Source organism: Urocitellus parryii, chromosome 15 (genome assembly GCF_045843805.1).
Source record: "Urocitellus parryii isolate mUroPar1 chromosome 15, mUroPar1.hap1, whole genome shotgun sequence".
NCBI classification, from domain to species: domain Eukaryota; kingdom Metazoa; phylum Chordata; class Mammalia; order Rodentia; family Sciuridae; genus Urocitellus; species Urocitellus parryii.
In genome coordinates this window covers 41,468,776-41,610,339 of record NC_135545.1, presented here as the reverse complement: position 1 = coordinate 41,610,339, position 141,564 = coordinate 41,468,776, and the positions used below count along the sequence as shown (strand labels likewise).

The 141,564-nt window shown below is 46.7% G+C and overlaps 4 protein-coding genes and 3 pseudogenes across 10 annotated transcripts in view; 1 reads left to right on the top strand and 6 right to left on the bottom strand.

Moving 5' to 3' along the window:
• Positions 1 to 3,448: 3,448 nt before the first annotated feature.
• Positions 3,449 to 12,222, bottom strand: LOC144250520 (cocaine esterase-like). 2 transcript variants are annotated; one of them, XM_077793387.1, is made up of 12 exons: positions 12,121 to 12,222; positions 9,526 to 9,730; positions 8,473 to 8,614; positions 7,621 to 7,754; positions 7,282 to 7,540; positions 6,755 to 6,853; positions 6,335 to 6,475; positions 6,146 to 6,226; positions 5,766 to 5,913; positions 5,246 to 5,383; positions 4,691 to 4,763; positions 3,449 to 4,251 (listed from the first exon to the last, which is right to left on the bottom strand). In XM_077793387.1, exons 1-12 carry the CDS (start codon positions 12,194 to 12,196, stop codon positions 4,065 to 4,067), a joined length of 1,683 nt encoding a protein of 560 aa, XP_077649513.1. In that variant the 5' UTR covers positions 12,197 to 12,222; the 3' UTR covers positions 3,449 to 4,064. The 2 variants fall into 2 exon arrangements, with proteins under 2 accessions (XP_077649513.1, XP_077649514.1); XM_077793388.1 differs by lacking the exon at positions 6,755 to 6,853.
• Positions 12,223 to 30,662: 18,440 nt separating this feature from the next.
• LOC144250364 (cocaine esterase-like) lies at positions 30,663 to 39,722 on the bottom strand. 3 transcript variants are annotated; one of them, XM_077793075.1, is made up of 12 exons: positions 39,647 to 39,722; positions 36,189 to 36,393; positions 35,142 to 35,283; positions 34,193 to 34,326; positions 33,853 to 34,111; positions 33,324 to 33,422; positions 32,902 to 33,042; positions 32,712 to 32,792; positions 32,334 to 32,481; positions 31,811 to 31,951; positions 31,257 to 31,329; positions 30,663 to 30,849 (listed from the first exon to the last, which is right to left on the bottom strand). In XM_077793075.1, the coding sequence occupies exons 1-12, from the start codon at positions 39,720 to 39,722 to the stop codon at positions 30,663 to 30,665; spliced, it is 1,686 nt and encodes a 561-aa protein (XP_077649201.1). The 3 variants fall into 3 exon arrangements, with proteins under 3 accessions (XP_077649201.1, XP_077649202.1, XP_077649203.1); XM_077793076.1 differs by having other exon boundaries at positions 31,862 to 31,951; XM_077793077.1 differs by lacking the exon at positions 33,324 to 33,422.
• A 4,378-nt stretch (positions 39,723 to 44,100) lies between these two features.
• LOC113185484 (cocaine esterase-like) lies at positions 44,101 to 52,978 on the bottom strand (annotated as a pseudogene).
• Positions 52,979 to 78,796: 25,818 nt separating this feature from the next.
• Positions 78,797 to 87,626, bottom strand: LOC144250356 (cocaine esterase-like; annotated as a pseudogene). Its single transcript, XR_013342459.1, has 12 exons — positions 87,551 to 87,626; positions 84,941 to 85,145; positions 83,886 to 84,027; positions 83,035 to 83,168; positions 82,695 to 82,953; positions 82,178 to 82,276; positions 81,757 to 81,897; positions 81,567 to 81,647; positions 81,204 to 81,350; positions 80,683 to 80,820; positions 80,130 to 80,202; positions 78,797 to 79,691 (listed from the first exon to the last, which is right to left on the bottom strand). The product of XR_013342459.1 is annotated as a cocaine esterase-like (transcript).
• A 10,281-nt stretch (positions 87,627 to 97,907) lies between these two features.
• LOC144250523 (protein kish-B pseudogene) lies at positions 97,908 to 98,177 on the top strand (annotated as a pseudogene).
• An 8,549-nt stretch (positions 98,178 to 106,726) lies between these two features.
• LOC144250351 (cocaine esterase-like) lies at positions 106,727 to 115,510 on the bottom strand. Its single transcript, XM_077793017.1, has 12 exons — positions 115,435 to 115,510; positions 112,839 to 113,043; positions 111,785 to 111,926; positions 110,933 to 111,066; positions 110,593 to 110,851; positions 110,066 to 110,164; positions 109,646 to 109,786; positions 109,456 to 109,536; positions 109,078 to 109,225; positions 108,558 to 108,695; positions 108,003 to 108,075; positions 106,727 to 107,563 (listed from the first exon to the last, which is right to left on the bottom strand). The coding sequence occupies exons 1-12, from the start codon at positions 115,508 to 115,510 to the stop codon at positions 107,377 to 107,379; spliced, it is 1,683 nt and encodes a 560-aa protein (XP_077649143.1). The 3' UTR covers positions 106,727 to 107,376.
• Positions 115,511 to 133,941: 18,431 nt separating this feature from the next.
• LOC144250366 (cocaine esterase-like) overlaps positions 133,942 to 141,564 on the bottom strand; it is a 9,097-nt gene continuing 1,474 nt past the window's right edge. The window contains exons 2-12 of one of the 3 annotated variants that reach the window (XM_077793081.1): positions 139,469 to 139,673; positions 138,422 to 138,563; positions 137,474 to 137,607; positions 137,134 to 137,392; positions 136,605 to 136,703; positions 136,183 to 136,323; positions 135,993 to 136,073; positions 135,613 to 135,760; positions 135,090 to 135,230; positions 134,536 to 134,608; positions 133,942 to 134,128 (exon numbers count right to left, since the gene is read on the bottom strand). In XM_077793081.1, coding sequence (XP_077649207.1) covers positions 133,942 to 134,128; positions 134,536 to 134,608; positions 135,090 to 135,230; positions 135,613 to 135,760; positions 135,993 to 136,073; positions 136,183 to 136,323; positions 136,605 to 136,703; positions 137,134 to 137,392; positions 137,474 to 137,607; positions 138,422 to 138,563; positions 139,469 to 139,673 — 1,610 coding nt within the window. The remainder of the gene's footprint in view (positions 134,129 to 134,535; positions 134,609 to 135,089; positions 135,231 to 135,612; positions 135,761 to 135,992; positions 136,074 to 136,182; positions 136,324 to 136,604; positions 136,704 to 137,133; positions 137,393 to 137,473; positions 137,608 to 138,421; positions 138,564 to 139,468; positions 139,674 to 141,564) is intronic. The other 2 variants (XM_077793079.1, XM_077793080.1) reach the window with 2 other exon arrangements.

The window sequence follows — 141,564 nt, the reverse complement described above, 5'->3', positions numbered from 1 at the left end:
AGGTTGAGATATTCTAGCTCCTCCTGGTTCATAGTCATGTTATAAGCTCCTTAATGTCAACTGAAAAACACAGTGCTCCTTCCTAACCTGGAAGTTGCTGTCTACCTCTTGGTGAAGGTCCCCAAGCTAATAGTAAAACCCTGGAATGAAGAAGAGTCTTCAGAAAATTAGGGTATGTGGGGGGTGGGGTGGGGTGTAAAAGTGACATATATGTAATGATCTAGAGAAAGCCTGAGAGAACAGAAGAGGAGAGAGAGAGCGTGAGAGTGAAAGAGAGAGAGAGAGAGAGAGAAGAAGATTGAAGCAGAAGCTAAAAATTCAGGAAAATATCTGCAATGACAAATCCCTGCTACCGTCCTTTCCATCTCATCAGGTTTAAGACCCCCTAAAAGCATGTTTTGGTGAGAATATGGAGCATCTGTCACCCTCGTATTGTTTAATGAGATAAAAATAATATAGTCATTTTGGGAGTTAACTAGACATTGTCCTTAAAAGTTCAGCCCAGAGCTGGGAGCACTGGCACATGCCTATAGTCTCAGGAACTTAGGGGGCAGACACACTAGGATTCTGAGTTAAAGGTGAGCTTTAGAAACTAAGCAAGATCCTCAGTATCTTAGGGACACCCAGTCTCAAATTAAAAGATAAATAAATACAAAATGGATTGGAGCTGTAGTCAATAGTGAAGCAACCCTGGGTTAAATTCCCAGTACCCTGTCCACCAAAAAAAAAAAAAAGAAAGAAAGAAAGAAAAAACAAGTTTCACTCAATCTCAGTGATTTGACACAGTTTTTTTTTTTTTTTTTTTTTTTTTTTTTTTTTTTTTTTAGTTTTCTGCGGACACAACATCTTTTGTTTGTTTGTGGTGCTGAGGATCGAATCCGGGCCACACGCATGCCAGGCAAGTGCACTGCCGCTTGAGCCACATCCCCAGCCCAACACAGAGCATTCTTATCTCAGAGTTTCACCAGAAAAAAAAAAAAAAGAAGAAGAAGAAGAAGAGCACATGTCCACTAAGTGATTTCTGAAAATATACACCACAAGTTTTATGTAAAATAGCCTAAGCCAGGCATGATGCTACCCTTATTGCAATTCAGGTACTCAGGAGGTCAAAGGAGGAGGATTGGAAGTTGGAGGCCAGCCTGGACAAGTTAGTGAGACCCAACTCAACTAAAATAAACAGGGATGGATATGTAGATCAGTTTTATAATGCCCATGGGTTAAGTCTCCACGAATAAGGAAAAAAATAATAATAAGTGGGAGGAGGACAAATGAAGTCATTCAGGTGTGCATCAACTGGGAACGGCTTAAAGTGTGGCAGAAGTATTCATGCAAGGCCACTCCTGAAAAAGAGAAGAAATTGCAAGTTCAAAGCCAGCCTCAGCAATTTAACGAGGCACGAAGCAACTCAGTGAGATCTGTCTCTAGTAAAATAGAAAAGAGGGCTAGGGGTGGGACTCACTGGTCAAGAACACCTGAGTTCAATCCCCAGTACCCCCCGCCACCCCAAAAAAAGCTCTTAAAAAGCTACTGAAGGGGCTGGAGTTGTGGCTCTCTTATAGAACACTCACCTAGCACGGGTGAGGCACTAGGTTCAGTCCTCAGCGCCACAGAAAGATAAATAAACAAAGGTATTGTGTCCATCTACAACTAAAAAATATTTTTAAAAGAAAAGAAAAACAAACAGCTACTGAAACTATTGAAAGTCTGAAAAATACTCTGAGGACCCACTCTGGGAAGCATCCTGTGCATGCTCAGAACTGAAAACCATACAGGGGCATGTTTGCAGCAGGAGCACAAGGAATGTTTTCAGCACAGAGTGGAAGGATTATGCACCAGTCCCTGTACACTAAAAGGAACTAAAATGTCTTTTCACCTCTGCAGAGATCCAGTCACCCAGGCTTACTGCTGTCCTCGTCTGCCCCCTAGTGTCCAGGATGGGCAACACTGCAATCTACATCTTTAGCCCTAAAGGCCTTGGTGCCCTGTGGTGGGGCTTAAATGCACTGGGTGAAAAAATTAATAAATAAATAAATAAATAAGTGAGTAAGTAAGTAAGTAAATAAATAAATAAATAAATAAATAAATAAATAAATAAATAAATAAATAAATAAAAGTACTCTTTGAAAGAGGAGAGTTTCTCTGCTGGGAAAAGTGGTCCCTCATGGGGGCAAGTTGGTGAGACGGAGGGTAAAGGGGGAGTCCCAGGGTCCCTGGAGTAAGGGACACAGCCTTTCCATGACAGAGAGAAAATGCTTTGGAGGAACAAAAGGGCATGTTGAGCTTCATTTGGCACTTTTGATTACTGAGATAAAAGATGAGAGGGTTTCTAGTGGAGGGTCCAGAAAAGTTTAGGGACATCAATGAGGTGAGAGGGAAAGTCAACCACATGCATGCCATAGTGAGCAGGAGGCTGCAGAGGGAATTCTGAAAGATTGTACAAGGAGAGATCCTCAGGGAGCCAGGGACAAGAATCCCTTCTGCTATGTGTCTGGACCTCCTGGCATGTCAAGGCCTCTTCCAGGATACACCCCACAGAGAAACATCTTCACAGCTGTGTTGTGATTGTGTCAGTGTGGGGCTCACAGTGTCTGCAGAGCCACAGAGAATGAGAGGCAACTTCAGGAGACAGGACCCTGAGGACCCCACCTGGCTCTCCAGGATGCACCCAGCTGGCCGAGGCTCCAAAAGCCAATGGAAAAGGCCAGTCCTGCTTCTCATAAGGATGGGGCCAGTCACCTCCTTCGGACAGAAATAGATGAGTATATCCATAGAGTTAAATGTTAATGATGAATGACATTTAATCTCCAGGTGGACTCAGGGATATGGAACTCTGGTTTTGTTTCTAGCCTGGGTGTTTTAGATGTGGGAACTCTAAGTGTTTGGCCTGAAAGTTTTTGTGCTGCAAATTATACATTGAAAGCCAGTCTCCATGGGCTGGGGATAGAGCTCAGGTAGTAGAGTGCTTGGCTAGCCCACACTAAGCTCTAGTGCATTAAGTTCTAATGCACTAAGCTCAATCTCCAACAACGACAACACACACACACACACACACACACACACACACACACACAATGCATAACTAATAAAATCAGTCTACTTCTAGGGCTTTGATTGAAAAAGAAAGAAAGAAAGCCAGTCTGAAATGATGAATCATTGGGAGGGGACAGGGTTTAGGAACTGTCAAATAGTCCCAAGAGAACTTGTTCACCCCTTCTGCCAAGTAAGGACAGAGTGGGAAGGTGCCATCTAGAAACCAAAGCAAGACCTCCCCAGACAACAAATTGGCTAACATCTTTATCCTGGACTTGTTATGTCCAACACAGAAGACAACACATTTGCATTGTTTATGAGATACCCAGTTTATTGTGTTTATTTGTTGATATTTTGTTCTTAGCACTGTGATCAAAACCAGGACCTTGTGCATGCTTGGCAAGTACTTTACCACTGAGCTACTCTCCCAGGACTTGTTGTTTTACTTTGAGTTCGTGTCTCCCCAAGTGGCCAGCCTGTGCTACATATGTAATTCTTTTCCCTCAGCCTCCTGAGTGGCTTTGGTTATGGGCATGTGCCACTGTGCCAAGCTAGGTTATTATTGGAGTTGTTGTTGTTGTTGCTGTTGCTGTTGTTGTTGTTACAGGAGCCTGATGGAGTAAAACCCTGGGGTTTGTGGTGTCCAGGTTTTCTACAGAGGTCCCACTGGTATGAGAAACATGTGGTAAGTGCTGAGAGGTGGGCAAGAGGTTCAGAAAAGTACCAGCACCACTTCCTAAAACTTCACTGTGAGCATGGGAGGGTGTGGCTACTGGGAGGAGGGAATAGATGGGGTTGTAGGGAAGGAGAGGGGTGGAAGGGAGGGAGGGACTCAGGCACAGTGGGATGAGGAGGAAGGTGGGCTTACATTGGGAATTAATGAGTGTGTCTAACAGGAGAGGAACCACGGTCGAGTGGATGGACGAATAGCTATGTGAATGAGTGGGTCAACCCTGGTTCGTGGATGGGCATGTGTGGGCACCACAGGAAGATCCTATCACATCTAGCACACCCCTCCCTTGATGACAAGGAAACTAGAATTCTGTGTGCTTGTCCTCAGCTCCCATTATCTCCTTGATCTTCTGAGGCAGGGTCTTGGTCCAGAACTGCAGCCTGTGTGCCTTCTTGGCCTGGCCCACAGCAGGCTGGATGTCCAGCTGCAGGTACTGCTGGTCATGGTCAAACAGTGGCCAGTGGGGTAGGCCCTCTCCGTTGGGATTCCTGTGCACATGCCATCCCAGCAAGGCAGGGTGAGAGTCAGTCTGAGCTCTGTTGAACTCAGACCTGACCTTAAACCCCAATTATGGACAGGGTAGCCAGCCACGCACACAGAGGTGTTGAGAATGGGGAGAGGTGTCCTAATGTAGGAAAGTAATGACCTCTCAGTTGTGTCATTCCACACAGGGCACAGCAACCTGGCCTGTGTTGCCCTTTCCTGTGAGAGGCTGGCTCCCATGGTAGCCCAACACTATGGCTCACCCTCTGGACCACTGTGAGAAGAGACCATTGACCTGTACCCAAAAAGCACCCTCTTTTAGTGTGGGTCTTCCCGTTGGGTAGAGGGCTAAGATGTGATGGAGGAAGACACACAATAGCTAATGGGGTCACTTCAGACAAGGGGAGCAGTGGAGGGCCCGTGCCCCCAGGCAGATTTTCTCACCCATTTCGAGCAAAGTTGCCCCAGTACTTCATCATCCTCCTTTTCAGCAGCTCCTCCTCCTCAGTGAGCTCAACTGTGGGAGGAAGAAGCAAGGGTCCAGGTCCTGGCCAACTCCCCATCCAGCTGTCCACTCCTGTGCCACACTCACCACCCCAGCCCCAGGCTTGTGTCCCTTTCCTATCACAGAGTCCTGGGGCCAGGCCCTCTGCTTGCCCAACCTGCCTTTACTACTCCAAGCCTTTAACTGAATCAACACTGGGCTCCTCTTTGGCATAGAAATTTCCTTATTTGGACACTGTGAAGTCATTTAAGAAATGACTTGGCTTTTACCCAACCCCCTCTTCTCCTATGCTAGATACCATGTTTGATGTGAGAACAGGTAGAAAGAAGCATAGATTGGAGTGGGAAAGGTCTAATCCTGGAATGACCTGTTGAGTTGTAAGATGGTAGACACTGGATCCCATGCTCTCCCTTACCCCAGTTCCTCATTGTACCATGAGAGTGACTGCCACCCTGTACCCATGAGAATGCTCCTGTGGAACAAGGAGAACTCACCACTGATGCCACTGATGTAGGATCCAAAAACAAAGATGCACTCATCACTATGGTCAGCCTTCACGTGTGGAGGCCTCAGGTTTGTAAGGAAGCTGGGTGGATGCTGGAACTCATAGAAATAGACAGGAGCATGGGAACCTGGAGGGTGGACAGGATGTGTCACTCTTGGTGACAAGATTCCTAGGTCCAAAGCTGGCTTGAATCTTCACAGGGGCTTGGAAGCCCAGAATGGATCAGAGGCAGTTAGAAGGATTTTGTTAAGTCATGTCTTGGACTTCCTGGCTGTATGGTGACAGGCAAGTCCTTGAATGCCACTATCTTATTTCCCTCCTCTGTAAAATGTGTATGATGTCTATGTCTCACTCTAGCCATAAGGATTTACTGAGATGAGGGCGTTCAGGTACCTGGGAACAGGGTCTAGATAAAGACATGTGTCAGGACCTGACACCAGACCTCACCTGGGACCCACAGCTCTGAGCTGTCTCCTAGGAAGCCAGGATTCAGGTTCAGACACACTCACTCTGATAATGTGCTACTTGGAGTGCAGGCATCACAAACATGAAGTCCGCCATCATCTCCTGTAACTGGAGTCGGAGGGTGTGGGGGTCCTCGTTGTCTCCCATGTACTCCTCCATCAATAGGTCAGCACATTCGGCAGGTAACATCATCTAGTCCAGGGGATCAGGGAGAGTCATGTTAGACAATCTCTGGGGCAGGGAGGCAGGAACTTGAGGGTAGGGATTGGTGTTTGGGATGTGTCAGGGAATAGGGTAATGGTGTCAAGCTGTGCAGTGGCCCCACTCACAAATTTACATAGATCAACATTTGTTCCTGTGGATTCCTGAAAAGGAAGAGTGTCTGGCTGCACTCTTGCCTGGACCAGGACCCCAGGAGTCTCACCCTCTGTGTCGATATTCTCTGCAGAACAGCTCGCATGGTTTCTCTGTCTATGTCGTTCTGCATTTCAGGGGGGCCCAAGTACTGTGTGGTGGAAAGATAGTATAGAGTCGGGGTGAGATGACCAGGAGGTATGAAGTCCAAACCCACTCCCACCTGACACTATCAAGGGGGTTTGAAGAGGAGACTCACCATGGGAAGGAACCACCCATACTCATCATTGGTGACACCAATGATGCTGGGAACCGGTTGAAAATCAGCAGAGGCCAGAAGCTCCTGGGGGTGCCTGGGTAGGAAGGCCCCATCCACCACAGCAGAAATGATCTTGAAGGGCTAAGGGGGCATTCAAAGTCCATGATTATGGGAAGCAAAGTCTCTTTTCTAACGACACCTGAGATACTTCCAATGTATCCTACTCATCCCATGATTCTCACACCAACATTCAGAGATTCTACACCTGGTTTAGCATATTTTTATCTCAATTCTCATCCAGAACTATGAGGATACAAGAAGACCAAGCCTTGGAAATGACATCATTGTTCCACAGTAGAAATCACTGTACTTTCCTTACACCATGACCCCTGTCTCCTCACTGACGTCCATTCAGCCCACCTTGGTAATAGCCAGCATTTCCTGTTCACTCTTGCCCCGCAGGCAGGTCACCAGGGCCGCTGACTCTACTTGCCCACAGGCAGACAGGTTGGCCACCATCTGTAAAGGCACCAAAAAGAGGCTGAATCATCCGACAGACAGGGAGGGGGTTGCTGCCTAAGGTCTCAGCTGTGTGCAGGTTACCCATAAATCTCAAAGGGAGCCATGTGTGTATTGCAGCAAGTATGAAATCCTTCCACCTTCCCTGAAGCTCAGGTGTCAGCCAGAGGAGCCATCACACCTGCTTACATGGGTCTTCTGAGGAGGAGGCTCCCAGGTGTACCTTTGCAGACCCTAGATCAAAATCAACCACTTGAGGCAGAGATGTGTGGATTCTGACCTTTGAGATCCTCAGGAACCCTGGGATGGTGGCCAGTTCTGGAGACACCTGCATAGTCTTTGTTTTCATGGAATAGATACTGTGGCAGAGGTTCTGAAGTTGAAGGGTGAGGCAGCAGATTTGGCGTTGAGTAGTAAAGGATACTCACTCTGGAGACATCTTTAGATGAGCTGGTGATGAGGTCAGGCAGCAGGGCCACCCCACTCTGCATGATGGCACCATGGAAGAGACCTTGGGACATTGGTGACACCACAAGCGAGGACACACTAGTGCCACCTGCAGACACGCCAAAAATGGTGACCTGATCAGGGTTGCCTCCAAAGTGGGCAATATTCTGCTGGACCCAGTGTAGGGCGGCCACTTGGTCCAGGTAGCCCCAGTTGCCAGTGGCATGCTGGTCTCCAGTGCTGAGAAATGGAAAGGATGATGATCAATGGATGGTCCTCTGTCTACTCAGCCCTCATTGACCATCCCTGTCCAGGCTCACCTGAAGAAGCCTAGAACTCCCAGGCGGTACTGAGTAGTGACCACCAGTACATTTTCAGTGGCTGCCAGAATAGAACCATCATACATGGAAGCTGAGCCCATCACCAAGCCACCACCATGGATCCAGACCATCACCTGGGAAATCAGGAGATATACCATGTGGTAGGCACCGTGCCCAATCCCATCATGGCTGATCCCCTAGTCTGAACACCACTTTGGCTGTGTAGCTACCCACACAGAACTCTAGTAGGACTTCATGACCTATGGCACTCATCACAGAATAATTTCAATTTGGAAGTTCAGGCCTCCAATACTTTGGGGTCGTATCACCAATTAGAACCCGGATCTATTTCTCTCAGAACTACTCTGAAAGGAAAAGAAAAGTGATGATTCTGTTATTACCCCACTTGAACATTAATTTAAAGTGTCATCTAATCTCTGGCTCCCAAATTAATCGATGGTCATGGAATGTAGTGACTGCAAAATTGCAGATTTGATCACCTGAATGAATCTCCTGCATACAAGCTGGTGAGTTGATCAGTGGGTCAGAACATTTGGCCTCTGAGAGCATCCAGGCTCTTTGACTCCATGCCTAGGTCAGCTTCCTGCCTGCATAAGAGGCCTTCTTGGAGCTGATAGTGAGAAACTTTTCATGGTAGTTCACACCACAGTGGTGGCCAGCTGAACTTGTGACTTCCAGTGTCATTGGTATTGTTATGTAGTACTTGGGGTCAATCCCAGGCCTTCATAGCATTGTGCTAGGTCTCTACCTTGAACCATGTCCCAAGCCTGCTTCTAATGTTCTCCCCAAAATGTTCTCTCACCCTTCAACTGACCATGACTTAACACTCACAGGCAGGTTAGAGCCCTCATGGGCATGTGCAGGTGTGTAGATGCTGAGGTACAGGCAGTCCTCTGACATGGGGACGGAAGGCAAGTTTATACTCCCTAGGTTCAGAGCCTCTAGATTCAATGCATCTGCATTTTGCAGACACCTGGTGACAATGGAATACAGTTATTTCAGGGGCTGAGCAGTGGTCAATCCAGACCTTAGGTCCTGACTGGATCCCAGACAACCTCACTCCCTGCCTTCACTGGTGCCTTGCCTCACATGATCCTTCTTTCAAGTCATTCTCCACTGAGTTCCAGGCCACAGGCTCAGGGAAGCAGGGATGATCCCAGACCCCCAGGGAAACACAGGCTGCATGTGTTGACATTCACTTCTTATCCCTGTCCCCATTCAGGCCTGGAACAGCATAGGTATCCCCACACAGGTGGTGCCTGAGTGGATGGAGGTTAGTTCTCACAGAAGGGTAATGGGGCATCCCACAGCCCAACACGAGACTCTCAGAAAACCTCACCCCTCCACTAAGTCTTGAGCTGTAAGCCCATGCCCCTTTCCCTTGGCCCTGTGGGTGGGGTCCCCAAGGAGTCACCACTGTTACCCTCCTCAGGGATCTGCAGCATGGACTGCTGGAGTCAAGGTCGTTTATAGGTTCAGAGAGCCAAGCCGACCCTCTCCCAGACACATCTCCCCTGGTGGGAGAGAGCCCCTGGTGTAAGCCAAATCCAGGGACATGTGTTTCTGCCCTTGTGTTCAACACCTGGAGCTAATGCCTGTTGGGTTCCAAGCTCTGAGGCAGGGGCCTGGCAGGTTTACTCCTGCATTAGAAAAATGAATGTGGGAATTGCCCCAATGCAGAGGGATATATTTCTATACATTTGTTCATTTAGGGCGGGGTTTCAAAGCTGGTACATTAGGTTGCTAAAAACACATTAGCACTGGTCTACAGCCTCAGGCCTTGTAGTACAGTGTAGATAATGAAGCCACAGTAGCCTGGCCCAGGACTCGGAGTACCCACCCCAACCCCAGCCCTGAGGTTTCCCAGACCCCAGGAGAACTTACATGGCTGGGTGGGAGGTCCCATCCCTCACACCACTCCAAGGTTCAGGGGGCTCAGGGGCTGCAAAGCGCAGTGGTCCTACAGGTGGCTTGGCAAAGGGAATACCCAGGAAGGTGTGGACCCGCACATCGGTTTCCTTCACATGGACAAGGCTGCCCCGCACCTGCCCGGTGTGGGTGGTTCGAATAGGGCTGACTGAGTCCTGGCCTGTGGGCAGACAGATGCACTTCAGGCTCAGGTCTGCCCACTCAGCTGCTGGCCTGCAGCACCTTGGCCTGGTTGGCCCTCCTCAGCTCAGCCTCGTGGAAGGAGCCTGATCTGTCAACATTCACTTCAGAATATTTCTGCCCATCCGTAATTCCTATCCCCACCACAACTATCACTCGAAAAGGTCACAGCCTATCTCTCCAGGCTCACCAGGCCCCTGTGACTTGCCACCATCCTTTAGCCCTAGCAACTTCAAGAAGAATGTCTTTTGGGCTGATGGGGCAAGAATGTCCATTGCACTAGCTGTGCCAGGTCATGTCACCCACTGGGAGGACTGTGGGAATGGAACTAAAGATTTCTATCCTTAAGGATCTCATACTTGATGGGACAAGAAATGACATAAAGAAGCATCATTCATGTAAGGAGATACGAACGGTGAGCTATGAGTTCAGGCCATAAAACTCTTGTCCCTCCTGGGGTTGGTCATCAGGGCAAGGAGGCAATGGAAAGTCAAGCTAGATATATCTCGCTTGTCCAAGCCATGATATTTGTTAAAAGTTGATGGTGGGCATATGGGGTTTATCTCCTCTCTGTGTCCCAGAATAGGTCCGCATTTGGGTGCTGTGCAGCCCTCAGGATGCCCCAGTCCTCTCTGTGCTTCAGGGTGCAGAGAGTTAGGCAGTCAGGTCCACAGTCTCCTGTTATTGTTGACATCGCCACAGCTCCCACATCACTGAAGCCTTCCCTCCCCCAGGCTCCAGTTCTCACTCTAGAGCTTGGCAGATCTGAGCTGGTTTCCATAAGAAAACGTTAAGAATTCCAAATCTCCTCCTCTCTCCCATGAGATGCCCCAGGATCTGATGTTTGATGCTACTCGGTACAGGTCAGGCCAGGGCAGCATCCACTCACAGGACCAGAGAAGGAAATTGGCCAGCATCCCTCCAAGTCCAAAGACACACTCCTGTCCCTACCAACATGCTGTCTCCACTCAATGCCTTGCCAGAGGGATCTTGGTCCATGTAACTCATGTGGCCGCTGCCACTAATGCCTGATATTAGTTACTACAAAGGACAAAGCCTGTGAAATACTTCTGCTCACACTCTGCTGACATTATATAGCTGCTTCCTTGAGGACAAGCCCTGCATGAAACAGCAGGAGGAATCTACTCATGTATATATGGAGTGGTATGAAGTGTCCTCATGTCCAGATGTGGAAAAGGTCACAACAGAAATGATGGGTTTGTGACCATTTAGTTGACAGACAAAGATGAGTAGTGTGTAAGACCTGGACCCTATTCAAGACCTAGATGGGCCTGTGGAAGAGCCAGGACTTGGTGGACAGAAGACTGTGGGGCTCAATTCTATACCCTCTCATTACTCAGTTTTTTTTTTAATTTTTCTATGTGAGGTAAAGAAAAAAAAGACTGTTGAAAATAGAATCTTTCAGTGAAACTAGAAAAATCTTCCTCTTGAGAAAGTTCTGGTTCTCTGTAAGATGACAGGTAAGAGAGGAAGCCTGTCAGCGATGATCCAAGGGGGACAGGTGAGCATGGATTCCTCTGTGCAGATTAGATTAGGAAAGTTGGGTCTATGTCCAATGCCCACACTAGGAGCCTTTGCGGTGGGAGGGATCCAGAGCTGCCTACACTCCCTGGGCATGGTACTCTCCTGCCAACACCTTCTGATAAGGGCCTAGAGATTTCTAGCAGGTACAGAGCACATCGCCTTTGTCCTAGAACAATCCAAGCCATGCCAGTTCAGGTTCACCAGTGAAAGGAACCCAGCAGTCATTCAGATCAGTGTTGAGAAGTGGTACCACAGCTACTGTAACCCCTAGGGCCAGTAACCTTCCTGTGGACCCTGCGGAAAGTGCCAGCACTTCTCTGTCCAAGGGGTCAAAACACTCAGAGCCAAATGTAACCAGACAGCTCTTCTTATTGCTGTTGTTATTATCCAAGGGTGAGTAGTAGCTACAGCCACAGCCACACACAGGAGGGAAAGGTCCCTGTCCCTGTTCCTTTGCCAGAAGGCTTCTGACTTGCCCATTCCCTGGATTCCATTCCCACAGTCTTCTGCCCACCTAGTCCTGGCTCCTCCACTGGCCCATCTAGGTCTTAAATAGGGTCCAGGTCTTACACACAACTCATCTTTGTCTCTCACCTAAATGGTCACAAACCCATCAGAATCCCCTCACACTAGCTCACTCCTCCATGGGGGTGTCCCCATGCAGCTCTGACCCTCTCTGGCTCACCCTCCAGCCCCTCATCCCCTTCATCTGTCTCCTCGACCAACTCCCCCGCCCTGGTGCCTTCCCTCCAGGCTCAGGCTCTGTCTCTGTGCACTTTGGCAGATCCAACCTGGTCTCTACCACCCTCCCCATGGCAGCCTCACCCTGGCCCTGGATGAGGAGCATCAGGAGCCCATAGGCCACGATGATGAGCCAGGCAGGAAGTTGATGCAGGCACATGGTCGGCTCCCAGGGCTGCTTCTGTATTCCTGTGCTTCACCTGGAAATGCAGAGCAGCATTCTGCCAGGTGGAATTTGAACCTGACACTGAGAAGGCTGGGAAATGGGTGGTGCCCTGCAAGGTGTGTGCTGCAGGAGAGTCACTCTGAACTCTCAGAGGTCATGGAGGCAGTGTGCAGCGGGCAGGGCCGTAACCCTCTTCGTCCCTTGGCCACTTTCCAACACTCTGCAGACCCTCTGAGATCCAGGACCCTCTCCTCACAACCTGGAGTCACTAATTCTCTGTCCTTGCTGTCACAGGCCCATGAGGGTGTAGGGGAGGAGAGGAGGGAGCAGAGAGCTGGATGTAACTGGAGGAACCTGAGGGGCTTCTCTGAGGGGGCAGAATGAAGATTTCCAGAGATGGACAAATACAGGTGACCTAGCTGGAGTGTGGGGAACTGCTTACACAGTGGCAGGGAGGTGTGACTGTGACCTTCAAAGCTGACTGGGTGCCCTTCAATTGTCCCTAACCTTCTATACACCATCATCTGAGAACATCTGAGGGCCTCTTCCTTCTTATTCTGGCCCTAATTTGAAGGCATTTCTGTAGATACCCCATCAACACATGACCAAGGTCCCTTCTACAGTCACTTATCCACTGGAAAGATATGAAATGAGTACCTGCCCGTCCAGGGAACTCCCAGGGATTAGGTGTCTCTGAGAGATTCTGAATCATCCTGAGCCCTGCAGGGGTGAATGGAAGCCAGTGTGGGTGAGGAGGACCTGCTCAACCTGACTTCCCTAATGAAGGGGTGTGGGGCTCAACTTCAGGCAGCCTAGAGGTTTCCCTGAAAACCATCCTTTGCTTGATTCTCCCCACCCCCCATAGGCTCTTACAGCTCAGTGTTGTGTCCTTCTCAGCCACTTTGGGGAGCAATCAGTTTTATCCAGATGTCAGGAGAAAGCATGCTGAGAGCACTGCTTCTCCTTGACCTCCACCCAATCAGTATGGTTGCTGTGGATTCAGTTCTTCTGCAGTATCTTCTGCTCCCAGCCATCTCCCAGCCCCTGCCTGGCCAGATGCTTACTCTGCCCAGAGTCTCCTGATCTAATTCATAGCTGGGCTTGGTCCTCCTCCCAGTTAAGTCCTAGTATAAGCACTTTTGTGTCGACTGGACAACATAGTGCTTCCTCCTAATCTGGAGTCTGCTAGGGTGAAGGCCCACATGTGCTCTGCCATTTATGGCACCATCTTACAGAGGCCTTGGCTTTGACAAAGACCAAGATAATAGAAATAATGAGAAATGAAGAAGAGTCTCAGCAGCATATCTGTGTATGTGTTTGTATATATTATATCTTATACATATATAGAGATGAGAGAGAGAGACAAAGAGAGAAAAAGAGAGAGAGAGACTGAGAGAGAGAGAGAGAGAATGGAAGATGGAAACAGAGTCTAAAAGTCAAAACAAACATCTGCAATGAGATCCCCCAAGAGGTCCTTTAAATACAATTTGATCTAAGACCATCAGACCAAGTGTTGAAGAGGATATGGAGCAAATGATACCCTCAGTTGCTTAGAGATGCAAAGTGACAGAGTCCTTTTGGAGAAGAGTTTGTTATTTCCCTTAAAAGTTCCACACACACTTACTATATGACTCAGCAATTGTCCTCTCAGGTCTCTCCTCAACAGAAATGACACCATGGGTCTATATAAATAATTTCTGACAATATCCCTAAGAGCTTCATTAGAATTAGTCAAAAAATGGAAGTCACTCAGATGTATATCAACTGGTCAATGAATACATATTGTTGTGTGCCTACAAGAAATGCCACTTCCCAGGAAAAGGAATCTGAGATCTGCCTGGATTTCAAAAATAGGATGTGAAGTGACAGAGTCATTCCTAAAAGTGTCCATTTGCATCATATTTGGGGCAAGGACAACTAGAGGAACCCAAGCAATTAGGTGACTGCCTTAGAGCAGGATTCAGGGCAAGGAAGGACTACAAAGGGGCATGAGGAAGTTTAGGAAGTGAAAGAAACTGGTAAAACTTGTGGTGGTGGTGTTTGCCTATCTTACATATTACCTCAGAGTGAGTAAATTGTATACCCAAGAGATTAATTTAATTGTATATAAGTTATTCCACACTGGGCTGTGAATGAATGTAGCTCAGTGGTATAGTGCTTGCCTAGCAGGCCAAGGTGGTAGGTGTGGTCCCTATCACTGAACACACTCACACACACACACACACACACACATATCACACTAAAGCATTTAAAAAGCTATTAAAAATCTAGAAAATATCATGGAAACCCCTTTGTATAATAAAGTGTGCTTTTGAAGAACTAAAACATGGAGGCATGTTCACAGAAAATGAGTAAATGCTATAAGGATGCACCCATCAGTCTTCACCAAAAGGAAAGTCTTTCCTGTGTTGGATTCCTCCAGGCTTAATGTTAACCTTGTCTGTGCCCTGGTGGCCCAGATGACAAAACGGAATTTTCATTTTTGCATGAAATTCATGAAGGTCTTGGTTTGGGCTTCAATGAAGTGAATGGAAACAAGAGGGTCATCTCCTTTGGGAAAATTGGTGCCACTGGAGGGCATGTCAGTCAAAGGTTGGGGAGTGGGGCACACCCAAGGTCTTTGGGATGAGAAATCCAGCTTCTGAATGTCTGAGAGAAAAAGATTTGAGGGAACCCAGAGGCACATTGAGCATTATTTGCTACCTTTGTACAATGAGAAAAGATGAGAGGGTTTTTAAAGGAAGGGCCAGAGAAGTTTAGGGAGAGCAATGAGGGGAGAAGGAAAATCAATGATGTGGATGCCATAGTGAGTGGGGGATGGTCAGGAGGCTGCAGGGGGAATTCTGCAAGGCAGAAGGACACCTTACTGGAGGGAGAGGTTCTCAGGGAACCAGGGACAAGAATCTCTTCTCTGGACCTCCTGAGCCTCCAAGGCCTCTTCCAGGACACACCACACAGGGAAGCATCTTCTTGCTATATGACTCAGTGTTATAGTCATGTCAGTGTGGGGCTCATAGTGTCTGCAGATTTACAGGGAATAAGAGCCAACTTCAGGCGACAGGACCCTGAGGATGCCCCTTGGCTCTCCTGGACATACTCAGCTGGCCCAGGCTTTAGAATCAATGGAAAAAACCCAGTCCTGCTTCCCACAAGGGTGGGAATGGAAATAGATGGGAAAGTGGTTGTTTTAAATAGGAGACATTTTCCAGTAGTTTGCAAATTTGGTTTCTGAATCTTGGGTTGTAGGACCCTTGTGCTAGGGTCTCAAAACTTGTGTCCACCCAATTCACACATTGAAACCTAATCTCCAATACGATGGTTTTAGAAGTTAGGTTCATAGCTGGGCGTGGTGGGCCATGATTGAAATCCCAGTGGCTCTGGAGGCTCAGACAGGAGGATGGGGAATACAAAGCCAGCAATGTTGAGGTGCTAAGCAACTCAGTGAGACTCTGTCTCGAAATAAAAATAAATAAAGAAAATACAAAATAGGATTGGGGGTGTGGCTCAGTGGTTGAGTGCCCCCAAGTTCAATCCCAGGTACCAAAAGAAAAAGCATTAGGATGAATAGGAAAACACTGGTTATTGTGATGAGTTCTTCTTCCTCCAATGTCTAAGTCTGAACACTAGAGAAGGGCCAAGGCAAGCTATAAAGGAGGTTTTATTCAAAAAGTAGTAATACAGACTTCTCCTGGGAGAAAGAAGGGGGCCATAGCTGGTGGTATCCTGATATCCCAAGATGGAGAGCATCCTGCACCTTTTAGACATTTTAGACTTTCTCTGTTTTCCTGCTCTCTTCCCCCTTATCTCTTGCTTCCTGACGAGGCCCAGGAGATGCTGTGGAATGGCCAAAAGGGGAGAAACAGGTGGGCTGCAAGGGACAAGGTGGAGTGTTGGGGCACGAAGGAAGCTGCAGCCCAGGGGACCTTAATTAGCAGCTCCCTGTCTGTTCAGGGGGTGCTTCATGAACCCCCTTCTAGGAGGGGCAGTATAGGCAGGAATCCTGGTAATCAAAATGCTCAGGAGGCATTTCCATTCCAGTCTCCCAGGAGTGATCTCCAACTTTCTGGACTCCAACTGGCCTCCATTTTCTTCATTGACTCTATTACCTATCTACATTGACTGTCTGTCTTTAATTCTGGCTTCAACATGGTCATGGGAGGCATTATTTGTCTCTTATACCATGTAATGACTCAGTGAGAAGGTGCCATCCATAAGTGAAAAAGCCAAAAGCAAGCTCTCCACAGACTCCCAACCTGGTAGCATCTTACTTTCTTTGTCTTTCTTTCTTTTTTCAGGACTGAGGTTTGAACCCAGGAGAACTTTACTACTGAATTACATCTCTAGTTCTATTCATTCTTAATTTTGAGCCAGTATTAGCATGAGATCAATATTGGCATCATCTCCGCCATTTTAGGTTGGGAACCATTTTATTCAGGGCTTCCCGGGCTTTGATTTGAATGTGCCTGTTAAAAGGTTCACCCCACCCCAGTCCATGATGCAACCCCTAAGCATGCTTGTTGCTGCTCTCCCAGGAAGGACAGCCTTGTCAGTTCACTCCATGCTACTGACAACAAATCTCTTGCGTGGGATTCTGCTGTGTGGTGTGGTCCTTGGACTTTGCGTGAACCTCATGAGTGTCCTTTCAGTGGTGCCATGACTTGGATTGGCTCTCCCATGGATCTTCCTCTCCCTTTGGGACCTGAGCTGCTTTGGGATCCTATCCTGGGTCCTAGGACACCCTCACCACACACATTCCATTTCACTGAACGCTGGATTTCTCATCCACCGCCAGCTGATTCGGGTAAGTTCCCCTGCCTTTAGTCAATTCAAAGGAACTGCGGGTCCCGAGAAGTGACCATGGAACACCCGGTGCTCCTAGGCTTCCCTTTGGTCTGGGACACCCCCAACTATGGCTTCCAGAGCTGTGGTTGGTCCCTACCATCAACTGGGTCCATAGGCTCAGAAGGTCTCACCCCTAGCAAAAGATCTCTCTCTGGGTCTTGGTTACTCTTTGGGCTCAAAGCCCTGGTGCCAGGCACTGAGAACCCCTAAGGGCCTTAGCCCCAGCTGCCACCCTGAGGTCAGCTCTTCCTCATTCAATATGCTCCTCCCTAGGAACTCTCTCTCTCCCTCTTGCCATGGGTGCAGCCGCCTCTGCCATGCCCTGGACACCCTTGGGTTGCCTTTTAGCAAATTCAGACTCCCTCCACCTTACCCCTGACTTAAAGGAACAGAAACTAATTTGTCTCTGGAACCAAATTTGGCCCCTCTGTACCTTAGACAATGATTCCAAATGGTCACTTAACAGCACTCTAGAGCCCAACATTTTTGATGAAACTTTTTAAATTTGGGGAGCGCTCTGGGAAATGCAAAGATATCCCCCATGCTCAGGCCTATCTTTCCTTCTTTCCAAACTGTCCCTCTGCTCTTCCTGTTCTCTGGCCCAGGTTCTGCTGGCTCTTAAACTCTCTCTTCTCGCCCTCAGGACCCTGCTTAAACCCAGACTTTGACCCTAATGACAAACCCCTCCCTACCATTCTGCTCTGACCCCTCTGGGACCTCCCTCACCTACTTTGTGTCCACCTGCTACTCCTTCTTGCTCTCTCCCCTCTACCCAGCCTGCACCTTTGCTTCCCTTTGTGAAGTAGCAGGGTCAGAGGGAGTTGTCCAGGTACATGTCCCTTTGTCCCTTAGTGACCTCTCCACAATGGAAAGGAGGCTAGGGTCTTTCACCTCCAGTCCCACAGGGTACAGTAAAGAATTCCAATACCTAACCCAATCAGAGGATCTAACTTTCCATGATCCTATCCAACTGTCTCCTACCACTGAAAACAAGGTTACTGAAAATTTAAATTATCCCAACAGGTATAATTCTATATACTTGAATATTGTATTTTCATGAAATGGTAAACAAATGAGATTCTCTATTCAAATAGGTCCAAAAGTTTTAACTGTGTTTCAATTAGAGTACTTTAAATAACAAAGAATTTATTTTCATTAAAATGGAATAATTTGTCTAAATTCAGAAATTTACAAGGATTATTTTAAAAAGTAAATATAAAAGGATTTGTTTAAAGATGGGAAAGAGAAATTAGAAGGCTTTAGTTATGGAACCATATTTAATAGAAGGAAAAGAAAATGTTTCTGGATAAGAAAGTCTTTCTGTGATGAAGTAAATAAGAGGGTTTAACTCAGTGATAAAGAGATCTGTATAAGTTGCATATATATATATATATATATATATATATATATATATATATATATATATATGAAAGAATCAGTCAAAGCTATTGAAGGTTTTTTCCTAAGGTCAAATATTAATATACTGATATAAACCAAAGTTTAATCTACATGTTAAAATGACAAGGATTTTTTTAAAACATTAATTTACCCATAACATTGTGTTTATAAGTTTTACTTTTTAGAACAAATAACTTGAAGGAATTTAGGTAAATACAACTGTTGAACAACAACTGTTACAAAGTCTAAGTTTTCATTAAAAGCTAAATTTGATTAACATAAAAACATCGATATAATTATGGTGATATTCCTCTTCTTTGTATATGAAATATGTTCTTATCTTCCAGGTAAACAAATCTTTAAGGTAGAAGGTTTAAAAGAACATTATGTCAAGCTGGTGTTCTACAAACTAAAGTTGTATGGTAATTTTAGATTCATAAGAATAACAAATTTCATTGGGGACTTATTTATATCATTTAATGTTCTACAACTGGAGCTGTTATCAGTAAGATACATAAAGCTTTATGTTACTTTTTACACTGGGATACAATTTAAATGTATTTTTGAGTTAATGAAAGCCTAATCTATTTAAAGGTTAATATTGTGAAACTCAAAAGCATTTTGCTACTTTTCCCCAAAAATGTTAAAAACTCTCAGCCTTTCTTTAATTTGTGTTTTATTTGTAATAACATATTGTGCTAGCTAACATTCATATGAACTTTTAAAAAAGACAATATATGTAAGCTTTGTCAAACGGTATTTAAGAAAGAGGCAAAAATCAGCTTCAGAGCTAGAACACTTCACCCAAGATTTATGAGGAGCCCCACCTTACCTGAGATAAGGCTCTGCCTCCCTCCTTACAGTGTATCAGAATAACTCCAAAGTAGGCCAAACTTGGTTAACTTTATTTTGTATTTTCCTTATAAACTGTATAAATGTTGTCTGTTAATGTTTTGCAGAGGTGTTACTTCAAGAACACACAACTGGAATAATTTAAGATAATAAATCATCACCTATAGGACAGATAGGATAATACTAAACCTAGTTTATTAAAATGGGTAAGTGACTGTAAGGTTATAGACATTAAAGTTAAAAACCAGTACTCTTAATTTAAGACTGGTGAGACTGACTTGCTGGATGATTAAGATCAAAACTTAAAAATTAATGTTAAATTAACAGGGCCAAGGAAACCAATATTGGCTCTTGCCCTCTGAGTCGATCTGAATTTAGGATCAGGGAACTTCTCCAAAGAGCTTTGCAACTCTGGCCACACAACCTCGTGATCAGGAGATTAATGAGACCACAGGAGAATGAAAAGCCAATCAGTGCACTCTCTATGAAGAGGAGGGTCATTGGAGAAGGGAGAATGTCCCTGAGGTTTCCAAGGCAAGCCACATGGTCAGCAAGGCCTGGACCCATCTTACTGCAAAGAACACTAGCAGAGCTGAGACCTGCTCTCAAGTTCCCCTACGAGTGACCCCTGTGGGAACTCAGCTGACTCTTTACAATAGATAGAAACAAAGTCAGTTTTGACCAGCTTGACCTTAAACACCCAGCAAAAACAGTTGAACCAAAACAGAGCCATTCCTGGGCATTAAAAAGAAAGGAAATAATAGTTAAATGTAAGTTAAGATACACACTTGTGATAACCCCCAAGAATATATAAGACTGGAGGCTACAAAAGAGAGATTCTTAGGCAAGAATGCCTGATAAAGATCAAGAGAAACTGCTAAAGCCAGGAGTTTTTAGTTAGTTTAAAAACCTACAGATATTGTGAACCTAAACATGTAGGCTTGATGGTTGCTATATGATTATCCAGCCCTAAGTAACAAATATAGATATTTTACAAAATCAGATGACATTAAATAGCTTAACTACATCTCGAGAGGATGGACAACTGTGACATTAATAGCTAAATATTGTGTTTATATTCCTGATAATTCTGGCTCTGTTGAAGATTTATATTCTCGAATAAAGTCCTTGTCCTCTCCACCCCTGTTATGGAGACAAGTTCTCAGCTCTCAGACCTCCTGGGAAGAGATTATTGGCTTCTCTCATTTAATAGCAGGTCTTCTAGGCCTAAACAGCTCCTTGGTAAGTCTGTGCTCATATGAGGCCTTGGACAAATGGGCTATTCAATTTGTTTCTCTACAAGCCAATCTAGGGTTATGGCAGGCCTAGCCACAGGAAGGGCAGGAATAACCACATCCATTTCCCACTTTCATCAGCTCTCCAATCAGCTGATAGGGGATATCCAACAGGTAGCCGAGTCTATAGTAACTCTCCAAAATCAACTGGACTCCTTAGTCTCTGTGGTCCTACAAAACTGCTGTAGACTGGGACCTCTTAACAGCAGAGAAACGAGGCCTCTGCCTACACCTACAGGAGGAGTGCTGTTTTATGTCCACCAGTCAGGGATAGGAAGAACAAGAGAAAAACAACTACAAGAGCAGCTAGAAAAGAGGAAAGAGCAAGCAGGCCAACAGTGCCCTTGGGTATGCTTGCCTTTGTCAAGTATCATTGTAAATCTCACTGAAAATAACCAAAAATAACCACACAACTCCTTCTACATTTTGCTTAAAAGTTTGTTCCCTTTGGGATTCCTGTGCACATGCCCTTCCAGCTGAATCCTGAATTCACGCTGAATCCTGCTAAGCTCAGACTTAACCTTACCCTTAACTTTACCTACCCCATTAGGGCAGGCCAGGTGGCCAGGTGGCCAGGTGGCCAGGTGAGCAGGGGCATTGAGAATGGATAAAATTTCCTGATATAGGAAAGCAATGTGTGACTCTACTTTGTGTAGAACCAAAGATATGAAATATTGTGCTCTATACGTGTCATATGAATTGTAATGCATTCTGCTGCCATATGTAACAAATTAGGAAAATAAATAAATAACTAAACTTTTAAATAAAATAAAAATAAAAAGGAGTGGGGATATGGCTCAGTGGTTCAGTGCCCTGGGGTTAAATCCCCTGTACAACAACTACAAAAAAAGTTGAAGAATAAAAAAGAAAGGAAAGTGTTGTACTACTGTAAATAGAGAATTGTCAGTAATCCTGGTGAGAGTTCAGACGACAAAGAGACTAGGAAGGAGCTAGAACCTCCTAGGGATTGGTTAAGTGTTCATCTTCAGAATGCTGATAGCAATGTGCTTAGTAAAGGCCATCCTAAGGAGGCCTCAGAAGGAAGTGGGAGCCATCTGTGGAAATTAGAAGAAAGGCTGCCTTTGATCACTGCAAACACTTGGCTACACTGTATTCATGCCTCAAGATGCCATGGAAGGTCAAATATAAGATCGAAGACCTAGAGGATTCAGGGAACAACATTTCTAAGCAAAAATAGAAGGAGTTGTGTGGCTATCTTTGGTCATTTTCAGTGAGATTTACAATGATACTTGACAAAGGCAAGCACACCCTAAAACACTGGGAATGTCACAGTCTGCCCACCTAAAGAGTAAAATGAGAGATTGGGTAAGAATATAGGGGATGGGAAAGAGATTACTATGGGTGGGAAGGAGCCAGGCTCTCTGCTTCAAAACCATGGGAGAGAAGGCCTAAGGCCTACACATAATCTTCCAGGTGCCCTTGCATCAAGAGCCCCCGAAGACCATGGAAGGAGCCCTAGCATTGTCCCAGGATTCTGCTCCTTGTGTTCTAGCAAAATGCTCTGGGTCTGTCCAACCATGGTTCAAGAAAGCCTAGGCATGACTCCTGATGCTGCTCCAAAGGTAGCAAGCAACAGACCTTGGTGGCCCACTTGGTGCTATTTTGCAGGTGCAGAGAATTCAAGGGCTCTGCTGTCACAACAGCTTCCCCTGGGGTTTCAAAGGAAATTTCTGGAGGCCCTGCTGTTGGAGTTCAGTCACTGCAAAATTCTTCTGCTGTTGGAGTGGAGTCACTCAAAGATTCTTCACCAGAATGCCTAGTGAGGCCATGAGAGTGGGACCACTGCTCTTGAGACCCCAGAAATGTAGAGCCACCGGCAGTGTGCAAAGCCAGCCTAGGAAAGCCACAGCCATGGCATGCAGGCCAGGAGAGTAGCCATGTGGGCTGCAAGCAGCATCAACCCAGGGGAGGGGCTGCCCAAGGCCCTGGGGACCAGTACCCTGCCCTGTGTCTAGGAGGCTGAGCTTGGAGTTTGGGGATCTAGTGTCTTCTTTGGTTGTTTTCAGACTTGCTGGGGGTCTGGGAGCCCTTTCTACTTGCTATTCCTCTTTTTTGCCACAGAACTGTCTGCCCTGGGCCTGTTTCAAGGCTGTATCCTGAAACCATGTAACTTGTTGGAAGTCATTTGCCTTGAGTTTCTGATGGGACTTGGGACTTTGCACTTTGGAGTCATGCTGGCAAGACTTCAGCCTTTGAGGACTATGGGCATGGAATGACCGCATTTTGCATTGAAAGAAGTACGTGAACCTGAAGCAGCAGGGGCAGAATGGTATGTTTGGACGTGGTTTGCCCCTCAAAGATCCCTATCATGGATGACTGGTCCTCAGATTGGTGGTACTTTTCAGAAGTAGGACCTAGTGATAAGCTCAGGACTGCCCTGTGAAGGGATTAATGCTAGTCTTTCAGAGTGGATTGGCTTTCACTGGGGTGGATTAATTCCTTTGAGGTGAGTATGAGTTTTTCTAAAGGAGCAAGTCTGGGGCTGGGGTTATGGCTCAGTGGTAGAGTGCTTGCCCAGCATGTGTGAGGCACTGGGTTCAATTCTCAGCACCACATATAAACAAACGAATAAATAAAAGTCCATCAATATCCAATAAAAACATTGTTTAAAAAAAGCAACTCTACCACTTCTCTATTGCTTCCTCTTTCACCTTGTGATCTCTCTTCCACTAAGTCATACAATGTCATGCAATTGCCATGTTATGACATAGCTGAACATTGTTAACCAAGACCAAACCAGAGAGGGTCACCTCGGCAGAGGTAAATAAATTTATTTTCTTTATAAATCACCCAGTGTCAGGTCAGTTCTATTGTTTTACCACCCCAAATCGAACTAAGATATGTTCCAAGTCAAAAGGCACATGCACATGTCTGTAATCCCAGCGACTCAGGAGGCTGAGGCCAGCCTCAGCAAATTAGCAAAGTCTTAAACAAGTTAGTGAGATGCTGTATCAAAATACATTGAAAAGGGCTGGGCACATGGCTCAGTGGTAAAGCAACCTGGGGTTTCACTCAGTACCAAAAAGGGGCATGGGTGGTACGCACCTCTTCCCAGTAACAGGCTGCCTACACAGAATTCCTTACTGGGGGAAATTTCTTTTCATGTAATGTACACAGACAGCATCCCAGATGCCTCAGGTATGTGTTGTGACAGCCATGGACAAAGTCTGCTAAAATGTCTCTGATCAGAGACTTGTTAAGTCAACAGCACATCATCCTTTCCACTCGATGGTGGAGGAAGCTGCACCATGTAAGAGTGTGAGGTGACTCCTGTGTTAGGAAGCGGAAAGCATGGTGCCCCAGAGGGTGAGTTGTGGTCATGCAGATGGAAACCAGGCATGAGAAAATCTCTCTCTCTCTCTCTCTCTCTCTCTCTCTCTCTCTCTCTCTCTCTCTCTCCCTCTCTCACACACACACACACACACAGACACACACACACACATACACACAATGTCCTGGGCATTGTGTGTAAGACCCTGAGGCCTTGATGGTTCCTGTGAAGGAGTCAGGACTGGTGGGGACAGAAGAGGGTGGAATCCAAATCTGTGCACTCCTGTGACTTGTTAATGATTATTTTTGATGGGTGAAGCCAAGACAATATTTATAATGGCAGCCAACAGTGAGATTGGGCAGCTCTCCTTGTCTAGAAAGTCCTAGTGACTTTTGAGAGGAGCCTGGTCAACAGCAGGGAGGTGGGAAAGACCCTCTGTGGGTGTGCCATGGGGAGAGGTGAGTGTGGACTCCTCCTGGGCAGAGTGGGTAGGATTAGCAAGAGATAAGGGGGCCCACAGTAGAAGCCCATAAGGGAGAGGATCAAGGGCCAAGGACAGCCTAGGCATCCTGCCAACCTTGCCTAACTTCTGATGAGGGCCTGGATGCTTCCACTGGACTCAGAGCCCCATCACCTTTGCCCTAATGGCCAAACCATATCCTTTTTTAGTTCAGGTGCATAAAGTGACAGGAGCCCAGTGACATCCCACATCCCCTTTAGAACACAGTGCCTGGGCCTTCTGTATTCCCCCAAAAGACAAGTAACCTTGCCTGGAGCCCCTTTGAGAGGGCCAGGTCACCCCTCTGGCCAAAGACATGACCTAGAGCCAAATGGCAGCAGGAAGGGGTTCCTAAGTGGCTGTTTTTCCCATTGGCAGCTGGAGCTCCAGCACAGCCAGCACTCAGTGTCCTGAATGCCCGTCCAGAGACAGGGAAGTGGGCCCTGCTCTTCTGGGTTCCTCAGTCTCCCCTCATACCCTGCCTTCTCCTTGGTGGTGGTGACATCAGGCTGACTGACCCTGTCTGCACTTCAGAGGAGTCACCCTGGGCATTAGGTGGACCCCTGGTGGCTTCACATTCCCCTCTGTCCTCTATGATTTCCACCATCCTCCCCCTCCCTGTCACCTATCCTCCTGCAGCCTCAGTCTCTTCCTCTGCACCATTTGGCTGATGGGCCTCTAGACTTTGCCCCCCCAAACCCAAACTGAAGCCTCAACCTGGCTTTGGAGGAGGAGCAGAGGACCCCACAGGCCATGATGCCCAGCTACCCATGAAGTCTGTGCAGCCACATGGTCAGCTCCCAGGGCTGTTTCTGTGCTGCTGTGGTTGCTGTGCTTCAGAGGTCAGCACAGAGAAGGACCTGGGCTCAGGTGGATTTTGCAGGGAGGAGGCAGAGCAAAGAGTGGTGTGCTACAAGCTGGGCACTGTGGGAGAGCCACTCTGAACCCGCACAGGTTACAGAGAGGTGGGTACTGAGCAGGACAGGACTCCCTGACTCTTAGCTGCTTTGAGATCCCAGGAACCCATTCCTTACCCCTGGAGTCACTAGTTTACTGTCCTAGCAGCCACTGGCTCTTTTATTCTACTTGTTTTGCTACTGTGACCAAAAGACCTGACAAGAACAACATAGAAATGGAGAAGTTCATTTGGGGCTCATGGTTTCAGAGGGCTCAGTCCAAAGACAGCGGGTCCATTCCTCAGGTCTCGAGGAGACGCTGAATATCATGGTGGAAGGGTGTAGTGGAGGAGAGCTGCTCAAGACATCATACCAGGAGGCAGAAAGAGAGCGAGCTCCACTCAACAAAGACAAAATACATACCCCAGAATCGCCCCAGTGACGCACCTCCTCCAGCTCCACCCTCCAGGGCTACAGTTACCATTAGTGAACCCTCATCAGGGGATTAATCAATGATTGGTTAAGGCTCTCATAACCCGATCATGTCACCTCTGAACTTTCTGGTATTGTCTCACACATGAGCTTTGGGGGACACCTCCTCTCTAAACCATAACACTGGCCCATGAGGGTGCTGGGGTGGAGAGGAGGGAGCAGTGGGCTGTAATTGGAGGAGCCAGGAGGGCTTCTCTGAGGGGACACAAAATGAAGATCCCCACAGGTGAGAAATGATGACCTTGGGGGATGAGGGGACTGTCTGAGCAAACTGGGCAGTGTGACTGTGCCCGTGGTACTGGGAAGTCCTTCTTCCTCTCAGCATTCATACTTTCCTGAGTTCCCTCCAAGGTCCTTGTTGTCCTGGTCTGAGGGTCTGTGTAAACCTGTCCCTATTCGGTCCTGCTTGCTCTGTTGAAATACACTGGTGACTGCAACTGTGACACTTCTTAAGAACCCACCCCCTTGGGCTGGGGATGTAGCTCAGTGGGTAGGGTGCTTGCCTTGCATGCACAAGACCCTGGGTTCAATCCTCAGCACCACCAAAAAGAAAAGCAAGCAAGCAAGCAAGCAAGCAAGAAAGAACCCACCCCCCTCCACTTGCTCTGTCCCTACCCTGTGGCTTCCCCTGAGGACAGCTCCCTCTGAGGTTGAGTTTACTGTTATTTATGCACCTGACAAACCTTTGGAGGACTTTCTGTTTCTAGCACTCTGGACCTGGAAGGGCTCTCTTGGGCATCTGGTGCTGCTGGGGAGACAGACCCATAACCAGGAGATGTCAAATCTTCTAGAATCCTGCAAGGACATAGGGAATACAGCAGGAGACAGGAGTGCCTGCTCTGCCTGTCTTCCTGGAGGAAGGGGTGTGGGCTCCACCTCAGATGACCTTCAGTACCTTCTCCTAACAGGCCTTGGCTTCTTCATCTAGCCTGGGTTCATTCCTACACGTCAGGATAGCAAGTGTCCTTTATTGATGTCTTTCTAGGAGTGACAATATTCTCAGGTGGCTGTGTCCGTGACTTGTACCTAAAGAGCAAGGTCTTTTTTTAATTGAAAGTTTTCCATCCAAAGCACTGTGGTCCAAGCCACTGTCCCAGCTCCTGTCCAGGCAGATACTCTCTCTTTCTGTATTCTCTTGACCAAATTTATGCCTGGGGCTGTGGAAGTTGAGATATTCCAGCTCCTCCCGGTTCATAGTCATGTTATAAGCTCCTTAATGTCAACTGAAAAACACAGTGCTCCTTCCTAACCTGGAAGTTGCTGTCTACCTCTTGGTGAAGGTCCCCAAACTAACAGTAAAACTGTGGAATGAAGAAGAGTCTTCAGAGCATTAGGGCATGTGGGGGTGGGGTGGGGTGGAAAACTGACATATATGTAATGATCTAGAGAAAGTCTGAGAGAAGAGGAGAGAGAGAGAGAGAGCGAGAGAGCGAGAGAGAGAGAGAGAGAGAGAGAGAGAGACAGAGAGACAGAGAGAGACAGAGAAGAAGATTGAAGCAGAAGCTAAAACTCCAGAAAAATATCTGCAGTGACAAATCCCTGCTACCGTCCTTTCCATCTCATCAGGTTTAAGACCCCCTAAAAGCAAGTTTTGGCGAGAATATGGAGCATCTGTCACCCTCATATTGTTTAATGGGATATAAAATAATATAGTCATTTTGGGAGATACCTCGGCATTGTCCTTAAAAGTTCAGCCCAGAACTGGGAGCAGTGGAACATGACTATAATCTCAGCAACTTGGGGGGCAGACACAGGAGGATTCTGAGTTAAAGGTGAGCTTTAGAAACTTAGCAAGTCCCTCAGTATTTTAGGGACACCCAGTCTCAAATTAAAAGATAAATAAATACAAAATGGATTGGAGCTGTTGTCAGTAGTGAAGCTCCCCTGGGTTAAATTCCCAGTACCCTGTCCACCAAAAAAAAAAAAAAAAAAAACCCAAAAGGAACAACAAGTTTCACTCAGTCTCAGTGACTTGACACAGAGGATTCTTATCACAGGGCTTTACCAAAAAAAATAATAAAATAAAAATAACACATGTCTACAAAGTGATTTCTGAAAATACACACCTCAACTTTTATGTAAAATAGCCTAAGCCAGGCATGATGGTACCCTTATTGCAATTCAGGTACTCAGGAGGTCAAAGGAGGAGTTGGAGGCCAGCCTGAGCAAGTTAGTGAGACCCAACTCAACTAAAATAAACAGGGATGGATATGTAGATCAGTTTTAGAATGCCCATGGGTTAAGTCTCCACGAATAAGGAAAAAAATAATAAGTGGGAGGAGGACAAATGAAGTCACTCAGGTGTGCAGAAACTGGGAACGGCTTAAAGTGTGGCAGATGTGTACATCCAAGGCCACTCCTGAAAAAGAGAAGAAATTGCAAGTTCAAAGCCAGCCTCAGCATTTTAACGAGGCACTAAGCAACTCAGTAAGTTCTGTCTCTAGTAAAATAGAAAAGAGAGCTAGGGGTGTAGCTCAGTGGTCAAGTACCCCTGAGTGCAGTCCCTAGTACCCCCTGCCACCCCAAAAAAACTCTTAAGAATAGCTACTGAATGGGCTGGGGTTGTGGCTTTAGAGCACTCACCTAGCACAGGTGAAGCACTGGGTTCAATCCTCAGCACCACAAAAAGATAAATAAATAAAGGTATTGTGTCCATCTACAACTAAAAGATATTTTAAAAAGAAAAGAAAAGAAACAGCTACTGAAACTACTGAAAGTCTGAAAAATACTCTGAGGACCCACTCTGGGAAGCATCCTGTGCATGCTCAGAACTGAAAACCATACAGGGGCATGTTTGCAGCAGGAACACAAGGAATGTTTTCAGCACAGAGATGAAGGATTATGCACCAGTCCCTGTACACTAAAAGGAACTCAAAGGTCTTTTCACCTCTGCAGAGATCCAGTCACCCAGGCTTACTGCTGTCCTCGTCTGCCCCCTGGTGTCCAGGATGGGAAACACGGCAATCTTCATCTTGAGCCCTAAAGGCCTTGGTGCCCTGTGGTGGGGCTTAAATGCACTGGGTGAAAGAGGGGAGTTTTTCTGTGGTGCCTCATGGAGGCAAGTTGGTGAGAGGGAGGTTATAGGGGGAGTCCCAGAGTTCATGGAGTGAGGGACACAGCCTTTCCATGACAGAGAGAAAATGCTTTGGAGGAACAAAAGGGCATATTGAGCTTTATTTGGCACTTTTGATTACTGAGATAAAAGATGAGAGGGTTTCTAGTGGAGGGTCCAGAAAAGTTTAGGGGCATCAATGAGGTGAAAGGGAAAGTCAGTCATGTGCATGCCATAGTGAGCAGGAGGCTGCAGAGGGAATTCTGAAAGATTGTACATGGAGAGATCCTCAGGGAGCCAGGGACAAGAATCTCTTCTGCTATGTGTCTGGGCCTCCTGGCATGTCAAGGCCTCTTCCAGGACACACCCCAGAGAGAAACACTTTCACAGCTATGTGGTGATTGTGTCAGTGTGGGGCTCACAGTGTCTGCAGAGCCACAGAGAATGAGAGGCAACTTCAGGAGACAGGACCCTGAGGATCCCACCTGGCTCTCCAGGATGCACCCAGCTGGCCCAGGCTCCAGAAGCCAATGGAAAAGCCCAGTCCTGCTTCTCATAAGGATGGGACCTGTCACCTCCTTGGGACATAAATAGATGAGTGTGCATGTAGATTGAAATGTTAATGATGGATGGCATTTAATCTCCAGGTGGCTCAGGGATATGGAACTTTGGTTTTGTTTGTAGCCTGGGTGGGTTAGATGTGGGAACTCTAAGTGTTTGGCCTGAAAGTTTTTGTGCTGCAAATTATACATTGAAAGCCAGTCTCCATGGGCTGGGGATAGAGCTCAGGTGGTAGAGTGCTTGCCTAGCCCTCACTAAGCTCTACTGCATTAAGTTCTAATACACTAAGCTCAATCCCCAACAACGACAACACACACACAATGCATAACTAATAAAATCAGTCTACTTCTTGGGCTTTGATTGAAAAAGAAAGAAAAAAAACCAGTCTGAAATGATGAATCATTGGGAGGGGACAGGGTTTAGGAACTGTCAAATAGTCCCAAGAGAACTTGTTCACCCCTTCTGCCTAGTGAGGACATGGTGGGAAGGTGCCATATAGAAACCAAAGCAAGACCTCCCCAGACAACAAATAGGCTAACACTTTGATTCTGGACTTGACACGTCCAACAGAGAAGACAACACATTTGCATTGTTTATGAGCTACCCAGTTTATTGTGTTTATTTGTTGATATTTTGTTGTTAGCACTGTGATCAAACCCAGGACCTTGTGCATGCTTGGCAAATACTTTACCACTGAGCTACTCTCCCAGGACTTGTTGTTTTACTTTGAGTTCTTGTCTCCCCAAGTGGCCAGCCTGTGCTACATATGTAATTCTTTTCCCTCAGCCTCCTGAGTGGCTTTGGTTATAGGCATGTGCCACCATGCCGAGCTAGGTTATTATTGGAGTTGTTGTTGTTGTTACAGGAGCCTGATGGAGTTAAACACTGGGGCTTATGGTGTCCAGGTTTTCTACAGAGGTCCCACTGGTATGAGAACATGGGGTAAGTGCTGAGAGATGGGCAAGAGGTTCAGAAAAGTACCAGCACCACTTTCTAAAACTTCTCTGTCAGCATGGGAGGGTGTGGCTACTGGGAGGAAGGGATAGATGGGGTTGTAGGGAAGGAGAGGGGTGGAAGGACTCAGGCACAGTGGGGTGAGGAGGAAGGTGGGCTTGCACTGGGAATTATGAGTGTGTCTAACAGGAGAGGACCCACGGTCGAGTGGATGGACGAATAGCTATGTGAATGAGTGGGTCAACCCTGGTTCTTCGGTGGGCATGTGTGGGCACCACAGGAAGACCCCATCACACATAGCACACCCCTCTCTTCCTGACAAGGAAGCTAGAGTTCTGTGTGCTTGTTCTCAGCCTCCTTTAGCTCCTGGATCTTCTGAGGCAGGGTCTTGGTCCAGAACTGCAGCCTGTGTGCCTTCAGGGCCTGGCCCACAGCAGGCTGGATGTCCAGCTGCAGGTACTGCTGGTCCTGGTCGAACAGTGGCCAGTGCGGTAGGCCCTCTCCATTGGGGTTCCTGTGCACATGCCCTCCCAGCAAGGCAGGGCGAGGGTCAGTCTGAGCTCTGTTGAACTCAGACCTGACCTTAAACCCCAATTATGGACAGGGTAGCCAGCCACGCACACAGAGGTGTTGAGAATGGGGAGAGGTGACCTGATGTAGGAAAGTAATGACCTCTCACTAGTGTCACTAGCCTGGCCTGTGTTGCCCTTTCTGTGAGAGGCTGGCTCCCACGGTAGTCCAACACTATGGACCACTGTAAGAAGAGACCAGTGACCTGTAACCAAATAGCACCCTCTTTTAGTGTGGGTCTTCCCGTTGGGTAGGGGGCTAGGATGTGATGGAGGACACACAATTGCTAATGGGGTCACTTCAGACAAGGGGAGCAGTGGAGGACCCGTGCCCCCTGGCAGGTTTTCTCACCCATTTCGAGCAAAGTTGGCCCAGTACTTCATCATCCTCCTTTTTAGCAGCTCCTCCTCCTCAGTGAGCTCAACTGTGGGAGGAGGAAGGCAAGGGTCCAGGTCCTGGCCAACCCCATCCAGCTGTCCACTCCTGTGCCACACTCACCACCCCAGCCCCAGGCTTGTGTCCCTTCCCTATCACAACAGTCCCAGGGCCAGGCCCTCTGCTTGCCCAACCTGCCTTTAATACACCCAGTTTTTAACTGGATCAACACTGGGCTCCTCCTTGGCATAAAAATTTCCTTCTTTTGGACACTGTGAAGTCATTTAAGAAATGATTCGGTTTTACCCAACCCTCTCTTCTCCTATACTAGAAACCAAGTTTGGGTGGGAACAGGTAGAAATGAGCATAGATTGGACTGGGAAAGATCTAACCCTGGAATGACCCATTGAGTTGTAAGATGGTAGACACTGGATCCCATGTTCTCTCTTACCCCAGTTCCTCATTGTACCATGAAAGTGATTGCCACCCTGTACCCATGAGAATGCTCCTTTGGAACAAGGAGAACTCACCTCTGATGCCATTGATGTAGGATCCAAAGACGAAGACGAACTCATCATCACCATGGTCAGCCTTCACATGTGGAGGCCTCAGGTGCTTAATGAAGCTGGGCGGATGCTGGAACTCATAGAAGTAGACAGGAGCATGGGAACCTGGAGGGTGGACAGGATGTGTCACTCTTGGTGACAAGATTGCTGGGTCCAAGCTGGCTTGAATCTTCACAGTGGCTTGGAAGCCCAGAATGGATCAGAGGCAGTTGCAAGGCTCTTTGTTAAGACATGTCTAGGACTTCCTGGCTGCATGGTCAAGGGCAAGTCCTTGAGTGCCACTACCTTAGTTCCCTCCTCTGTAACACATGTGTGAGGTCTATGTCTTACTCTAGCCATAAGGATTTACTGAGATGAGGGCGTTCAGGTACCTGAGAACAGGGTCTAGATAAAGACATGTGTCAGGACCTGACACCAGACCTCACCTGGGACCCACACCTCTGAGCTGTCTCCTAGGAAGCTACGATTCAGGTTCAGACACACTCACTCTGATACTGTGCTACTTGGAGTGCAGGCATCACAAACATGAAGTCCGCCATCATCTCCTGGAACTGGAGTCGGAGGGTGTGGGGGTCCTCGTTGTCTCCCATGTACTCCTCCATCAATAGGTCAGCACATTCGGCAGGCAATTTCATCTAGTCCAGGGGATCAGGGAGAGTCAGGTTAGGCAATCTCTGGGGCAGGGAGGCAGGAACTTGAGGGTGGGAATTGATGTTTGGGATGTCAAGGAAGAGGGCAATGGTGTCAAGCTGTGCAGTGGCCCCACTCACAAATTTACATAGATCAATTTTTGTTCCTGTGGATTCCTGAAAAGGAAGAGTGTCTGGCTGCACTCTTGCCTGCATCAGGGCCCCAGGAGTCTCACCCTCTGTGTTGATATTCTCTGCAGAACAGCTTGCGCGGTCTCTCTGTCTATGTCTTTCTGGATTTCAGGGGGGCCCAAGAGCTGTGTGGTGAAAAGATAGTCTAGAGTTGGGGGTGAGATGACCAGGAGGTACGAAGTCCAAACCCACTCCCACCTGACACTATCAAGGGGGTTTGAAGAGGAGACTCACCATGGGAATGATCCAGCCATACTCATCATTGGTGACACCAATGATGCTCGGAACACGTTGAAAATCAGCAGAGGCCAGAAGCTCCCGGGGGTGCCTGGGTAGGAAGGCCCCATCCACCACAGCAGGAATGATCTTGAAAGGCTAAGGGTGCATTCAAAGTCCATGATTATGGGAAACAAAGTCTCTTTTCTAACGACACCTGAGTTACCTCCAACGCATCCTACTGATCCCGTGATTCTCAGACCAACATTCAGAGATTCTACAACTGGTTAAGCATATTTTTATCTCAATTCCCATCCAGAAAGCTATGAGGATACAAGAAGACCAAGCCTTGAAAATGACATCATAGTTCTACAGTATAAAGCACTGTATTTTCCTTATACCATGACCTCTGTATCCTCACTAACATCCATTCAGCCTACCTTGGTAATAGCCAGCATTTCCTGTTCACTCTTGCCCCGCAGGCAGCTCACCAGGGCCTCTGACTCTACTTGCCCACAGGCAGACAGGTTGGCCACCAACTGTAAAGGCACCAAAAAGAGGCTGAATCATCCGACAGACAGGGAGGGGGTTGCTGCCTAAGGTCTCAGCTGTGTGCAGGTTACCCATAATTCTCAAAGGGAGCCATGTGTGTATTCCAGCAAGTATGAAATCCTTCCACCTTCCCTGAAGCTCAGGTGTCAGCCAGAGGAGCCATCACACCTGCTTTACATGGGTCTTCTGAGGAGGAGGCCCCCAAAGTGTACCTTTGCAGACCCTAGAGCAAAATCAACCACTTGAGGCAGAGGTGTGTGCATTTTGAACTTTGAGCTCCTCAGGAACCCTGGGGTGGTGGCCAGTCCTGAAGACACCTGCATGGTCTTTATTCCCATGGAGCAGACAGAGTGGCAGAGGCTCTGAAGTTGAATGGTGAGTCTGCAGATTTGGCCTTGGGCAGTAAAGGATACTCACTGTGGAGACAACTTTAGATGAGCTGGTGATGAGCTCAGGCAGCAGGGCCACACCGTTCTCCATGATGGCACCATGGAAGAGTCCTTGGGACACTGGAGACACCACATGTGAGGACACACTACTGCCACCTGCAGACCCGCCAATAAGGGTGACCCGATCAGGGTTGCCTCCAAAGTGAGCGATATTCTGCTGGACCCAGCGTAGGGCGGCCATTTGGTCCAGGTAGCCCCAGTTGCCAGTTGCATGCTGGTCTCCAGTGCTGAGAAATGGAAAGGATGATGATCAATGGTTAGTCCTCTGTCTACTCAGCCCTCATTGACCATCCCTGTCCCAGGCTCACCTGAAGAAGCCCAGAACTCCTAGGCGGTACTGGATACTGACCACCAGTACATTTTCAATGGCTGCCAGAATAGAACCATCACACATGGAAGCTGAGCCCATCACCAAGCCACCACCATGGATCCAGACCATCACCTGGGAAATCAGGAGATATAACCTGTGGTAGCGACCATGCTCAATCCCGTCCTGGCTGAATCTCTTATCTGAAAAGTACCTTGGCTTGTGTAGCTACCCACACAGAACTCTAGTAGGACTTCATGACCTCGGGCTGGGGATATAGCTCAGTTGGTAGAGCACAAGGCCCTGGGTTCAATCCCCAGTACCAACAAAAAAAAAAAAAAAGGACTTCATGCCCTAGGGCACTGGTGAAAGAATAACTTCAATCTGGAAGATCAGGCCTCCCATATTTTGGGGTCTAATCACGAATTATCACCTGGATCTATTTCTCTCAGAACTACTCTGAAAGGAAAAGAAAATTGATGATTCTGTTATTACCCCACTTGAACATTAATTTAAAGTGTCATCTAATCTCTGGCCCCCAAAAAATAGATGTTCATGGAATGTAGTGATTGCAAAATTGCAGATTTGGGCACCTGAATGGGATCTCCTGGGTACAAGCTGGTGAGTTGATCAGTGGGTCAGAACATTTGGCCTCTGACAGCATCCAGGGCTCTTTGACTCCATGCCTAGATCAGATTCCTGCCTGCATAAGAGGCCTTCTTGGACTTAATAGTGAGAAACTTTTCATGGTAGTTCACTCCACAGTGGTGGCCAGCTGAACCTGTGTCTTCCAGTGTCATCGGTATTCTTATGTAATACTTGGGGTCAATCCCAGGCCTTCACAGCATTGTGCTAGCTCTCTACCTTGAACCATGTCCCAAGCCTGTTTCTAAATATCTTCTAAAAGAAATGCTCTCCCACCCTTCCACTGACCATGACTTGACACTCACAGGCAGGTTAGAGCCCTCACGGGCATGTGCAGGCGCGTAGATGCTGAGGTACAGGCAGTCCTCTGACATGGGGACGGGAGGCAAGTTTTTCCTCCCTAGGTTCAGAACCTCTATGTTCATTGCATCTGTATTTTGCAGACACCTGGTGACAATGGAATACAGTTACTCCAGGGGCTGAGCAGTGGTCAATTCAGACCTCAGGTCCTAACTATATCCCTCACTCCCTGCTTTAACTGATGGATTGCCTCACATGATCCTTCTTTCAAGTCATTCCCTATTGAGTTCCAGGCCACAGGCTCAGGGGAAGCAGGGATTTTCCCAGACCCCCAGGGAAACACAGGCTGCATGTGTTGACATTCACTTCTTAACCCTGTCCCCATTCAGGCCTGGAATAGCATAGGTGTCCCCACACAGGTGGTGCCTGAGTGGATGGAGGTTAGTTCTCACAGAAGGGTAATGGGGCATCCCACAGCCCAACTCGAGACTCTCAGAAAACCTCACCCCTCCACTGAATCTCCAGCTGTAAGCACATGCCCCTTTCCCTTGGCCCTGTGGGTGGGGTCCTCAAGGAGCCACCACTGTTGCCCTCCTCAGGGATCTGCACCATCGACTGCTGGAGTCAAGGTCTTTTATAGGTTCAGAGAGCCAAGCCGACCCTCTCCCAGACTCGTCTCCCCTGGTAGGAGAGAACCCCTGGAGTAAGTCAAATCCAGGGACATGTGTTTCTGCCCTTGTGTTCACCACCTGGAGCTAATGCCTGTTGGGTTCCATACCCTGAGGCAGGGGCCTGGCAAAGTTACTCCTGCATTGGAAAAATGAGTGTGGGAATTGCCCCTATGCAGAGGGATATATTTTTATATATTTGTTTATTTAGGGCCTGGGATTCAAAGCCGGTGTATTAGGTTGCTAAAAATACATTACCACTGGTCTTCAGCCCCAGGCCTTGCAGTACAGTGTAGATAATGAAGCCACAGTAGCCTGGCCTAGGACTCGGAATACCCACCCTCACCCCAGTCCTGAGGTTCCCCAGACCCCAGGAGAGCTTACATGGCCGGGTGGGAGGTCCCATCTCTCACACCACTCCAAGGTTCAGGGGGCTCAGGGGCTGCAAAGCGCAGTGGTCCTAGAGGTGGCTTGGCAAAGGGAATTCCCAGGAAGGTGTGGACCCCCACATTGGTTTCCTTCACATGGACAAGGCTGCCCCGCACCTGCCCGGTGTGGGTGATCTGGATGGGGCTCACTGAGTCCTGGCCTGTGGGCAGAGAGATGCACTTCAGGCTCAGGTCTGCCCACTCAGCTGCTGACCTGCAGCACTGTGGCCTGGTTGGCCCTCCTCAGCTCAGCCTTGTGGAGGGAGCCTGATCTGTCAACATTCACTTCTGAATATTTCTGCCCATCCCTGTCCCTGTCCCCACCAGTATCACTCGACCGGGTCACAGCCTATCCCTCCAGGCTCACCAGGCTCTTGTGACTTGCCACGATCCTTTAGCCCTAGCAACTAACAACAGAATGTCTTTTGGGCTGATGGGTCAAGAGTGTCCATTGCACAAACTGTGCCAGGTCATGTCACCCACTGGGAGGACTGTGGGAATGGAACTAAAGATTTCTATCCTTAAGGAACTCATACTTGATGGGACAAGAAATGACATAAAGAAGCATCATTCATGTAAGGATATATGAACGGTGGGAGGAGAGCTATGAGTTCAGGCCATAAAACTCTTGTCCCTCCTGGGGTTGGGGATCTGGGCAAGGAGGCAATGGAAAGTCAAGCTAGATATATCTCGCTTGTCCAAGTCATAATATTTGTTAAAAGTTAATGGTGGGCATATTGTGTTTAACTCTTCTCTCTTCCCAAAATAGGTCCACACTTGGGTGCTGTGCAGCCCTCAGAATGCCCCAGTCCTCTCTCTGTGCTTCAGGGTGCAGAGAGTTAGGCAGTCAGGTCCACAGTCCTCCTGCTATTGTCCTCATCTCCACAGCTCCCACATCACTGGAGCCTTCCCTCCCCCAGGCTCCAGTTCTCACTCTAGAGTTTGGCAAATGTGAGCTGGTTCCATAAGAAAACTTTAAGAACTCCAAATCTCCTCCTTTCTGCCACGAGATGCGCTAGGATCTGATGTTTGATGCTACTCGGTACAGGTCAGGCCAGGGCAGCATCCACTCACAGGACCAGAGAAGGAAATTGGCCAGCATCCCTTCAAGTCCAAAGACACACTCTTAAATGAATTACAGTAGATGGGGCAGAGAGAGAAGATGTGAGGGAAGGGGAGGGGGATAGTCGGGGATAGGAAAGGTAGCAGAATACAACAATTACTAATAGGGCATTATGTAAAATTGTGGATGTGTAACCGACGTGATTCTGCAATCTGCATTTGGGGTAAAATTGGGAGTTCATAACCCACTTCAATCTAATGTATGAAATATATGTCGAGAGCTTTGTAATGTTGTGAACAACCAATAAAAAAAAAGAAAAAAAAAAGACACACTCTTGTCCCTACCAACATGCTGTCTCCACACAATGCCTTGCCAGATGGGATCTCGGTCCATGTAACTCATGTGACCACTGGCCCCTAATGCCTGATATTAGTTACTACAAAGGACAAAGCCTGCAAAATATTCCTGCTTGGAGTCTGGTGACATTATGTAGCTGCTTCCTTAAGGATAAGCCCTGCATGAAACAGCAGCAGGAATCTCACCCATGTATATATATACCGGTGTGAAGTTTCCTCGTTTGTCCAGATGTGGAAAAGCTCACATCAGAAAGGATGGGTTTGTGACCATTTAGGTGAGTTACAAAGATGAGTAGTGTGTAAGTCCTGGACTCTATTCAAGACCTAGATGGGCCTGTGGAGGAGCCAGGACTTGGTGGGCAGAAGACTGTGGGACTCAATTCTATACCCTTTCATGACTCAGTTTTTTGGTTTGTTTTTTTTTTAAATTTTTGGATGTGAGTTAAAGAAAAAAGACTGTTGAAAATAGAATCTTTCAGTGGAGCTAGAAAAAATCTTCCTCTTGAGAAAGCTGTGGTTCTCTAAGACACCACATAAGGGAGGAAGCCTGTCAATGGTGATCCAAGGGGGACAGGTGAGCATGGATTTCTCTGTGCAGATTAGATTGGGAAAGTTTGGGCTATGTCCAACACCAACACTGGGAGCCATTGGGGTGGGAGGGATCCAGAGCTGCTGACACTCCGTGGGCATGGTACTCTGCTGCCAACTGTTGCAGTAATTCACTTGCAGGTCAGCATGGGAAAAGAAAGAAGAAGAAGAAGCAGAGCAAGCAGCAGCAGCAGAAAAAAAAAGTCCTTTATTGTGTACAAGCAATCTTTTTATAGTATTGTGAACAAAGAAGGCAGCCTTCCAACATCAATAAATCAGGTCTTTCAGCTGATTAAACATAGCATACAGAAGTTTTACTTTCTAATCAGAAGTGACCCGCTTCTCATGGCTAATCTACTCTTGACTTAGAGTATGCTGAGCTTTGCTCTTTGTTTAGAACAGATAAAAAATTTTTCTTAGCACCCTCCTAGCACACTTGGCAGAACATCCCGTTTGCAGGCAAGTCCACCAAGGACAGCAGACACCTCGTTTTCAAGCATGTCTGCTGTTACCTATCTAAACCTTGAAGAAGCCTCTCCTTTGAGAGTACGCCCTCCCAAGGACAGCAGACACCTCATTTTCAAGCATGTCCGCTGTTACAGATCTATACCTTGATAGAATATCCCATTTGCAGGCAGACTCCATCAAGAACAGTAATAGTAACACAGTTACCTCTAATTTTATACACCAACACTTTCTGATAAGGGCCTAGAGACTTCTACCAGGTACAGAGCACATTGCTTTTGTCCTAGAACAATCCAAGCCATGCCAGTTCAGGTTCACCAGTGAAGAGAATTCACCAGTCATTCAGATCAGCTTTGAGAAGTGGTTCCGGGGCTTCTGTAACCCCCAGGGCCACTAATCTTGCCTGAGACCACTATGGAAGATGCCAGGACTTCTCTGTCCAAGGGATCAAAACACTCAGAGCCAAATGTAACCAGCAAGCTCTTCTTATTGCTGTTGTTATTATCCAAGGGTGAGTAGTAGTTATAGCCACAGCCACACACAGAAGGGAAAGGACCCTGTACCTGTTCCTTTGCCAGGAGGCTTCCGACTTGCCCATTCCCTGAATTCCATTCCCACAGTCTTCTGCCCACCCAGTCCTGGCTCCTCCACAGGCCCATCTAGGTCTTAAATAGGGTCCAGGTCTTACACACTACTCATCTTTGTCTCTCACCTAAATGGTCACAAACCCATCAGAATCCCCTCACACTAGCTCAATCCTCCATGGGGGTGTCCTCAGGCAGCTCTGACCTTCTATAGCTCACTCTCCTGCCCCTGATCCCCTTCATGTCTCCTCTACCAACTCCCACGCTCTGGTGCCTCCCCTCCAGGTTCAGCATCTGTCTCTGTGCACTTTGGCAGATCCAACCCAGGTCTCTACCACCCTCCCCATGGCAGCCTCACCCTGGCCCTGGATGAGGAGCATCAGGAGCCCATAGGCCACGAGGATGAGCCAGGCAGGAAGTCGATGCAGGGACATGGTCGGCTCCCAGGGCTGCTTCTGTATTCCTGTGCTTCACCTGGAAATGCAGAGCAGCATTCTGCCAGGGGGAATTTGAACCTGACAGTGAGGAGGTGGGGAAATGGGAGGTGCCCTGCAAGGTGTGTGCTCCAGGAGTCACTCTGAACTCTCAGAGGTCATGGAGCCACTGGGCAGCAGGCAGGGCCCTACCCCTATTCTTCCCTTGGGCACCTCCCAAGGTGCCACACAGTCTCTGCAGCCTTCTGAGATCCCAGGACCCCTCTCCTCACACCTGGAGTCACTAATTCTCTGTCCTTGAGTCACAGGCCCATGAGGGTGTTGGGGAAGAGAGGAGGGAGCAGAGAGCTGGATGTAACTGGAAGAACCTGGAGGGCTTCACTAGGGGGAGCAGAATGAAGATTTCCAGAGATGGACAAATACAGGTGACCTAGCTGGAGTGTGGGGAACTGCTTACACAGTGGCAGGGAGGTGTGACTGTGACCTTCAAAGCTGACTGGGTGCCCTTCAATTGTCCCATATCTTCTATTCACCATCATCTGAGAACCTCTGAGGGCCTCTCCCTTCTTATTCTGGCCCTAATTTGAAGGCATTTCTGTAGATACCCCATCAACACATGACCAAGGTCCCTTCTACAGTCACTTATCCACTGGAAAGATGTGAAATGAACGCCTGCCCGTCCAGGGAACTCCCAGGGATTAGGTGCCTCTGGGAGATTCTGAATCATCCTGAGCCCTGCAGGGGTGAATGGAAGCCAGTGTGGGTGAGGAGGACCTGCTCAACCTGACTTCCCTGATGAAGGGATGTGGGGCTCAACTGTGTGGGGCTCAACTTCAGGCAGCCTAGAGGTTCCCCTGCAAAGCGTCTTTGGCTAGATTCTCCCCACCCCCCTTAGGCTCTTACAGCTCAGTGTTGTGTCCTTCTCAGCCACTTTGGGGAGCAATCAGCCTTACCCAGATGTCAGGAGACAGCATGCTGAGAGCACTGCTTCTCTGGACCTCCACCCAATCAGCAAGGCTGCTGTGGATTCAGATCCTCTGCAGTATTCTCTGCTCTAAGCCATCGCCCCAGGCCCTGCCTGGCAGATGCTTACTCTGCCCTGAGTCTCCTGTTCTAATTCATATCTGGGCTTGGTCCTCCTCCCAGTTAAGTCCTATTTTAAGCACCTTCATGTCGACTGGACAACATAGTGCTTCTTCCTAATCAGGAGTCTGCTAGGGTGAAGGTCCCCAGGTACTGTGCCATTTATGGCACCATCTTACAGAAGCCTTGGCTTTGAGAATGACCAAGATAGTAGTAAGAATTTGAAATGATGAAGAGTTTCAGGAGTGTATCTGTGTATATGTTTGTATATATTATACCTTATACATATATAGAGATGAGAGAGAGAGAGCGGAGGTGGAGAGAGAGAAATAGAGAGAGGGGGGAGAGAGAGAGACAGAGAGAGAGAGAGAGAGAGAGAGAGAGAGAGAGAGAGAGAGAGAGAGAGAGAGAGAGAGAGAGAGGAGGGAGAGAGAGAGAGAGAATGGAAGACAAGGTTAACATTAAGCCTGCAGGGACCCATCAGACCAAATGTTGAAGAGGTTATAGAACAACTGGTACCTTCATAAATGGCTGGTAGGGATACAAAGTGACAGAGTACTTTTGGAGAAGAGTTTGGTATTTCCCTTAAAGGTTCCACACACACTTGCCATGTGACTCAGCAATTCTCCTCTCAGGTCTTTCCTCAACAGAAATGACAGCATGAGTCCTTATAAATAATTTCTGACAATGTTCCTAAGAGCTTCATTAGAATTGGTCAAAAAATGGAAGTCACTCAGATGTATATCAACTGGTCAGAGATAAAGTGTGGTGTGTGCCTACAAGGAATGCCACTCTCCAGGAAAAGGAACCTGAGACCTGCTGCATCTCAAAAATAGGATGTGAAGTGACAGAGCCATTTCTAAAAGTGTCCATGTGCATCATATTTGGGGCAAGGCAATTAGAGGAACCCAAGCAATTAGGTGAGTGCCTTAGAGCAGGATTCAGGGCAAGGAAGGACTACAAAGAGGCATGAGGAAGTTTAGAAAGTGAAAGAAACTGGTAAAACTTGTGGTGGTGGTGTTTGCCTATCTTACATATTACCTCAGAGTGAGTAAATTGTAGAACCAAGAGATGAATTTAATTGCATATAAGTTATTCCACACTGGGCTGTGAATGGATGTAGCTCCGTAATATATTGCTTGCCTAGCAGGCCAAGGAGGTAGATATGGTCCCTAGCACTGTGCACAGTCACAGACACACACACACACACACACACACACACAGATACACATACATACACACACACACACACACACGCACACAATGGCCACACTAAAGCAATTTAAAAAGCTATTAAAAATCTACAAAATATAATGGAGCCCCTTTAGATAATACAGTGTGCTTCTGCAGAACTGAAACAGAGGCGTGCTTGCGGGAACTCAGTAAATGCTATAAGGATGCACCCATAAGACTTCACCAAAAGGAAAATCTTTCCTGTGCTGGGTCCCCTCAGGCTTAATGTTAACTTTGTCTGTCCCCGGGTGGCCCAAATGGCAAAATGGAATTATCATCTTTTGCATGAAATTCATGAAGGTGTTGGTTTGGGTTTAAATATAGTCAATGGAAACAAGAGGGTCATCTCCCCTGGAAAAATTGGTGCCCAGGAGGGCATGTCAGTCAGAGGTTGGGAAGTGGGGGGCTCCCAAGGTCTTTGGGATGAGAAATCCAACCTCTTAATGTCTGAGTGAAAAAGATTTGAGAGAACCCAGAGACACATTGAGCATTATTTGCTACCTGTGTTCAATGAGAAAAGATGAGAGGGTTTTTATAGGAGGAGTCAGAAGAGTTTAGAGACAGCAATGAGGGGAGAAGGAAAATCAATGATGTGGATGCCATAGTGAGTGGGGGATGGTCAGGAGGCTGCAGGGGGAATTCTGCAAGGCAGAAGGACACCTTACTGGATGGAGAGGTTCTCAGGGAACCAGGGATAAGAACCTCTTCTGCTTCATGTCTGGACCTCCTGAGCCTTCAAGGCCTCTTCCAGGACACACCACACAGAGAAATATTTTCTCAGATGTGAGATGTGTTGTGATCATGTCAGTGTGGGGCTCACAGTGTCTGCAGATCCACAGAGAATAAGAGCCAACTTAGGAGACAGGACTTCAGCTGTCCCAGACTCCAGGACCAATGGAAAAGCCCAGTCCTGCTTCTCACAAGTATGGGCCAGTCACCTCTCTGGGATAGAAAGAGATGCGTGGGCAGGTGTTCAAAATAGGCAGAGACATTTTCCAGTAGTTTGCAACCTTAGTTGCTGAAATCTGGAGGCTGTAGGTGCTGGGGTCTAAGAACTGTGTCCCCCCAGTTCACACATTGAAACCTAATCTTCAATATGATGGTATTAAGATTTGGGGTCCTTAGCAGATTTTAATCACACCACAGGCATTATTTGTCCCTTATACCATGTAGTGACACAGCATTAAGGTGCCATCCATGAGCCAAAAAGCAAGTTCTAATAAACTCCAAATCTGTAGGCATCTTTCTTTCTTTTTTTATTTTGATTTTTATTTTCAGTATTGAAACCAGGAGAACTTTACTAATGAGCTACATCCCAAGTCCTGTTCATTTTTAATTTTGAGGCAGGGTTTCACTAAGTTGCTCAGGCTGGCTTCATAGTTGTAATAATCCTTCCTCAGTCTCCTGAGTTGCTGAGATTACAGGTGTGTGTCACCATACCAGGCTGGCATCTTGACCTTGGACATAACCTTGCAAACTCTGAATAATTTTCTGTTGTTCATAAGCTAACCACTTTGTGATGGTATTTTTTTTTACAGCAGTCTGAATGTACTCTGATACTACGGCTTTAGGTAATCATGATTTCTTGTCTGGTCTGTCTAGTGGTCAATGACAGATATGAGAATACATGGGATTGGCTGAGAACTAGATGTGGGATTTTAACACTCAGGTGTGGGGACATTCTTCAAAGCATAGCCCTCCTTTGTGGAGTGTCTAGATTCTTGCAGGAGACAGAAAGTCCTGGGAAGGTAGGTGGAGGAAGGGAGGAATATACTAAAGACCTAGTGGGTGTGGAGGAAGTTGAGCATCCACTGGGCTTACCCAATCACAGCTTCCTGGGGGGGATTTACTGAGTGTGTCTAAAAAGAGAGGACCCACAGCAGACTGGGCAATGAACATCATGAGGTGAATTCTTCACCAGTGTTGGCTGAATGGATGAATGAAGAGTGGATGAATGGCTCTGTGAGTGAGAGGCCAACCCTGGCTCCTGGGTGGGCAAGAGTGGGCACCACACGCAGAGCCTACCTGCACATAGCCCTTCCCTCCCTCCATGAACAGGGAGCTAGAGCTCTGTGTGCTTCACTTGTGTGCCTTGCTCCTGGATCTTCTGAGGCAGGGTCTTGGTCCAGAACTGCAGCCTGTGTGCCTTCAGGGCCTGGCCCACAGCAGGCTGGATGTCCAGCTGCAGGTACTGCTGGTCCTGGTCAAACAGTGGCCAGTGGGGCAGGCCCTCTCCGTTGGGGTTCCTGTGCACATGCCCTCCCAGGAGGGTGGGGCAAGGGTCACTCTGAATCCTGCTAAACTCAGACCTGACCCTTCCTACCCACCCCATTTGGGACAGGCCAGGTTGCCAGGCTGGCAAGTGTATTGAGATTGGGTCAAGTTTTCCTGACGTTGGAAAGCAATGACCTCTCACTAGTCTTGTTCCACACAGGGCAGGGCAATCTGGTCTGTTTTGCTCTTTCCTGTGAGAGGCTGGCTCTCATGGTAGCCCACCACCATAGCTTACCCTCCCAGCCACCATGTGTGGAGACCAGTGAGTGACCAACACCCACAAAGCACCCTCTTTCAGCGGGTCTTCAGGTTGGAGAGGGGGCTAGGATATGATTAAGGACACACATGCGCTATTGAGTCATCTCAGACAAGGGGAGTAGTGGAGGGCCCATGCCCCCAGGCTGAGTGTGCAGGTGTCCTCACCCATTTCGAGCAAAATTGGCCCAGTACTTCATCATCCTCCTGCTCAGCAGCTCCTCCTCCTCAGTGAACTCAACTGTGGAAGGAGGAAGACAAGGGTCCAGGTCTGGCCAACTCTATCCAGCTGTCCACTAAAATGCCACACTCACTACCCCAGCTGTAACCTATCCTTGGGCCCCAGATTTGTGTCCCTTCCCTACCCCAACAGTCCTGGGGCCAGGCCCTCTGCTTGCCCAACCTGCCATTATTCATCCCAGTCTCTAGCTGAATCCACCTTTGCCTCATCCCTGGCCCAGTAATTCCCTTTTAATTTTGGACACTGGGGTGTCATTTTAGAAATGATTATGACTTAAGTCCCTTTTCTCCTATGCTAGACACCATGATTGGGGTAGAAATAGATGGAGGATGAAAGACAGGGATGGGAAAGGCTGAGATTCGAATCATAGAGCAGGTTTTTGAGCTATAATATGGTGGATTCCTGATTCCATCCTCTCTGAGCCACAGTTTCCTCTAGTTTACCATGAAGTCCCCAGGGCTCCAGCCAGGGCCCTATCTCAGCTCCTGGAGAATTAAGAAGACTCACCTTCACTGCCCTTGAAGGATCCAAAGACAAAGATGTTCTCGTCACCATGGTCAGCCTTCACGTGGAGTGGTCTGATGTCATTGAAGATGTTGGGCCGATGCTGGAACTCATAGAAGTAGACTGGGGCATGGGAACCTGGGGGCATGGACAGGCCATGATATGATGGCCCCTCACCTTGAGCTCTTCTCCTTTACCCATCTTACCAAGATGTCTAGGTCCAAAGTTGACTGCAATCTGAACAGTGGAAAGGGGAGCCCCAAGCTGGGCAGGGGCGGTTGAAAACTCTCTTGGTGAAATCATAACCCTGGACTTCCTTGCTGTGTTCTCATGGGCATATCACTAAATGCCATTAAATCAGTGTCCTCATTTGTCAAATGAAGGTGATGTCTATCTCTTACACTAACCATGAAGATTTTCTGTATGGGAGCTACCAAGTATATTGCCTCCAGAGTCTGATAAAGACATCTGTGGGGACCAGGACACCAGAGACCTCACCTGGGACTCACACTTGTGAGCTGCATCCAGAATTCAGTGAAGATATACTCACACTGATAATGTGCTACTTGGAGTGCAGGATTCACAAACAGGATGTCTGCCATCACCTCCTGGAGCTGGAGTCTGAGGGTTTGTGGGTCCTCATTATCCCCCATATACTCCTCCATTAACAGGTCACCAAATTCAGCAGGCAACATCTAGCACAGGAGAACATTGAGAGTCCTGTTAAGCAGGCTCTGGCCTCTGGGTTGGGGGATGAACAGGAATGGATGAAAAGACTAAGTTTTAGGGTGGGTGACCACATACATTACCATTTTAGGTCAATCTTTTTTGCTAGGGGTTGTTGCATGAGCAGGATATCTGATGTGCCCTCAATTTTTTTTTTTTTTGGCAGTACTGGGGATTGAACCCAGGGACACTCTATCACTGAGCTATATCCCCAGACCTTTATAATTTTGAGACAGGGCCTTGCTAACTTGCAGCAGATATCCTTGATCTTGTGATCCTCCTGCCTCAGCCTGCTGAGTCACTAGGATTACAGATATGCATCACTGATCTGGTGTCCTCTTGAATTTTTGCAGGACCCAGGAAACTCACCAAATGCGTTGACATTCTCTGAAGAATAGCCTGTGCAGTCCTTCTGTCCATTTCCTTCTGGGTGTCAGCAATGTTTAAGCCCTGGTTGGCAGAAAGTCTTGATTTAGGGATGGATGAACTTGGAGCTACAGGTCTATACAATCTCCCAGGGTTTCCCAGACACCGGGGGTATGGGAATGGACCTCACTGTGGAAAGAAGCCAACCAAACTCATCATTGTTGACACCAATGATGCTGGGGACAGGTTGAAAATCAGCCAAAGCCAGCAGTTCCTCAGGATGCCTGGGCAGGAAGGTCCCGTCTACCACACCAGAGATGGTCTTGAAAGCCTGAGGGGACACTCAATGACAGGAAGCAGGTCAGGGAATAGAAAATGTGTGATGTCCTCGGAGTGCTTTCCACTTTGTACTGACTCTCCCCAAATGCCCACCCTAAAAGGCACTGGTTCCTCGTGACCTGTTCCACCAATTCAAACACAGACAATGGCATGGTGCCCCAGTCTGGCTGGGCACAATTCAGGAGACACTTGTCAAAAGAAATGAACTTTATTTTTAGAACACACACACCAAATCACACAGCTCCTCAGGAAAAACCCTCAGAGCCCAACTGCCACCACTGGCTTCCCACAAGCCTCTCAACCTCCCTGACTCCTCCTGCTCTTGAGGCTGATTGGCTGGGTCCCGTGGGCAGAGCCAAAAAAAGTCCCCCAATGAGCAGCTCCATGGTCTGAAAGGGTGGGGAAACAGCCCAATGAGCATCACCGCAGAGGAGCCAATCAGTTGGCAGCTAGAAGTTTGCTGGGGCTGCTGTGAGCCAATCATCAGCTGGCAGCTGGAAGTTTGCTGGGGCCCCTTTCCACTGTGACTCTCAACAGCATGGAAATGAGTTAACTGTCCCACAAGATGAAGGGCACTCAGACCTTCTGCCCCTCTTACTCTCCATGCCCTTCCCCCATACCCATGACCATTCAGCCTACCTTGGTAACAGCCAGCATTTCCTGTTCACTCTTGCCCCGCAGGCAGCTCACCAGGGCCTCTGTCCCTACTTGCCCACAGGCAGACAGGTTGGCCACCATCTACAAAGAGACCAGGTAGGGGCTGGATCATCCCTCCAGACTGGGAGGAAAGTGTTGCCTAAGATCCCAGCTGGGTGCAGGTGACCCTAATTTTTCTCAAGGGTGCCTTGTGTGGATTGTCACAGGTGTCAGCCAGAGGAGCCATTACACCTGCTTAGATGGTCCTTCTTAGGATGAGACCCCCAGGGTGCAGCTCTGCAGAACATAGAGCAAAATCAACCACTGTCAGGTAGAGCCATGCGGATTCTGACCCTAAAACCCCTGAGAAATCTTTGGATAAACATTAATTCTGAAGACACTTCAACTGTTTTTGTTGTCCCCACTGAACAGAGTAGAAGTGGCTTGACAGTGAGGGGTGAGACAGTGCGTCTTGGCTTTTGTGGTTGAGGGCACTCACCATGGAAACCACCTCAGATGAGCTGTCAATAATATTGGGTAAGAAAGCCACCCCACTCTCCATGATGGCACCATGGAAGAGTCCTTGGGACATTGGAGACACCACATGGGAGGACACACTACTGCCACCTGCAGACCCGCCAATAAGGGTGACCAGATCAGGGTTGCCTCCAAAGTGGGCAATATTCTGCTGGACCCAGGGTAGGGCGGCCACTTGGTCCAGGAAGCCCCAGTTGCCAGTGGCATGCTGGTCTCCAGTGCTGAGAAATGAAAAGCATGATGATCAATGGATCGTCCTCTTGAAAGAACCTAGCCCAGTAACCCTGGCCCAATTACACAACCATCAGGGCATGTGGCAAACCCATGCAAGCACCGGAGATGTTTATCTGATAATCAGTTAAGGGTAGCCAGTTGTGGAAGAACAGGATGGTTGGGAAAGAACAGAAAACCAGGTCCCAGGGCCTGCCTGAACAAAGAGGAACTGAGAAGGAGGAACAGAAAAAGCAGAGTGCAAATATGTGACTATTATGTGGTTTTTTTATATGCTGGGTTCAAAATAACCAATAAGAAACCTGTTACTTCCCGCGCGCGCGAAACCTGTCCTAAACCCTATAAAAATCTCTGTATCCCCAAGCCCGGTGTGCCAGTTCACCAAAGCTCTGGCTGAGGTTCTGCTGGGCACCCGCAGGCACCTGTGTCTCAATAAACCACCTCTTGCTTTTGCAGCCAGTGTTTCGTGTGATTCTCCTTGGACAGGGAAATTGAGGGTCTTTCACTCTGTCTACTCAGCCCCATTGACCATCCCTGTCCCAGGCTCACCTGAAGAAGCCCAGAACTCCCAGGCGGTACTAGATAGTGACTACCAGTACATTTTCAATGGCTGACAGAATAGAACCATCATACATGGAAGCTGAGCCCACCACCAAGGCACCACCATGGATCCAGACCATCACCTGGGAAATCAAGACAGATGCCATGTATCTCTCACCCAACCCAAACCCCTCCTGGACTGCTCTCTAGACTTGGATAGTACATGGACAGAATCCCAGCAGGTGACATGGTATTTCTCATGAGCAAGGAACTCAGTTTCAAAACCACTTATGCTATTTTATTTATTTATTTTTTATTTTTGGTACTGGGGATTGAACTCAGTATTGAATTCGACCACTGAGCCACATCCCCAGCCCCTTTTTATATTTTTTGTCTATTAGAGTCAGGGTCTTATTGGGTTGCTTAGCACCTCACATTTGCTGAATCTGGCTTTGAACTCATGATCCTCCTGCTTAAGCCTCCCAAACTGCTGCTGGGATTATAGGCATACACCACTGCACCTGGCCCATTATGCTTTTGAATCTGCCCATGTATCAGATTCTGGCTCTATTATTCCCAGAAGCCCTTTGAGATGAAAATAAAAGGGGTGTCTCCCTGAACATCCCACATAAACATTAACCAGTTTTATTAACTCAACATTTTTATAGCTCAACAGGTAATCAATGTTTGGAAATGCAGATGAGCTCAAAATGCAGTCCTTGAGAACCTGATTGTCTCTCCCAGGCATGAATTGGTTGTCGGTGTCCTGGAACCACCCTAGGGCCACAGCCTAAAACCTCTGGGGACAAGCAGGTCTCTGTAATCCCGTGCCCAGGGTTCAGTTACCCATCCTGAGTAAGAAGACTTTTTGAACCTGTTAGTAAGAGTCTTCTTATCAGGGTCCACACTGCAGTGGGGCTCAGACTATTCTCATATTTAAAAAAAAATCTTCTTGCAGAACAGCTGTTTTCCCACCTAGCAGCTGACCAAGGTTTGACACTCACAGGCAGGTTAGAGCCCTCATGGGCATGGGCAGGTGAGTAGATGCTGAGGTACAGGCAGTCCTCTGACATGGGGATTGGAGGGAGGGTCAGATTCAAGAGGTTCGTAACCAGTGTGTTCTAGCCACATCCTGCAGACACCTGGTGAGAATAGCAGTTATTCCAGGAGCTGTGCCGTGGGCAAAACAAGACTGAGGATCCAGAGTGAGTCTGGGTGCTCTCAGTCACCCTCAGTCCCCACTCCCCCTCAACCCTGCTCACACTTGATCCTTCTCCAGAGACTCTTCCCACCAAGTTCCAGGCCACAGGCTCTGGGGAAGCTGGGATGGAGCCCAGACCTCCAGGAGGTCTCAAGGTTGTTGAGCAATTGCGTCTCTCTCCCCCTGAGGCTGGGCAATTATGACTCTAGGGGTCTGTCTGGGAAATATTGGCTGCATGTGTTGGCCAAATAATCCCTATCATAGGTGTCCCCACACAGGTGGTGCATGAATGGGTAGAGGTTAGTTTCCCATAGAACATACTAGGACAACTCACAGTCCAATTGGAGACTTTGAGGGAACCACATCCCTCCCACAGGGTCATCGGCTATAAGCACATGCACCTGTTTCTTGGACACTGTCTCCTGAACCTGTGGGCTCGGATAGTGACTATAGCAGGTGGGAGTCACCAAGGAGCCACCACTGCTTCCATCCTCAGCAATCTACAGAATGTACTGGTGGGTCTTTTATACTTTCTTAGAACTAACATGAACCTCTCCCAGACACACGTCAGTCCCCTGGTTGCAGAGAACATCTGGCATAACATGAGCTGGGACAAACATGTCTCTGCAACTAATGCTCTCTGGGTGCCAAGGCCTGAGACGGGAGCCTGGGGAAGTCAGCAACTGGTACTCCCTGATCCTCTCTCTTTGGAAACACGCATGTGAGAATCTTCTCAATGCAGAGGGAAGTTGCCTGCACAGTGTAGATGAAGAAGTTACTGAAGCCTGACCCAGAGCTCAGAATACTCACCCCCACCCAGTCCTGAGGTTTCCCAGAATCCAGGAGAACTTACATGGCCGGGTGGGAGGTCCCATTCCTCACACCACTCCAAGGTTCAGGAGCTCAGGGGCTGCAAAGCGCAGTGGTCCTACAGGTGGCTTGGCAAAGGGAATTCCCAGGAAGGTGTGGACCCCCACATCGGTGCCCTTCACATGGACAAGGCTGCCCTGCACCTGCCCGGTGTGAGTTGTCCGGATGGGGCTGACTGAGTCCTGGCCTGTGGGCAGAGAGATGCACTTCAGGCTCAGGTCTGCCCACTCAGCTGCTGACTTGCAGCACTGTGGTCTGGTTGGCCCTCCTCAGCCCAGCCTTGTGGAAGGAGCCTGATCTGTCAACATTCGCTTCAGAATATTTCTGCCCATCTGTAATCCCTATCCCCACCATCACTATCACTCGACCCAGTCACTGCCTATCCCTCCAGGCTCACCAGGCTCTTGTGATAAGAGACCCCTTTTCCTATCCCAAGTCCTCCCTTCCTGCCCTAAGCCCAATAAGAACTTCAGTCTGGTCTGGCCCCGCTCACTTCTCCTCGGACCTGCCCAGTTGATCTGAGGATCTTGCCCAGGAGCAAAATCTCAATAAAGCCTCCTTCAGCAGCCTTTTAAATCTGCTTCCAATTGGTCGCTGCTTTCTGACCTTACGAAATGGACTTCAAAAAGAGACAATATATTATGACTTTGTAAAATGATATTTAAGAAAGAGGCAAAGATCAGCTTAAGAGCTAGAACACTTCACCTAAGATATACATGTCTGTTCTCCCCAAGAACATATAAGACTGCAGGCTGAAAGAGAGAGATGATTAGGAAAGAATGCCCAATAATAATCTAGAAAACTACCAAAGCTAGAAGTTTTTAGTTTTAAGGCCTACAGATATTCCTAACCTAAACATGTAGGCTTGATGTTCACTAGTATGACTATCCAGCCCTAAGTAACAAAAATGGATGTTTTAGAGAATCAAATGACATTAAGTAGCTTAACTACCTCTTGAGAAGATGGACATCTGTGACATTAAAGTTAAATGTTGGGCTGGGGCTGGGGCTCAATGGTAGAGCACTCGCCTGGCATGTGAGATGATCTGAGTTCCATCCTCAGCATCACATAAAAAAATAAATGAATAAAATAAAAGTATTATGTATAATTACAACTAAAATTTTTTTTAAAAAAGTTAACTATTATGTTTATATTCCTGATAACTCTGGCTATGTTAAAGATTTATATTCCAAATAAAGGCCTTGTCCTCTCCACCCTTGTTATGGGGACAACTTCTCAGCCCTCACACCTCCTGGAAAGAGATTTTTGGCTTCTCTCATTTAATAGCAGGTCTTCTAGGCCCAAAGACCTCCTTGGTAAGTCTGTGCTCATATGAGCCCTTGACACAAGTGGGCTATTCCATTTGTTTCCCAGCCAGCCTGAGGTTACAGCAGGCCTAGCCACAGGAAGCGCACGAATAACTTTCATCAGCTCTCCAATCAGCTGATAGGGGATAACCAGCAGGTAGCCAAGTCTATACTAACCCTGCAGAATCAACTGGACTCCTTAGCCTCTGTGGTCCTACAAAACCGCTATGGATTGGACCTATTAACAGCAGAGAAAGGAGGCCTCTGCCTATACCTACAGGAGCAGTGTTGTTTTATGTCCACCAGTCAGAGGTAGGAAGAACAAGAGAAAAACAACTACAAGAGCAGCTAGAAAAGGGGAAACAGCAATTGGCCACCAGTGCCCTTGGGGAGTGTGCAATCTACTGTGGCCTTGGATTCTCTCCCCAGCAGGACACTTATTAGTCCTCTTTATGTTTCTCCTACTAGGACCATGTCTGTTAAGTTGCCTACAGAAGTTCCTGCAAGATCAGATACACAAATTCACCAACAGTTGGTCACTCAACATCTTCTCCTTCAAGACTACCAGCCCCTGACTCCCAAGACAGAGCCCTATGACTCATGGTCAATTGCTCCAACTCCAGAGACTCTGGCCCCACCTAACATCCTCCCTGACCCCCTTTATAGGAATGAGATTCTGTGCCCCTAAGCAGCAGAAAGAAACAACTGAAGAAAGACCATCTTTCTTCCCCCACAACCCCACATCTATGAAAATAACAATGGAGGAATACTGGCATGAGATATGGCACCAAGTCTGCCATTTTAGGTCGGGAGCCATGTTTATATAGGGATTCCCAGGTTTAGATTTATCTAGGGACTCCCAGGCTTCAATTCTGAATGTGCCTGCTAGAAGGTTTACCCCACCCCAGCCCATGACGCAACCCCTAAGCATGCTTGTTGCTGCTGTCCCAGGAAGGACAGCCTTATCAGTTTGCTCCATGCTACTGACAACAAATCTCTTACATGGGATTCCGGTGGAGTTTTTGAGTGTCCTTTCAGAGAGGGTCTCGCTAAGTTGCTGAGGCTGGCCTTGTACTTGTCATGCTCCTTCCTCAGACTCCTGAGTTGCTGGGATTACAGATGTGTGCCACCATACCAGGCTGGGCATCTTGACTTGGAAATAACTTTGTAGACTCTTAATAATTTTCTGTGGTTTATAAGCTACCCACTTTGTGATGTTGTTTGTTACAGCATGCTGGCAGCTGGACAAGGTGTTTATCCACAATATCGTGGACAAAGGCATCGGGCTCCGTTGCCAAAAAATGGACAGGGGGCCCCAATGCTCCAGGGCCCCAAACCACAAATATACAGAGCACTGGAGGAAACCAGCAACCCCAGCAACCCCATCAGGGTAGTTCCCAGGACATCAGATCCCTCATCAGACAAACCAGAGGGAGCGCAGGGTTGGACATCTGCGCCTCCGCCAGATCAGTACTAACTCCAGAGATGGGAGTTCAAATCATTCCCACAGGTGTGAAAGGACCTCTTCCCAAAGGAACAGTAGGCTTATTATTGGGACTGTGGACAAGTGGGGTGCAGGGGGCAGAGCACCTTGTGCCATTGTGTGTGATGGGAAAAACCTCACCATCTAGGTGAAAGCATTTGAGAACACCAGGCTTCTTGTACTCCAGGAGAAAAGGTTGAAGAAACCACAGCTGATGGCAGGAAAGCTCTGGCTGTCTGTGACTCCACAGATGGTGCATTTGTTCAGCATCTGGAGGGCTTGGAAGGAAAACCCAGGAGCAAGCTGGGAGACTGGACGTTAATGCGAGATCACATCATGACCCTCACCCCCCCCCCCCCCGCTGACGCCCTGAGGTCAGCTCATCCGAAGACGGGTAAGGACCATATGTAGTATTGGACAACCTAAGGCAGGCACGGTCCCTAAGCCACATGCTTCTTGTTTAAACAGATAGGGGAAGATGTTGAGAGCCACAGCCAAAGGGGCCCCAGCAAACTTCCAGCTGCCAGCAAACTTCCAGCTGCCGGCTGGGGCCACAGCCAAAGGGGCCTTGGGTTGCCTTTTAGCAAATTCAGACTCCCTCCACCTTACCCTTGACTTAAAGGAACAGAAACTAATTTGTCTCTGGAACTAAATTTGGCCCCTCTGTACCTTAGACAATGATTCCAAATGGTCACTTAACGGCACTCTAGAGCCCAACATTTTTGATGAAACTTTTTAAATTTGGGGAGCGCTCTGGGAAATGCAAAGATATCCCCCATGCTCAGGCCTATCTTTCCTTCTTTCCAAACTGTCCCTCTGCTCTTCCTGTTCTCTGGCCCAGGTTCTGCTGGCTCTTAAACTCTCTCTTCTCGACCTCAGGACCCTGCTTAAACCCAGACTTTGACCCTGCTGAGGAACCCCCTCCCTACCATTCTGCTCTGACCCCTCTGGGACCTCCCTCACCTACTTTGTGTCCACCTGCTACTCCTTCTTGCTCGGCCCCCTCTACCCAGCCTGCACCTTTGCTTCCCTTTGTGAAGTAGCAGGGTCAGAGGGAGTTGTCCAGGTACATGTCCCTTTGTCCCTTAGTGACCTCTCCCCAATGGAAATGAGGCTAGGGTCTTTCACCTCCAGTCCCACAGGGTACAGTAAAGAATTCCAATACCTAACCCAATCAGAGGATCTAACTTTCCATGATCCTATCCAACTGTCTCCAACCACTGAACACAAGGTTTCTAAAAATTTAAATAATCCCAACAGGTATAATTCTATATAGTTGAATACTGTGTTTTCATGAAATGATAAACAAATGAGATTCTCTATTCAAATAGCTCTGAAAGTTTTAACTGTGTTTCAATTAGAGTACTTTAAATAACAAAGAATTTATTTTCATTAAAATGGAATAATTTGTCTACATTCAGAATTTTACATGGATTATTTTAAAAAGTGAATATAAAAGGGTTTGTTTAAAGATGGGAAAGAGAAATTAGAAGGTTTTAGGTATGGAACCATATTTAATAGAAGGAAAAGAAAATGTTTCTGGATAAGAAAGTCTTTATGTGATGAAGTAAATAAGAGGGTTTAAGTAAGTGATTAAGAGATCTGTATAAGTTGTGTGTATATATATATATATATATATATATATATGTATATATATATATATATATATATATATATATATATATATATATGAAAGAATCAGTCAAAGCTATTAAAGGTTTTCTCCTAAGGTCAAATATTAATGTACTGATATAAACCAAAGTTTAATCTACATGTTAAAACGACAAGGATTTTTTTAAAACATTAATTTACCCATAACATTGTGTTTATTTTTTTATTGGTTGTTCACAACATTACAAAGCTCTTGACATATCATATTTCATACATTAGATTGAAGTGGGTTATGAACTCCCAATTTTACCCCAAATGCAAATTGCAGAATCACGTTGGTTACACATCCACAATTTTACATAATGCCCTATTAGCGACTGTTGTATTCTGCTACCTTTCCTATCCCCTACTATCCCCCCTCCCCTTCCCTCACATCTTCTCTCTCTACCCCATCTACTGTAATTCATTTCTCTCCTTGTTTATTTTCCCATTCCCCTCACAACCTCTTATATGTAATTTTGTATAGCAATGAGGGTCTCCCTTCATTTCCATGCAATTTCCCTTTTCTCTCCCTTTCCCTCCCATCTCATGTCTCTGTTTAATGTTAATCTTTTCTTCCTGCTCTTCCTCCCTCTCTGTTCATAGTTGTTCTCATTATATCAAAGAAGACATTTGGTATTTGTTTTTTAGGGATTGGCTAGCTTCACTAAGCATAATCTGCTCTAGTGCCATCCATTTCCATGCAAATTCCATGATCTTGTCATTTTAAGTGCTGCATAATATTCCATGGTGTATAAATGCCACATTTTTTATCCATTCATCTATTGAAGGGCATCTGGGTTGGTTCCATAGTCTAGCTATTGTGAATTGTGCTGCTATGAACATCTATGTGGCAGTATCCCTGTAGCATGCTCTATTAAGGTCTTCAGGGAATAGTCAGAGAAGGGCAATAGCAGGGTCAAATGGTGGTTCCATTCCCAGCTTTCCCAGGAATCTCCATACTGCTTTCCAAATTGGCCTCACCAATTTGCAGTCCCACCAGCAATGTACAAGTGTACCCTTTTCTCCACATCCTCACCAGCACTTGTTGTTGTTTGACTTCATGGTGGCTGCCAATCTTACTGGAGTGAGATGGTATCTTAGGGTGGTTTTGATTTGCATTTCTCTGACTGCTAGAGATGGTGAGCATTTTTTCATGTACTTGTTGATTGATTGTATGTCCTCCTTTGAGAAGTGTCTGTTCAGGTCCTTGGCCCATTTGTTGATTGGGTTATTTGTTATCTTTTTGTCTAATTTTTTGAGTTCTTTGTATACTCTGGATATTAAGGCTCTATCTGAAGTGTGAGGAGTAAAAATTTGTTCCCAGGATGTAGGCTCCCTATTTACCTCTCTTATTGTTTCTCTTGCTGAGAAAAAACTTTTTAGTTTAAGTAAGTCCCATTTGTTGATTCTTGTTATTAACTCTTGTGCTATGGGTGTCCTATTAAGGAATTTGGAAACCGACCCCACAATATGTAGTTCGGAGCCAATTTTTTCTTCTATCAGACGCAGAGTCTCTGATTTGATATCAAGCTCCTTGATCCATTTTGAGTTAACTTTTGTGCATGGCGAGATAAAGGGATTCAGTTTCATTTTGTTGCATATGGATTTCCAGTTTTCCCAGCACCATTTGTTGAAGATGCTGTCCTTCCTCCATTGCATGCTTTTAGCCCCTTTATCAAATATAAGATAGTTGTAACTTTGTGGATTAGTCTCTGTGCCCTCTATTCTATACCATTGGTCCATCTGCCTGTTTTGGTACCAGTACCATGCTGTTTTTGTCACTATTGCTCTGTAATATAGTTTGAAATCTGGTATCGCCATACCGCCTGATTCACACTTTCTGCTTAGAATTGCTTTTGCTATTCTGGGTCTTTTATTTTTCCATATGAATTTCATGATTGCTTTATCTATTTCTACAAGAAATGCCTTTGGGATTTTGATTGGCATTGCATTAAACCTATAGAGAACTTTTGGTAATATCGCCATTTTGATAATGTTAGTTCTGCCTATCCATGAACAGTGTATATTTTTCCATCTTCTAAGATCTTCTTCTACTTCTCTCTTTAGGGTTCTGTAGTTATCATTGTATAAATCTTTCACCTCTTTTGTTAGGTTGATTCCCAAGTATTTTATTTTTTTTGAGGATATTGTGAATGGAGTGTTTTTCCTCATTTCCGTTTCAGAAGTTTTGTCGCTGATATACAGAAATGCCTTTGATTTATGCATGTTGATTTTATATCCTGCCACTTTGCTGAATTCATTTATTAGTTCTAGTAGTTTCTTTGTAGACCCTTTTGGGTCTTCTAGGTATAGAATCATGTCATCTGCAAATAGTGATAATTTAAGTTCTTCTTTTCCTATTTTTATGCCTTTAATTTCTTTCGTCTGTCTAATTGCTCTGGCCAGTTGTAGTGAGCCGTTTCTGTGTACTGTGGCCGCCATTACAAGATGGCGCTGATAAGCGCCGTGGCCTGTGATAAACAACTCCTTATTTTGGGAGAGTCGGCACGTAGCTGTAAAACACCCTATGAGAAAGATCCACGTGGCAGTTGTGCATTGGGGCTTTATCTGCTTTATTAGGCTGGGGCACGTAGCAGGAGGGGTGGTAGTAGTAGTAGTAGTAGTAGTAGTAGTAGTAGAAGTAGTAGTAGGAGTAGCAGTAGCAGTAGAAGTAGCAGTAGGAGTAGTAGTAGAAGCTAGAAGACATGTCAAAATAAAGGCCTGAATAAACTGCTGAAGGAAGAATCCTGTGTCGTGTTTCCTTTGCTGGCGAGGGGACGCGGCAGTTAGTGGCCCGGACTGGGAAACCTCCTCGAACCCAGGATCCAGAACCTTCAGCAGTCAAGGGTGGTGCACCAATAAATTCCCGGGTAAATGGGAATCCGCAAATGAAAGCGGGGGACGCTCCTCTGTAGATAAAGAGAGCGGGGGAAAAAAATAATAAATTCCCGGGTAAATGGGAATCCGCAAATGAAAGCGGGGCGCTCCTCGGTAAATAAAGAGAGAGCGGGAATAAGTCCCAGGTGACTGGGATCCGCGATTAAAGCGGGGCAGCTCCTCTGTAGATAAAGAGAGAGCTGGGGAAAAATAATAAATTCCCGGGTAAATGGGAATCCGCAAATGAAAGCGGGGCGCTCCTCTGTAAATAAAGAGAGAGCGGGAATAAATCCCAGGTGAGTGGGATCCGAGATTAAAGCGGAGTAGCTCCTCTGTAGATAAAGAGAGAGCGGGAAAAAAATAATAAAATAGGACGCTCCTCTGTAGATAAAGAGAGAGCGGGGCTTTGTACTTTCACTTTCTTCATAGTTTTGAAAACATTATGGGTGTTAACTCCTCAAGCCCAATTTTGCTGGCCTTGGATGGGCTGCTGCATTCTAAGTAACTTAAAGTGAAGCAGAGCACATTACAGAGGTTTTTAGAAGAGACTGACTCTGTAGCTCTTTGGTTTGTTTTTCAGGGAGTCTGAAGATTCCCAGCTGGGACAAATTAGGGAAGGACCTGGATTTCGCTCGTGAGCAGGGTATCTTGAAGGATGGTGTTATACTACTTTGGAAGTTAATTAGAGGATGTATAATGGATGGTAAATGTCAGAAAGCTGTGAGCAAGGGTCAGGCCGTTCTTGAGCAATTGCATGAAGAAAAATCGGAGGGGTCACATAGCGAGGTAGCAGAAAGTATTAGGAGTAAGAGGGGTGAACAGGCAAAGGAGTCTGAAGTTATACAGAGGAGAAGGCTCTATCCGGACTTGACTGAGTTAAAAACTCCCAAGGACACAAGTAGCTCGGACAGTTCTGAGGAATTAGACAAGTTATTACAACAATTACGTAAGACTAAGATAAGAAAGAAAAAACGGGAAACAACAGATGTAAAAGCCTGCTGTGAGAAGGGTTATAAATCCAGTTCTGGGGAGGAAGTTGAAAATCTAGAGGAGGAGCCAGTACCTGATGCTGCTCCACCCTTCCCTATGCCTCCAGTAGTTCCGCCCCTGTATGTGGGTGGAGTCCAAGGCTCCGGGAGGACTTTTCATTCTCATTGGTTCTTCCACAGTCACTCAGACAGGACTTCTAGTCCCGCTTTCCAGCCACTAACCTGTACTGCTGTGTTTCAGATTTCTACCGGAGCTGCTCAGAGCCTGTATTTATAAAAAATGCCTACCTGTAAATGCTAACAAAAGATATCTTTTTCAGACAAAATTTAATTCCACAGGTTTCTATGTTACAGTCCTAAATTTAAGCTAATTCTAAGTTAAATAACCTGACTTATTCTCTATAGTTGTGTTACTGAATAATGTTCTATTGATGAGAGATATCAAATATGCTTCTTTATATTTTACTTTTAATTTTGAAGGTTATGAGGATGCATTTGCTCGGCACAGGAACAAGCCGGCAAAGTTCCTGTGATGACCAAAAAATCCTTATTTTCATTGCTAACTATAAAAATAAAAATGTATACTCAAGGATCTTATTTCAGTTACATCAAGTGACGTCACATAGAAGAGTGCACTCCTAGTTAAAAATAAATTTAAATGGATCCAAATATTTTAAGACCACGTGGTTACATAAAGTTAATACAATTATAAGTTTTGTTCTTATTCTTAATATATATATATTTTAGATATTTAGATAACCTATATTTGTTAATCTATAAATTAATTAGCACATGCCTAATTGATTAGTTAATATATATTTGCCTAATTGTTTTCTTCAACAGAAAACCCATAGTTTATGTTTTATATTTACATTTATCAGATACTCTGCCTTTTCAGTTACAGATATTTGAGATAAATGTGTTTACTATAAATTTGCTTTTAAGTAAAAATACAATCAAGTAATTTCTAATTCTCAAGGTTATTGTTCAAACTCATAAAATGATAAATTATTATAATTATTTCTCCAAAATATCTAAAGGTTTTAACTTTATTTTCATTGATATTTCTTATCAAAATATAATAATTTGTTTATAGATTCTAAGGTTTTCAAAAATTGTTCCAAAGTATAAAAAGAAAGTGAAGATTAAGGAGCAGCTTGCTGAATGCAAACAGGCTCTTAATCAGGTCCAAACTGCTGCCACTATTAATCAGGTTATTCAACAAACTTCCACCATACTCGAATCTCAAAATAAAGTTAACCAACATCTTTTGTCAGGGATTTTAGCTGCTAACCAAAGAATAGACCTACTTCAAGCTCAGGTAGAAGAATTGTCTGACCTGATGCTTTTGGGTTGTATTGATCAACGAGCACATTTATGTATAACCTCTGTCAGATTTTATGATTCCAGAAATGCCTCATGCATCATCGGAGAGTATCTATCCGGAACCTGGTCCATGGAAGCAGAAAACTTGATCCAGTCTCAACTAACTCAGATTGCTGTTTTGAATAGCACCCATATCGATCCAGTGACCTTGAGTCAATTCACCACTTGGATATTTTGGATTTCTTCTGCCTTTTCCTTTTTTAAGGAGTGGGTGGGAGTAGACATTTTTGGTACTATGTGTTGCTTTGGTGTGATTCTCTGCTTGTGGTTTCTCTGTCGCCTCAAGGCCCGCAGTGCTCACGATAAGGCTATGATCATACAAGCTCTTGCTGCTTTAGAAAATGGCAACTTACCACAGGTCTGGCTTGCGCATCTTAAACAGTAAACCTTTGACATGGTCGTTGCACCCCAAGTTATTATAACATTGCACTGGGATCGACATGTCCTTCTTTTGTCACTCTTCTAATGCTGGAACTTCTACTATATCTTTCCTCTATGCATACCTCTCCTCCCTGCCTTTCTGCACTAGGATCTTTACTAACTAATCTTATGGTTCAACTACACCTGCCATTTGACAGTGATGGTCATGGGTCCTGTACATGGAGGCAGTTACCATAACAATGTCCTGTTGGCCACAACACGCTGAGCTGATCTTGTAGTACCCAGTGACGGGCAACTTCCACGCTTGCACTGCAACCTAAGACAGGGGAATGGGGCCTCCCCAGAGACAGGTAAGCAGTGCAGGGGCGGTGGACGACCTAAGACAGGGGCTACTTGATTCCCTTTGACATGCAATAACAAAAGAGGGGACCTTGCTGATAGCAGGCCTTCCCTGGCCCCTGGGGGCCCAGCCCCCAATTCTTTGTTCTGCATGTCGAAGTGGCCAGCTCACTAGGCCTCCTGTTTATCCGCCTGAGATTCCACGGGAACGTCTTGACCTTTATCTAACAATGGCAGATGTCACGACCGAATTTCTCCCCCTTTCTGCTGTCCGTGCCTTTCTTTCAGGGTGCTGCCAACTTGTTTGTCGTCGTATTTCTAATCAGTCACAGTTCAGCCTCAGCTGTCCCCCTTCGTCCACCATCGTCACGATACAGGATGCGAGGCAAGGCACTGCACTTGAGTGATCCTTGAAGTGGACCTCAAGGAGAACATGTCCTATTGCATGCGGGTTGGACGTCCACGCCCCGCTCCACGAAAAAAGGCGTCGGCTGATATGGAGCCAGATCTGGGGAAGGCGCCTCCTTAGGGCTGAACCATATGCAGCCACTTCTGCACAGTGGGATAGGACCTCTACTCTCGCCTGTATTGTCTTAGTAAAACAAAAAAGGGGGAACTGTAGTGAGCCGTTTCTGTGTACTGTGGCCGCCATTACAAGATGGCGCTGATAAGCGCCGTGGCCTGTGATAAACAACTCCTTATTTTGGGAGGGTCGGCACGTAGCCGTAAAACACCCTATGAGAAAGATCCACGTGGCAGTTGTGCATTGGGGCTTTATCTGCTTTATTAGGCTGGGGCACGTAGCAGGAGGGGTGGTAGTAGTAGTAGTAGTAGTAGTAGTAGTAGTAGTAGTAGTAGAAGTAGTAGTAGGAGTAGCAGTAGCAGTAGAAGTAGCAGTAGGAGTAGTAGTAGAAGCTAGAAGACATGTCAAAATAAAGGCCTGAATAAACTGCTGAAGGAAGAATCCTGTGTCGTGTTTCCTTTGCTGGCGAGGGGACGCGGCAGCCAGTGTTTCGAGAACTATGTTGAACAGAAGTGGTGAGAGAGGGCATCCCTGTCTTGTTCCAGATTTTAGAGGGAATGCCTTCAATTTTTCTCCATTCAGAATGATGCTAGCCTGAGGCTTAGCATAGATTGCTTTTACAATATTGAGGTATGTTCCTGTTATCCCTAGTTTTTCGAGAGTTTTGAACATAAAGGGATGCTGTACTTTGTCGAATGCTTTTTCCGCATCTATCGAGATGATCATATGGTTCTTATTTTTAAGTCTATTGATGTGGTGAATAACATTTATTGATTTCCGTATATTGAACCAGCCTTGCATCCCAGGGATGAATCCTACTTGATCATGGTGCACAATTTTTTTGATATGTTTTTGAATCCGATTCGCCAGAATTTTATTGAGGATTTTTGCATCTAGGTTCATTAGAGATATTGGTCTGTAGTTTTCTTTCTTTGAGGTGTCTTTGTCTGGTTTCAGAATCAGGGTGATGTTGGCCTCATAGAATGAATTTGGAAGAGCTCCCTCTTTTTCTAATTGCTGAAATAACTTGAAAAGTATTGGTATTAATTCTTCTTTAAAGGTTTTGTAAAACCCCGCTGTATACCCATCTGGTCCTGGGCTTTTCTTAGTTGGTAGTCTTTTGATTGCTTCTTCAATTTCATCCATTGATATTGGTCTGTTCAAATTGTGTGTATCCTCCTGACTCAGTCTGGGCAAATCATATGACTTAAGAAATTTATCGATGTCTTCACTATCATCTATTTTATTGGAATATTGGTTTTCAAAATAATTTCTAATTGTCTTCTGTATTTCTGTAGCATCTGTTGTGATATTGCCTTTTTCATCCCATATGTTAGTAATTTGAGTTCTCTCTCTTCTTCTCTTCGTTAGCATGGCTAAAGGTCTGTCAATCTTATTTATTTTTTCGAAGAACCAACTTTTAGTTTTGTTAATTTTTTCAATAGTTTCTTTTGTTTCAATTTCATTGATTTCTGCTCTGATTTTAATTATTTCTTGCCTTCTGCTACATTTGCTGTTGTTTTGCTCTTCCTTTTCTAGGGCTTTGAGATGAAGTGTGAGCTCATTTATTTTTTGGTTGTTTCTTTTTTTGAGGAATGACCTCCAGGCGATGAATTTCCCTCTTAAAACTGTTTTCATTGTGTCCCATAGATTCCGATATGTTGTGTCTGTATTTTCATTTATCTCTAAGAATTTTTTGATTTCCTCCTTTATGTCTTCTGTAACCCATTGATCATTCAGTAACATATTGTTCATTTTCCATGTGATGTAGGATATTTCCTTCCTTCTTTTATCATTGATTTCCAGTTTCATTCCATTATGATCAGATAAAATGCATGGTATTATCTCCACCCCTTTATATTTACTGAGGGTTGCCATATGGCATAATATATGGTCTATTTTTGAGAAGGATCCATGTGCTGCTGAGAAAAAAGTATATCCATTTGATGATGGTTGATATATTCTATATATGTCAGTTAAGTCTAGGTTATTGATTGTGGTATTGAGTTCTATAGTTTCTTTATTCAACTTTTGTTTGGAGGATCTGTCCAATGGTCAGAGAGGTGTGTTGAAGTCACCCATAATTATTGTGTTGTGGTCTATTTGATTCTTGAATTTGAGGAGAATTTGTTTTATGAATGTCGCAGCACCATTATTTGGTGCATAAATATTGATAATTGTTATGTCTTGTTGGCTAATGGTTCCTTTTAACAGTATATAATGTCCTTCCTTATCCCTTTGGTTTAACTTAGTCTTGAAGTTGATTTTATTTGATATGAGGATGGCCACCCCTGCTTGCTTACAAGGACCATGTGCATGGTATATTTTTTCCCATCCTTTCACGTTCAGCCTGTGTATGTCTTTTCCAATCAGATGTGTCTCCTGGAGGCAGCATATTGTTGGATTTGTTTTTTTAATCCATGATACCAGCCTATGTGGCTTTATTGGAGAGTTTAAGCCATTAACATTTAGAGTTACTATTGATATATGGTTTGTACTTCCAGCCATGTTTGATTATTTATCCTTTGTTTAAAAAAAAATTTAGTTTGTTTCTCCATGATTATCTTTCCCCTCGCCCTCTGTCTTTACCGAGGCAATTCCCACTGATGGTTTTGGTTATTGTTTTTCATTTCTTCCTCGTGTAGTGTTTTGCTCAAAACACTTTGCAATGCTGGTTTTCTGGCTGCAAATTCTTTTAACTTTTGTTTATCATGAAAGATTTTTATTTCGTTGTCATACCTGAAGCTTAATTTTGCTGGATACAGAATTCTTGGTTGGCATCCATTGTCTTTCAGTGTTTGAAATACATTGTTCCATGACCTTCTTGCTTTCAGCGTCTGTGATGAAAAATCCGTTGTTGGGGCTGGGGATGTGGCTCAAGCGGTGATGCGCTCGCCTGGCATGCGTGAGGCCCGGGTTCGATTCTCAGCACCACATACAAACAAAGATGTTGTGTCCGCTGATAACTAAAAAAATAAATATTAAAATTTAAAAAAAAAAAGAAATCCGTTGTTAACCTTATTGGTTTACCCCTGAATGTAATCTGCCTCTTTTCTCTTGTAGCTTTTAATATTTTCTCTTTGTTCTGTATATTGGATATCTTCATAACAATGTGTCTTGGCGTTGGTCTACTGTGATTTTGTATGCTCGGTGTCCTGTATGCATCTTCAATTTGTATATCTGTTTCCTTTTTTATTTCTGGAAAGTTTTCCGTAATTATTTCATTCAGCAGGTTACTCATTCCCTTGGTTTGAATCTCTGTACCTTCTTCTATCCCGATGACTCATAAGTTTGGTTTTTCTATGTTATCCCATAACTCTTCGATGTTTTTCTCGTGATTTTTTAACAGTCTTTCTGAGTTGGCTAGACTATTTTCAAGATGATATATTTTGTCTTCATTATCTGACGTTCTGGCTTCTACTTGCTCCACTCTGTTAGTGATACTCTCAATTGAGTTTTTAATTTGATTTATCATTTCCTTCATTTCTAGAATTATTGTTTGATAATTTTTTATAATCTCTATCTCCTGATAAAGATGCTTAACTTCTTCTTTTATCTGTTTATGTAATTCATTCTCAATGTGTTCTTTTGCTGCTTGAATTTGCTGTCTCGTATGCTCTTTAAGGTTCCATTCCATCTGTCTAAGGTGTTCCTTGAGTTCTTTATATGACCATTTTTCTGATGACTCTAGGTCCTCCTGAATATTTAGGCTGTCCTGCATTGTTTGTACTCCTTTTCTTCCTTGCTTTTTCAAACTGCTCATGTTACTTCTTGTTCTGTTTGACTGCTGAGTTCCTGTTTACTCCTATAAATTTATTTGATGCTTGGGAGGAAAGGTATTAGAAGGGAAGGGAAGAAGTCACTAAAGAGAATGAGAGTGAGCAGGTAGAATTCAAGGAAGGGGGAATAAGAAAATTGAAGAGAAATGAAAAGACAAAAGAAGAGAATAAAAATAGGAAATAAAAAAGAAAAAAATTTAAAAAAAAATAATAAAAAAATAAAAATTAAAATTAGAAGAAAAAAAATTGAAAAAAATTTTAAAAACAACAAGAAAGAAAAATGAAAAAGAAAAAACCCAAATCAAAAAAAAGAGAAAAAAAAACAAAACAAACAAACAAAAAACTAATAAATGCAGTCTGATTAACTTCTCTTCCAGTAGGTGGCGCTGTGCCCACCAGGCCAAGTTTCTCCTGTCAATGCGCGGGAACCAATCACCATGCAGCAGTTCCTCCTCCCAGACTGGGCGTGTCTCCAATCCTGAGTGCCTAGGGCCTCCTCTTGTGTCTAGTCACTTCCCCACTTTTCCTCTCGCCAGGCCCCTCTCACGGTTGCCGCTCACCACAATACTGGCTACACGCCAGGTCTGCTGCTCTCGGGAGCCCTGTTTTCATGGACGATTGGGCACACTCTCCCAGATTGCCTGTCCCTCACACCCTAAGTTCGTAGAGCTTGGGGCTGAGAATCCTCAGCGAATTTTACTTGCCCTCCGGTAGCCACGCCCCCAGTAGCTGGTGCAAGAGACCTCAGCTGTCAGCACTGGTGGGAGCGGTAGCTGGGAGTTCTGCGCCGCGGGTCCCACGCCATGTCTGATTCCCTCGGTCTGGCTACCACGCTCACGGGAGAGCTGGGAGGGGCCCTTAAGGTTTCCCCTATGTGTGGAGAGGGAAGGCTAGGGGGTTACACACCTGTAGACGCAGGTTTCAATGAAGTTATCTCCTCCATTGCAGTCTGGTGACGTCAGTTTTCTGCCATGGTGGTATCTCTTGCAAATGGTGACAGTTCGTTTCCCTTTGCCGGGTGACCAATGCAACAGGTGGGTCCTTACTGTCTCTCCCAAGCCCCGTTTCAAACCTGTGGCCACTACCTATGAAGGCTCGGTTGGCATTTACCTCCGTGGGATCAGAAGGGCCGACCAGTTGTTTCAGCTGGATGGATTAGTGCTGAGTCACAGCAGTTTGTCTTCGGGAAGCAGGCGAACGGGAGCTTGAATTCAGCCGATCCCGGCTCAGTGTGTGTTCTGAGAGGCCCAGACTGATCCCCCCAGATCCACATCAGCTCAGCATTGCCTAGTGATCCTGAGCAAACAGAATTTAGATTGTTTACGATTCCCTATGCCCGCACCACTGAAGAGGTCAGAGACTTGATCTCTCCGTGCCAGCCGCCATGTTAGAATCCAACATTGTGTTTATAAGTTTTACTTTTTAGAACAAATAACTTGAAGGAATTTAGGTAAATACAACTGTTAAACAACAACTGTTACAAAGTCTAAGTTTTCATTAAAAGCTAAATTTGATTAATATAAAAACATCCATGTAATTATGGTGATATTCCTCTTCTTTGTATATTAAATATGTTCTTATCTTCCAGGTAAACAAATGTTTAAGGTAGAAGGTTTAAAAGAACATTATGTCAAGCTGCTGTTCTCCAAACTAAAGTTGTAAGGTAATTTTAGATTCATAAGAATAACAAATTTTACTGGGGACTTATTTATATCATTTAATGTTCTACAACTGTTATCAATAAGATATATAAAGCCTTATGTTACTTCTTACACTGGGATACAATTTAAATGTATTTTTGAGTTAATGAAAGCCTAATCTATTTAAAGGTTAATATTGTGAAACTCAAAAGCATTTTGCTACTTTTCCCAAAAAATATTAAAACTCTCAGCCTTTCTTTAATTTGTGTTTTATTTGTAATAACATATTGTGCTAGCTAACATTCATATGAACTTTTAAAAAAGACAATATATGTAAGCTTTGTCAAACGGTATTTAAGAAAGAGGCAAAAAACAGCTTCAGAGCTAGAACACTTCACCCAAGATTTATGAGGAGCCCTGCCTTACCTGAGATAAGGCTCTGCCTCCCACATTACAGTGAATCAAAATAACTCCAAAGTAGGCCAAACTTTGTTAACTTTATTTTGTATTTTCCTTATAAACTGTATAAATGTTGTCTGTTAATGTTTTGCAGAGGTGTTACTTCAAGAACACACAACTGGATTAATTTAAGATAATAAGTCATCACCTATAGGACAGATAGGATAATACTAAACCTAGTTTAATAAAATGGGTAAGTGACTGTAAGGTTATAGACATTAAAGTTAAAAACCAGTACTCTTAATTTAAGACTGGTAAGACTGACTTGCTGGATGATTAAGATCAAAACTTAAAAATTAATGTTAAATTAACAGGGCCAAGGAAACCAATATTGGCTCTTGCCCTCCGAGTCAGTCTGAATTTAGGATCAGGAAACTTCTCCAAAGAGCTTTGCAACTCTGGCCACACAACCTCGTGATCAGGGAGATTAATGAGACCACTGGAGAATGAAAAGCCAATCAGTGCACTCTCTATGAAGAGGAGGGTCATTGGAGAAGGGACAATGTCCCTGAGGTTTCCAAGGCAAGCCACATGGTCAGCAATGCCTGGACACATCCTAGTGCAAAGAGCACTAGCAGAGCTCAGACCTGCTCTCAAGTTCCCCTACGAGTGACCCCTGTGGGAACTCAGTTGACTCTTTACAATAGATAAAAACAAAGTCAATTTTGACCAGCTTGACCTTAAACACCCAGCAAAAACAGTTGAACCAAAATAGAGCCATTCCTGGGCATTAAAAAGAAAGGAAATAATAGTTAAATGTAAGTTAAGATACACACTTGTGATAACCCCCAAGAATATATAAGACTGGAGGCTACAAAAGAGAGATTCTTAGGCAAGAATGCCTGATAAAGATCAAGAGAAACTGCTAAAGCCAGGAGTTTTTAGTTAGTTTAAAAACCTACAGATATTCCTAACCTACACATGTAGGCTTGATGTTTGCTAGTATGATTATCCAGCCCTAAGTAACAAATATAGATATTTTACAAAATCAGATGACATTAAATAGCTTAACTACATCTCGAGAGGATGGACATCTGTGACATTAATAGTTAAATATTGTGTTTATATTCCTGATAATTCTGGCTCTGTTGAAGATTTATATTCTCGAATAAAGTCCTTGTCCTCTCCACCCCTGTTATGGAGACAAGTTCTCAGCTCTCAGACCTCCTGGGAAGAGATTATTGGCTTCTCTCATTTAATAGCAGTCTTCTAGGCCTAAACAGCTCCTTGGTAAGTCTGTGCTCATATGAGGCCTTGGACAAATGGGCTATTCAATTTGTTTCTCTACAAGCCAATCTAGGGTTATGGCAGGCCTAGCCACAGGAAGGGCAGGAATAACCACATCCATTTCCCACTTTCATCAGCTCTCCAATCAGCTGATAGGGGATATCCAACAGGTAGCCGAGTCTATAGTAACTCTCCAAAATCAACTGGACTCCTTAGTCTCTGTGGTCCTACAAAACTGCTGTAGACTGGGACCTCTTAACAGCAGAGAAACGAGGCCTCTGCCTACACCTACAGGAGGAGTGCTGTTCTATGTCCACCAGTCAGGGGTAGGAAGAACAAGAGAAAAACAACTACAAGAGCAGCTAGAAAAGAGGAAAGAGCAAGCAGGCCATCAGTGGCCTTGGGGAATGTGCAGTCAAGTGTGGCCTTGTCTTCTCCCCCTCGCAGGACCCCTATTAGTCCTCTTTCTGTTCCTCCTACTAGGACCATGCCTGTTAAATTGCTTGCAGAAGTTCCTGCAAGATCAGATACACAAATTCATCAACTAGTTCAATCAACTACTTCTCCTTCAAGAATACCAGCCCCTGACTCCCAAGACAGAGCCCTATGACTCGTGGTCAATTGTTCCAACTCCAGAGACTCTGCCCCACCTAAAACCCTTCCTGACCCACTTCATAGGAATGAGATTCTTTGTCCCTAACCAGCAGGTAGAAGCTACAGAAGAAAGACCATCACCCTCTGCAACCCTGTATCTATAAAAACAAAAAGGGAAGATTATTGGCATGAGATCAATATTGGCATCAGATCTGCCATTTGAGGTTGAGGGTCATTTTTATTTAGGGACTCCAGAGTTTTGATTTAGGAGCCGTTTTACTCAGGGCCTCCCAGGTTTCAATTTAGGAGCCATTTTATCTAGGGACTCCCAGGATGCGATTCTGAATGTACCTGCTCAAAGGTTAACCCCACCCCAGCCCATGACCCAACCCTTAACATTGCTTGTTGCTGCTCCCTAGGAAGGACAGCCTTGTCAGTTTGCTCCCTGCTACTGACAGTAAATTTCTCGCATGGGATTCCAATGTGTGGTGTGGTACTTGGACTTCGCAAGTGTCCTTTCAGAGAGGTTTCTTGCTTTGTACTTGTGATCCTCCTACCTCAGACTCTGAGTTGCTGGGATTACAGGTGTGTGCCACCATGCCAGGCTGGGCATCTCGACTTGGAAATAACCTTGCAAACTCTGAATAATTTTCTGTGGTTTATAAGCTACCCACAGCGTGATGATGTTTGTTACAGCAGTCTGAATGTACCAAGATACTAGGGCTTTAGGTAAACGGATTTTCTAGTCTAGTCTGTCTGGTGGTCAGTGTCAGAGATGAGAATACATGGGACTTGCTGAGAAGTAGATGTGGGATTTTGACACTCAGGTGTGGGCAACATTCTCACAGTATAGCTCTCCTCTGAAGAGTGTCTAGGTGCTTGGAGGAGAGAAGACAGAAAGTACTGGGAGGCGAGGTGAGAAAGGGAGGAATATACTCAGGCCCGGTTGGGAGTATATTCAGGCCAATGGAGGACAGAGGGCATCCACTGGGTTCACCCATCCACAGCTTCCTGGGGGGATTTACTGAGTGTGTCTAATGAGAAAGGATCCATGGCAGCCTGGGCAATGACCATCATGAAGTCAGTTCTTCATTAGCCTTGGCTGAATGGACAAATGAAGAGTGGACGAAGAGCTATGTGAATGAGAGGGTCAACCCTGGCTCCAGTGTGGGCAAGACAGGACAACACAGACAGACCCCACCTGCACATAGCCCTTCCCTTCCTCTCTCCAGGAAATTTCTGGAGACCCTGCTGTTGGAGTTCAGTCACTGCAAAATTCTTCTGCTGTTGGAGTGGAGTCACTCAAAGATTCTTCATCAGAATGCCTAGTGAGGCCATGAGAGTGGGACCAGTGCTCTTGAGACCCCAGAAGTGTAGAGTCATTGGCAGTGTGCAATGCCAGCAAGGAAAGCCACAGGCCATGGCATGCAGCCCAGGAGAGCAGCCATGTGGGCTGCAAGCAGCATCACCCCAGGGGCGGGGCTGCCCAAGGCCCTGGGGACCAGTACCCTGCCCTGTGTCTAGGAGGCTGGACTTGGAGTTTGGGGATCTAGTGTCTTGTTTGGTTGTTTTCAGACTTGCTGGGGGTCTGGGAGACCTTTCTACTTGCTATTCCTCCTTTTTGCCACAGAACTGTCTGCCCTGTGCCTGTTTCAAGGCTGTATCCTGAAACCATGTAACTTGTTGGAAGTCATTTGCCTTGTGTTTCAGATGGGACTTGGGACTTTGCACTTTGGAGCCATGCTGGCAAGACTTCAGCCTTTGAGGACTATAGGCATGGAATGACTGCATTTTGCATTGAAAGGAGGACGTGAACCTTGGGCGGCAGGGGCAGAATGGTATGTTTGGATGTGGTTTGCCCCTCAAAGATCCTGACCATGGATGACTGGTCCCCAGACTGGTGGTACTCTTCAGAAGTAGGACCTAGTGATCTGCTCAGGACAGCCCTGTGAAGGGATTAATGCTAGTCTTTCAGAGTGGATTAGCTCTCACAGGAGTGGATTAATTCCTTTGAGGTGATTGTGAGTTTTTCTAAAAGAGCAAGTCTGGGGCTGGGGTTGTGGCTCAGTGGTAGAGTGCTTGCCCAGCATGTGTGAGGCACTGGGTTCAATTCTCAGCACCACATATGAACAAACAAATAAATAAAAGTCCATCAATATCCAATAAAAACATTGTTAAGAAATGCAACTCTACCTCTTCTCTGTCTATTGCTTCCTCTTTCACCATGTGATCTTTCTTCCACTAAGTCATACAATCTCATGCCATTGCCATGTTATGACATAGCTGAATGTCATTAACCAAGACCAAACAGAGTAGGTCACCTGGGCAGAGGTAAATAAATCTATTTTCTTTATAAATCACCCAGTGTCCGTTCAGTTCTATTGTTTTTCCACCCCAAATAGAACTAAGATATGTTCCAAGTCAAAAGGCACATGCACATGTCTGTAATCCCAGCGACTCAGGAGGCTGAGGCCAGCCTCAGCAAATTAGCAAAGTCTTAAGCAACTTAGTGAGATGCTGTATCAAAATACAATTAAAAGGGCTGGGTGAGATGGCTCAGTGGTAAAGCAACCTGGGGTTTCACTCAGTACCAAAATGGGCATGGATGGTATGCACCTCTTCCCAGTAACAGGCTGCCTACACAGAATTCCTTACTGGGGGAAATTTCTTTTCATGTAATGTACACAGACAGCATCCCAGATGCCTCAGGTTTGTGTTGTGACAGCCATGGACAAAGTCTGCTAAAATGTCCCTGATCAGAGACTTGTTAAGCCAACAGCACATCATCCTCCACTTGATGGTGGAGGAAGCTGCACCATGTAAGAGTGTGAGGTGACTCAAGTGTTAGAAGGGGAAATCATGGTGCCCCAGAGGGTGAGTTGTGGTCATGCAGATGGAAACCAGGCATGAGAAAAAAATATCTCTCTCTCTCTCTCTCTCTCTCTCTCTCTCTCTCTCTCTCTCTCTCTCTCACACACACACACACACACACACACACACACACACACACAATGCCCTGGGCATTGAGTGTAAGACCCTGAGGCCTTGATGGTTCCTGTGAAGGAGCCAGGGCTCGTGGGGACAGAAGAGGATGGAACCCAAATCTGTGCTCTCCTGTGACTTGTTAATGATTATTTCTGATGGGTGAAGCCAAGACATTATTGATAAGGGCAGCCAACAGTGAAATGGGCAGCTCTCCTTGTCTAGAAAGTCCTGTTGACTTTTGAGAGGAGCCTGGTCAACAGCAGGGAGGTGGGAAAGACCCTCTGTGGGTGCGCCATGGGGAGAGGTGAGTGTGGACTCCTCCTGGGCAGAGTGGGGAGGAGTAGCAGGAGATAAGTGGAGCCCACAGTAGAAGCCCATAAGGGAGAGGATCAAGGGCCAAGGACAGCCTAGGCATCCTGCCAACCTTGCCTAACTTCTGATGAGGGCCTGGATGCTTCCACTGGACTCAGAGCCCCATCACCTTTGCCCTAATGGCCAAGCCACATCCTTTTTTAGTTCAGGTGCATAAAGTGACAGGAGCCCAGTGACATCCCACATCCCCTTTAGGACACAGTGCCTGGGGCCTTCTGTATTTCCCCCAAAAGACAAGTAACCTTGCCTGGAGCCCCATTGAGAGGTCCAGGTCACCCCTCTGGCCAAAGACATGACCTAGAGTCAAATGGCAGCAGGAAGGGGTTCCTAAGTGGCTGTTTTCCCCATTGGCAGCTGGAGCTCCAGCACAGCCCAGCACTCAGTGTCCTGAATGCCCGTCCAGAGACAGGGAAGGTGGCCCTGCTCTTCTGGGTTCCTCAGTCTCCCCTCATACCCTGCCTTCTCCTTGGTGCTGGTAACATCAGGCTGACTGACCCTGTCTGCACTTCAGAGGAGTCACCGTGGGCAGTAGGTGGACCCCTGGGTGGCTGCACATTCCCCTCTGTCCTCTATCATTTCCACCATCCTCACCCTGTATGTCACCTATCCTCATGCAGCCTCAGTCTCTTCCTCTGCACCCTTTGGCTGATGGGATTCCAGACTCTGCCCCCCCCAAAACCAAACTGAAGCCTCACCCAGGCCTTGGAGGAGGAGCGCAGGACCCCCCAGGCCATGATGCCCAGCTACCCATGAAGTCTGTGCAGCCACATGGTCGGCTCCCAGGGCTGTTTCTGTGCTGTTAGGGTTACTGTACTTCAGAGGTCAGCACAGAGAAGGACCTGGGCCCAGGTGGATTTTGGACCCTGCAGGGAGTAGGCAGAGCAATGAGAGGTGTCCTGCAAGCTGGGCACTGTGGGAGAGCCACTCTGAACCCGCACAGGTTACAGAGCCAGTGGGTACTGAGAAGTCCAGGACTCCCCCCTCTTAGCTGCTCTGAGATCCCAGGAACCCATTCCTCACCCCTGGAGTCACTAACTTACTGTCCCAGCAGCCACTGGCTCTTTTATTCTTCTTTTTTTTTTTTTTTTTTTTTTGCTGCTGTGGCTCAAAGACCTGACAAGAAAAACAAGGAAATGGAGAAGTTCATTTGGGGCTCCTGGTTTCAGAGGGCTCAGTCCAAAGACAGCGGGTCCATTCCTTAGGTCTCAAGGAGAAGCTGAATATCATGGTGGAAGGGTGTAGTGGAGGAGAGCTGCTCAAGACATCATACCAGGAGGCAGAAAGAGAGCGAGCTCCACTCAACAAAGACAAAATACATACACCCAGGCCCACCCCAGTGACCCACCTCCTCCAGCTCCACCCTCCAGGGCTACAGTTACCATCCAGTGAACCCTCATCAGGGGATTAATCAATGATTGGGTTAAGGCTCTCATAACCCAATCATTTCACCTCTGAACTTTCTGGTATTTTCTCACACACGAGCTTTGGGTACACCTCCTCTCTAAACCATAACACTGGCCCATGAGGGTGTTGGGGTGGAGAGGAGGGAGCAGTGGGCTGTAATTAGAGGTGCCAGGAGGGCTTCTCTGAGGGGACACAAAATGAAGATCCCCACAGGTGAGATATGATGACTTTGGGGGATGAGGGGACTGCCTGAGCAAACTGGGCTGTGTGACTGTGCCTGTGATACTGGGAAGTCCTTCTTCCTCTCAGCATTCATAGTTTCCTGAGTTCCCTCCAAGGTCCTTGTAGTCCTGGTCTGAGGGTCTGTGTACACCTGTCCCTATTCAGTCCTGGCTGCTCTGTTGAAATACACTGGTGACTGCAACTGTGACACCTCTTAAGAACCCACGCCTTCCACTGGCTCTCCCCCTACCCTGAGTCTTCCCTTGAGGACAGCTCCCTCTGAGGTTGAGTTTACTATTATTTATGCACCTGATAAACATTCTGAGGACTAGCTGCACAAGACATCATACCAGGAAGCAGAGAGAGAGTGGAACTGTGGACATGGAAGGGCTCTCTTGGGCATCTGAGGCCGCTGGGGAGACAGACCCATAACCAGGAGATGTCAAATCTTCTAGAATCCTGCAAGGACATAGGGAATACAGCAGGAGACAGGAGTGCCTGCTCTGCCTGACTTCCTGGAGGAAGGGTTGTGGGCTCCACCTCAGATGACCTTCAGTACCTTCTCCTAACAGGCCTTGGCTTCTTCATTCTAGCCTGGGTTCATTCCTACACCACAGGATAGCAAGTGTCTTTATTGGTGCATTTCAAGGAGTGACAATATTCCCAGGTGGCTGTGTCCTTGGCTTCTCCTTGACTTCTACCTAAAGAGCAAGGTCTGCTGTTGATTCAAAGTTTTCCATCAATGCACTGTGGTCCAAGCCACTGTCCCAGCTCCCATCCAGGTGGATGCTCTCTCTGTATTCCCCTGACCTAGTTTATAGCTGATGCTGTGGAGGTTGAGATATTCTAGCTCCCCCTGGTTCATAGTCATGTTATAAGCTCCTTAATGTCAACTGAAAAACACAGTGCTCCTTCCTAACCTGGAAGTTGCTGTCTACCTCTTGGTGAAGGTCCCCAAACTAACAGTAAAACTGTGGAATGAAGAAGAGTCTTCAGAGCTTTAGGGCATGTGGGGGTGGGGTGGGGTGTAAAACTGACATATATGTAATGATCTAGAGAAAGCCTGAGAGAAGAGAAGAGGAGAGAGAGAGAGAGAGAGAGAGAGAGAGAGAGAGAGAGAGAGAGAGAGAGAGAGAGAGAAGAAGAAGAAGAAGAAGAAGAAGAAGAAGAAGAAGAAGAAGAAGAAGAAGAAGAAGAAGAAGAAGAAGAAGAAGAAGAAGAAGAAGAAGAAGAAGAAGATTGAAGCAGAAGATAAAAATTCAGGAAAATATCTGCAATGACAAATCCCTGCTACCGTCCTTTCCATCTCATCAGGTTTAAGACCCCCTAAAAGCAAGTTTTGGTGAGAATATGGAGCATCTGTCACCTCGTATTGTTTAATGGGATAAAAAATAATATAGTCATTTGGGGAGTTAACTAGACATTGTCCTTAAAAGTTCAGCTCAGAGCTGGGAGCACTGGCACATCCCTATAATCTCAGCAACTTAGGGGGCAGACACACTAGGATTCTGAGTTAAAGGTGAGCTTTAGAAACTAAGCAAGTTCCTCAGTATTTTAGAGACACCCAGTCTCAAATTAAAAGATAAATAAATACAAAATGGATTGGAGCTGTAGTCAGTAGTGAAGCAACCCTGGGTTAAATTCCCAGTACCCTGTCCACCAAAAAAAAAAAAAGAAAGAAAGAAAGAAAAAACAAGTTTCACTCAATCTCAGTGATTTGACACAGGTTTTTTTTTTTTTTTTTTTTAACTTTTCGGCGGACACAACATCTTTTGTTTGTATGCAGTACTGAGGATGGAACCCGGGCCACACCCATGCCAGGCAAGCTCGCTATGGCTTGAGCCACATCCCCAGCCCAACACAGAGGATTCTTATCTCAGAGTTTTACAAGAAAAAGGAGAAGAAGAAGACCACATGTCCACTAAGTGATTTCTGAAAATATACACCACAAGTTTTATGTAAAATAGCCTAAGCCAGGCATGATGGTACCCTTATTGCAGTTCAGGTACTCAGGAGGTCAAAGGAGGAGGATTGGAAGTTGGAGGCCAGCCTGGACAAGTTAGTGAGACCCAACTCAAACTAAAATAAACAGGGATGGATATGTAGATCAGTTTTAGAGAACTCATGGGTTAAGTCTCCACTAAAAAGGGGAAAAAAAATAAGAGGGAGGAGGACAAATAGAAGTCACTTAGGTGTGCATCAACTGGGAACGGCTTAAAGTGTAGCAGAAGTATTCATGCAAGGCCACTCCTGAAAAAGAGAAGAAATTGCAAGTTCAAAGCCAGCCTCAGCAATTTAACGAGGCACGAAGCAACTCAGTGAGATCTGTCTCTAGTAAAATAGAAAAGAGGGCTAGGGGTGGGACTCACTGGTCAAGAACACCTGAGTTCAATCCCCAGTACCCCCTGCCACCCCAAAAAAAGCTCTTAAAAAAGCTACTGAAGGGACTGGAGTTGTGGCTCTCTTATAGAACACTCACCTAGCACGGGTGAGGCACTAGGTTCAATCCTCAGCACCACATAAAGATAAATAAATAAAGGCATTGTGTCCATCTACAACTAAAAAATATTTTTTTTTTGAAGAAAGAGTGAGAGAGGAGAGAGATAGAGAGAGAGAATTTTTAATATTTATTTTTTAGTTCTCGGCGGAAACAACATCTTTGTTGGTATGTGGTGCTGAGGATCGAACCCAGGCTGCACGTTTGCCAGGCGAGCGCGCTACCGCTTGAGCCACATCCCCAGCCCTAAAAAATATTTTTAAAAGAAAAGAAAAACAAACAGCTACTGAAACTATTGAAAGTCTGAAAAACACTCTGAGGACCCACTCTGGGAAGCATCCTGTGCATGCTCAGAACTGAAAACCATACAGGGGCATGTTTGCAGCAGGAGCACAAGGAATGTTTTCAGCACAGAGATGAAGGATTATGCACCAGTCCCTGTACACTAAAAGGAACTAAAATGTCTTTTCATCTCTGCAGAGATCCAGTCAGCCCAGGCTTACTGCTGTCCTCGTCTGCCCCCTGGTGTCCAGGACGGGAAACACGGCAATCTTCATCCTTAGCCCTAAAGGCCTTGGTGCCCTGTGGTGGGGCTTAAATGCATTGGGTGAATGAATGAATAAATAAATAAATAAATAAATGAATGAATGAATGAATGAATGAATGAATAAATAAATAAATAAATAAATAAAATAAGTGCACTGGGTGAAAGAGGAGAGTTTCTCTGCTGGGAAAAGTGGTCCCGCATGGGGGCAAGTTGGTGAGACGGAGGGTAAAGGGGGAGTCCCAGCCAGGGTCGCTGGAGTAAGGGACACAGCCTTTCCATGAAAGAGAGAAAATGCTTTGGAGGAACAAAAGGGCATTTTGAGCTTCATTTCGCACTTTTGATTACTGAGATAAAAGATGAGAGGGTTTCTAGTAGAGGGTCCAGAGAAGTTTAGGGGCATCAATGAGGTGAGAGGGAAAGTCAGTCACGTGCATGCCATAGTGAGCAGGAGGCTGCAGAGGGAATTCTGAAAGATTGTACATGGAGAGATCCTCAGGGAGCCAGGGACAAGAATCTCTTCTGCTATGTGTCTGGGCCTCCTGGCATGTCAAGACCTCTTTCAGGACACACCCCACAGAGAAACATCTTCACAGCTGTGTTGTGATTGTGTCAGTGTGGGGCTCTCAGTGTCTGCAGATCCACAGAGAATAAGAGGCAACTTCAGGAGACAGGACCCTGAGGACCCCACCTGGCTCTCCAGGATGCACCCAGCTGGCCCAGGCTCCAGAAGCCAATGGAAAAGGCCAGTCCTGCTTCTCATAAGGATGGGGCCAGTCACCTCCTTGGGACAGAAATAGATGAGTATGTCCATAGATTGAAATGTTAATGATGAATGACATTTAATCTCCAGGTGGACTCAGGGATATGGAACTCTGGTTTTGTTTGTAGCCTGGGTGTGTTAGATGTGGGAACTCTAAGTGTTTGGCCTGAAAGTTTTTGTGCTGCAAATTATACATTGAAAGCCAGTCTCCATGGGCTGGGGATACAGCTCAGGTAGTAGAGTGCTTGGCTAGCCCACACTAAGCTCTAGTGCATTAAGTTCTAATGCATTAAGCTCAGTCCCCAACTAGGACAACACACACACAATGCATAACTAATAAAATCAGTCTACTTCTTGGGCTTTGATTGAAAAAGAAAGAAAAAAAGCCAGTCTGAAATGATGAATCATTGGGAGGGTCAGGGTTTAGGAACTGTCAAATAGTCCCAAGAGAACTTGTTCACCCCTTCTGCCAAGTAAGGACATAGTGGGAAGGTGCCATCTAGAAACCAAAGCAAGACCTCCCCAGACAACAAATTGGCTAACATCTTTATCCTGGACTTGTCACGTCCAACACAGAAGACAACTCATTTGCATTGTTTATGAGATACCCAGTTTATTATGTTTATTTGTTGATATTTTGTTGTTAGCACTGTGATCAAACCCAGGACCTTGTGCATGCTTGGCAAGTACTTTACCACTGAGCTACTCTCCCAGGACTTGTTGTTTTACTTTGAGTTCGTGTCTCCCCAAGTGGCCAGCCTGTGCTACATATGTAATTCTTTTCCCTCAGCCTCCTGAGTGCCTTGGGTTATGGGCATTTGCCACCGTGCCAAGCTAGGTAATTATTGGAGTTGTTGTTGTTGATGCTGTTGCTGTTGCTGTTGTTGTTGTTACAGGAGCCTGATGGAGTAAAACCCTGGGGTTTGTGGTGTCCAGGTTTTCTACAGAGGTCCCACTGGTATGAGAAACATGTGGTAAGTGCTGAGAGGTGGGCAAGAGGTTCAGAAAAGTACCAGCACCACTTCCTAAAACTTCACTGTGAGCATGGGAGGGTGTGGCTACTGGGAGGAAGGGACAGATGGGGTTGTAATGAAGGAGAGGGGTGGAAGGGAGGGAGGGACTCAGGCACAGTGGGATGAGGAGGAAGGTGGGCTTACATTGGGAATTAATGAGTGTGTCTAACAGGAGAGGACCCAAGGTCGAGTGGATGGACGAATATCTATGTGAATGAGTGGGTCAACCCTGGTTCATGGACAGGCATGTGTGGGCACCACAGGAAGATGCTATCACACCTAGCACACCCCTCCCTTGCTGAAAAGGAAACTAGAGTTGTGTCTGCTTGTCCTCAGCTCCCATTATCTCCTGGATCTTCTGAGGCAGGGTCTGGTCCAGAACTGCAGCCTGTGTGCCTTCAGGGCCTGGCCCACAGCAGGCTGGATGTCCAACTGCAGGTACTGCTGGTCCTGGTCGAACAGTGGCCAGTGGGGTAGGCCCTCTCCATTGGGGTTCCTGTGCACATGCCCTCCCAGGAAGGCAGGGCGAGGGTCAATCTGAGCTCTGTTGAACTCAGACCTGACCTTAAACCCCAATTATGGACAGGGTAGCCAGCCACGCACACAGAGGTGTTGAGAATGGGGAGAGGTGTCCTAATGTAGGAAAGTAATGACCTCTCACTTGTGTCATTCCACACAGGGCACAGCAACCTGGCCTATGTTGCCCTTCCCTGTGAGAGGCTGGCTCCCATGGTAGCCCAACACTATGGCTTACCCTTGGACCACTGTGAGAAGAGACCAGTGACCTGTACCCAAAAAGCACCCTCTTTTAGTGTGGGTCTTCCCGTTGGGTAGAGGGCTAAGATGTGATGGAGGAAGACACACAATAGCTAATAGGGTCACTTCAGACAAGGGGAACAGTGGAGGGCCCATGCCCCCAGGCAGATTTTCTCACCCATTTCGAGCAAAGTTGCCCCAGTACTTCATCATCCTCCTTTTCAGCAGCTCCTCCTCCTCAGTGAGCTCAACTGTGGGAGGAAGAAGCAAGGGTCCAGGTCCTGGTCAACCCCATCCAGCTGTCCACTCCTGTGCCACACTCACCACCCCAGCCCCAGGCTTGTGTCCCTTTCCTATCACAGAGTCCTGGGGCCAGGCCCTCTGCTTGCCCAACCAGCATTTACTACTCCCAGCCTTTAACTGAATCAACACTGGGCTCCTCTTTGGCATAGAAATTTCCTTATTTGGACACTGTAAAATCCTTTAAGAAATGACTTGGCTTTTACCCAACCCCCTCTTCTCCTATGCTAGATACCATGTTTGATGTGAGAACAGGTAGAAAGAAGCATAGATTGGAGTGGGAAAGGTCTAATCCTGGAATGACCTGTTGAGTTGTAAGATGGTAGACACTGGATCCCATGTTCTCTCTTACCCCAGTTCCTCATTGTACCATGAGAGCGACTGCCACCCTGTACCCATGAGAATGCTCCTGTGGAACAAGGAGAACTCACCACCGATGCCACTGATGTAGGATCCAAGGACAAAGATGCACTCATCACTATGGTCAGCCTTCACATGTGGAGGCCTCAGGTTTTTAAGGAAGCTGGGAGGATGCTGGAACTCATAGAAATAGACAGGAGCATGGGAACCTGGAGGGTGGACAGGATGTGTCACTCTTGGTGACAAGATTGCTGGGTCCAAAGCTGGCTTGAATCTTCACAGTGGCTTGGAAGCCCAGAATGGATCAGAGGCAGTTGGAAGGCTCTTTGTTAAGTCATGTCTTGGACTTCCTGGCTGTATGGTGACAGGAAAGTCCATGAATGACACTATCTTATTTCCCTCCTCTGTAAAATGTGTGTGATGTCTATCTCTTACTCTAGTCATAAGGATTTACTGAGATGAGGGCGTTCAGGTACCTGGGAACAGGGTCTAGATTAAGACATGTGTCAGGACCTGACACCAGACCTCACCTGGGACCCACACCTCTGAGCTGTCTCCTAGGAAGCCAGGATTCAGGTTCAGACACACTCACTCTGATCATGTGCTACTTGGCGTGCAGGCATCACAAACAAGAAGTCCGCCATCATCTCTGTAACTGGAGTCGGAGGGTGTGGGGGTCCTCGTTGTCTCCCATGTACTCCTCCATCAATAGGTCAGCACATTCGGCAGGCAACTTCATCTAGTCCAGGGGATCAGGGAGAGTCAAACTCGGGGGCAGGGAGTCAGGAGCTTGAGGGCAGGGATTGGTGTTTGGGATGTGTCAGGGAATAGGGCAATGGTGTCACTGTGGCCCCACTCACAAATTTACATACATCAACTTTTGTTCCTGTGGATTCCTGAAAAGGAAGAGTGTCTGGCTGCACTCTTGCCTGGACCAGGACCCCAGGAGTCTCACCCTCTGTGTTGATATTCTCTGCAGAACAGCTCGCATGGTCTCTCTGTCTATGTCGTTCTGCATTTCAGGGGGGCCCAAGTACTGTGTGGTGGAAAGATAGTATAGAGTCGGGGGTGAGATGACCAGGAGGTATGAAGTCCAAACCCTCTCCCACCTGACACTATCATGGGGGTTTGAAGAGGAGACTCACCATGGGAAGGATCCAGCCATACTCATCATTGGTGACACCAATGATGCTCGGAACAGGTTGAAAATCAGCAGAGGCCAGAAGCTCCTGGGGGTGCCTGGGTAGGAAGGCCCCATCCACCACAGCAGGAATGGTCTTGAAGGGCTAAGGGGGCATTCAAAGTCCATGATTATGGGAAGCAAAATCGCTTTTCTAATGACACCTGAGTTACCTCTAACGCATCCTACTCATCCCATGATTCTCACACCAACATTCAGTGATTCTACACCTGGTTTAGCATATTTTTATCTCAATTCCCATCCAGAACTATGAGGATACAAGAAGACCAAGCCTTGAAAATGACATCATTGTTCCACAGTAGAAATCACTGTACTTTCCTTACACCATGACCCCTGTGTCCTCACTGACGTCCATTCAGCCCTACCTTGGTAATAGCCAGCATTTCCTGTTCACTCTTGCCCCGCAGGCAGCTCACCAGGGCCTCTGACTCTACTTGCCCACAGGCAGACAGGTCGGCCACCATCTGTAAAGGCACCAAAAAGAGGCTGAATCATCCGACAGACAGGGAGAGGGTTGCTGCCTAAGGTCTCAGCTGTGTGCAGGTTACCCATAAATCTCAAAGGGAGCCATGTGTGTATTGCAGCAAATATGAAATCCTTCCACCTTCCCTGAAGCTCAGGTGTCATCACACCTGCTTACATGGGTCTTCTGAGGAGGAGGCTCCCAGGTGTACCTTTGCAAACCCTAGATCAAAATCAACCACTTAAGGCAGAGATGTGTGGATTCTGACCTTTGAGATCCTAAAAAGGAACCCTGGGGTGGTGGCCAGTTCTGGAGACACCTGCATGGTCTTTGTTTTCATGGAATAGATACTGTGGCAGAGGTTCTGAAGTTGAAGGGTGAGGCAGCAGATTTGGCCTTGAGTAGTAAAGGATACTCACTGTGGAGACATCTTTAGATGAGCTGGTGATAAATTCAGGTGGCAGGGCCACCCCACTCTGCATGATGGCACCATGGAAGAGACCTTGGGACATTGGTGACACCACAAGCGAGGACACACTAGTGCCACCTGCAGAACCGCCAAAAATGGTGACCTAATCAGGGTTGCCACCAAAGTGAGCAATATTCTGCTGGACCCAGCGTAGGGCAGCCACTTGGTCCAGGTAGCCCCAGTTGCCAGTGGCATGCTGGTCTCCAGTGCTGAGAAATGGAAAGGATGATGATCAATGGTTGGTTCTCTGTCTACTCAGCCCTCATTGACCATCCCTATCCCAGGCTCACCTGAAGAAGCCCAGAACTCCCAGGCGGTACTGGATAGTGACCACCAGTACATTTTCAATGGCTGCCAGAATAGAACCATCATACATGGAAGCTGAGCCCATCACCAAGCCACCACCATGGATCCAGACCATCACCTGGGAAATCAGGAGATATACCATGTGCTAGCCACCATGCCCAATCCCATCGTGGCTGATCCCCTAGTCTGAACACCACTTTGGCTGTGTAGCTACCCACACAGAACTCTAGTAGGACTTCATGACCTATGGCACTCATCACAGAATAATTTCAATTTGGAAGATCAGGCCTCCCATACTTTGGGGTCGAATCACCAATTAGAACCTGGATCTATTTCTCTCAGAACTACTCTGAAAGGAAAAGAAAAGTGATGATTCTGTTATTACCCCACTTGAACATTAATTTAAAGTGTCATCTAATCTCTGGCCCCCAAATTAATCGATGGTCATGGAATGTAGTGACTGCAAAATTGCAGATTTGATCACCTGAATGAATTTCCTGGATACAAACTGGTGAGTTGATCAGTGGGGCAGTACATTTGGCCTCTGAGAGCATCCAGGCTCTTTGACTCCATGCCTAGGTCAGCTTCCTGCCTGCATAAGAAGCCTCCTAGGAGCTGATAGTGAGAAACTTTTCATGGTAGTTCACACCACAGTGGTGGCCAGCTGACTTGTGACTTCCAGTGTCATTGGTATTGTTATGTAGTACTTGGAGTCAATCCCAGGCCTTCATAGCATTGTGCTAGCTCTCTACCTTGAACCATGTCCCAAGCCCACTTCTAATGTTCTCCCCAAAATGTTCTCCCACCCTTCAACTGACCATGACTTAACACTCACAGGCAGGTTAGAGCCCTCACGGGCATGTGCAGGCGCGTAGATGCTGAGGTACAGGCAGTCCTCTGACATGGGGATGGGAGGCAAGTTTGTACTCCCTAGGTTCAGAGCCTCTGTATTCATTGCATCTGCATTTTGCAGACACCTGGTGACAATGGAATACAGTTATTTCAGGGGCTGAGCAGTGGTCAATTCAGACCTTAGGTCCTGACTCGATCCCAGACAACCTCACTCCCTGCCTTCACTGATGCCTTGCCTCACATGATCCTTCTTTCAAGTCATTCTCCACTGAGTTCCAGGCCACAGGCTCGGGGGAAGCAGGGATGATCCCAGACCCCCAGGGAAACACAGGCTGCATGTGTTGACATTCACTTCTTAACCCTGTCCCCATTCAGGCCTGGAACAGCATAGGTATCCCCACACAGGTGGTGCCTGAGTGGATGGAGGTTAGTTCTCACAGAAGGGTAATGGGGCATCCCACAGCCCAACTTGAGGCTCTCAGAAAACCTCACCCCTCCACTGAGTCTTGAGCTGTAAGCCCATGCCCCTTTCCCTTGGCCCTGTGGGTGGGGTCCCCAAGGAGCCACCACTGTTGCCCTCCTCAGGGATCTGCAGCATCGACTGCTGGAGTCAAGGTCTTTTATAGGTTCAGAGAGCCAAGCCGACCCTCTCCCAGACACATCTCCCCCGGTGGGAGAGATCTCCTGAAATAAGCCAAATCCAGGGACATGTGTTTCTGCTCTTGTGTTCACCACCTGGAGCTAATGCCTGTTGGGTTCCAAGCCCTGAGGCAGGGGCCTGGCAATGTTACTGCTGCATTGGAAGAATAAATGTGGGAATTGCCCCAATGCAGAGGGATATATTTCTATACATTTGTTCATTTAGGGCCGGGGTTTCAAAGCCTGTGCATTGGGTTGCTAAAAACATATTACCACTGGTCTACAGCCCCAGGCCTTGCAGTACAGTGTAGATAAAGAAGCCACAGTAGCCTGGCCCAGGACTCGTTGTACCCAACCTCACCCCAGTCTTGAGGTTCCCCAGGCCCTAGGAGAACTTACATGGCTGGGTGGGAGGTCCCATCCCTCACACCACTCCAAGGTTCAGGGGGCTCAGGGGCTGCAAAGCGCAGTGGTCCTACAGGTAGTTTGGCCAAGGGAATTCCCAGGAAGGTGTGGATCCCCGCATCGGTGCCCTTCACATGGACAAGGCTGCCCCGCACCTGCCCAGTGTGGGTGGTTCGAATAGGGCTGACTGAGTCCTGGCCTGTGGGAAGACAGATGCACTTCAGGCTCAGGTCTGCCCACTCACCGGCTGGCCTGCAGCACCTTGGCCTGGTTAGTCCTCCTCAGCTCCGCCTTATGGAGGGAACCTGATCTGTCAACATTCACTTCAGAATCTTTCTGCCCATCCGTAATTCCTATCCCCACCACAACTATCACTCGAAAAGGTCACAGCCTATCTCTCCAGGCTCACCAGGCCCCTGTGACTTGCCACCATCCTTTAGCCCTAGCAACTTCCAGCAGAATGTCTTTTGGGCTGATGGGGCAAGAATGTCCATTGCACTAACTGTGCCAGGTCATGTCACACACTGGGAGGACTGTGGGAATGGAACTAAAGAGTTCTATCCTTAAGGATCTCATACTTGATGGGACAAGAAATGACATAAAGAAGCATCATTCATGTAAGGAGATACGAGCGGTGGGAGGAGAGCTATGAGTTCAGGCCATAAAACTCTTGTCCCTCCTGGGGTTGGGGATCTGGGCAAGGAGGCAATGGAAAGTCAAGCTAGATATATCTCACTTGTCCAAGTCATGATATTTGTTAAAAGTTGATGGTGGGCATATGGGGTTTATCTCCTCTCTGTGTCCCAGAATAGGTCCGCATTTGGGTGCTGTGCAGCCCTCAGGATGCCCCAGTCCTCTCTCTATGCTTCAGGGTGCAGAGAGTTAGGCAGTCAGGTCCACAGTCCTCCTGCTATTGTTGACATCGCCACAGCTCCCACATCACTAGAGCCTTCCCTCCCCCAGGCTCCAGTTCTCACTCTAGAGCTTGGCAGATCTGAGCTGGTTTCCATAAGAAAACGTTAAGAACTTCAACCTTCCTCCTCTCTCCCATGAGATGCCCCAGGATCTGATGTTTGATGCTTCCTGGTACAGGATAGGCCAGGGCAGCATCCACTCACAGGACCAGAGAAGGAAATTGGCCAGCATCCCTCCAAGTCCAAAGACACACTCCTGTCCCTACCAACATGCTGTCTCCACTCAATGCCTTGCCAGAGGGATCTTGGTCCATGTAACTCATGTGGCCACTGCCACTAATGCCTGGTATTAGTTACTACAAAGGACAAAGCCCATGAAATACTTCTGCTCACACTCTGCTGACATTATATAGCTGCTTCCATGAGGACAAGCCCTGCATGAAACAGCAGGAGGAATCTACTCATGTATATATGGAGTGGTATGAAGTGTCCTCATGTCCAGATGTGGAAAAGGTCACAACAGAAATGATGGGTTTGTGACCATTTAGGTGACAGACAAAGATGAGAAGTGTGTAAGACCTGGACTCTATTCAAGACCTAGATGGGCCTGTGGAGGAGCCAGGACTTGGTGGACAGAAGACTGTGGGACTCAATTCTATACCCTCTCATGACTCAGTTTTTTTTTTTTTATTTTTCTATGTGAGGTAAAGAAAAAAAGACTGTTGAAAATAGAATCTTTCAGTGAAACTAGAAAAATCTTCCTCTTGAGAAAGTTCTGGTTCTCTGTAAGATGCCAGGTAAGAGAGGAAGCCTGTCAGCGATGATCCAAGGGGGACAGGTGAGCATGGATTCCTCTGTGCAGATTAGATTAGGAAAGTTGGGTCTATGTCCAATGCCCACACTAGGAGCCTTTGCGGTGGGAGGGATCCAGAGCTGCTGACACTCCGTGGGCATGGTACTCTCCTGCCAACACCTTCTGATAAGGGCCTAGAGATTTCTAGCAGGTACGGAGCACATCGCCTTTGTCCTAGAACAATCCAAGCCCCATGCCAGTTTAGGTTCACCAGAGAAAGGTACCCAGCAGTCATTCAGATCAGCGTTGAGAAGTGGTACCAGGGGGTTCTGTAACCCCCAAGGCCAGTAACCTTGCCTGTGGACCCTGCAGAACTTGCGAGCACTACTCTGGCCAAGGGGGTCAAAACACTCAGAGTCAAATGTAACTAGCAAGCTTTTATATTGCTGTTGTTATTATCCAAGGATGAGTAGTAGCTACAGCCACAGCCACACACAGGAGGGAAAGGTCCCTGTCCCTGTTCCTTTGCCAGAAGGCTTCTGACTTGCCCATTCCCTGGATTCCATTCCCACAGTCCTCTGCCCACCCAGTCCTGGGATCTTCCACTGGCCCATCTAGGTCTTAATTTGGGTCCAGGTCTTACACACAACTCATCTTTGTCTCTCACCTAAATGGTCACAAACCCATCAGAACCCCTCACACTAGCTCACTCCTCCATGGGGGTGTCCCCATGCAGCTCTGACCCTCTCTGGCTCACCCTCCAGCCCCTCATCCCCTTCATCTGTCTCCTCTACCAACTCCCCCGCCCTGGTGCCTTCCCTCCAGGCTCAGGCTCTGTCTCTGTGCACTTTGGCAGCTGCAACCTGGTCTCTACCACCCTCCCCATGGCAGCCTCACCCTGGCCCTGGATGAGGAGCATCAGGATCCCATAGGCCACGATGATGAACCAGGCAGGAAGTTGATGCAGGGACATGGTCGGCTCCCAGGGCTGCTTCTGTATTCTCTGGGCTTCACCTGGAAATGCAGAGCAGCATTCTGCCCAGGGGGACTTTGAACCTGACACTGAGAAGGCGGGGAAATAGGTGGTGCCCTGCAAGGGGTGTGCTGCAGGAGAGTCACTCTGAACTCTCAGAGGTCATGGAGCCGCAGTGGGCAGCGGGAAGGACCCTAACCCTCTTCTTCCCTTGGCCACTTTCCAACACTCTGCAGACCCTCTGAGATCCAGGACCCTCTCCTCACAACCTGGAGTCACTAATTCTCTGTCCTTGCTGTCACAGACCCATGAGGGTGTTGGGGAAGAGGGGAGGGAGCAGAGAGCTGGATGTAACTGGAAGAACCTGGGGGGCTTCACTAGGGGGAGCAGAATGAAGATTTCCAGAGATGGACAAATACAGGTGACCTAGCTGGAGTGTGGGGAACTGCTTACACAGTGGCAGGGAGGTGTGACTGTGACCTTCAAAGCTGACTGGGTGCCCTTCAATTGTCCCATATCTTCTATTCACCATCATCTGAGAACCTCTGAGGGCCTCTCCCTTCTTATTCTGGCCCTAATTTGAAGGCATTTCTGTAGATACCCCATCAACACATGACCAAGGTCCCTTCTACAGTCACTTATCCCCTGGAAAGATGTGAAATGAGTACCTGCCCGTCCAGGGAACTCCCAGGGATTAGGTGTCTCTGAGAGATTCTGAATCATCCTGAGCCCTGCAGGGGTGAATGGAAGCCAGTGTGGGTGAGGAGGACCTGCTCAACCTGACTTCCCTGATGAAGGGGTGTGGGGCTCAACTTCAGGCAGCCTAGAGGTTCCCTGAAAACCATCCTTGGCTAGATTCTCCCCACCCCCCTTAGGCTCTTACAGCTCAGTGTTGTGTCCTTCTCAGCCACTTTGGGGAGCAATCAGTTTTATCCAGATGTCAGGAGACAGCATGCTGAGAGCACTGCTTCTCCTTGACCTCCACCCAATCAGTATGGTTGCTGTGGATTCAGTTCCTCTGCAGTATCTTCTGCTCCCAGCCATCTCCCAGCCCCTGCCTGGCCAGATGCTTACTCTGCCCAGAGTCTCCTGATCTAATTCATAGCTGGGCTTGGTCCTCCTCCCAGTTAAGTCCTAGTATAAGCACTTTTGTGTCGACTGGACAACATAGTGCTTCCTCCTAATCTGGAGTCTGCTAGGGTGAAGGCCCACATGTGCTCTGCCATTTATGGCACCATCTTACAGAGGCCTTGGTTTTGACAAAGACCAAGATAATAGAAATAATGAGAAATGAAGAAGAGTCTCAGCAGCAAATCTGTGTATGTGTTTGTATATATTATATCTTATACATATATAGAGGAGAGAGAGAGAGAGAGAGAGAGAGAGAGAGAGAGAGAGAGAGAGAGAATGGAAGATGGAAACAGAGTCTAAAAGTCAAAACAAACATCTGCAATGAGATTCCCCCAACAGGTCCTTTAAATACAATTTGATCTAAGACCATCAGACCAAGTGTTGAAGAGGATTTGGAGCAAATGATACCCTCAGTTGCTTAGAGATGCAAAGTGACAGAGTCCTTTTGGAGAAGAGTTTTGTTATTTCCCTTAAATGTTCTACACACACTTGCCATGTGAATCAGCAATTGTCCTCTCAGGTCTCTCAACAGAAATGACACCATGGGTCTATATAAATAATTTCTGACAATATCCCTAAGAGCTTCATTAGAATTAGTCAAAAAATGGAAGTCACTCAGATGTATATCAATTGGTCAATGAATAGTGCTGTGTGCCTACAAGGAATGCCACTTCCCAGGAAAAGGAATCTGAGATCTGCCTGGATTTCAAAAATAGGATGTGAAGTGACAGAGCCATTCCTAAAAGTATCCATTTGCATCATATTTGGGGCTAGGCCAACTAGAGGAACCCAAGCAATTAGGTGACTGCCTTAGAGCAGGATTCAGGGAAAGGAAGGACTACAAAGGGGCTTGAGGAAGTTTAGGAAGAGAAAGAAACTGGTAAAACTTGTGGTGGTGGTGTTTGCTTATCTTACATATTACCTCAGAGTGAGTAAATTGTACACCCAAGAGATTAATTTAATTGTATATAAGTTATTCCACACTGGGCTGCGAATGGATGTAGCTCAGTAATATAGTGCTTGCCTAGCAGGCCAAGGTGGTAGGTGTGGTCCCTATCACTGAACACACTCACACACACACACACACACACACACACACACACACATATCACACTAAAGCATTTAAAAAGCTATTAAAAATCTACAAAATATCATGGAAACCCCTTTGTATAATAAAGTGTGCTTTTGCAGAACTAAAACATAGAGGCATGCTCACAGGAACTCAGTAAATGCTATAAGGATGCACCCATCAGTCTTCACCAAAAGGAGAGTCTTTCCTGTGCTGGATCCCTCCAGGCTTAATGTTAACCTTGTCTGTGCCCTGGTGGCCCAGATGACAAAACGGAATTTTCATTTTTGCATGAAATTCATGAAGGTCTTGGTTTGGGCTTCAATGTAGTGAATGGAAACAAGGGGGTCATCTCCTTTGTGAAAAGTGGTGCCCCAGGAGGGCATGTCAGTCAAAGGTTGGGGAGTGGGGGACTCCCAAGGTCTTTGGGATGAGAAATCCAGCTTCTGAATGTCTGAGAGAAAAAGATTTGAGGGAACCCAGAGGCACATTGAGCATTATTTGCTACCTTTGTACAATGAGAAAAGATGAGAGGGTTTTTAAAGGAAGGGCCAGAGAAGTTTAGGGAGAGCAATGAGGGGAGAAGGAAAATCAATGATGTGGATGCCATAGTGAGTGGGGGATGGTCAGGAGGCTGCAGGGGGAATTCTGCAAGGCAGAAGGACACCTTACTGGAGGGAGAGGTTCTCAGGGAACCAGGGACAAGAATCTCTTCTCTGGACCTCCTGAGCCTCCAAGGCCTCTTCCAGGACACACCACACAGGGAAGCATCTTCTTGCTATATGACTCAGTGTTATAGTCATGTCAGTGTGGGGCTCATAGTGTCTGCAGATTTACAGGGAATAAGAGCCAACTTCAGGCGACAGGACCCTGAGGATGCCCCTTGGCTCTCCTGGACATACTCAGCTGGCCCAGGCTTTAGAATCAATTAGTCCTGCTTCCCACAAGGGTGGGAATGGAAATAGATGGGAAAGTGGTTGTTTTAAATAGGAGACATTATCCAGTAGTTTGCAAATTTGGTTTCTGAATCTTGGGTTGTAGGACCCTTGTGCTAGGGTCTCAAAACTTGTGTCCACCCAATTCACACATTGAAACCTAATCTCCAATACAATGGTTTTAGAAGTTAGGTTCATAGCTGGGCGTGGTGGGCCATGATTGAAATCCCAGTGGCTCTGGAGGCTCAGACAGGAGGATGGGGAATACAAAGCCAGCAATGTTGAGGTGCTAAGCAACTCAGTGAGACTCTGTCTCGAAATAAAAATAAATAAAGAAAATACAAAATAGGATTGGGGGTGTGGCTCAGTGGTTGAGTGCCCCCAAGTTCAATCCCAGGTACCAAGAGAAAAAGCGTTAGGATGAATAGGAAACCACTGGGTATTGTGATGAGTTCTTCTTCCTCCAATGTCTAAGTCTGAACACTAGAGAAGGGCCAAGGCAAGCCTATCAAGGAAGTTTTATTCAAAAAGTAGTAATACAGACTTCTCCTGGGAGAAAGAAGGGGGCCATAGCTGGTGGTATCCTGATATCCCAAGACGGAGAGCATCCTGCACCTTTTAGACATTTTAGACTTTCTCTGTTTTCCTGCTCTCTTCCCCCTTATCTCTTCCTTCCTGACGAGGCCCAGGAGATGCTGTGGAATGGCCAAAAGGGGAGAAACAGGTGGGCTGCAAGGGACAAGGTGGATTGTTGGGGCAGGAAGGAAGCTGCAGCCCAGGGGACCTTAATTAGCAGCTCCCTGTCTGTTCAGGGGGTGCTTCATGAACCCCCTTCTAGGAGGGGCAGTATAGGCAGAAATCCTGGTAATCAAAATGCTCAGGAGGCATTTCCATTCCAGTCTCCCAGGAGTGATCTCCAACTTTCTGGACTCCAACTGGCCTCCATTTTCTTCATTGACTCTATTACCTATCTACATTGACTGTCTGTCTTTAATTCTGGCTTCAACATGGTCATGGGAGGCATTATTTGTCTCTTATACCATGTAATGACTCAGTGAGAAGGTGCCGTCCATGAGTGAAAAAGCCAAAAGCAAGCTCTCCACAGACTCCCAACCTGGTAGCATCTTACTTTCTTTGTCTTTCTTTCTTTTTTCAGGACTGAGGTTTGAACCCAGGAGAACTTTACTACTGAATTACATCTCTAGTTCTATTCATTCTTAATTTTGAGCCAGTATTGGCATGAGATCAATATTGGCATCATCTCCGCCATTTTAGGTTGGGAACCATTTTATTCAGGGACTCCTGGGCTTTGATTTGAATGTGCCTGTTAAAAGGTTCACCCCACCCCAGCCCATTATGCAACCCCTAAGTATGCTTGTTGCTGCTGTCCCAGGAAGGACAGCCTTGTCAGTTCACTCCATGCTACTGACAACAAATCTCTTGCGTGGGATTCTGCTGTGTGGTGTGGTCCTTGGACTTTGCGTGAACCTCATGAGTGTCCTTTCAGTGGTGCCATGACTTGGATTGGCTCTCCCATGGATCTTCCTCTCCCTTTGGGGACCTGAGCTGCTTTGGGATCCTATCCTGGGTCCTAGGACACCCTCACCACACACATTCCATTTCACTGAGCGCTCGATTTCTCATCCACCGCCAGCTGATTCAGGTAAGTTCCCCTGCCTTTAGTCAATTCAAAGGAACTGCGGGTCCCGAGAAGTGACCATGGAACACCCGGTGCTCCTAGGCTTCCCTTTGGTCTGGGACACCCCCAGCTATGGCTTCCAGAGCTGTGGTTGGTCCCTACCATCAACTGGGTCCACTGGCTCAGAAGGTCTCACCCCTAGCAAAAGATCTCTCTCTGGGTCTTGGTTACTCTTTGGGCTCAAAGCCCTGGTGCCAGGCACTGAGAACCCCTGTGGGCCTTAGCCCCAGCTGCCACCCTGGCACCTCTTCATCATTCAATATGCTCCTCCCTAGGAACTCTCTCTCTCCCTCTTGCCATGGGTGCAGCCACCTCTGCCATCCCCTGGACACCCTTGGGTTGCCTTTTAGCAAATTCAGACTCCCTCCACCTTACCCTTGACTTAAAGGAACAGAAACTAATTTGTCTCTGGAACTAAATTTGGCCCCTCTATACCTTAGACAATGATTCCAAAAGACCACTTAATGGCACTCTAGACCCCAACATTTTTGATGAAACTTTTTAAATTTGGGGAGCGCTCTGGGAAATGCAAAGATATACCCATGCTAAAGCCTACCTTTCCTTCTTTCCAAACTGTCCCTCTGCTCTTCCTGTTCTCTGGCCCAGGTTCTGCTGGCTCTTAAACTCTCTCTTCTCGCCCTCAGGACCCTGCTTAAACCCAGACTTTGACCCCAATGACAAACCCCCTCCCTACCATTCTGCTCTGACCCCTCTGGGACCTCCCTCACCTACTTTGTGTCCACCTGCTACTCCTTCTTGCTCGGCCCCCTCTACCCAGCCTGCACCTTTGCTTCCCTTTGTGAAGTAGCAGGGTCAGAGGGAGTTGTCCAGGTGCATGTCCCTTTGTCTCTTAGTGACCTCTCCCCAATGGAAAGGAGGCTAGGGTCTTTCACCTCCAGTCCCACAGGGTACAGTAAAGAATTCCAATACCTAACCCAATCAGAAGATCTAACTTTCCATGATCCTATCCAACTGTCTCCTACCACTGAAAACAAGGTTACTGAAAATTTAAATTATCCCAACAGGTATAATTCTATATACTTGAATATTGTATTTTCATGAAATGATAAACAAATGAGATTTTCTTTTCAAAGAGGTCTGAAAGTTTTAACTGTGTTTCAATTAGAGTACTTTAAATAATATAAAGTATTTATTCTCATTAAAATGGAAGAATTTGTCTAAATTCAGAAATTTACAAGGATTATTTTTTTTAAAGAGAGAGTGAGAGAGGGGAGAGAGAGAGAGAGAGAGAGAGAGAGAGAGAGAGAGAGAGAGAGAGAATTTTTAATATTTATTTTTTAGTTCTCGGCGGACACAACATCTTTGTTGGTATGTAGTGCTGAGGATCGAACCCGGGCCGCACGCATGCCAGGCTAGCGTGCTACCGCTTGAGCCACATCCCCAGCCCAACAAGGATTATTTTAAAAAGTGAATATAAAAGGATTTGTTTAAAGATGGGAAAGAGAAATTAGAAGGTTTTAGGTATGGAACCATATTTAATAGAAGGAAAAGAAAATGTTTCTGGATAAGAAAGTCTTTATGTGATGAAGTAAATAAGAGGGTTTAACGAAGTTATTAAGAGATCTATAAAAGTTGCATATATATATATATATATATATATATATATGAAAGAATCAGTCAAAGCTATTGAAGGTTTTTTCCTAAGGTCAAATATTAATGCACTGATATAAACCAAAGTTTAATCTACATGTTAAAATGACAAGGATTTTTTTTAAAACATTAATTTATCCATAACATGGTGTTTATAAGTTTTATTTTTTAGAACAATAACTTGAAGGAATTTAGGTAAATACAACTGTTAAACAACAACTGTTACAAAGTCTAAGTTTTCATTAAAAGCTAAATTTGATTAATACAAAAACATCAATGTAATTATGGTGATATTCCTCTTCTTTGTATATGAAATATGTTCTTATCTTCCAGGTAAACAAATCTTTAAGGTAGAAGGTTTAAAAGAACATTATGTCAAGCTGGTGTTCTCCAAACTAAAGTTGTATGGTAATTTTAGATTCATAAGAATAACAAATTTTATTGGGGACTTATTTATATCATTTAATGGTCTACAACTGGACCTGTTATCAATAAGATATATAAAGCTTTATGTTACTTTTTACACTGGGATACAATTTAAATGTATTTTTGAGTTAATAAAACCCTAATCTATTTAAAGGTTAATATTGTAAAACTCAAAAGCATTTTGCTACTTTTCCCCAAAAATGTTAAAAACTCTCAGCCTTTCTTTAATTTGTGTTTTATTTGTAATAACATATTGTGCTAGCTAACATTCATATGAACTTTTAAAAAAGACAATATATGTAAGCTTTGTCAAACGGTATTTAAGAAAGAAGCAAAAATCAGCTTCAGAGCTAGAACACTTCACCTAAGATTTATGAGGAGCCCCGCCTTACCTGAGATAAGGCTCTGCCTCCCACCTTACAGTGTATCAGAATAACTCCAAAGTAGGCCAAACTTCAGCCCGTTGAAAGCTAAGTTCAAAAGATTGATTTTTGTTATTAAGATTACTAGGATCTCAAATAGGGGATATCTATCTATCTATCTATATAGATAGATAGATAGATAGATAGTTTTATAGATAGATATATATATAGATATATATCAGCCAAAATTCGAGATAGTTATTACACAAACTAATTACGTTTTTACTTGTTAACTTTATTTTGTATTTTCCTTATAAACTGTATAAATGTTGTCTGTTAATGTTTTGCAGAGGTGTTACTTCAAGAACCCACAACCTGGGTTAATTTAAGATAATAAGTCATCACCTATAGGACAGATAGGATAACATTAACCCTAGTTTAATAAAATAGGTAAGTGACTGTAAGGTTATAGACATTATAGTTAAAAACCAGTACTCTTAATTTAAGACTGGTGAGACTGACTTGCTGGATGATTAAGATCAAAACTTAAAAATTAATGTTAAATTAACAGGGCCACGGAAACCAATATTGGCTCTTGCCCTCTGAGTCAGTCTGAATTTAGGATCAGGGAACTTCTCCAAAGAGCTTTGCAACTCTGGCCACACAACCTCGTGATCAGGGAGATTAATGAGACCACAGGAGAATGAAAAGCCAATCAGTGCACTCTCTATGAAGAGGAGGGTCATTGGAGAAGGGACAATGTCCCTGAGGTTTCCAAGGCAAGCCACATGGTCAGCAAGGCCTGGACCCATCTTACTGCAAAGAGCACTAGCAGAGCTGAGACCTGCTCTCAAGTTCCCCTACGAGTGACCCCTGTGGGAACTCAGCTGACTCTTTACAATAGATAGAAACAAAGTCAATTTTGACCAGCTTGACCTTAAACACCCAACAAAAACAGTTGAACCAAAACAGAGCCATTCCTGGGCATTAAAAAGAAAGGAAATCATAGTTAAATGTAAGTTAAGATATACACTTGTGTTAGCCCCCAGAATATGTAAGACTGGAGGCTACAAAAGAGAGATTCTTAGGCAAGAATGCCTGATAAAGATCAAGAGAAACTGCTAAAGCCAGGAGTTTTTAGTTAGTTTAAAAACCTACAGATATTCCTAACCTACACATGTAGGCTTGATGTTTGCTAGTATGATTATCTGGCCCTAAGTAACAAATATAGATATTTTACAAAATCAGATGACATTAAATAGCTTAACTACATCTCGAGAGGATGGACATCTGTGACATTAATAGTTAAATATTGTGTTTATATTCCTGATTAATCTGGCTTTGTTAAAGTTTTATATTCTTGAATGAAATCCTTGTCCTCTCCACCCCTGTTATGTAGACAAGTTCTCAGCTCTCAGACCTCCTGGGAAGAGATTATTGGCTTCTCTCATTTAATAGCAGGTCTTCTAGGCCTAAACAGCTCCTTGGTAAGTCTGTGCTCATATGAGGCCTTGGACAAATGGGCTATTCAATTTGTTTCTCTACAAGCCAATCTAGGGTTATAGCAGGCCTAGCCACAGGAAGGGCAGGAATAACCACATCCATTTCCCACTTTCATCAGCTCTCCAATCAGCTGATAGGGGATATCCAACAGGTAGCCGAGTCTATAGTAACTCTCCAAAATCAACTGGACTCCTTAGTCTCTGTGATCCTACAAAACTGCTGTAGACTGGGACCTCTTAACAGCAGAGAAACGAGGCCTCTGCCTATACCTACAGGAGGAGTGCTGTTTTATGTCCACCAGTCAGGGGTAGGAAGAACAAGAAAAAAACAACTACAAGAGCAGCTAGAAAAGAGGAAAGAGCAAGCAGGCCAACAGTGCCCTTGGGTATGCTTGCCTTTGTCAAGTATCATTGTAAATCTCACTGAAAATAACCAAAAATAACCACACAACTCCTTCTACATTTTGCTTAAAAGTTTGTTCCCTTTGGGATTCCTGTGCACATGCCCTTCCAGCTGAATCCTGAATTCACGCTGAATCCTGCTAAGCTCAGACTTAACCTTACCCTTAACTTTACCTACCCCATTTGGGCAGGCCAGGTGGCCAGGTGGCCAGGTGGCCAGGTGGGCAGGGGCATTGAGAATGGATAAAATTTCCTGATATAGGAAAGCAATGTGTGACTCTACTTTGTGTAGAACCAAAGATATGAAATATTGTGCTCTATACGTGTCATATGAATTGTAATGCATTCTGCTGCCATATGTAACAAATTAGGAAAATAAATAAATAACTAAACTTTTAAATAAAATAAAAATAAAAAGGAGTGGGGATATGGCTCAGTGGTTCAGTGCCCTGGGGTTAAATCCCCTGTACAACAACTACAAAAAAAGTTGAAGAATAAAAAAGAAAGGAAAGTGTTGTACTACTGTAAATAGAGAATTGTCAGTAATCCTGGTGAGAGTTCAGACAACAAAGAGACTAGGAAGAAGCTAGAACCTCCTAGGGATTGGTTAAGTGGTCATGTTCAGAATGCTGATAGCAATGTGCTTAGTAAAGGCCATCCTAAGGGGGCCTCAGAAGGAAGTGGGAGCCATCTGTGGAAATTAAAAGAAAGGCTGCCTTTGATCACTGCAAACACTTGGCTACACTGTATTCATGCCTCAAGATGCCATGGAAGGCCAAATATAAGATCGAAGACCTAGAGGATTCAGAGAACAACATTTCTAAGCAAAAATAGAAGGAGTTGTGTGGCTATCTTTGGTCATTTTCAGTGAGATTTACAATGATACTTGGCAAAGGCAAGCACACCCTAAAACACTGGGAATGTCACAGCCTGCCCACCTAAAGAGCAAAATGGGAGATTGGGTGAGAATATAGGGGATGGAAAGAGATTACTATGGGTGGGAAGGAGCCAGGCTCTCTGCTTCAAAACCATGGGAGAGAAGGCCTGAGGCCTACACATAATCTTCCAGGTGCCCTTCCATCAAGAGCCCAGAAGAGGGGAGTCGGGTTTCCCCGCCTTCGCCGCTACCACCGCTGAACCTGGACCCCTTACCCAGGCCCGAGCCTACCCTCCATGACTAACGTGTACTCCTTGGATGGGATTCTGGTGTTTGGTTTGCTCTTTGTTTGCACCTGTGCCTACTTCAAGAAAGTACCTCGTCTCAAAACCTGGCTGCTATCAGAGAAGAAGGGAGTTTGGGGTGTGTTTTACAAAGCTGCTGTGATTGGAACCAGGCTGCATGCTGCTGTGGCAATCGCTTGCATCATAATGGCCTTTTATGTCTTGTTTGTAAAATGAATTACAAAATACCCAACTCGTCAACTGCAAACCAAGGGGACAGGGGTGAAGAACCTGTTGGAGGCCTGGACCCAGTGTAGGAGAGTTCAGCCAAAAACATCAATGTCCCCAAGATGACATCACAGCATCTGCCCCTGCCATATGTGAGGAAAACTACTTGTGGTCACAGATGTTATTTATGCTTTAGGGGACTCCAGAAAGCCAACTTCCTTTGATCTGTGTGTAAATTGGCTCTCAGCAGTGAACATATAATGTCCAGTTTAATTATACCCATCAATGATAAGAAAAAAAAAAAAAAAGCCCAGAAGACCATGGAAGGGCCCCCAGCATTGTCTCAGGATTCTGCTCCTTGTGTTCTAGCAAAATGCTCTGAATCTGTCCAACCATGGTTCATGAAAGCCCAGGCATGACTCCTGATGCTGCTAAAAGGGAGCAAGCAACAGACCTTGGTGGCCCACTTAGTACTATTTTGCAGGTGCAGAGAATTCAAGGGCTCTGCTGTCACAACAGCTTCCCCTGGGGTTTCAAAGGAAATTTCTGGAGGCCCTGCTGTTGGAGTTCAGTCACTGCAAAATTCTTCTGCTGTTGGAGTGGAGTCACTCAAAGATTCTTCACCAGAATGCCTAGTGAGGCCATGAGAGTGGGACCACTGCTCTTGAGACCCCAGAAATGTAGAGCCACCGGCAGTGTGCAAAGCCAGCCTAGAAAAGCCACAGGCCATGGCATGCAGCCCAGGAGAGCAGCCATGTGGGCTGCAAGCAGCATCAACCCAGGGGAGGGGCTGCCCAAGGCCCTGGGGACCAGTATCCTGCCCTGTGTCTAGGAGGCTGAGCTTGGAGTTTGGGGATCTAGTGTCTTCTTTGGTTGTTTTCAGACTTGCTGGGGGTCTGGGAGCCCTTTATACATGCTATTCCTCTTTTTTGCCACAGAACTGTCTGCCCTGGGCCTGTTTCAAGGCTGTATCCTGAAACCATGTAACTTGTTGGAAGTCATTTGCCTTGAGTTTCTGATGGGACTTGGGACTTTGCACTTTGGAGTCATGCTGGCAAGACTTCAGCCTTTGAGGACTATAGGCATGGAATGACTGCATTTTGCATTGAAAAAAGGACGTGAACCTCAAGCAGCAGGGGCAGAATGGTATGTTTAGACGTGGTTTGCCCCTCAAAGATCCCTATCATGGATGACTGGTTCTCAGATTGGTGGTACTTTTCAGAAGTAGGACCTAGTGATCTGCTCAGGACTGCCCTGTGAAGGGATTAATGCTAGTCTTTCAGAGTGGATTAGCTCTCACAGGAGTAGATTAATTCCTTTGAGGTGAGTATGAGTTTTTCTAAAAGAGCAAGTCTAGGGCTGGGGTTATGGCTCAGTGGTAGAGTGCTTGCCCAACATGTGTGAGGCACTGGGTTCAATTCTTAGCACCACATATAAACAAACGAATAAATAAAGGTCCATCAATATCCAATAAAAACATTGTTAAAAAAAAAGCAACTCTACCACTTCTCTGTCTATTGCTTTCTCTTTCACCACTAAGTCATACATTGTCATACCATTGCCATGTTATGATATAGCTGAACGTTGTTAACCAAACCAAACCAGAGACGGTCACCTCGGCAGAGGTAAATAAATTTATTTTCTTTATAAATCACCCAGTTTCAGGTCAGTTCTATTGTTTTACCACCCCAAATCCAACTAAGATATGTTCCAAGTCAAAAGGCACACGCATGTCTGTAATCCCAGCGACTCAGGAGGCTGAGGCCAGCCTCAGCAAATTAGCAAAGTCTTAAACAAGTTAGTGAGATGCTGTATCAAAATACAATGAAAAGGGCTGGGCACATGGCTCAGTGGTAAAGCAACCTGGGGTTTCACTCAGTACCAAAAAGGGGCATGGGTGGTACGCACCTCTTCCCAGTAACAGGCTGCCTACACAGAATTCCTTACTGGGGGAAATTTCTTTTCATGTAATGTACACAGACAGCATCCCAGATGCCTCAGGTGTGTGTCGTGACAGCAATGGACAAAGTCTGCTAAAATGTCCCTGATCAGAGACTTGTTAAGCCAACAGCACATCATCCTTTCCACTCGATGGTGGAGGAAGCTGCATCATGTAAGAGTGTGAGGTGACTCCTGTGATAGGAAGGGGAAAGCATGGTGCCCCAGAGGGTGAGTTGTGGTCATGCAGATGGAAACCAGGCATGAGAAAAAAATCTCTCTCTCTCTCTCTCTCTTACACACACACACACACACACACACACACACACACACACACACAATGTCCTGGGCATTGAGTGTAAGACCCTGAGTCCTTGATGGTTCCTGTGAAGAAGCCAGCACTGGGGGGGGGGGGGGACAGAAGAGGGTAAAACCCAAATCTGTGCTCTCCTGTGACTTGTTAATATTTCTGATGGGTAAAGCCAAGACAATATTTATAATGGCAGCCAACAGTGAGATTGGGCAGCTCTCCTTGTCTAGAAAGTCCTAGTGACTTTTGAGAGGAGCCTGGTCAACAGCAGGGAGGTGGGAAAGACCCTCTGTGGGTGTGCCATGGGGGAGAGGTGAGTGTGGACTCCTCCTGGGCAGAGTGGGTAGGATTAGCAAGAGATAGTGGGGCCCACAGTAGAAGCCCATAAGGGAGAGGATCAAGGGCCAAGGACAGCCCAGGCATCCTGCCAACCTTGCCTAACTTCTGATGAGGGCCTAGATGCTGCCTGTAGGCTCAGAGCCTTTTAACCTTTGCCCTAATGGCCAAACCATATCCTTCTTTAGTTCAGGTGCATAAAGTGATAGGAGCCCAGTGACATCCCACATCCCCTTTAGGACACAGTGCCTGGGGCCTTCTGTATTTCCCCCAAAAGACAGGTAACCTTGCCTGGAGCCCCTTTGAGAGAACCAGGTCACCCCTCTGGGCAAAGACATGACCTAGAGCCAAATGGCAGCAGGAAGCTGTTCCTAAGTGGCTGTTTTTTCCCATTGGCAGCTGGAGCTCCATCACAGCCAGCACTCAGTGTCCTGAATGCCCCGTCCAGAGACAGGGAAGGTGGCCCTGCTCTTCTGGGTTCCTCAGTCTCCCCTCATACCCTGCATTCTACATGGTGCTGGTGACATCAGGCTGACTGACCCTGTCTGCACTTCAGGGGAGTCTCCCTGGCATTAGGTGGACACCTGGGTGGCTGCACATTCCCCTCTGTCCTCTATCATTTCCACCATCCTCCCCCTCCCTGTCACCTATCCTCCTGCAGCCTCAGTCTTTTCCTCTGCACCATTTGGCTGATGGGACTCCAGACTCTGTCCCCCCAAACCCAAACTGAAGCCTCACCCAGTCCTTGGAGGAGGAGCACAGGACCCCCCAGGCCATGATGCCCAGCTACCCATGAAGTCTGTGCAGCCACATGGTCAGTTCCCAGGGCTGTTTCTGTGCTGTTGCAGTTGGCTGTGCTTCAGAGGTCAGCACAGAGAAGGACCTGGGCCCAGGTGGATTTTGGACCCTGCAGGGAGGAGGCAGAGCAATGAGTGGTGTCCTGCAAGCTGGGCACTGTGGGAGAACCACTCTGAACCCGCACAGGTTACAGAGCCAGTGGGTACTGAGCAGGACAGGACTCCCTGCCTCTTTGCTGATCTGAGATCTCAGGAACTCATTCCTCACCCCTGGAGTCACTAGTTTACTGTCCCAGCAGCCACTGGCTCTTTTATTCTTCTTCTTCTTCTTCTTTTTTTTTTTTTTTTTTTTGCTGCTGTGGCCCAAAGACCTGACAAGAAAAACAAGGAAATGGAGAAGTTCATTTGGGGCTCCTGGTTTCAGAGGGCTCAGTCCAAAGACAGCGGGTCCATTCCTTAGGTCTCAAGGAGAAGCTGAATATCATGGTGGAAGGGTGTAGTGGAGGAGAGCTGCTCAAGGCATCATACCAGGAGGCAGAAAGAGAGCGAGCTCCACTCAACAAAGACAAAATACATACCCCCAGGCCCACCCCAGTGACCCACCTCCTCCAGCTCCACCCTCCAGGACTACAGTTACCATCCAGTGAACCCTCATCAGGGGATTAATCAATGATTGGTTAAGGCTCTCATAACCCAATCATATCACCTCCAAACTTTCTGGTATTGTCTCACACATGAACTTTGGGGTCACCTCCTCTCTAAACCATAACACTGGCCCATGAGGGTGTTGGGGTGGAGAGGAGGGAGCAGTGGGCTGTAATTGGAGGAGCCAGGAGGGCTTCTTGGAGGGGGACACAAAATGAAGACCCCCACAGGTGAGAAATGATGACCTTGGGGGGTGAAGGGGACTGTCTGAGCAAACTGGGCAGTGTGACTGTGCCCATGGTTGGGACGTCCTTCTTCCTCTCAGCCTTCATAGTTTCCCGAGTTCCCTCCAAGGTCCTTGTAGTCCAGGTCTGAGGGTCTGTGTAAACCTGTCCCTATTCAGTCCTGGCTGCTCTGTTGAAATACACTGGTGACTGCAACTGTGACACTTCTTAAGAATCAACCCCCTTGGGCTGGGGATGTAGCTCAGTGGGTAGAGTGCTTGCCTTGCATGCACAAGACCCTGGGTTCAATCCTCAGCACCACCAAAAAGAAAAGAAAGCAAGCAAGCAAGCAAGCAAGCAAGCAAGCAAGAACCCACCCCCCTCCACTTGCTCTGTCCCTACCCTGTGGCTTCCCCTGAGGACAGCTCCCTCTGAGGTTGAGTTTACTGTTATTTATGCACCTGACAAACATTTGGAGGTCTTTCTGGTTCTAGCACTGTGGACCTGGAAGGGCTCTCTTGGGCATCTGGTGCTGCTGGGGAGACAGACCCATAGCCAGGAGATGTCAAATCTTCTCGAATCCTGCGAGGACATCGGGAATACAGCAGGAGACAGGAGTGCCTGCTCTGCCTGTCTTCCTGGAGGAAGGGGTGTGGGCTCCACCTCAGATGACCTTCAGTACCTTCTTCTAACAGGCCTTGGCTTCTTCATTCTAGCCTGGGTTCATTCCTACACACCAGGATAGCAAGTGTCTTTATTGGTGTTTTTCTAGGAGTGACAATATTCTCAGGTGGCTGTGTCCGTGACTTGTACCTAAAGAGCAAGGTCTTTTTTTAATTGAAAGTTTTCCATCCAAAGCACTGTGGTCCAAGCCACTGTCCCAGCTCCTGTCCAGGCAGATACTCTCTCTTTCTGTATTCTCTTGACCAAATTTATAGCTGGGACTGTGGAAGTTGAGATATTCCAGCTCCTCCCGGTTCATAGTCGTGTTATAAGCTCCTTTATGTCAACTGAAAAACACAGTGCTCCTTCCTAACCTGGAAGTTGCTGTCTACCTCTTGGTGAAGGTCCCCAAACTAACAGTAAAACTGTGGAATGAAGAAGAGTCTTCAGAGCATTAGGGCATGTGGGGGTGGGGTGGGGTGGAAAACTGACATATATGTAATGATCTAGAGAAAGTCTGAGAGAAGAGGAGAGAGAGAGAGAGCGAGAGAGCGAAAGAGAGAGAGAGAGAGAGAGAGCGAAAGAGAGAGAGAGAGAGAGAGAGAGAGAGAAACACAGAGAAGAAGATTGAAGCAGAAGCTAAAACTCCAGAAAAATATCTGCAGTGACAAATCCCTGCTACCATCCTTTCCATCTCATCAGGTTTGAGACCCCCTAAAAGCAAGTTTTGGTGAGAATATGGAGCATCTGTCACCCTCGTATTGTTTAATGGGATAAAAAATAATCTAGTCATTTGGGGAGTTAACTAGACATTGTCCTTAAAAGTTCAGCCCAGAGCTGGGAGCACTGGCACATCCCTATAATCTCAGCAACTTAGGGGGCAGACACACTAGGATTCTGAGTTAAAGGTGAGCTTTAGAAACTAAGCAAGTTCCTCAGTATTTTAGGGACACCCAGTCTCAAATTAAAAGATAAATAAATATAAAATGGATTGGAGCTGTAGTCAGTAGTGAAGCAACCCTGGGTTAAATTCCCAGTACCCTGTCCACCAAAAAAAAAAAAAAGAAAGAAAGAAAGAAAAAACAAGTTTCACTCAATCTCAGTGATTTGACACAGATTTTTTTTTTAGTTTTTTTTTTTTTTTTTTTTTTTTTTTTAGTTTTCAGCGGACACAACATCTTTTGTTTGTATGTGGTGCTGAGGATCGAATCCGGACCGCACACATGCCAGGCAAGTGCACTACCGCTTGAGCCACATCCCCAGCCCAACACAGAGCATTCTTATCTCAGAGTTTTACCAGAAAAAAAAAAGAAGAAGAAGAAGAAGAGCACATGTCCACTAAGTGATTTCTGAAAATATACACCACAAGTTTTATGTAAAATAGCCTAAGCCAGGCATGATGGTACCCTTATTGCAGTTCAGGTACTCAGGAGGTCAAAGGAGGAGGATTGGAAGTTGGAGGCCAGCCTGGACAAGTTAGTGAGACCCAACTCAAACTAAAATGAACAGGGATGGATATGTAGACCAGTTTTAGAGAACTCATGGGTTAAGTCTCCACTAAAAAGGGAAAAAAAAAATAAGAGGGAGGAGGACAAATGGAAGTCACTCAGGTGTGCATCAACTGGGAACGGCTTAAAGTGTGGCAGAAGTATTCATGCAAGGCCACTCCTGAAAAAGAGAAGAAATTGCAAGTTCAAAGCCAGCCTCAGCAATTTAACGAGGCACGAAGCAACTCAGTGAGATCTGTCTCTAGTAAAATAGAAAAGAGGGCTAGGGGTGGGACTCACTGGTCAAGAACACCTGAGTTCAATCCCCAGTACCCCCTGCCACCCCAAAAAAAAGCTCTTAAAAAAGCTACTGAAGGGACTGGAGTTGTGGCTCTCTTATAGAACACTCACCTAGCACCGGTAAGGCACTAGGTTCAATCCTCAGCACCACAAAAAGATAAATAAACAAAGGTATTGTGTCCATCTACAACTAAAAAATATTATTAAAAGAAAAGAAAAACAAGCAGCTACTGAAACTATTGAAAGTCTGAAAAATACTCTGAGGACCCATTCTGGGAAGCATCCTGTGCATGCTCAGAACTGAAAACCATACAGGGGCATGTTTGCAGCAGGAGCACAAGGGATGTTTGCAGCACAGAGTGGAAGGATTATGCACCAGTCCCTGTACCCTAAAAGGAACTAAAAGGTCTTTTCACCTCTGCAGAGATCCAGTCACCCAGGCTTACCTCTATCCTCGTCTGCCCCCTGGTGTCCAGGATGGGAAACACGGCAATCTTCATCTTTAGCCCTAAAGGCCTTGGTGCCCTGTGGTGGGGCTAAAATGCATTGGGTGAAAAAATAAATAAATAAGTAAGTAAGTAAGTAAATAAATAAATAAATAAATAAATAAAAACACTGGGTGAAAGAGGAGAGTTTCTCTGCTGGGAAAAGTGGTCCCTCATGGGGGCAAGTTGGTGAGACGGAGGGTAAAGGGGGAGTCCCAGGGTCCCTGGAGTAAGGGACACAGCCTTTCCATGACAGAGAGAAAATGCTTTGGAGGAACAAAAGGGCGTGTTGAGCTTCATTTGGCACTTTTGATTACTGAGATAAAAGATGAGAGGGTTTCTAGTGGAGGGTCCAGAAAAGTTTAGGGACATCAATGAGGTGAGAGGGAAAGTCAACCATGTGCATGCCATAGTGAGCAGGAGGCTGCAGAGGGAATTCTGAAAGATTGTACATGGAGAGATCCTCAGGGAGCCAGGGACAAGAATCCCTTCTGCTATGTGTCTGGACCTCCTGGCATGTCAAGGCCTCTTCCAGGACACACCCCACAGAGAAACATCTTCACAGCTGTGTTGTGATTGTGTCAGTGTGGGGCTCTCAGTGTCTGCAGAGCCACAGAGTATAAGAGGCAACTTCAGGAGACAGGACCCTGAGGACCCCACCTGACTCTCCAGGATGCACCCAGCTGGCCCAGGCTCCAGAAGCCAATGGAAAAGCCCAGTCCTGCTTCTCATAAGGATGGGGCCAGTCACCTCCTTGGGACAGAAATAGATGAGTATGTCCATAGATTGAAATGTTAATGATGAATGACATTTAATCTCCAGGTGGACTCAGGGATATGGAACTCTGGTTTTGTTTATAGCCTGGATGGGTTAGATGTTTGGCCTGAAAGTTTTTGTGCTGCAAATTATACATTGAAAGCCAGTCTCCATGGGCTGGGGATAGAGCTCAGGTAGTAGAGTGCTTGGCTAGCCCACACTAAGCTCTAGTGCATTAAGTTCTAATGCATTAAGCTCAATCCCCAACAATGACAACACACACACACACACAATGCATAACTAATAAAATCAGTCTACTTCTTGGGCTTTGATTGAAAAAGAAAGAAAAAAAGCCAGTCTGAAATGATGAATCATTGGGTGGGGACAGGGTTTAGGAACTGTCAAATAGTCCCAAGAGAACTTGTTCACCCCTTCTTCCAGTAAGGACATGGTGGGAAGGTGCCATCTAGAAACCAAAGCAAGACCTCTCCAGACAACAAATAGGCTAACATCTTTATCCTGGACTTGTAACGTCCAACACAGAAGACAACTCATTTGCATTGTTTATGAGATACCCAGTTTATTTATTTATTTGTTGATATTTTGTTGTTAGCACTGTAATCAAACCCAGGACCTTGTGCATGCTTGGCAAGTACTTTACCACTGAGCTACTCTCCCAGGACTTGTTGTTTTACTTTGAGTTCGTGTCTCCCCAAGTGGCCAGCCTGTGCTACATATGTAATTCTTTTCCCTCAGCCTCCTGAGTGGCTTTGGTTATGGTCATGTGCCACCGTGCCAAGCTAGGTTATTATTGGAGTTGTTGTTGTTGTTGTTGTTGCTGTTGCTGTTGTTACAGGAGGCTGATGGAGTAAAACCCTGGGGTTTGTGGTGTCCAGGTTTTCTACAGAGGTCCCACTGGTATGAGAAACATGTGGTAAGTGCTGAGAGGTGGGCAAGAGGTTCAGAAAAGTACCAGCACCACTTCCTAAAACTTCACTGTGAGCATGGGAGGGTGTGGCTACTGGGAGGAAGGGATAGACGGGGTTGTAGGGAAGGAGAGGGGTGGAAGGGAGGGAGGGACTCAGGCACAGTGGGATGAGGAGGAAGGTGGGCTTACATTGGGAATTAATGAGTGTGTCTAACAGGAGAGGACCCATGGCGGAGTGGATGGATGAATAGCTATGTGAATGAGTGGGTCAACCCTGGTTCTTGGATGGGCATGTGTGGGCACCACAGGAAGATCCTATCACACCTAGCACACCCCTCCCTTGCTGAAAAGGAAGCTAGAGCTCTGTGTGCTTGTCCTCAGCTCCCATTATCTCCTGGATCTTCTGAGGCAGGGTCTTGGTCCAGAACTGCAGCCTGTGTGCCTTCTTGGCCTGGCCCACAGCAGGCTGGATGTCCAGCTGCAGGTACTGTTGGTCCTGGTCGAACAGTGGCCAGTGGGGCAGGCCCTCTCCGTTGGGGTTCCTGTGCACATGCCATCCCAGCAAGGCAGGGCGAGGGTCAGTCTGAGCTCTGTTGAACTCAGACCTGACCTTAAACCCCAATTATGGACAGGGTAGCCAGCCATGCACACAGAGGTGTTGAGAATGGGGAGAGCTGTCCTAATGTAGGAAAGTAATGACCTCTCACTTGTGTCATTCCACACAGGGCACAGCAACCTGGCCTGTGTTGCCCTTCCCTGTGAGAGGCTGGCTCCCAAGGTAGCCCAGCACAATGGCTCACCCTCTGGACCACTGTGAGAAGAGACCAGTGACCTGTACCCAAAAAGCACCCTCTTTTAGTGTGGGTCTTCCCGTTGGGTAGAGGGCTAAGATGTGATGGAGGAAGACACACAATAGCTAATGGGGTCACTTCAGACAAGGGGAACAGTGGAGGGCCCGTGCCCCCAGGCAGATTTTCTCACCCATTTCGAGCAAAGTTGCCCCAGTACTTCATCATCCTCCTTTTCAGCAGCTCCTCCTCCTCAGTGAGCTCAACTGTGGGAGGAAGAAGCAAGGGTCCAGGTCCTGGCCAACTCCCCATCCAGCTGTCCACTCCTGTGCCACACTCACCACCCCAGCCCCAGGCTTGTGTCCCTTTCCTATCACAGAGTCCTGGGGCCAGGCCCTCTGCTTGCCCAACCTGCCTTTACTACTCCAAGCCTTTAACTGAATCAACACTGGGCTCCTCTTTGGCATAGAAATTTCCTTATTTGAACACTGTGAAGTCATTTAAGAAATGACTTGGCTTTTACCCAACCCCCTCTTCTCCTATGCTAGATACCATGTTTGATGTGAGAACAGGTAGAAAGAAGCATAGATTGGAGTGGGAAAGGTCTAATCCTGGAATGACCTGTTGAGTTGTAAGATGGTAGACACTGGATCCCATGCTCTCCCTTACCCCAGTTCCTCATTGTACCATGAGAGTGACTGCCACCCTGTACCCATGAGAATGCTCCTGTGGAACAAGGAGAACTCACCACTGATGCCACTGATGTAGGATCCAAAAACAAAGATGCACTCATCACTATGGTCAGCCTTCACGTGTGGAGGCCTCAGGTTTCTAAGGAAGCTGGGTGGATGCTGGAACTCATAGAAATAGACAGGAGCATGGGAACCTGGAGGGTGGACAGGATGTGTCACTCTTGGTGACAAGATTGCTAGGTCCAAAGCTGGCTTGAATCTTCACAGGGGCTTGGAAGCCCAGAATGGATCAGAGGCAGTTAGAAGGATTTTGTTAAGTCATGTCTTGGACTTCCTGGCTGTATGGTGACAGGCAAGTCCTTGAATGCCACTATCTTATTTCCCTCCTCTGTAAAATGTGTATGATGTCTATGTCTCACTCTAGCCATAAGGATTTACTGAGATGAGGGCGTTCAGGTACCTGGGAACAGGGTCTAGATAAAGACATGTGTCAGGACCTGACACCAGACCTCACCTGGGACCCACAGCTCTGAGCTGTCTCCTAGGAAGCCAGGATTCAGGTTCAGACACACTCACTCTGATAATGTGCTACTTGGAGTGCAGGCATCACAAACATGAAGTCCGCCATCATCTCCTGTAACTGGAGTCGGAGGGTGTGGGGGTCCTCGTTGTCTCCCATGTACTCCTCCATCAATAGGTCAGCACATTCGGCAGGTAACATCATCTAGTCCAGGGGATCAGGGAGAGTCATGTTAGACAATCTCTGGGGCAGGGAGGCAGGAACTTTAGGGTGGGGATTGATGTTTGGGATGCCAAAAAAGAGGGCAATGGTGTCAAGCTGTGCAGTGGCCCCACTCACAAATTTACATAGATCAACATTTGTTCCTGTGGATTCCTGAAAAGGAAGAGTGTCTGGCTGCACTCTTGCCTGGACCAGGACCCCAGGAGTCTCACCCTCTGTGTTGATATTCTCTGCAGAACAGCTCGCATGGTTTCTCTGTCTATGTCGTTCTGCATTTCAGGGGGGCCCAAGTACTGTGTGGTGGAAAGATAGTATAGAGTCGGGGGTGAGATGACCAGGAGGTATGAAGTCCAAACCCACTCCCACCTGACACTATCAAGGGGGTTTGAAGAGGAGACTCACCATGGGAAGGAACCACCCATACTCATCATTGGTGACACCAATGATGCTGGGAACCGGTTGAAAATCAGCAGAGGCCAGAAGCTCCTGGGGGTGCCTGGGTAGGAAGGCCCCATCCACCACAGCAGAAATGATCTTGAAGGGCTAAGGGGGCATTCAAAGTCCATGATTATGGGAAGCAAAGTCTCTTTTCTAACGACACCTGAGATACTTCCAATGTATCCTACTCATCCCATGATTCTCACACCAACATTCAGAGATTCTACACCTGGTTTAGCATATTTTTATCTCAATTCCCATCCAGAACTATGAGGATACAAGAAGACCAAGCCTTGAAAATGACATCATTGTTCCACAGTAGAAATCACTGTACTTTCCTTACACCATGACCCCTGTGTCCTCACTGACGTCCATTCAGCCCACCTTGGTAATAGCCAGCATTTCCTGTTCACTCTTGCCCCGCAGGCAGCTCACCAGGGCCTCTGACTCTACTTTCCCACAGGCAGACAGGTTGGCCACCATCTGTAAAGGCACCAAAAAGAGGCTGAATCATCCGACAGACAGGGCGGGGGTTGCTGCCTAAGGTCTCAGCTGTGTGCAGGTTACCCATAAATCTCAAAGGGAGCCATCTGTGTATTGCAGCAAGTATGAAATCCTTCCACCTTCCCTGAAGCTCAGGTGTCAGCCAGAGGAGCCATCACACCTGCTTACATGGGTCTTCTGAGGAGGAGGCTCCCAGGTGTACCTTTGCAGACCCTAGATCAAAATCAACCACTTGAGGCAGAGATGTGTGGATTCTGACCTTTGAGATCCTCAGAAACACTGGGGTGGTGGCCAGTTCTGGAGACACCTGCATAGTCTTTGTTTTCATGGAATAGATACTGTGGCAGAGGTTCTGAAGTTGAAGGGTGAGGCAGCAGATTTGGCCTTGAGTAGTAAAGGATACTCACTGTGGAGACATCTTTAGATGAGCTCGTGATAAATTCAGGTGGCAGGGCCACCCCACTCTGCATGATGGCACCATGGAAGAGACCTTGGGACATTGGTGACACCACAAGCGAGGACACACTAGTGCCACCTGCAGACCCGCCAAAAATGGTGACCTGATCAGGGTTGCCTCCAAAGTGGGCGATATTCTGCTGGACCCAGCGTAGGGCGGCCACTTGGTCCAGGAAGCCCCAGTTGCCAGTGGCATGCTGGTCTCCAGTGCTGAGAAATGGAAAGGATGATGATCAATGGTTAGTCCTCTGTCTACTCAGCCCTCATTGACCATCCCTGTCCCAGGCTCACCTGAAGAAGCCCAGAACTCCCAGGCGGTACTGAGTAGTGACCACCAGTACATTTTCAGTGGCTGCCAGAATAGAACAATCAAGCATGGAAGCTGAGCCCATCACCAAGCCACCACCATGGATCCAGACCATCACCTGGGAAATCAGGAGATATACCATGTGGTAGGCACCGTGCCCAATCCCATCATGGCTGATCCCCTAGTCTGAACACCACTTTGGCTGTGTAGCTACCCACACAGAACTCTAGTAGGACTTCATGACCTATGGCACTCATCACAGAATAATTTCAATTTGGAAGTTCAGGCCTCCAATAGTTTGGGGTCGTATCACCAATTAGAATCCGGATCTATTTCTCTCAGAACTACTCTGAAAGGAAAAGAAAAGTGATGATTCTGTTATTACCCCACTTGAACATTAATTTAAAGTGTCATCTAATCTCTGGCCCCCAAATTAATCGATGGTCATGGAATGTAGTGACTGCAAAATTGCAGATTTGATCACCTGAATGAATCTCCTGCATACAAGCTGGTGAGTTGATCAGTGGGTCAGAACATTTGGCCTCTGAGAGCATCCAGGCTCTTTGACTCCATGCCTAGGTCAGCTTCCTGCCTGCATAAGAGGCCTTCTTGGAGCTGATAGTGAGAAACTTTTCATGGTAGTTCACACCACAGTGGTGGCCAGCTGAACTTGTGACTTCCAGTGTCATTGGTATTGTTATGTAGTACTTGGGGTCAATCCCAGGCCTTCATAGCATTGTGCTAGCTCTCTACCTTGAACCATGTCCCAAGCCCGCTTCTAATGTTCTCCCCAAAATGTTCTCTCACCCTTCAACTGACCATGACTTAACACTCACAGGCAGGTTAGAGCCCTCATGGGCATGTGCAGGCGCGTAGATGCTGAGGTACAGGCAGTCCTCTGACATGGGGATGGGAGGCAAGTTTATACTCCCTAGGTTCAGAGCCTCTAGATTCAATGCATCTGCATTTTGCAGACACCTGGTGACAATGGAATACAGTTATTTCAGGGGCTGAGCAGTGGTCAATCCAGACCTTAGGTCCTGACTGGATCCCAGACCACCTCACTCCCTGCCTTCACTGGTGCCTTGCCTCACATGATCCTTCATTCAAGTCATTCTCCACTAAGTTCCAGGCCACAGGCTCAGGGAAGCAGGGATGATCCCAGACCCCCAGGGAAACACAGGCTGCATGTGTTGACATTCACTTCTTATCCCTGTCCCCATTCAGGCCTGGAACAGCATAGGTGTCCCCACACAGCTGGTGACTGAGTGGATGGAGGTTAGTTTCTCACAGAAGGGTAATGGGGCATCCCACAGCCCAACTCGAGACTCTCAGAAAACCTCACCCCTCCACTAAGTCTTGAGCTGTAAGCCCATGCCCCTTTCCCTTGGCCCTGTGGGTGGGGTCCCCAAGGAGCCACCACTGTTACCCTCCTCAGGGATCTGCAGCATGGACTGCTGGAGTCAAGGTCTTTTATAGGTTCAGAGAGCCAAGCCGACCCTCTCCCAGACACATCTCCCCTGGTGGGAGAGAGCCCCTGGAGTAAGCCAAATCCAGGGACATGTGTTTCTGCCCTTGTGTTCAACACCTGGAGCTAATGCCTGTTGGGTTCCAAGCTCTGAGGCAGGGGCCTGGCAGGTTTACTCCTGCATTAGAAAAATGAATGTGGGGATTGCCCCAATGCAGAGGGATATATTTCTATACATTTGTTCATTTAGGGCGGGGTTTCAAAGCTGGTACATTAGGTTGCTAAAAACACATTAGCACTGGTCTACAGCCTCAGGCCTTGTAGTACAGTGTAGATAATGAAGCCACAGTAGCCTGGCCCAGGACTCGGAGTACCCACCCCAACCCCAGCCCTGAGGTTTCCCAGACCCCAGGAGAACTTACATGGCCGGGTGGGAGGTCCCATCCCTCACACCACTCCAAGGTTCAGGGGGCTCAGGGGCTGCAAAGCGCAGTGGTCCTACAGGTGGCTTGGCAAAGGGAATACCCAGGAAGGTGTGGACCCCCACATCGGTTTCCTTCACATGGACAAGGCTGCCCCGAACCTGCCCGGTGTGGGTGGTTCGAATAGGGCTGACTGAGTCCTGGCCTGTGGGAAGACAGATGCACTTCAGGCTCAGGTCTGCCCACTCACCGGCTGGCCTGCAGCACCTTGGCCTGGTTGGCCCTCCTCAGCTCAGCCTCGTGGAAGGAGCCTGATCTGTCAACATTCACTTCAGAATATTTCTGCCCATCCGTAATTCCTATCCCCACAACAACTATCACTCGAAAAGGTCACAGCCTATCTCTCCAGGCTCACCAGGCCCCTGTGACTTGCCACCATCCTTTAGCCCTAGCAACTTCAAGAAGAATGTCTTTTGGGCTGATGGGGCAAGAATGTCCATTGCACTAACTGTGCCAGGTCATGTCACCCACTGGGAGGACTGTGGGAATGGAACTAAAGATTTCTATCCTTAAGGATCTCATACTTGATGGGACAAGAAATGACATAAAGAAGCATCATTCATGTAAGGAGATACGAACGGTGAGCTATGAGTTCAGGCCATAAAACTCTTGTCCCTCCTGGGGTTGGTCATCAGGGCAAGGAGGCAATGGAAAGTCAAGCTAGATATATCTCGCTTGTCCAAGCCATGATATTTGTTAAGAGTTGATGGTGGGCATATGGGGTTTATCTCCTCTCTGTGTCCCAGAATAGGTCCGCATTTGGGTGCTGTGCAGCCCTCAGGATGCCCCAGTCCTCTCTGTGCTTCAGGGTGCAGAGAGTTACGCAGTCAGGTCCACAGTCCTCCTGCTATTGTCCTCATCTCCACAGCTCCCACATCACTAGAGCCTTCCCTCCCCCAGGCTCCAGTTCTCACTCTAGAGCTTCGCAGATCTGAGCTGGTTTCCATAAGAAAACGTTAAGAACTTCAACCTTCCTCCTCTCTCCCATGAGATGCCCCAGGATCTGATGTTTGATGCTTCCTGGTACAGGATAGGCCAGGGCAGCATCCACTCACAGGACCAGAGAAGGAAATTGGCCAGCATCCCTCCAAGTCCAAAGACACACTCCTGTCCCTACCAACATGCTGTCTCCACTCAATGCCTTGCCAGAGGGATCTTGGTCCATGTAACTCATGTGGCCGCTGCCACTAATGCCTGATATTAGTTACTAAAAAGGACAAAGCCTGTGAAATACTTCTGCTCACACTCTGCTGACATTATATAGCTGCTTCCATGAGGACAAGCCCTGCATGAAACAGCAGGAGGAATCTAAACATGTATATATGGAGTGGTATGAAGTGTCCTCATGTCCAGATGTGGAAAAGGTCACAACAGAAATGATGGGTTTGTGACCATTTAGTTGACAGACAAAGATGAGTAGTGTGTAAGACCTGGACCCTATTCAAGACCTAGATGGGCCTGTGGAAGAGCCAGGACTTGGTGGACAGAAGACTGTGGGGCTCAATTCTATACCCTCTCATGACTCAGTTTTTTTTTTAATTTTTCTATGTGAGGTAAAGAAAAAAAGACTGTTGAAAATAGAATCTTTCAGTGAAACTAGAAAAATCTTCCTCTTGAGAAAGTTCTGGTTCTCTGTAAGATGCCAGGTAAGAGAGGAAGCCTGTCAGCGATGATCCAAGGGGGACAGGTGAGCATGGATTCCTCTGTGCAGATTAGATTAGGAAAGTTGGGTCTATGTCCAATGCCCACACTAGGAGCCTTTGCGGTGGGAGGGATCCAGAGCTGCCTACACTCCCTGGGCATGGTACTCTCCTGCCAACACCTTCTGATAAGGGCCTAGAGATTTCTAGCAGGTACAGAGCACATCGCCTTTGTCCTAGAACAATCCAAGCCATGCCAGTTCAGGTTGACCAGTGAAAGGAACCCAGCAGTCATTCAGATCAGTGTTGAGAAGTGGTACCACAGCTACTGTAACCCCTAGGGCCAGTAACCTTCCTGTGGACCCTGCAGAAGGTGCCAGCACTTCTCTGTCCAAGGGGTCAAAACACTCAGAGCCAAATGTAACCAGCAAGCTCTTCTTACTGCTGTTGTTATTATCCAAGGGGGAGTAGTAGCTACAGCCACAGCCACACACAGGAGGGAAAGGTCCCTGTCCCTGTTCCTTTGCCAGAAGGCTTCTGACTTGCCCATTCCCTGGATTCCATTCCCATAGTCTTCTGCCCACCCAGTCCTGGGATCTTCCACTGGCCCATCTAGGTCTTAAATAGGGTCCAGGTCTTACACACAACTCATCTTTGTCTCTCACCTAAATGGTCACAAACCCATCAGAATCCCCTCACACTAGCTCACTCCTCCATGGGGGTGTCCCCAGGCAGCTCTGACCCTCTCTGGCTCACCCTCCAGCCCCTCATCCCCTTCATCTGTCTCCTCTACCAACTCCCCCGCCCTGGTGCCTTCCCTCCAGGCTCAGGCTCTGTCTCTGGGCACTTTGGCAGATCCAGCCCGGTCTCTACCACCCTCCCCATGGCAGCCTCACCCTGGCCCTGGATGAGGAGCATCAGGAGCCCAGAGGCCACGATGATGAGCCAGGCAGGAAGTCGATGCAGGCACATGGTGGACTCCCAGGGCTGCTTCTGTATTCCCAGGGCTTCACCTGGAAATGCAGAGCAGCATTCTGCCCAGGGGGACTTTGAACCTGACACTGAGAAGGCTGGAAAATAGGTGGTGCCCTGCAAGGGGTGTGCTGCAGGAGAGTCACTCTGAACTCTCAGAGGTCATGGAGGCAGTGTGCAGCGGGCAGGGCCCTAACCCTCTTCGTCCCTTGGCCACTTTCCAACACTCTGCAGACCCTCTGAGATCCAGGACCCTCTCCTCACAACCTGGAGTCACTAATTCTCTGTCCTTGCTGTCACAGGCCCATGAGGGTCTTGGGGAAGAGGGGAGGGAGCAGAGAGCTGGATGTAACTGGAAGAACCTGAGGGGCTTCTCTGAGGGGGCAGAATGAAGATTTCCAGAGATGGAGAAATACATGTGAACTTGCTGGAGTGTGGGGAACTGCTTACACAGTGGCAGGGAGGTGTGACTGTGACCTTCAAAGCTGACTGGGTGCCTTTCAATTGTCCCTAATCTTCTATACACCATCATCTGAGAACATCTGAGGGCCTCTCCCTTCTTATTCTGGCCCTAATTTGAAGGCATTTCTGTAGATACCCCATCAACACATGACCAAGGTCCCTTCTACAGTCACTTATCCACTGGAAAGATGTGAAATGAGTACCTGCCCGTCCAGGGAACTCCCAGGGATTAGGTGTCTCTGAGAGATTCTGAATCATCCTGAGCCCTGGAGGGGTGAATGGAAGCCAGTGTGGGTGAGGAGGACCTGCTCAACCTGACTTCCCTAATGAAGGGGTGTGGGGCTCAACTTCAGGCAGCCTGGAGGTTCCCCTGCAAACCATCCTTCGCTAGATTCTCCCCACCCCCCATAGGCTCTTACAGCTCAGTGTTGTGTCCTTCTCAGCCACTTTGGGGAGCAATCAGTTTTCTCCAGATGTCAGGAGACAGCATGCTGGGAGCACTGCTTCTCCTTGACCTCCACCCAATGAGTATGGTTGCTGTGGATTCAGTTCTTCTGCAGTATCTTCTGCTCCCAGCCATCTCCCAGCCCCTGCCTGGCCAGATGCTTACTCTGCCCAGAGTCTCCTGATCTAATTCATAGCTGGGCTTGGTCCTCCTCCCAGTTAAGTCCTAGTATAAGCACTTTTGTGTCGACTGGACAACATAGTGCTTCCTCCTAATCTGGAGTCTGCTAGGGTGAAGGCCCACATGTGCTCTGCCATTTATGGCACCATCTTACAGAGGCCTTGGCTTTGACAAAGACCAAGATAATAGAAATAATGAGAAATGAAGAAGAGTCTCAGCAGCATATCTGTGTATGTGTTTGTATATATTATATCTTATACATATATAGAGATGAGAGAGAGAGACAAAGAGAGAAAAAGAGAGAGAGAGACTGAGAGAGAGAGAGAGAGAGAGAATGGAAGATGGAAACAGAGTCTAAAAGTCAAAACAAACATCTGCAATGAGATCCCCCAACAGGTCCTTTAAATACAATTTGATCTAAGACCATCAGACCAAGTGTTGAAGAGGATATGGAGCAAATGATACCCTCAGTTGCTTAGAGATGCAAAGTGACAGAGTCCTTTTGGAGAAGAGTTTGTTATTTCCCTTAAAAGTTCCACACACACTTACTATATGACTCAGCAATTGTCCTCTCAGGTCTCTCCTCAACAGAAATGACACCATGGGTCTATATAAATAATTTCTGACAATATCCCTAAGAGCTTCATTAGAATTAGTCAAAAAATGGAAGTCACTCAGATGTATATCAACTGGTCAATGAATACATATTGTTGTGTGCCTACAAGAAATGCCACTTCCCAGGAAAAGGAATCTGAGATCTGCCTGGATTTCAAAAATAGGATGTGAAGTGACAGAGTCATTCCTAAAAGTGTCCATTTGCATCATATTTGGGGCAAAGACAACTAGAGGAACCCAAGCAATTAGGTGACTGCCTTAGAGCAGGATTCAGGGCAAGGAAGGACTACAAAGGGGCATGAGGAAGTTTAGGAAGTGAAAGAAACTGGTAAAACTTGTGGTGGTGGTGTTTGCCTATCTTACATATTACCTCAGAGTGAGTAAATTGTATACCCAAGAGATTAATTTAATTGTATATAAGTTATTCCACACTGGGCTGTGAATGAATGTAGCTCAGTGGTATAGTGCTTGCCTAGCAGGCCAAGGTGGTAGGTGTGGTCCCTATCACTGAACACACTCACACACACACACACACATATCACACTAAAGCATTTAAAAAGCTATTAAAAATCTACAAAATATCGTGGAAACCCCTTTGTATAATAAAGTGTGCTTTTGAAGAACTAAAACATGGAGGCATGTTCACAGAAAATGAGTAAATGCTATAAGGATGCACCCATCAGTCTTCACCAAAAGGAAAGTCTTTCCTGTGTTGGATTCCTCCAGGCTTAATGTTAACCTTGTCTGTGCCCTGGTGGCCCAGATGACAAAACAGAATTTTCATTTTTGCATGAAATTCATTAAGGTCTTGGTTTGGGCTTCAATGTAGTGAATGGAAACAAGAGGGTCTTCTCCTTTGGGAAAATTGGTGCCCCAGGAGGGCATGTCAGTCAAAGGTTGGGGAGTGGGGCACTCCCAAGGTCTTTGGGATGAGAAATCCAGCTTCTGAATGTCTGAGAGAAAAAGATTTGAGGGAACCCAGAGGCACATTGAGCATTATTTGCTACCTTTGTACAATGAGAAAAGATGAGAGGGTTTTTAAAGGAAGGGCCAGAGAAGTTTAGGGAGAGCAATGAGGGGAGAAGGAAAATCAATGATGTGGATGCCATAGTGAGTGGGGGATGATCAGGAGGCTGCAGGGGGAATTCTGGGAGAAGGACACCTTACTGGAGGGAGAGGTTCTCAAGGAACCAGGGACAAGAATCTCTTCTCTGGACCTCCTGAGCCTCCAAGGCCTCTTCCAGGGCACACCACACAGGGAAGCATCTTCTTGCTATATGACTCAGTGTTATAGTCATGTCAGTGTGGGGCTCATAGTGTCTGCAGATTTACAGGGAATAAGAGCCAACTTCAGGAGACAGGACCGTGAGGATGCCCCTTGGCTCTCCTGGACATACTCAGCTGGCCCAGGCTTTAGAATCAATGGAAAAAACCCAGTCCTGCTTCCCACAAGGGTGGGAATGGAAATAGATGGGAAAGTGGTTGTTTTAAATAGGAGACATTTTCCAGTAGTTTGCAAATTTGGTTTCTGAATCTTGGGTTGTAGGACCCTTGTGCTAGGGTCTCAAAACTTGTGTCCACCCAATTCACACATTGAAACCTAATCTCCAATATGATGGTTTTAGAAGTTAGGTTCATAGCTGGGCGTGGTGGGCCATGATTGAAATCCCAGTGGCTCTGGAGGCTCAGACAGGAGGATGGGGAATACAAAGCCAGCAATGTTGAGGTGCTAAGCAACTCAGTGAGACTCTGTCTCAAAATAAAAATAAATAAAGAAAATACAAAATAGGATTGGGGGTGTGGCTCAGTGGTTGATTCCCCCTGAGTTCAATCCCAGGTACCAAAAGAAAAAGCATTAGGATGAATAGGAAACCACTGGGTATTGTGATGAGTTCTTCTTCCTCCAATGTCTAAGTCTGAACACTAGAGAAGGGCCAAGGCAAGCTATAAAGGAGGTTTTATTCAAAAAGTAGTAATACAGACATCTCCTGGGAGAAAGAAGGGGGCCATAGCTGGTGGTATCCTGATATCCCAAGACGGAGAGCATCCTGCACCTTTTAGACATTTTAGACTTTCTCTGTTTTCCTGCTCTCTTCCCCCTTATCTCTTGCTTCCTGACGAGGCCCAGGAGATGCTGTGGAATGGCCAAAAGGGGAGAAACTGGTGGGCTGCAAGGGACAAGGTGGAGTGTTGGGGCAGGAAGGAAGCTGCAGCCCAGGGGACCTTAATTAGCAGCTCCCTGTCTGTTCAGGGGGTGCTTCATGAACCCCCTTCTAGGAGGGGCAGTATAGGCAGGAATCCTGGTAATCAAAATGCTCAGGAGGCATTTCCATTCCAGTCTCCCAGGGGTGATCTCCAACTTTCTGGACTCCAACTGGCCTTTATTTTCTTCATTGACTCTATTACCTATCTACATTGACTGTCTGTCTTTAATTCTGGCTTCAACATGGTCATGGGAGGCATTATTTGTCTCTTATACCATGTAATGACTCAGTGAGAAGGTGCCGTCCATGAGTGAAAAAGCCAAAAGCAAGCTCTCCACAGACTCCCAACCTGGTAGCATCTTACTTTCTTTGTCTTTCTTTCTTTTTTCAGGACTGAGGTTTGAACCCAGGAGAACTTTACTACTGAATTACATCTCTAGTTCTATTCATTCTTAATTTTGAGCCAGTATTGGCATGAGATCAATATTGGCATCATCTCCGCCATTTTAGGTTGGGAACCATTTTATTCAGGGCCTCCCGGGCTTTGATTTGAATGTGCCTGTTAAAAGGTTCACCCCACCCCAGCCCATGATGCAACCCCTAAGCATGCTTGTTGCTGCTCTCCCAGGAAGGACAGCCTTGTCAGTTCACTCCATGCTACTGACAACAAATCTCTTGCGTGGGATTCTGCTGTGTGGTGTGGTCCTTGGACTTTGCGTGAACCTCATGAGTGTCCTTTCAGTGGTGCCATGACTTGGATTGGCTCTCCCATGGATCTTCCTCTCACTTTGGGACCTGAGCTGCTTTGGGATCCTATCCTGGGTCCTAGGACACCCTCACCACACACATTCCATTTCACTGAACGCTGGATTTCTCATCCACCACCAGCTGATTCGGGTAAGTTCCCCTGCCTTTAGTCAATTCAAAGGAACTGCGGGTCCCGAGAAGTGACCATGGAACACCCGGTGCTCCTAGGCTTCCCTTTGGTCTGGGACACCCCCAACTATGGCTTCCAGAGCTGTGGTTGGTCCCTACCATCAACTGGGTCCATAGGCTCAGAAGGTCTCACCCCTAGCAAAAGATCTCTCTCTGGGTCTTGGTTACTCTTTGGGCTCAAAGCCCTGGTGCCAGGCACTGAGAACCCCTGTGGGCCTTAGCCCCAGCTGCCACCCTGAGGTCAGCTCTTCCTCATTCAATATGCTCCTCCCTAGGAACTCTCTCTCTCCCTCTTGCCATGGGTGCAGCCACCTCTGCCATGCCCTGGACACCCTTGGGTTGCCTTTTAGCAAATTCAGACTCCCTCCACCTTACCCCTGACTTAAAGGAACAGAAACTAATTTGTCTCTGGAACCAAATTTGGCCCCTCTGTACCTTAGACAATGATTCCAAATGGTCACTTAACAGCACTCTAGAGCCCAACATTTTTGATGAAACTTTTTAAATTTGGGGAGCGCTCTGGGAAATGCAAAGATATCCCCCATGCTCAGGCCTATCTTTCTTTCTTTCCAAACTCTCCCTCTGCTCTTCCTGTTCTCTGGCCCAGGTTCTGCTGGCTCTTAAACTCTCTCTTCTCGCCCTCAGGACCCTGCTTAAACCCAGACTTTGACCCTAATGACAAACCCCTCCCTACCATTCTGCTCTGACCCCTCTGGGACCTCCCTCACCTACTTTGTGTCCACCTGGTACTCCTTCTTGCTCTCCCCCCTCTACCCAGCCTGCACCTTTGCTTCCCTTTGTGAAGTAGCAGGGTCAGAGGGAGTTGTCCAGGTACATGTCCCTTTGTCCCTTAGTGACCTCTCCACAATGGAAAGGAGGCTAGGGTCTTTCACCTCCAGTCCCACAGGGTACAGTAAAGAATTCCAATACCTAACCCAATCAGAAGATCTAACTTTCCATGATCCTATCCAACTGTCTCCTACCACTGAAAACAAGGTTACTGAAAATTTAAATTATCCCAACAGGTATAATTCTATATACTTGAATATTGTATTTTCATGAAATGGTAAACAAATGAGATTCTCTATTCAAATAGGTCCGAAAGTTTTAACTGTGTTTCAATTAGAGTACTTTAAATAACAAAGAATTTATTTTCATTAAAATGGAATAATTTGTCTAAATTCAGAAATTTACAAGGATTATTTTAAAAAGTAAATATAAAAGGATTTGTTTAAAGATGGGAAAGAGAAATTAGAAGGCTTTAGTTATGGAACCATATTTAATAGAAGGAAAAGAAAATGTTTCTGGATAAGAAAGTCTTTCTGTGATGAAGTAAATAAGAGGGTTTAACTCAGTGATAAAGAGATCTGTATAAGTTGCATATATATATATATATATATATATATATATATATATATATATATGAAAGAATCAGTCAAAGCTATTGAAGGTTTTTTCCTAAGGTCAAATATTAATATACTGATATAAACCAAAGTTTAATCTACATGTTAAAATGACAAGGATTTTTTTAAAACATTAATTTACCCATAACATTGTGTTTATAAGTTTTACTTTTTAGAACAAATAACTTGAAGGAATTTAGGTAAATACAACTGTTGAACAACAACTGTTACAAAGTCTAAGTTTTCATTAAAAGCTAAATTTGATTAACATAAAAACATCGATATAATTATGGTGATATTCCTCTTCTTTGTATATGAAATATGTTCTTATCTTCCAGGTAAACAAATCTTTAAGGTAGAAGGTTTAAAAGAACATTATGTCAAGCTGGTGTTCTACAAACTAAAGTTGTATGGTAATTTTAGATTCATAAGAATAACAAATTTCATTGGGGACTTATTTATATCATTTAATGTTCTACAACTGGAGCTGTTATCAGTAAGATACATAAAGCTTTATGTTACTTTTTACACTGGGATACAATTTAAATGTATTTTTGAGTTAATGAAAGCCTAATCTATTTAAGGTTAATATTGTGAAACTCAAAAGCATTTTGCTACTTTTCCCCAAAAATGTTAAAAACTCTCAGCCTTTCTTTAATTTGTGTTTTATTTGTAATAACATATTGTGCTAGCTAACATTCATATGAACTTTTAAAAAAGACAATATATGTAAGCTTTGTCAAACGGTATTTAAGAAAGAGGCAAAAATCAGCTTCAGAGCTAGAACACTTCACCCAAGATTTATGAGGAGCCCCACCTTACCTGAGATAAGGCTCTGCCTCCCTCCTTACAGTGTATCAGAATAACTCCAAAGTAGGCCAAACTTGGTTAACTTTATTTTGTATTTTCCTTATAAACTGTATAAATGTTGTCTGTTAATGTTTTGCAGAGGTGTTACTTCAAGAACACACAACTGGAATAATTTAAGATAATAAATCATCACCTATAGGACAGATAGGATAATACTAAACCTAGTTTATTAAAATGGGTAAGTGACTGTAAGGTTATAGACATTAAAGTTAAAAACCAGTACTCTTAATTTAAGACTGGTGAGACTGACTTGCTGGATGATTAAGATCAAAACTTAAAAATTAATGTTAAATTAACAGGGCCAAGGAAACCAATATTGGCTCTTGCCCTCTGAGTCGATCTGAATTCTGGATCAGGGAACTTCTCCAAAGAGCTTTGCAACTCTGGCCACACAACCTCGTGATCAGGAGATTAATGAGACCACAGGAGAATGAAAAGCCAATCAGTGCACTCTCTATGAAGAGGAGGGTCATTGGAGAAGGGACAATGTCCCTGAGGTTTCCAAGGAAAGCCACATGGTCAGCAAGGCCTGGACCCATCTTACTGCAAAGAGCACTAGCAGAGCTCAGACCTGCTCTCAAGTTCCCCTACGAGTGACCCCTGTGGGAACTCAGCTGACTCTTTACAATAGATAGAAACAAAGTCAGTTTTGACCAGCTTGACCTTAAACACCTAGCAAAAAGAGTTGAACCAAAACAGAGCCATTCCTGGGCATTAAAAAGAAAGGAAATCATAGTTAAATGTAAGTTAAGATATACACTTGTGATAACCCCCAAGAATATATAAGACTGGAGGCTACAAAAGAGAGATTCTTAGGCAAGAATGCCTGATAAAGATCAAGAGAAACTGCTAAAGCCAGGAGTTTTTAGTTAGTTTAAAAACCTACAGATATTGTGAACCTAAACATGTAGGCTTGATGGTTGCTATATGATTATCCAGCCCTAAGTAACAAATATAGATATTTTGCAAAATCAGATGACATTAAATAGCTTAACTATATCTTGAGAGGATGGACATCTGTGACATTAATAGTTAAATATTGTGTTTATATTCCTGATAATTCTGGCTCTGTTGAAGATTTATATTCTCGAATAAAGTCCTTGTCCTCTCCACCCCTGTTATGGAGACAAGTTCTCAGCTCTCAGACCTCCTGGGAGGAGATTATTGGCTTCTCTCATTTAATAGCAGGTCTTCTAGACCTATACAGCTCCTTGGTAAGTCTGTGCTCATATGAGGCCTTGGACAAATGGGCTATTCAATTTGTTTCTCTACAAGCCAATCTAGGGTTATGGCAGGCCTAGCCACAGGAAGGGCAGGAATAACCACATCCATTTCCCACTTTCATCAGCTCTCCAATCAGCTGATAGGGGATATCCAACAGGTAGCCGAGTCTATAGTAACTCTCCAAAATCAACTGGACTCCTTAGTCTCTGTGGTCCTACAAAACTGCTGTAGACTGGGACCTCTTAACAGCAGAGAAACGAGGCCTCTGCCTACACCTACAGGAGGAGTGCTGTTTTATGTCCACCAGTCAGGGGTAGGAAGAACAAGAAAAAAACAACTACAAGAGCAGCTAGAAAAGAGGAAAGAGCAAGCAGGCCAACAGTGCCCTTGGGTATGCTTGCCTTTGTCAAGTATCATTGTAAATCTCACTGAAAATAACCAAAAATAACCACACAACTCCTTCTACATTTTGCTTAAAAGTTTGTTCCCTTTGGGATTCCTGTGCACATGCCCTTCCAGCTGAATCCTGAATTCACGATGAATCCTGCTAAGCTCAGACTTAACCTTACCCTTAACTTTACCTACCCCATTTGGGCAGGCCAGGTGGCCAGGTAGCCAGGTGGCCAGGTGGGCAGGGGCATTGAGAATGGATAAAATTTCCTGATATAGGAAAGCAATGTGTGACTCTACTTTGTGTAGAACCAAAGATATGAAATATTGTGCTCTATACGTGTCATATGAATTGTAATGCATTCTGCTGCCATATGTAACAAATTAGGAAAATAAATAAATAACTAAACTTTTAAATAAAATAAAAATAAAAAGGAGTGGGGATATGGCTCAGTGGTTCAGTGCCCTGGGGTTAAATCCCCTGTACAACAACTACAAAAAAAGTTGAAGAATAAAAAAGAAAGGAAAGTGTTGTACTACTGTAAATAGAGAATTGTCAGTAATCCTGGTGAGAGTTTAGACAACAAAGAGACTAGGAAGGAGCTAGAACCTCCTAGGGATTGGTTAAGTGGTCATCTTCAGAATGCTGATAGCAATGTGCTTAGTAAAGGCCACCCTAAGGAGGCCTCAGAAGGAAGTGGGAGCCATCTGTGGAAATTAAAAGAAAGGCTGCCTTTGATCACTGCAAACACTTGGCTACACTGTATTCATGCCTCAAGATGCCATGGAAGGCCAAATATAAGATCGAAGACCTAGAGGATTCAGAGAACAACATTTCTAAGCAAAAATAGAAGGAGTTGTGTGGCTATTTTTGGTCATTTTCAGTGAGATTTACAATGACACTTGGCAAAAGCAAGCACACCCTAAAACACTGGGAATGTCACAGTCTGCCCACCTAAAGAGCAAAATGGGAGTTTGGGTGAGAATATAGGGGATGGGAAAGAGATTACTATGGGTGGGAAGGAGCCAGGCTCTCTGCTTCAAAACCATGGGAGAGAAGGCCTAAGGCCTACACATAATCTTCCAGGTGCCCTTGCATCAAGAGCCCCGAAGACCATGGAAGGAGCCCTAGCATTGTCCCAGGATTCTGCTCCTTGTGTTCTAGCAAAATGCTCTGGGTCTGTCCAACCATGGTTCAAGAAAGCCCAGGCATGACTCCTGATGCTGCTCCAAAGGTAGCAAGCAACAGACCTTGGTGGCCCACTTGGTGCTATTTTGCAGGTGCAGAGAATTCAAGGGCTCTGCTGTCACAACAGCTTCCCCTGGGGTTTCAAAGGAAATTTCTGGAGGCCCTGCTGTTGGAGTTCAGTCACTGCAAAATTCTTCTGCTGTTGGAGTGGAGTCACTCAAAGATTCTTCACCAGAATGCCTAGTGAGGCCATGAGAGTGGGACCACTGCTCTTGAGACCCCAGAAATGTAGAGCCACCGGCAGTGTGCAAAGCCAGCCTAGGAAAGCCACAGCCATGGCATGCAGCCCAGGAGAGTAGCCATGTGGGCTGCAAGCAGCATCAACCCAGGGGAGGGGCTGCCCAAGGCCCTGGGGACCAGTACCCTGCCCTGTGTCTAGGAGGCTGAGCTTGGAGTTTGGGGATCTAGTGTCTTCTTTGGTTGTTTTCAGACTTGCTGGGGGTCTGGGAGCCCTTTCTACTTGCTATTCCTCTTTTTTGCCACAGAACTGTCTGCCCTGGGCCTGTTTCAAGGCTGTATCCTGAAACCATGTAACTTGTTGGAAGTCATTTGCCTTGAGTTTCTGATGGGACTTGGGACTTTGCACTTTGGAGTCATGCTGGCAAGACTTCAGCCTTTGAGGACTATGGGCATGGAATGACCGCATTTTGCATTGAAAGAAGTACGTGAACCTCAAGCAGCAGGGGCAGAATGGTATGTTTGGACGTGGTTTGCCTCTCAAAGATCCCTATCATGGATGACTGGTCCTCAGATTGGTGGTACTTTTCAGAAGTAGGACCTAGTGATAAGCTCAGGACTGCCCTGTGAAGGGATTAATGCTAGTCTTTCAGAGTGGATTGGCTTTCACTGGGGTGGATTAATTCCTTTGAGGTGAGTATGAGTTTTTCTAAAGGAGCAAGTCTGGGGCTGGGGTTATGGCTCAGTGGTAGAGTGCTTGCCCAGCATGTGTGAGGCACTGGGTTCAATTCTCAGCACCACATATAAACAAACGAATAAATAAAAGTCCATCAATATCCAATAAAAACATTGTTTAAAAAAAGCAACTCTACCACTTCTCTATTGCTTCCTCTTTCACCTTGTGATCTCTCTTCCACTAAGTCATACAATGTCATGCCATTGCCATGTTATGACATAGCTGAACATTGTTAACCAAGACCAAACCAAAGAGGGTCACCTCGGCAGAGGTAAATAAATTTATTTTCTTTATAAATCACCCAGTGTCAGGTCAGTTCTATTGTTTTACCACCCCAAATCGAACTAAGATATGTTCCAAGTCAAAAGGCACATGCACATGTCTGTAATCCCAGCGACTCAGGAGGCTGAGGCCAGCCTCAGCAAATTAGCAAAGTCTTAAACAAGTTAGTGAGATGCTGTATCAAAATACAATGAAAAGGGCTGGGCACATGGCTCAGTGGTAAAGCAACCTGGGGTTTCACTCAGTACCAAAAAGGGGCATGGGTGGTACGCACCTCTTCCCAGTAACAGGCTGCCTACACAGAATTCCTTACTGGGGGAAATTTCTTTTCATGTAATGTACACAGACAGCATCCCAGATGCCTCAGGTATGTGTTGTGACAGCCATGGACAAAGTCTGCTAAAATGTCTCTGATCAGAGACTTGTTAAGTCAACAGCACATCATCCTTTCCACTCGATGGTGGAGGAAGCTGCACCATGTAAGAGTGTGAGGTGACTCCTGTGTTAGGAAGGGGAAAGCATGGTGCCCCAGAGGGTGAGTTGTGGTCATGCAGATGGAAACCAGGCATGAGAAAAAAATCTCTCTCTCTCTCTCTCTCTCTCTCTCTCTCTCTCTCTCTCTCTCTCTCACACACACACACACACACACACACACACACACAGACACACACACACACATACACACAATGTCCTGGGCATTGTGTGTAAGACCCTGAGGCCTTGATGGTTCCTGTGAAGGAGTCAGGACTGGTGGGGACAGAAGAGGGTGGAATCCAAATCTGTGCACTCCTGTGACTTGTTAATGATTATTTTTGATGGGTGAAGCCAAGACAATATTTATAATGGCAGCCAACAGTGAGATTGGGCAGCTCTCCTTGTCTAGAAAGTCCTAGTGACTTTTGAGAGGAGCCTGGTCAACAGCAGGGAGGTGGGAAAGACCCTCTGTGGGTGTGCCATGGGGAGAGGTGAGTGTGGACTCCTCCTGGGCAGAGTGGGTAGGATTAGCAAGAGATAAGGGGGCCCACAGTAGAAGCCCATAAGGGAGAGGATCAAGGGCCAAGGACAGCCTAGGCATCCTGCCAACCTTGCCTAACTTCTGATGAGGGCCTGGATGCTTCCACTGGACTCAGAGCCCCATCACCTTTGCCCTAATGGCCAAACCATATCCTTTTTTAGTTCAGGTGCATAAAGTGACAGGAGCCCAGTGACATCCCACATCCCCTTTAGAACACAGTGCCTGGGCCTTCTGTATTTCCCCCAAAAGACAAGTAACCTTGCCTGGAGCCCCTTTGAGAGGGCCAGGTCACCCCTCTGGCCAAAGACATGACCTAGAGCCAAATGGCAGCAGGAAGGGGTTCCTAAGTGGCTGTTTTTCCCATTGGCAGCTGGAGCTCCAGCACAGCCAGCACTCAGTGTCCTGAATGCCCGTCCAGAGACAGGGAAAGTGGCCCTGCTCTTCTGGGTTCCTCAGTCTCCCCTCATACCCTGCCTTCTCCTTGGTGGTGGTGACATCAGGCTGACTGACCCTGTCTGCACTTCAGAGGAGTCACCCTGGGCATTAGGTGGACCCCTGGTGGCTTCACATTCCCCTCTGTCCTCTATGATTTCCACCATCCTCCCCCTCCCTGTCACCTATCCTCCTGCAGCCTCAGTCTCTTCCTCTGCACCCTTTGGCTGATGGGATTCCAGACTCTGCCCCCCCAAACCCAAACTGAAGCCTCAACCTGGCTTTGGAGGAGGAGCAGAGGACCCCACAGGCCATGATGCCCAGCTACCCATGAAGTCTGTGCAGCCACATGGTCAGCTCCCAGGGCTGTTTCTGTGCTGCTGTGGTTGCTGTGCTTCAGAGGTCAGCACAGAGAAGGACCTGGGCTCAGGTGGATTTTGCAGGGAGGAGGCAGAGCAAAGAGTGGTGTCCTACAAGCTGGGCACTGTGGGAGAGCCACTCTGAACCCGCACAGGTTACAGAGAGGTGGGTACTGAGCAGGACAGGACTCCCTGACTCTTAGCTGCTTTGAGATCCCAGGAACCCATTCCTTACCCCTGGAGTCACTAGTTTACTGTCCTAGCAGCCACTGGCTCTTTTATTCTACTTGTTTTGCTACTGTGACCAAAAGACCTGACAAGAACAACATAGAAATGGAGAAGTTCATTTGGGGCTCATGGTTTCAGAGGGCTCAGTCCAAAGACAGCGGGTCCATTCCTCAGGTCTCGAGGAGACGCTGAATATCATGGTGGAAGGGTGTAGTGGAGGAGAGCTGCTCAAGACATCATACCAGGAGGCAGAAAGAGAGCGAGCTCCACTCAACAAAGACAAAATACATACCCCAGAGTCGCCCCAGTGACGCACCTCCTCCAGCTCCACCCTCCAGGGCTACAGTTACCATTAGTGAACCCTCATCAGGGGATTAATCAATGATTGGTTAAGGCTCTCATAACCCGATCATGTCACCTCTGAACTTTCTGGTATTGTCTCACACATGAGCTTTGGGGGACACCTCCTCTCTAAACCATAACACTGGCCCATGAGGGTGCTGGGGTGGAGAGGAGGGAGCAGTGGGCTGTAATTGGAGGAGCCAGGAGGGCTTCTCTGAGGGGACACAAAATGAAGATCCCCACAGGTGAGAAATGATGACCTTGGGGGATGAGGGGACTGTCTGAGCAAACTGGGCAGTGTGACTGTGCCCGTGGTACTGGGAAGTCCTTCTTCCTCTCAGCATTCATAGTTTCCTGAGTTCCCTCCAAGGTCCTTGTTGTCCTGGTCTGAGGGTCTGTGTAAACCTGTCCCTATTCGGTCCTGCTTGCTCTGTTGAAATACACTGGTGACTGCAACTGTGACACTTCTTAAGAACCCACCCCCTTGGGCTGGGGATGTAGCTCAGTGGGTAGAGTGCTTGCCTTGCATGCACAAGACCCTGGGTTCAATCCTCAGCACCACCAAAAAGAAAAGCAAGCAAGCAAGCAAGCAAGCAAGAAAGAACCCACCCCCCTCCACTTGCTCTGTCCCTACCCTGTGGCTTCCCCTGAGGACAGCTCCCTCTGAGGTTGAGTTTACTGTTATTTATGCACCTGACAAACCTTTGGAGGACTTTCTGTTTCTAGCACTCTGGACCTGGAAGGGCTCTCTTGGGCATCTGGTGCTGCTGGGGAGACAGACCCATAACCAGGAGATGTCAAATCTTCTAGAATCCTGCAAGGACATAGGGAATACAGCAGGAGACAGGAGTGCCTGCTCTGCCTGTCTTCCTGGAGGAAGGGGTGTGGGCTCCACCTCAGATGACCTTCAGTACCTTCTCCTAACAGGCCTTGGCTTCTTCATCTAGCCTGGGTTCATTCCTACACGTCAGGATAGCAAGTGTCCTTTATTGATGTCTTTCTAGGAGTGACAATATTCTCAGGTGGCTGTGTCCGTGACTTGTACCTAAAGAGCAAGGTCTTTTTTTAATTGAAAGTTTTCCATCCAAAGCACTGTGGTCCAAGCCACTGTCCCAGCTCCTGTCCAGGCAGATACTCTCTCTTTCTGTATTCTCTTGACCAAATTTATACCTGGGGCTGTGGAAGTTGAGATATTCCAGCTCCTCCCGGTTCATAGTCATGTTATAAGCTCCCTAATGTCAACTGAAAAACACAGTGCTCCTTCCTAACCTGGAAGTTGCTGTCTACCTCTTGGTGAAGGTCCCCAAACTAACAGTAAAACTGTGGAATGAAGAAGAGTCTTCAGAGCATTAGGGCATGTGGGGGTGGGGTGGGGTGGAAAACTGACATATATGTAATGATCTAGAGAAAGTCTGAGAGAAGAGGAGAGAGAGAGAGAGAGCGAGAGAGAGAGAGAGAGAGAGAGAGAGACAGAGAAGAAGATTGAAGCAGAAGCTAAAAATCCAGAAAAATATCTGCAGTGACAAATCCCTGCTACCGTCCTTTCCATCTCATCAGGTTTAAGACCCCCTAAAAGCAAGTTTTGGCGAGAATATGGAGCATCTGTCACCCTCATATTGTTTAATGGGATATAAAATAATATAGTCATTTTGGGAGATACCTCGGCATTGTCCTTAAAAGTTCAGCCCAGAACTGGGAGCAGTGGAACATGACTATAATCTCAGCAACTTGGGGGGCAGACACAGGAGGATTCTGAGTTAAAGGTGAGCTTTAGAAACTTAGCAAGTCCCTCAGTATTTTAGGGACACCCAGTCTCAAATTAAAAGATAAATAAATACAAAATGGATTGGAGCTGTTGTCAGTAGTGAAGCTCCCCTGGGTTAAATTCCCAGTACCCTGTCCACCAAAAAAAAAAAAAAAACCCCAAAAGGAACAACAAGTTTCACTCAGTCTCAGTGACTTGACACAGAGGATTCTTATCACAGGGCTTTACCAAAAAAAATAATAAAATAAAAATAACACATGTCTACAAAGTGATTTCTGAAAATACACACCTCAACTTTTATGTAAAATAGCCTAAGCCAGGCATGATGGTACCCTTATTGCAATTCAGGTACTCAGGAGGTCAAAGGAGGAGTTGGAGGCCAGCCTGAGCAAGTTAGTGAGACCCAACTCAACTAAAATAAACAGGGATGGATATGTAGATCAGTTTTAGAATGCCCATGGGTTAAGTCTCCACGAATAAGGAAAAAAATAATAAGTGGGAGGAGGACAAATGAAGTCACTCAGGTGTGCATCAACTGGGAACGGCTTAAAGTGTGGCAGATGTGTACATCCAAGGCCACTCCTGAAAAAGAGAAGAAATTGCAAGTTCAAAGCCAGCCTCAGCATTTTAACGAGGCACTAAGCAACTCAGTAAGTTCTGTCTCTAGTAAAATAGAAAAGAGAGCTAGGGGTGTAGCTCAGTGGTCAAGTACCCCTGAGTGCAGTCCCTAGTACCCCCTGCCACCCCAAAAAAACTCTTAAGAATAGCTACTGAATGGGCTGGGGTTGTGGCTTTAGAGCACTCACCTAGCACAGGTGAAGCACTGGGTTCAATCCTCAGCACCACAAAAAGATAAATAAATAAAGGTATTGTGTCCATCTACAACTAAAAGATATTTTAAAAAGAAAAGAAAAGAAACAGCTACTGAAACTACTGAAAGTCTGAAAAATACTCTGAGGACCCACTCTGGGAAGCATCCTGTGCATGCTCAGAACTGAAAACCATACAGGGGCATGTTTGCAGCAGGAGCACAAGGAATGTTTTCAGCACAGAGATGAAGGATTATGCACCAGTCCCTGTACACTAAAAGGAACTCAAAGGTCTTTTCACCTCTGCAGAGATCCAGTCACCCAGGCTTACTGCTGTCCTCGTCTGCCCCCTGGTGTCCAGGATGGGAAACACGGCAATCTTCATCTTGAGCCCTAAAGGCCTTGGTGCCCTGTGGTGGGGCTTAAATGCACTGGGTGAAAGAGGGGAGTTTTTCTGTGGTGCCTCATGGAGGCAAGTTGGTGAGAGGGAGGTTATAGGGGGAGTCCCAGAGTTCATGGAGTGAGGGACACAGCCTTTCCATGACAGAGAGAAAATGCTTTGGAGGAACAAAAGGGCATATTGAGCTTTATTTGGCACTTTTGATTACTGAGATAAAAGATGAGAGGGTTTCTAGTGGAGGGTCCAGAAAAGTTTAGGGGCATCAATGAGGTGAAAGGGAAAGTCAGTCACGTGCATGCCATAGTGAGCAGGAGGCTGCAGAGGGAATTCTGAAAGATTGTACATGGAGAGATCCTCAGGGAGCCAGGGACAAGAATCTCTTCTGCTATGTGTCTGGGCCTCCTGGCATGTCAAGGCCTCTTCCAGGACACACCCCAGAGAGAAACATCTTCACAGCTGTGTGGTGATTGTGTCAGTGTGGGGCTCACAGTGTCTGCAGAGCCACAGAGAATGAGAGGCAACTTCAGGAGACAGGACCCTGAGGACCCCACCTGGCTCTCCAGGATGCACCCAGCTGGCCCAGGCTCCAGAAGCCAATGGAAAAGCCCAGTCCTGCTTCTCATAAGGATGGGACCTGTCACCTCCTTGGGACATAAATAGATGAGTGTGCATGTAGATTGAAATGTTAATGATGGATGGCATTTAATCTCCAGGTGGCTCAGGGATATGGAACTTTGGTTTTGTTTGTAGCCTGGGTGGGTTAGATGTGGGAACTCTAAGTGTTTGGCCTGAAAGTTTTTGTGCTGCAAATTATACATTGAAAGCCAGTCTCCATGGGCTGGGGATAGAGCTCAGGTGGTAGAGTGCTTGCCTAGCCCTCACTAAGCTCTACTGCATTAAGTTCTAATACACTAAGCTCAATCCCCAACAACGACAACACACACACAATGCATAACTAATAAAATCAGTCTACTTCTTGGGCTTTGATTGAAAAAGAAAGAAAAAAAACCAGTCTGAAATGATGAATCATTGGGAGGGGACAGGGTTTAGGAACTGTCAAATAGTCCCAAGAGAACTTGTTCACCCCTTCTGCCTAGTGAGGACATGGTGGGAAGGTGCCATATAGAAACCAAAGCAAGACCTCCCCAGACAACAAATAGGCTAACACTTTGATTCTGGACTTGACACGTCCAACAGAGAAGACAACACATTTGCATTGTTTATGAGCTACCCAGTTTATTGTGTTTATTTGTTGATATTTTGTTGTTAGCACTGTGATCAAACCCAGGACCTTGTGCATGCTTGGCAAATACTTTACCACTGAGCTACTCTCCCAGGACTTGTTGTTTTACTTTGAGTTCTTGTCTCCCCAAGTGGCCAGCCTGTGCTACATATGTAATTCTTTTCCCTCAGCCTCCTGAGTGGCTTTGGTTATAGGCATGTGCCACCATGCCGAGCTAGGTTATTATTGGAGTTGTTGTTGTTGTTACAGGAGCCTGATGGAGTTAAACACTGGGGCTTATGGTGTCCAGGTTTTCTACAGAGGTCCCACTGGTATGAGAACATGGGGTAAGTGCTGAGAGATGGGCAAGAGGTTCAGAAAAGTACCAGCACCACTTTCTAAAACTTCTCTGTCAGCATGGGAGGGTGTGGCTACTGGGAGGAAGGGATAGATGGGGTTGTAGGGAAGGAGAGGGGTGGAAGGACTCAGGCACAGTGGGGTGAGGAGGAAGGTGGGCTTGCACTGGGAATTATGAGTGTGTCTAACAGGAGAGGACCCACGGTCGAGTGGATGGACGAATAGCTATGTGAATGAGTGGGTCAACCCTGGTTCTTCGGTGGGCATGTGTGGGCACCACAGGAAGACCCCATCACACATAGCACACCCCTCTCTTCCTGACAAGGAAGCTAGAGTTCTGTGTGCTTGTTCTCAGCCTCCTTTAGCTCCTGGATCTTCTGAGGCAGGGTCTTGGTCCAGAACTGCAGCCTGTGTGCCTTCAGGGCCTGGCCCACAGCAGGCTGGATGCCCAGCTGCAGGTACTGCTGGTCCTGGTCGAACAGTGGCCAGTGGGGTAGGCCCTCTCCATTGGGGTTCCTGTGCACATGCCCTCCCAGCAAGGCAGGGCGAGGGTCAGTCTGAGCTCTGTTGAACTCAGACCTGACCTTAAACCCCAATTATGGACAGGGTAGCCAGCCACGCACACAGAGGTGTTGAGAATGGGGAGAGGTGACCTGATGTAGGAAAGTAATGACCTCTCACTAGTGTCACTAGCCTGGCCTGTGTTGCCCTTTCTGTGAGAGGCTGGCTCCCTCGGTAGTCCAACACTATGGACCACTGTAAGAAGAGACCAGTGACCTGTAACCAAATAGCACCCTCTTTTAGTGTGGGTCTTCCCATTGGGTAGGGGGCTAGGATGTGATGGAGGACACACAATTGCTAATGGGGTCACTTCAGACAAGGGGAGCAGTGGAGGACCCGTGCCCCCTGGCAGGTTTTCTCACCCATTTCGAGCAAAGTTGGCCCAGTACTTCATCATCCTCCTTTTTAGCAGCTCCTCCTCCTCAGTGAGCTCAACTGTGGGAGGAGGAAGGCAAGGGCCCAGGTCCTGGCCAACCCCATCCAGCTGTCCACTCCTGTGCCACACTCACCACCCCAGCCCCAGGCTTGTGTCCCTTCCCTATCACAACAGTCCCAGGGCCAGGCCCTCTGCTTGCCCAACCTGCCTTTAATACACCCAGTTTTTAACTGGATCAACACTGGGCTCCTCCTTGGCATAAAAATTTCCTTCTTTTGGACACTGTGAAGTCATTTAAGAAATGATTCGGTTTTACCCAACCCTCTCTTCTCCTATACTAGAAACCAAGTTTGGGTGGGAACAGGTAGAAATGAGCATAGATTGGACTGGGAAAGGTCTAACCCTGGAATGACCCATTGAGTTGTAAGATGGTAGACACTGGATCCCATGTTCTCTCTTACCCCAGTTCCTCATTGTACCATGAAAGTGATTGCCACCCTGTACCCATGAGAATGCTCCTTTGGAACAAGGAGAACTCACCTCTGATGCCATTGATGTAGGATCCAAAGACGAAGACGAACTCATCATCACCATGGTCAGCCTTCACATGTGGAGGCCTCAGGTGCTTAATGAAGCTGGGCGGATGCTGGAACTCATAGAAGTAGACAGGAGCATGGGAACCTGGAGGGTGGACAGGATGTGTCACTCTTGGTGACAAGATTGCTGGGTCCAAGCTGGCTTGAATCTTCACAGTGGCTTGGAAGCCCAGAATGGATCAGAGGCAGTTGCAAGGCTCTTTGTTAAGACATGTCTTGGACTTCCTGGCTGCATGGTCAAGGGCAAGTCCTTGAGTGCCACTACCTTAGTTCCCTCCTCTGTAACACATGTGTGAGGTCTATGTCTTACTCTAGCCATAAGGATTTACTGAGATGAGGGCGTTCAGGTACCTGAGAACAGGGTCTAGATAAAGACATGTGTCAGGACCTGACACCAGACCTCACCTGGGACCCACACCTCTGAGCTGTCTCCTAGGAAGCTACGATTCAGGTTCAGACACACTCACTCTGATACTGTGCTACTTGGAGTGCAGGCATCACAAACATGAAGTCCGCCATCATCTCCTGTAACTGGAGTCGGAGGGTGTGGGGGTCCTCGTTGTCTCCCATGTACTCCTCCATCAATAGGTCAGCACATTCGGCAGGCAACTTCATCTAGTCCAGGGGATCAGGGAGAGTCAGGTTAGGCAATCTCTGGGGCAGGGAGGCAGGAACTTGAGGGTAGTGATTGATGTTTGGGATGTGTCAGGGAATAGGGTAATGGTGTCAAGCTGTGCAGTGGCCCCACTCACAAATTTACATAGATCAACATTTGTTCCTGTGGATTCCTGAAAAGGAAGAGTGTCTGGCTGCACTCTTGCCTGCATCAGGGCCCCAGGAGTCTCACCCTCTGTGTTGATATTCTCTGCAGAACAGCTTGCGCGGTCTCTCTGTCTATGTCTTTCTGGATTTCAGGGGGGCCCAAGAGCTGTGTGGTGAAAAGATAGTCTAGAGTTGGGGGTGAGATGACCAGGAGGTACGAAGTCCAAACCCACTCCCACCTGACACTATCAAGGGGGTTTGAAGAGGAGACTCACCATGGGAATGATCCAGCCATACTCATCATTGGTGACACCAATGATGCTCGGAACACGTTGAAAATCAGCAGAGGCCAGAAGCTCCCGGGGGTGCCTGGGTAGGAAGGCCCCATCCACCACAGCAGGAATGATCTTGAAGGGCTAAGGGGGCATTCAAAGTCCATGATTATGGGAAACAAAGTCTCTTTTCTAACGACACCTGAGTTACCTCCAACGCATCCTACTGATCCCGTGATTCTCAGACCAACATTCAGAGATTCTACAACTGGTTAAGCATATTTTTATCTCAATTCCCATCCAGAAAGCTATGAGGATACAAGAAGACCAAGCCTTGAAAATGACATCATAGTTCTACAGTATAAAGCACTGTATTTTCCTTATACCATGACCTCTGTCTCCTCACTAACATCCATTCAGCCTACCTTGGTAATAGCCAGCATTTCCTGTTCACTCTTGCCCCGCAGGCAGCTCACCAGGGCCTCTGACTCTACTTGCCCACAGGCAGACAGGTTGGCCACCATCTGTAAAGGCACCAAAAAGAGGCTGAATCATCCGACAGACAGGGAGGGGGTTGCTGCCTAAGGTCTCAGCTGTGTGCAGGTTACCCATAATTCTCAAAGGGAGCCATGTGTGTATTGCAGCAAGTATGAAATCCTTCCACCTTCCCTGAAGCTCAGGTGTCAGCCAGAGGAGCCATCACACCTGCTTTACATGGGTCTTCTGAGGAGGAGGCCCCCAAAGTGTACCTTTGCAGACCCTAGAGCAAAATCAACCACTTGAGGCAGAGGTGTGTGCATTTTGAACTTTGAGCTCCTCAGGAACCCTGGGGTGGTGGCCAGTCCTGAAGACACCTGCATGGTCTTTATTCCCATGGAGCAGACAGAGTGGCAGAGGCTCTGAAGTTGAATGGTGAGTCTGCAGATTTGGCCTTGGGCAGTAAAGGATACTCACTGTGGAGACAACTTTAGATGAGCTGGTGATGAGCTCAGGCAGCAGGGCCACACCGTTCTCCATGATGGCACCATGGAAGAGTCCTTGGGACACTGGAGACACCACATGTGAGGACACACTACTGCCACCTGCAGACCCGCCAATAAGGGTGACCCGATCAGGGTTGCCTCCAAAGTGAGCGATATTCTGCTGGACCCAGCGTAGGGCGGCCATTTGGTCCAGGTAGCCCCAGTTGCCAGTTGCATGCTGGTCTCCAGTGCTGAGAAATGGAAAGGATGATGATCAATGGTTAGTCCTCTGTCTACTCAGCCCTCATTGACCATCCCTGTCCCAGGCTCACCTGAAGAAGCCCAGAACTCCTAGGCGGTACTGGATACTGACCACCAGTACATTTTCAATGGCTGCCAGAATAGAACCATCACACATGGAAGCTGAGCCCATCACCAAGCCACCACCATGGATCCAGACCATCACCTGGGAAATCAGGAGATATAACCTGTGGTAGCGACCATGCTCAATCCCGTCCTGGCTGAATCTCTTATCTGAAAAGTACCTTGGCTTGTGTAGCTACCCACACAGAACTCTAGTAGGACTTCATGACCTCGGGCTGGGGATATAGCTCAGTTGGTAGAGCACAAGGCCCTGGGTTCAATCCCCAGTACCAACAAAAAAAAAAAAAAAGGACTTCATGCCCTAGGGCACTGGTGAAAGAATAACTTCAATCTGGAAGATCAGGCCTCCCATATTTTGGGGTCTAATCACGAATTATCACCTGGATCTATTTCTCTCAGAACTACTCTGAAAGGAAAAGAAAATTGATGATTCTGTTATTACCCCACTTGAACATTAATTTAAAGTGTCATCTAATCTCTGGCCCCCAAAAAATAGATGTTCATGGAATGTAGTGATTGCAAAATTGCAGATTTGGGCACCTGAATGGGATCTCCTGGGTACAAGCTGGGAGTTGATCAGTGGGTCAGAACATTTGGCCTCTGACAGCATCCAGGGCTCTTTGACTCCATGCCTAGATCAGATTCCTGCCTGCATAAGAGGCCTTCTTGGACTTAATAGTGAGAAACTTTTCATGGTAGTTCACTCCACAGTGGTGGCCAGCTGAACCTGTGTCTTCCAGTGTCATCGGTATTCTTATGTAATACTTGGGGTCAATCCCAGGCCTTCACAGCATTGTGCTAGCTCTCTACCTTGAACCATGTCCCAAGCCTGTTTCTAAATATCTTCTAAAAGAAATGTTCTGCCACCCTTCCACTGACCATGACTTGACACTCACAGGCAGGTTAGAGCCCTCACGGGCATGTGCAGGCTCGTAGATGCTGAGGTACAGGCAGTCCTCTGACATGGGGACGGGAGGCAAGTTTTTCCTCCCTAGGTTCAGAACCTCTATGTTCATTGCATCTGTATTTTGCAGACACCTGGTGACAATGGAATACAGTTACTCCAGGGGCTGAGCAGTGGTCAATTCAGACCTCAGGTCCTAACTAGATCCCTCACTCCCTGCTTTAACTGATGGATTGCCTCACATGATCCTTCTTTCAAGTCATTCCCTATTGAGTTCCAGGCCACAGGCTCAGGGGAAGCAGGGATTTTCCCAGACCCCCAGGGAAACACAGGCTGCATGTGTTGACATTCACTTCTTAACCCTGTCCCCATTCAGGCCTGGAATAGCATAGGTGTCCCCACACAGGTGGTGCCTGAGTGGATGGAGGTTAGTTCTCACAGAAGGGTAATGGGGCATCCCACAGCCCAACTCGAGACTCTCAGAAAACCTCACCCCTCCACTGAATCTCCAGCTGTAAGCACATGCCCCTTTCCCTTGGCCCTGTGGGTGGGGTCCTCAAGGAGCCACCACTGTTGCCCTCCTCAGGGATCTGCACCATCGACTGCTGGAGTCAAGGTCTTTTATAGGTTCAGAGAGCCAAGCCGACCCTCTCCCAGACTCGTCTCCCCTGGTAGGAGAGAACCCCTGGAGTAAGTCAAATCCAGGGACATGTGTTTCTGCTCTTGTGTTCACCACCTGGAGCTAATGCCTGTTGGGTTCCATACCCTGAGGCAGGGGCCTGGCAAAGTTACTCCTGCATTGGAAAAATGAGTGTGGGAATTGCCCCAATGCAGAGGGATATATTTTTATATATTTGTTTATTTAGGGCCTGGGATTCAAAGCCGGTGTATTAGGTTGCTAAAAATACATTACCACTGGTCTTCAGCCCCAGGCCTTGCAGTACAGTGTAGATAATGAAGCCACAGTAGCCTGGCCTAGGACTCGGAATACCCACCCTCACCCCAGTCCTGAGGTTCCCCAGACCCCAGGAGAGCTTACATGGCCGGGTGGGAGGTCCCATCTCTCACACCACTCCAAGGTTCAGGGGGCTCAGGGGCTGCAAAGTGCAGTGGTCCTAGAGGTGGCTTGGCAAAGGGAATTCCCAGGAAGGTGTGGACCCCCACATTGGTTTCCTTCACATGGACAAGGCTGCCCCGCACCTGCCCGGTGTGGGTGATCCGGATGGGGCTCACTGAGTCCTGGCCTGTGGGCAGAGAGATGCACTTCAGGCTCAGGTCTGCCCACTCAGCTGCTGACCTGCAGCACTGTGGCCTGGTTGGCCCTCCTCAGCTCAGCCTTGTGGAGGGAGCCTGATCTGTCAACATTCACTTCTGAATATTTCTGCCCATCCCTGTCCCTGTCCCCACCAGTATCACTCGACCGGGTCACAGCCTATCCCTCCAGGCTCACCAGGCTCTTGTGACTTGCCACGATCCTTTAGCCCTAGCAACTAACAACAGAATGTCTTTTGGGCTGATGGGTCAAGAGTGTCCATTGCACAAACTGTGCCAGGTCAGGTCACCCACTGGGAGGACTGTGGGAATGGAACTAAAGATTTCTATCCTTAAGGAACTCATACTTGATGGGACAAGAAATGACATAAAGAAGCATCATTCATGTAAGGATATATGAACGGTGGGAGGAGAGCTATGAGTTCAGGCCATAAAACTCTTGTCCCTCCTGGGGTTGGGGATCTGGGCAAGGAGGCAATGGAAAGTCAAGCTAGATATATCTCGCTTGTCCAAGTCATGATATTTGTTAAAAGTTAATGGTGGGCATATTGTGTTTAACTCTTCTCTCTTCCCAAAATAGGTCCACACTTGGGTGCTGTGCAGCCCTCAGAATGCCCCAGTCCTCTCTCTGTGCTTCAGGGTGCAGAGAGTTAGGCAGTCAGGTCCACAGTCCTCCTGCTATTGTCCTCATCTCCACAGCTCCCACATCACTGGAGCCTTCCCTCCCCCAGGCTCCAGTTCTCACTCTAGAGTTTGGCAAATGTGAGCTGGTTCCATAAGAAAACATTAAGAACTCCAAATCTCCTCCTTTCTGCCACGAGATGCGCTAGGATCTGATGTTTGATGCTACTCGGTACAGGTCAGGCCAGGGCAGCATCCACTCACAGGACCAGAGAAGGAAATTGGCCAGCATCCCTTCAAGTCCAAAGACACACTCTTAAATGAATTACAGTAGATGGGGCAGAGAGAGAAGATGTGAGGGAAGGGGAGGGGGATAGTCGGGGATAGGAAAGGTAGCAGAATACAACAATTACTAATAGGGCATTATGTAAAATTGTGGATGTGTAACCGACGTGATTCTGCAATCTGCATTTGGGGTAAAATTGGGAGTTCATAACCCACTTCAATCTAATGTATGAAATATATGTCGAGAGCTTTGTAATGTTGTGAACAACCAATAAAAAAAAAAGAAAAAAAAAGACACACTCTTGTCCCTACCAACATGCTGTCTCCACACAATGCCTTGCCAGATGGGATCTCGGTCCATGTAACTCATGTGACCACTGGCCCCTAATGCCTGATATTAGTTACTACAAAGGACAAAGCCTGCAAAATATTCCTGCTTGGAGTCTGGTGACATTATGTAGCTGCTTCCTTAAGGATAAGCCCTGCATGAAACAGCAGCAGGAATCTCACCCATGTATATATATACCGGTGTGAAGTTTCCTCGTTTGTCCAGATGTGGAAAAGCTCACATCAGAAAGGATGGGTTTGTGACCATTTAGGTGAGTTACAAAGATGAGTAGTGTGTAAGTCCTGGACTCTATTCAAGACCTAGATGGGCCTGTGGAGGAGCCAGGACTTGGTGGGCAGAAGACTGTGGGACTCAATTCTATACCCTTTCATGACTCAGTTTTTTGGTTTTTTTTTTTTTAAATTTTTGGATGTGAGTTAAAGAAAAAAGACTGTTGAAAATAGAATCTTTCAGTGGAGCTAGAAAAAATCTTCCTCTTGAGAAAGCTGTGGTTCTCTAAGACACCACATAAGGGAGGAAGCCTGTCAATGGTGATCCAAGGGGGACAGGTGAGCATGGATTTCTCTGTGCAGATTAGATTGGGAAAGTTTGGGCTATGTCCAACACCA

Bases quoted from the DNA above. Each gene is read 5' to 3' on its own strand.
- LOC144250520 (XM_077793387.1), bottom strand. From the start codon at position 12,196: ATGTGCCTGCATCAACTTCCTGCCTGGCTCATCATCGTGGCCTATGGG. The intron at 9,731-12,120 runs GTGAGGCTGCCA...GTCTGCCCACAG, and splicing joins GCTCCTCATCCAGGGCCAGG to GCCAGGACTCAGTCAGCCCT. The intron at 6,476-6,754 runs GTGGGCTGAATG...ATGCCCCCTTAG, and splicing joins AAATGCTGGCTATTACCAAG to CCCTTCAAGATCATTTCTGC.
- LOC144250364 (XM_077793075.1), bottom strand. From the start codon at position 39,722: ATGTCCCTGCATCGACTTCCTGCCTGGCTCATCCTCGTGGCCTATGGG. The intron at 32,793-32,901 runs GTGAGTCTCCTC...TTCACCACACAG, and splicing joins ATGGCTGGATCATTCCCATG to CTCTTGGGCCCCCCTGAAAT. The intron at 31,330-31,810 runs GTGAGTTCTCCT...CTCCTCCCACAG, and splicing joins CTACATCAATGGCATCAGAG to TTGAGCTCACTGAGGAGGAG.
- LOC144250351 (XM_077793017.1), bottom strand. From the start codon at position 115,510: ATGTGCCTGCATCGACTTCCTGCCTGGCTCATCATCGTGGCCTCTGGG. The intron at 110,852-110,932 runs GTGAGCCTGGGA...TCCATTTCTCAG, and splicing joins GGAGTTCTGGGCTTCTTCAG to CACTGGAGACCAGCATGCCA. The intron at 108,076-108,557 runs GTGAGTTCTCCT...TTCCTCCCACAG, and splicing joins CTACATCAGTGGCATCAGTG to TTGAGCTCACTGAGGAGGAG.